General features: G+C 40.7%; 9 protein-coding genes across 12 annotated transcripts; 4 read left to right on the forward strand and 5 right to left on the reverse strand.

Annotated features, from left to right (window-relative positions):
• The first annotated feature begins 4,217 nt into the window (after nucleotides 1–4,217).
• cnga2b (cyclic nucleotide gated channel subunit alpha 2b) lies at nucleotides 4,218–8,735 on the forward strand. The gene is made up of 6 exons (XM_084564529.1): nucleotides 4,218–4,521; nucleotides 4,649–4,756; nucleotides 5,143–5,319; nucleotides 5,682–5,789; nucleotides 5,924–6,030; nucleotides 7,117–8,735. The coding sequence occupies exons 1-6, from the start codon at nucleotides 4,430–4,432 to the stop codon at nucleotides 8,598–8,600; spliced, it is 2,076 nt and encodes a 691-aa protein (XP_084420655.1). The 5' UTR covers nucleotides 4,218–4,429; the 3' UTR covers nucleotides 8,601–8,735.
• Nucleotides 8,736–11,603: 2,868 nt separating this feature from the next.
• On the reverse strand, nucleotides 11,604–16,460 carry rraga (Ras-related GTP binding A). Its single transcript, XM_084565581.1, has 10 exons — nucleotides 15,363–16,460; nucleotides 14,928–15,047; nucleotides 14,654–14,753; nucleotides 14,482–14,548; nucleotides 14,157–14,379; nucleotides 12,718–12,813; nucleotides 12,512–12,634; nucleotides 12,329–12,420; nucleotides 12,114–12,229; nucleotides 11,604–12,025 (listed from the first exon to the last, which is right to left on the reverse strand). Exons 2-10 carry the CDS (start codon nucleotides 14,952–14,954, stop codon nucleotides 11,922–11,924), a joined length of 948 nt encoding a protein of 315 aa, XP_084421707.1. The 5' UTR covers nucleotides 14,955–15,047; nucleotides 15,363–16,460; the 3' UTR covers nucleotides 11,604–11,921.
• Nucleotides 16,461–20,027: 3,567 nt separating this feature from the next.
• Nucleotides 20,028–24,134, reverse strand: chmp1b (charged multivesicular body protein 1B). Its single transcript, XM_084564542.1, has 8 exons — nucleotides 23,955–24,134; nucleotides 21,922–22,019; nucleotides 21,691–21,837; nucleotides 21,519–21,587; nucleotides 21,328–21,435; nucleotides 21,196–21,239; nucleotides 20,952–21,024; nucleotides 20,028–20,737 (listed from the first exon to the last, which is right to left on the reverse strand). Exons 1-8 carry the CDS (start codon nucleotides 23,968–23,970, stop codon nucleotides 20,693–20,695), a joined length of 600 nt encoding a protein of 199 aa, XP_084420668.1. The 5' UTR covers nucleotides 23,971–24,134; the 3' UTR covers nucleotides 20,028–20,692.
• Nucleotides 24,135–26,317: 2,183 nt separating this feature from the next.
• Nucleotides 26,318–29,603, forward strand: LOC311502131 (terminal nucleotidyltransferase 5D-like; the record flags this gene model as incomplete). The annotated part of the gene is made up of 1 exon (XM_084564264.1): nucleotides 26,318–29,603. The coding sequence occupies exon 1, from the start codon at nucleotides 27,312–27,314 to the stop codon at nucleotides 29,601–29,603; it is 2,292 nt and encodes a 763-aa protein (XP_084420390.1). The 5' UTR covers nucleotides 26,318–27,311.
• Nucleotides 29,604–33,574: 3,971 nt separating this feature from the next.
• brwd3 (bromodomain and WD repeat domain containing 3) lies at nucleotides 33,575–49,033 on the reverse strand. Its single transcript, XM_084564877.1, has 40 exons — nucleotides 48,901–49,033; nucleotides 48,677–48,735; nucleotides 48,545–48,574; nucleotides 48,300–48,359; nucleotides 47,213–47,363; nucleotides 46,987–47,085; nucleotides 46,682–46,842; nucleotides 45,771–45,992; nucleotides 45,488–45,588; nucleotides 45,318–45,388; nucleotides 44,947–45,047; nucleotides 44,801–44,841; nucleotides 44,600–44,704; nucleotides 44,368–44,518; nucleotides 44,115–44,249; nucleotides 43,902–44,030; nucleotides 43,502–43,727; nucleotides 43,262–43,402; nucleotides 42,995–43,175; nucleotides 42,774–42,867; nucleotides 42,497–42,667; nucleotides 42,267–42,340; nucleotides 41,995–42,187; nucleotides 41,766–41,876; nucleotides 41,576–41,683; nucleotides 41,224–41,348; nucleotides 41,055–41,137; nucleotides 40,850–40,961; nucleotides 40,641–40,702; nucleotides 39,851–40,006; nucleotides 39,637–39,757; nucleotides 39,429–39,554; nucleotides 39,260–39,335; nucleotides 39,121–39,171; nucleotides 38,895–39,038; nucleotides 38,586–38,738; nucleotides 38,329–38,498; nucleotides 37,951–38,039; nucleotides 36,983–37,117; nucleotides 33,575–36,873 (listed from the first exon to the last, which is right to left on the reverse strand). Exons 1-40 carry the CDS (start codon nucleotides 48,932–48,934, stop codon nucleotides 35,999–36,001), a joined length of 5,427 nt encoding a protein of 1,808 aa, XP_084421003.1. The 5' UTR covers nucleotides 48,935–49,033; the 3' UTR covers nucleotides 33,575–35,998.
• A 4,437-nt stretch (nucleotides 49,034–53,470) lies between these two features.
• npas2 (neuronal PAS domain protein 2) lies at nucleotides 53,471–94,673 on the forward strand. Its single transcript, XM_084565149.1, has 21 exons — nucleotides 53,471–53,752; nucleotides 77,540–77,738; nucleotides 79,729–79,785; nucleotides 80,309–80,463; nucleotides 80,561–80,652; nucleotides 80,982–81,071; nucleotides 81,568–81,688; nucleotides 82,857–82,970; nucleotides 83,101–83,219; nucleotides 84,049–84,131; nucleotides 84,222–84,328; nucleotides 84,448–84,595; nucleotides 84,742–84,826; nucleotides 84,932–85,058; nucleotides 86,426–86,523; nucleotides 87,179–87,376; nucleotides 87,707–87,937; nucleotides 88,052–88,236; nucleotides 88,532–88,624; nucleotides 88,712–88,922; nucleotides 90,073–94,673. Exons 2-21 carry the CDS (start codon nucleotides 77,683–77,685, stop codon nucleotides 90,292–90,294), a joined length of 2,592 nt encoding a protein of 863 aa, XP_084421275.1. The 5' UTR covers nucleotides 53,471–53,752; nucleotides 77,540–77,682; the 3' UTR covers nucleotides 90,295–94,673.
• Nucleotides 94,674–94,818: 145 nt separating this feature from the next.
• Nucleotides 94,819–101,103, reverse strand: radx (RPA1 related single stranded DNA binding protein). Of its 3 annotated transcripts, none has more exons than XM_084565203.1 (15): nucleotides 100,163–101,103; nucleotides 99,716–99,858; nucleotides 99,402–99,594; nucleotides 99,109–99,217; nucleotides 98,837–98,937; nucleotides 98,640–98,759; nucleotides 98,451–98,546; nucleotides 98,187–98,354; nucleotides 97,766–97,923; nucleotides 97,531–97,682; nucleotides 97,369–97,416; nucleotides 97,192–97,286; nucleotides 96,559–96,792; nucleotides 95,776–95,958; nucleotides 94,819–95,313 (listed from the first exon to the last, which is right to left on the reverse strand). In XM_084565203.1, exons 1-15 carry the CDS (start codon nucleotides 100,740–100,742, stop codon nucleotides 95,177–95,179), a joined length of 2,517 nt encoding a protein of 838 aa, XP_084421329.1. In that variant the 5' UTR covers nucleotides 100,743–101,103; the 3' UTR covers nucleotides 94,819–95,176. The 3 variants fall into 3 exon arrangements, with proteins under 3 accessions (XP_084421329.1, XP_084421328.1, XP_084421327.1); XM_084565202.1 differs by having other exon boundaries at nucleotides 96,559–96,789; nucleotides 97,531–97,700; XM_084565201.1 differs by having other exon boundaries at nucleotides 97,531–97,700.
• A 2,513-nt stretch (nucleotides 101,104–103,616) lies between these two features.
• Nucleotides 103,617–116,700, forward strand: tbc1d8b (TBC1 domain family member 8B). 2 transcript variants are annotated; one of them, XM_084564379.1, is made up of 21 exons: nucleotides 103,617–104,001; nucleotides 106,291–106,401; nucleotides 106,640–106,758; nucleotides 106,849–107,074; nucleotides 107,362–107,602; nucleotides 107,926–108,133; nucleotides 108,241–108,408; nucleotides 108,497–108,658; nucleotides 108,849–108,999; nucleotides 109,163–109,377; nucleotides 109,951–110,068; nucleotides 110,155–110,440; nucleotides 110,535–110,664; nucleotides 110,744–110,842; nucleotides 110,928–110,996; nucleotides 111,078–111,318; nucleotides 111,408–111,473; nucleotides 113,127–113,219; nucleotides 113,358–113,405; nucleotides 113,482–113,579; nucleotides 113,676–116,700. In XM_084564379.1, exons 1-21 carry the CDS (start codon nucleotides 103,875–103,877, stop codon nucleotides 114,102–114,104), a joined length of 3,405 nt encoding a protein of 1,134 aa, XP_084420505.1. In that variant the 5' UTR covers nucleotides 103,617–103,874; the 3' UTR covers nucleotides 114,105–116,700. The 2 variants fall into 2 exon arrangements, with proteins under 2 accessions (XP_084420505.1, XP_084420504.1); XM_084564378.1 differs by lacking the exon at nucleotides 113,127–113,219.
• A 4,939-nt stretch (nucleotides 116,701–121,639) lies between these two features.
• On the reverse strand, nucleotides 121,640–122,821 carry gja2 (gap junction protein, alpha 2). The gene has a single exon (XM_084564037.1). The coding sequence runs from the start codon at nucleotides 122,751–122,753 to the stop codon at nucleotides 121,686–121,688; it is 1,068 nt and encodes a 355-aa protein (XP_084420163.1). The 5' UTR covers nucleotides 122,754–122,821; the 3' UTR covers nucleotides 121,640–121,685.
• Nucleotides 122,822–124,982: the final 2,161 nt, after the last annotated feature.

Genomic DNA, 124,982 nt, shown 5'->3' on the forward strand with positions numbered 1-124,982 from the left:
ACAAAAGGCAAATTAAGACTTTATACACACTGTATTAACTATTTTATAACCTTGTCCTTATGCAAACTGCAACAAGTTTCTCCAGGTAAGTCTTCTTTAAAATGCATTTCCTGCCCTGTATACATGTGTTTGTTATGCATGTTGTCTTGTAGAGAAGGGCGGATGCTGGAATACACATCAATATCTGTGCCAACCTAGACAAAGGTCTGAGAATTCAGAAGGATTCATCCTTTGGGTGTGTTGAATGTCTGTGGGTGACTGGCACACTAACGTTACCATCTATACATCCGCAATTCACCTGGCTAAGATGGTAAACGTTAATCATTTGAATGTAATGGGCAAGTAGAAAGGAGTCATCCAAGGTTTCAGGTTGATCCTGCTTACAGGTTTGCCTTTGAGCAGAAGCAAATTTCAGTCTTCAGGCTCTATAACATTATGTTATTTTCACCCTCACAGAACCAGTAAACGGCTTACAATCTGTTGTAAACTAAGACATTGAGACCGTTTTTTACAACCTGGACCTTATTTCTGGCATAAAATACGATCGTTAACTCACCCATATAACTTTGGTCTCATTTGGAGTCGTTCGGAAGATATTTACATCAGCGTATATCCATATAGTGGGAGTGACTGGGGCACCGAAACGCAGCCTCTAAATAACACTTTATCTGCTGCGAAACTCGTTCATTTCACCAATATTTTGTTATGATACACTAGTGCTATTCCCTGTTGAGTCCGGAGTTAGCTGTTATCATCATCTGGGGTCTGTAGATTGACCTACTAACCTCTGACCTGGATGATGTCATCTCTGAGCGCCGCACTCACCCCGCAAGGCTTGTTTACCTGTAATTTGCTACGGCTAGTTTTTTGCAACATGGCTGAATATTTTTCCGATTCTGAGGTTGTGGACGATGACTTCGTTTATGATGGACGTACTTACCGTTTTGAGCCAGAGTATAGAGATGAGGAGCTCGTTAAAAGGAGGATGCGGAGGAGGCAGAGAGAGGAACAGCTGGCCAAAGAACAAACCGCTGCACATTTGCGAATAGATAACAGGTAACTCCGGACTCAACGGGGAATAGCACTAGCGTGTCGTAACAAAATATTGGTGAAATTAATGAGTTTCGTGGCAGATAATGCGTTATTTAGAGGCTGCGATGCGGTGCCCCAGTCACTCCCACTATGTGGATATACGCTGATCTAAATATAGTCCGAACAACTCCAAATGACACCAAAGTTATATGAGTGAGTAAACGATCGTATTTTATGCCGGGAATGAGGTCCAGGTTGTAAAAAACGGTAGCTCCCCTTTAAAACTGAGTAAAGCAGAATCTGCAAATAGTTATCAGTGTCAGTGTACCACCTTTAAATATGTTCTACAGATACTACATATCACAATCTACATTTTTAGAGACAAATAAATGTAGATGAACTCATAAGACCCCACTCTGGATCAAAAAGCTACAGAAATAGTAGTAAGCAGTCCAATATTAGTAAGAAGTTCATCACATCTATCTATGAGAGCTGAGAACAACCTGAAGGAATAAAACTACATTAACTTTTTCAGCATCACCTTTACGATCTGATCGTTACGCTTCATTTTTCCTTTTACTACTTCCCCTTCCTCTTATCACAGATTCTGTTACTGCCCTACTTTTATGTTCTTCCTTCTTTGTCATCATAAAACTATGCACGTGCTTTTAAAAGTACCTCTTAAAATAAATGACTGTTTTTCCACTGCTTCGTTAAATGGATTTGAAGTGACAAAAGGTAATATTATGCTGGATTTTGATTTGTGTTTTAACATTCTGCTTCTCCACAATTACAAGAGGCCTCTGTCAACCCATTTCATCGGTTGTTGTCTGTTTTCTCTTGATAACTGGCAAGATTTTCTTCACAGCTCATCAACGATCTTGTCGTCCAACAGGGGACGGCAGTGGCAGATTGTACTTTACTGTTCACTGGTCTGAATCTCAGTCAGATGTAAAGTCCTCTCCAGCTTTTCAAGCTCCTGATTAAAGCCGCCAGGCTTCTCTGTCATCCGTCTCCTGTGGCCTTTGTCATCTGGGCTTTCAAGCTCCATTTGCATCAGAGAGTATGTCTGAGTGGTGGATGTTTGGATTTAGAAAGATGGCTTCAAATTACTTCCCCTGTTGATGGCTATCTACTAGAGGAGCTTAAACAGAAAACAGTCTCAGATCTAAACTGGAAATCTTGAACAAAATGATCATTAAAACCACAGTGAAAGAATTATAATGTACTGCATAGCCTAATGCTGCACTTAACATGAAGCCAATGGTGGTGGAAATCACATCCAGATCCTACAACTAATACACAGCATGAATCTGCTTTTTCTCTAGTCCAACATTAAAATCCAACATTAAAAAAAAGTACACAAGTATTATCAGAAGAATATACTTAAAATAAAAGAAGAATGTGTGATTACTGAGTCACAACATCACTAGAAGAGGATTATTAATGTGGTAGAAAGAGAAACACTCAGTTTCTCTGTAATCTTTGATATTTACTGAAACATTTGATGCAGGTGAACCCAAGTGCAGACAACAGGGAAGAGGAAGTGGTTAACTGCTTTTATTTACTCAACACGGATCGAGGCAGAGGGTCATAGCTGAGGGTCCGAGGGTCTGAGTCTGAGGGTGGAGCTGGTGGCTGAGTTGAGCACAGCAGGGGGAAAATGCTGAGGAGGGCCAGGCAGACAGAGGTCCAGGAAGCTGAGAGCTGAGCTGCTGAGGGAATTTAATGAGGGTGGAGATGCACAAACGTAGGGGAGAGGCATCCTAGTGACGGCCGAGTGGAGCACTTGATGCTTGTGAGGTACTGGCCAGGTTTTCACCACATCTGTTTCCACTTGTGTTATCAGGCACGCACAAGAAAAAGAAAGGGAGGGTGTCTGTGGGCAAGGAGGCAGTGGAGGTAAAAGCAGACAAAAGGTGACATTAATACATAAACTGACCTATTTCTGTTACTGAAATGGCTCCTAACTCAGACATCCCCCATGCAATCCAGGTAGACATACTAGCCAAAAGGGTTGGAAACCACTAGTCTTATATATTTGTTTTATTATGATATGGGGCCTGACAATGTGTTGAAAATCAGTCATCAATCTACCATCTGATGATGACAAATGTCAAGGAGAGTAAGTAAGTCATTATATCAGGCCAAGAAAAAACATAACATCAAAACATCTAAACATGATTTGCATAGAACAACCTGTTGAACTGCCTCCGCTCTGTTTATCACTACTCTCCGGAGTAAGAGGTTTTCCCCAGGAGACTCCTTCTCAGTCCAAAGCCGGCATCTGGGCTCTTAAGCATTCGAAGATTTGCCCCACTTACCACCTCCCATCCTGCGTACCTGCCTCCTGCAGGCGCTCAGTCCATCTGAAGATGAGGTAGACCGCACGTACGAGGAGAACACTTTTCAGAGGGAGGCTGCAACATCGGGACTCGTGGCTGCGAGTGTTTTTGTAGGAGGCTTTGGAGGCACTTTGGCTCTCATAACATCCAGTGAGCGGGCGCTGAGGATGGATTGGCCGGGAGAGTCCTGCCCTAGGTGCGCCTGTGTGAAGTCACCTTAAAGATTTTGTTGGAGAGACTTGAGGAAACTAAAGGTAGGAATAAAGACTGAATTACTTTTCCATTCTTTTTTTTTATTAATAAATTGACATGTATATATGTTGCTATTAAACAAAACTAAAAGTTATGGTACAGGATGTTTTAAATAAGTTAAATGTATATTATTTGCAACTGCAGGGAAGAAGTTTAATATCTGGAGAGTTGTATCTTTTCACATGAAACGGTTTATGGGTGAATTCTAGGTTTGTTGGAGCCAGCAGCCACCGTGTAGTTACGACACATCCATGCCACACTTTGCTCTCACTCAGCACGCCGGTTTCCTAAGTGATGTGACTCCTGAGGGAGGGCAGCTGATTTGCTCACCGAGCCGCAGAGCTTGGGGCCGTGGGTGTGTGTGTGTGTTTTCGTTAATGATCCACCAATTAGTCACACAGTGGTAACAGTCGCCTAAACACCTCGTCAACCGTCTGCGCTGCAGGGTGGAAGAGTGCCGCCGGCCCTCGTGCTTCTGCTGGGGAGTGGGATTCATGTGAACTGCAAATGAGTGTTTTAAACGCTTAAACATCGTGCGAACTTCCCCGAGTTGGTTCAGTCACCGCAGCAACCGACTGCTGTGTGATGGGCCGGTTGAGGGACTGTGGCAGACAGTCCCAGTCGTCCCCCATGTCCCCTGACTATAATCAGTCATACGCACCATAAACACTTTCCTCTCTAGAAACAGTGTCACTGCAGGAGGTGTACAGGAAAACACGTCTAACATAATCACAACATGGGCTAAAGCACTGCAAATGGGGTCTTAACATTAGTGTTTGCCCACACAGTCAGATCTGAAGATGACGGGCCAGGTGGCACCCTCACCCCACAACCTGTCAGTGAAGACCACCTTGGAGGAGGAGATAGAGAGGGCCGAGAGTATCCTCAGCAGGTGACAAGAAACTTCTTTATTCTTCTCAGTTTTGTGTTTTTTTTTTTTTTGTTTGTTTTTTATTTAAGAGTAGCTTTGTGGATGAAACTGTATGATAATTCAGTGGGTTTTCTCCCTTTCCTCCCAGGGTGCCATCTGTCTGCGATGACACATGCTCAGAGCTGCAAAGAGTCGCGGCGCTCGACCTTCATGGAGGAAATTCAAGAAATTCTTTTCGGAACGGAGCTGTCTCAAGGTAAAAACCGTGACGACGAAGCTGTGGCACATCAGCCTCATTCAGAGAGAAACTGACCGGAGATGCTGAAACATTATTGTGTGGCTCCGTTTACACATTTTTGTAGCAAAGGTAGTTTGGATTTTTGTGTTGGTCACTTGAAAACACTTCACGTAATAGAAGAATGAAAACCAGAAGAAAAAATGGCAATATTCTTATTCTGATCATCTCTGATGGGGTGTAATAATTCATTGATTTGGAGCTTTGTCAAGACTTTCCAGTAATTAAATGTAGAAAATCAAATATTCAGTGATTTTCAGTCTTCACTGAATCTACGCTGAATCACTTCTTATGACATTATGTGACTCTGAGGCTCTAAAACCATTTTACCGGTCCTTGTGTGTCAGACTGGTGAACCTGGTGGTGAGACTGAGAGAATGGGCACACAGGAGTCTGATGGAGGAGGAGGAGCGTCCAGACTCCTTCCTGGAGCGCTTTCGTGGCCCCGAGCTGAGAATGGCCCCCAGTCGCATCAGCAACACGCAACCGGACGCCAATGGCAACAATGCCAAAGGGATTTTCAAGTATGACTGGCTGCCACCCTGAACCATTACCGTGCACTTTGAATCCAGTAATAGGACTAATATTATGGAGCATTACATAAAGGCTTCATTTAATCCTTAGAATGTATCATTAGGTTACAAATACACCCAGAGACTAATCTTTTTTTTTTATTATTCATTCTGATACTGTATACTATGAGGTGTTTTTTGCTTTGTTATATAAAGGAAAAACATCTTAAAGACTAAAAAGTTACCTTAGAGATGACACACACGCTAAGTTTTCATTTATATCTTTTGTTTTTTGTTTTTCTGCCTCTTTGCCACAAAGTCTACCAACTGTTTTGGTTTTGAGGGTTTTCTTTGCACTGTCCTGATGCTTGCAGGAAAGGGTGGAATTTGTTCGTGGTGTCCCCATCCGACAACGCATACTACCGCTGGTTATTTGTCATCGCCACGGCAGTGCTCTACAACTGGTTCCTGGTTGTTGCAAGGTAATAACACCACACTCTAGCCGTTATCTACTGAGACTCTGCAGCCTCCAGGGATGGCCGGTGGATGTAGTGAGCAGGTGTTTTGCTGGCCCCTTAGACAGTAGAACTAAATCATTCTGCTTTTTACATTGCAGGGCATGCTTTGACAAGTTGCAGGTGGAAAATTACATCTGCTGGCTGGTGTTGGACTACCTCTCTGACACTGTGTACATAATGGACACTTGCGTCCGACTTCGCACAGGTAACCTATTTCGAAAGATTTTCATTTTCAGATTAGTTTGATGGCATATGTTATTGTTTGTGGAAACAAATGGTACAGTTAATGACCCTTTCAGGCCTCCATCAACTGATTCAATGCGCCTGCAACACAGTGTGATACCATTCTAAGTTTATACCTTGATGTGATATATTGTTTGTCTGTGAAGTTTCTCAGTCATCCACTTCACAAACTTCCCTTATAAAAACAGGTCCAACTCCTTTTGTGCTTCACTAAATGGTCCTGAAGGTGCAGTGTGTAGGATTTAGTGGTGTCTAGTGGTGATGTGTTTACAGCCCTGTAAAATAAAGATGAACTGTGATGTCACCCATAGTTGCCCTGATTAGTGTGAGTGGTGCCAGGCGTTGTAATCTTAGCTAGTTCAAAAATGGGGAGAGGACAAGCATGAGGTGAGCTGAGGCCTAGGCACAAACCAGTCACTCAAAGTGGCCAGGGCAATCGTTATGCATCATTTTAGGAAGTCTGTCTGTTGTTTGGCACTGGGCATGTAGCACACAGTAAAAATAGGTTCAAGAAAACAATGGCTGAAGGCAACAGGGAGTGGTCTTTACAAAATGCTTGGCGTTCAAGTGGTATCATCAGCCAGAAGTTGTGAGCAAGCTAACCTCTAGATAACACGTAATGTTAAGATTTGGACTTAACCTTTTCCTTGGTCACATTACAAAATTACTAAGACAATTCCATTACAATACATTAATTTACCATCTACCGCCAGCTTTTCAAGTGTCGGCTCATCCAAGCAGCTTCTTTAGTTCTAAAAGACTGGTGAAACTGGTGGTAAGACTGAGGGAATGGGCACGCAGGACTGGTAGGACTGGTGGGGAGTTGTTGCTCTTGTTTCAGCTTTTTTTGGATATACCATGACCTGGATGACAGTCTCTCAATATTCTGTACTATATGCAAAAACCTTCACATTGACTGCTGGTATAAAAACTTTGATTAGTTCAACTTCAGTTGATCTTTATCTCACCACGTGAACTAATCTGAGATCAAACAGAGACCTGAGACCAAAGCTTAGCTGAATTTGAACTCTCTTTAAAATTCTTTCAGGGTTCCTGGAGCAAGGTTTGCTGGTGAAGGACCACGCCAAGCTGAGAGACAGCTACGTCCGAACATTGCAGTTTAAGCTTGACGTGGTGTCCATCCTCCCCACTGACCTGGCCTACATCTCCACCGGCATCCACACACCACAGCTCAGATTCAACCGCCTGCTGCGCTTCCCGCGCATGTTTGAATTCTTTGACCGCACAGAGACACGCACCAACTACCCCAACATCTTCCGCATCTGCAACTTGGTGCTTTACATCCTGGTTATCATTCACTGGAACGCCTGCATCTACTATGCTATATCTAAGTCGTTGGGATTTGGCTCGGACACTTGGGTGTTCCCGAACACTTCCAAACCCGAGTTTTCCACCTTGACGCGGAGTTATGTCTACTGTCTGTACTGGTCGACTCTTACTCTCACCACCATTGGAGAGATGCCTGCGCCTGTGCGTGACGAAGAGTACCTGTTCGTTGTCTTTGACTTTCTTGTTGGAGTGCTGATCTTTGCCACAATTGTGGGAAACGTTGGCTCTATGATTGCCAACATGAACGCCACCCGTGCCGAGTTTCAAGCTAGAATTGATGCCATCAAACACTACATGCATTTTCGCAAAGTCAGCAGAGAACTGGAGACACGTGTCATTAAATGGTTTGACTATCTCTGGACCAACAAGAAAGCAGTGGACGAGCAGGAGGTACTAAAGAATTTGCCAAACAAACTGCGGGCTGAGATTGCGATCAATGTTCACCTGGAGACCCTGAAGAAAGTGCGCATTTTTCAAGACTGTGAGGCAGGACTGCTGGTTGAGCTTGTGCTCAAGCTATGCCCTCAGGTCTACAGTCCAGGTGACTACATCTGCAGAAAAGGGGACATTGGTAAGGAGATGTATATCATTAAAGAGGGGAAGCTGGCTGTGGTGGCTGATGATGGGGTCACACAGTACGCTCTCCTCACCGCCGGCAGCTGCTTTGGAGAAATCAGCATTTTGAATATAAAAGGTAGCAAAATGGGAAACCGTCGGACAGCGAACATTCGCAGCTTGGGTTACTCTGACCTCTTCTGCCTCTCTAAGGATGACTTAATGGAGGCAGTGACCGAGTATCCGGATGCTAAGACTGTGCTAGAGGAGAGGGGCCGGGAGATCCTGATGAAGGAGGGTCTTCTGGATGAGAACGCAGAGAGCGGCGGTCTCCAGAAGGAGGACACCGATGAGAAGGTGGAGAGGCTGGAGTCCTCTCTGGACACCCTTCAGACTCGTTTCGCCCGTCTGCTCAACGAATACAAACACACTCAGCAACGGCTGAAGCAGCGCATCACTCTGCTGGAGCGGCAGCTGAATCAAACGGACTGTGGCGCAGAGGCCAGTGACGACATGGACGCAGGTGCAGAGGTGACCAATGAAAGTGAATCTGGGCCTGCTGGACAGACAGATGGTTTGGGAAATGTGCAAACGGAGGACAAAAAGAGCCCAATATCAAAACATTAACCGTCTCACCAAGGACACTTTAGTTCTGTATCTCATTCAATACATCGACTCATTAAAAGTATAGAAACCTTATGACACCTTTCCACGTGGCGTAAAGGGATGTCTGCATGTCAATAAACACGAAAAAGTGCACAACACTGCTATGACCTTGCAGTCTTTAAGTTCTTCGCTACGCCAAAACCAGTGTGTTGGATGTGAGGCTAAATCAAGGCATGGACAGCAACAATAAAATAATCTAGAGCACATTAAAAACTAGTAATTAACTTAGGGCTGGGCTCAGGGTAAGAGAACTCTTTCAGAATAAAAGGACCTGAGAGCGTCTGAGCAACAGCTTTTGGGTCATCTGCAAACATCTTGTGTCTGCTTGCATCAGCGTAGGGACTCAGTTCTCTCGACATGTCATATATTGTGCCCTCTGGCTCTGTACACCTCGTCTCTCACTCCTCCTCCTGGGAATAAGAACTCCAAGGAGAGATGGTTGAAGGTGATTTGTTCACATACACAAACACACTTATTTTCCAGTGTCCTCATTTTCCAGGTTCCAGAAAGTGGAAGTGAAGCATTTACTTTTCTCCGCTTCAGCTTTTGTGGAACATTTAATAAGAGTCTTTCTGTAAAACTGACTTTTAGATTTGGTGAAGTGACACACTCAGAATTTCCAGCATGTATTTTCCAGTTCTAAACGAGCTGGGTTTTCTACAGTTTTCACATGCTATAAAACTTTTCAGTCTTGCATTAAATTTTTGCCAGCAGCTTCCTGCACCGAGTTACTCCCATTTATTTTATGCAAACTCACTCCCTGAGGAAAAGGGTCTGGGGATTTTCCAGTTATTTAGCCTTTGCATTCCAGGATACAAGTCAGCCACATGAGCAGTGATGATAAGCGCAGCTGGAACAATGCCTCGGCAGCAGAGCTGGCTACAATAAAGAGGAGGTAATGGGTGCATATCCCCTGCAGCCCCTGAAGGAGTGGGTGGTATCAAGTACCATGAACAAATCTCCAGTTACCTGCCCAGGCTGCAGGAATAACTACACTTTCTCTCTGTTGTATCACAGCAGCCTCAGACACCAAACTTGAGTTGTGAGCAGCACATGCATATCACAACATTATTAATGACATATATAGCCTAAATAACTTGAGATCTACTTCTCTTTTGAATTTAATCATGCAAGAATGCTAGAATGGCACCACAATTTAGTCTGCCTGCATGTGCACATTTTATTTTTGAATATACACCCATCAGCCATAAGATTAAAGCCACTGAAACGTCTGGTAGATATAGTGGACTGCAAGTGAAAAGCATCTACAGCGGACAAGTTAGCATCAGACCTGGACCACAAAGCAACAGAAGAAGAAGATGGTCTGGTTTGATAAGCCACGTTGGCAAGTGCATGAGCACTGCTTACCTGAGGAAGACATGGATGCACTATGGGAAGAAGTCAAAGCAGCGGAAGCAGTGTTATGCTTCGGGCAATGTTCTTGTGGGAGACCTCGGGTCCTAACATTAACAAGTGTTGTTGCAGACCATGTATATCCTTTCATGGAAACAGTATTCCCTGATGGCAGTGGCCTCAATCAGCACAATAACGCACCCTGCCAGAAAGCAAAAATTGTTTAGGAATTAAGTTCAACGAGTACAAGCTGTTGACTGGGCCTCCAAATTCTGAGCAACTCTGGAATGTGCTGGACACAAACAAGTTCAATACATGGAGGCCCCACCTCGCAACTCGCAGGACCTTAAAAGATCTGCTGCTCATGTCTTGGTGTCAGATGCTTTTAGGCAGGTGGTCATAAATTAGATGTAAATCAGAAGCAAAAGCGAACAGATGGCCCTTTGTGATTTTGATGTAATAGCACCACTAACTTGTATTAATGAAATGTTATTAATATTAATCAAATTAGTTTGTATGTACTTCACAGCTATAGCTGAACTTAAAGCTAAATAAAATCAGCTCTCCACCATAACATAACAAAAGCACACTGTTTCACAGGTAATCCAGGGTGATATGTATCAGAATTTTTAAATATCGGATTCAACAAATATACATGTACAGTATACAATGTTCCAGATTTCATTTTGATAATTATTGCTGAATATTTTCTGAACCAGCAGTAAAGACCAGTATATTGTCAAATCAACCAAATCAAAGCTCAGCAAGTAGCTTTGAAAGTTTTCAACCAAATCACACAATCTCCCTTAGCGCATGGAGCTAGCTGCCACAGAGATGGCTCTGTTGACATGTGAGCCACAGTTATTTAATCTCCACCATTCTAAAACTGGATCATTTGCATTGGTTTGTAAGTAAATATGGCAGGGTCGTTGTTGGCTCCCACCACACAGAAACATGGACCTACGCATTACACCTTATGAAGGAACAGCTTGTTCTCAACTGTCCTGCAAGCTCCCTTTTCTATTTTAATGCTTAGAGATATCTAAATTATCATGGCATTTTAAATGAAATGTCTGATAAGGTACTAAATGGGCACACTATTTTTACATTCGTCCGTGCACAGATCAAAACTGTCAAAACAAGTGAAAGTGTGTAGTTTGGACAGTGTCAAGTTAAATCTGATCAAGCCACACGCACACACAGTTTTGAGTTACACTCTTAAAACCCCTACAGACGTTTTAAATCATGATTAACTGTAATCCTTTTTGAAGACAGGTTTTCTAATTTGAGAATTCAAATGCTACCATGCAGCTGTTTGTCATGTCAGCTCCACAGAAATGAAGTGACTGAGCTGTGCTGGTAACATGCCTCCCAACTGCCCGTTCACGGCTGTCATCTTTTCCAACAGGTGCACCATGTGTCATGTGAACAGGACAACTGGCGCCGAGTGTCGAGTGAGCCCTTACGCGAGGAGTGAAAACAAGGACTAACAAGAAGCTTTTAAAGGAAATGAATTTGAGCCACTGCGCTTATCTGTTCGTAACATCTGCCTTTTTATGCCACGTCAGGGTGAAAAGGAAGAAAAACACTTCACATGTTTTTTTTTTTTAATATAACTATATTGTTTGTAACAGCTTACAAACCACATTTGAGAATCAAACAGTATCTTCTGCTCGTCATCGAAGTAAACCTTTTTCTTAAATGTGTAAAGTTAGGACAAATATTGAAACAGACTGTATCGCTCATCAAGATACTTATAATCACTGTAGAAATTAGACCAAAAGAAAATATGATTTCTCCTGTAATAACTGTGATTGAAGGTGAAGATACAGAGGAAACGGTGCACGGCGGAGCTGGGGTACCGCAACATGCCGGTCTGCGGTCTATGTACTGATTGGCTGAGAGAATACGCTGGGACACATGCGTGGGCTAGCGCATCCGCATGTGCAGGCTGTGCTTGGGTCCATCCACCCGCTCCAACTTCTCAAAGTGTTTCCTAGCATTACGGATATTGATGAGAGTGGCTGCAGATGCTGGGGAAAAGAGACATGGATTATTAATGCGCTGATTTGTTTTCTGCTGCAGTACGTCTGCTGCAGACATGTTGTCTTTAATACTTACGAATGGAGGGGTCAGACATGATGACCATGACATATGTGTTGGAGGTGAAGACGTCAATGAAGGCCGCAAAGTTGGAGTTCCTCACTTCCATGCTCTGGAAAGAGGCTGCGAGTTTACTGGAATAAAAAAAAAAAGAAGAAACAAATGAACATAATGGGAATTTATCAGATGCCATGAGGAAAGATGAAAGTGGTGTTTGTGCAGAGTGAACTCACCTACAGCTGAGTTTGAACTGTTTGATAATGTTACTGATCTTCTCAAACCTGTGAGCATCACGCTGCTCTTTGCACTGATAGTGTGAGATGACCTAAATTTATAAAACAAAAACAACAAAACATGACTTTCAGTTCTAGATCAGGACTTCCAGCTGCCGTAACAGAGGATGCAGTCGCTCTTACCAGGAAGGTGGCTCTCTCAAACAGAAGCACTTCGTCTGCCTCTATGATCTGTGCAAAATTTCTCAGGTTCGTCTCCAGCTGCTGGACGTTTGGGATGAGCTGGTACACAATGCTGGACCAGGCCTGGGGAGACATTTCAAAATATTTCTTACCAATTCAACTTTAGCAGTTTATCGTTTAAAGCTACGACAAGTCAGGTTCACAACCTTATACAGGGTTTCGTCCCAAATAGATGTCCTGAAGCATGTGCAAGCCAAAGGCCTGGACAGTCTCTTCAGGTCTTCTTCACGCTCCTTAAAGATCTGGAAATGCAGAGAAGACAAGTCCAATGAACAGAGGTCATGAAGCTTTTTGTACTTTAATGTATTTCAGTTTTATTTTATGAAAGTGTTATTCAACTTATGTTTCGCTGACAAACTGTTGTCTTCTTGAAAATGAACTAATTCCTTTGCATGTGTTTTATTTTTTTGGTGCAGGTACTATTTAGCTCTACTTGCCTTTAGAGTTGGGCAATAAGTTTATTATAATCCAATAACTACCACATTAACAGGTTTTGCTTGTGTCTATTCATAAAAATCTTTGCTGCTAAGGGTTTTGTTTTAATTTAATGTATGACTTTGTGTCCTTGACAGCAGGTAAAATAATTATTATTTTTTTTAAATCACCATGTAATCTTCTTTGAGGCAAAATGTTTGTGAAACACATTTTTAGTTCATAGTGGAATGATTGTGTGAGGATGTTTGCATGTAACAAATGTTTAGTTTTGTTTGCCTTCAAGATAAAATATCATAAAGGTGGGGTTTAATTAATAGTACGTACACCGTCCATAGATTTTTTGGTTCTCAAAAAGTTTGCTTTTAAAACCAGAAATGAAAAAAAAATGGAAATGGAAAATAAAGAAACCTTTCTTTCATTCTGTAGTTTAAAATGAAAAAGAGAAGGTTGATAAGAGTCTTTATTTTCTTTCTACTAACGTGATTTAAAAATAAAAAAATGCAACCAGTTAAAAATAAAATGTCAGCTGTGTTTTCCTTCAATGAAACAGGAAGTTGTACAGCGCCCTCACAGTCATGGATCATCACAACAGCCTGGGGAATGCTCAGCACAAAAGTTTCTGATGTTTCTTTTCTTTATATTCAAAAGACAAACATTCATAAGATATGTGAGATAAATATATACTATACTAATATTAGTATACTATATACTAAAGTATTATGTACTTTGTGTCATAAGATCTAAAACTATATCTGAATATTGTTCCGAAGTCATGTCCATGCTGTTTTGACCAACAGACATGCTTTTCACTGGCTGCTATAAACAACTTCTTCTTCGTCTTCACCTACAAAAACTTCTGGTTGTATATGAATCAAATAAAGGCTGTTTTCTCGCTTAGTTCTCTTTTTTTAAATCTTTTCATATACATATAAAATGTAAATTTACTTGTTTAGCATTATTTTGTTTTTGCCTTTTAAACTGAAAATCAACACTTACTTATTTTTTTATTTAAGGGTCTAAAAGCAAACTTAAATTACTGAAAAGTACATGTACGGTACACACTCTAGCTGCACACAAGAGAAAACAATTATGTGTCAGTGAGAGCAGGACAGCAGTACCAATAATGTGTGTAATGTGACTTAAAGCTCACCAAATCTCTCTGGTCTTCCTGCACCAGGTCCATTTTGTGAACGAGACAGAACACTTTGGCATCGGGGGAGTTCTGCAGGATGGCTTCCAGACATGACTGGTAGTAGTGCATGTCTTTCTCCAGCTCACGACTCTCAACATCAAACACATATATAAGAACTTCTACATTTCTGAAGATGTTGTCCCTCTGGCTGGTGAAGTAGTTCTCCATGAACGTGTCCTGTCTGGTGTGTCAAAAAGTACAGAGTAGTATTTAATGATGGGGAATTACAGTGGATTGTCAAAGCTGGTACAAACGTGGGAAATAATTTACAAATGTGCTTTACCCTCCACAGTCCCACAGGTTTAGAACCAGATTGCCAAGAAAACGTACATGGGAGTGTTCCACGTCAACTACATCAAACAAAAGAATGATTATTTTTCAGAAATGAGATTAAGAGAAACTCCCAGCATTGAAAATATATATTCATATAGGACCATTCTTTAATGGGATCTTACTTGTGGCTCCCAGACGACGTGTGTCTCGAGCTATGTAGTTGGCAAAGATGATTGATCTCATACTGGTCTTTCCAGACCCACTTTTCCCCATCAGTAGCACCTGAAAACATATAGTATCACTTGAGCTGAGAAAAAAAAGTGATGCATTTCTATGCTGGGCGTAGTTACTGTTTCCAGTCTGTTAAGTTAAATGAAAAATAACTGAAGTTCCAAATCCATGTACCTTAACACTGTTGTGATGCTACATAGAGTGAGTGATTAGTCCCTGCTTTACCTTTTTCTTCATTGCTGTGCTTGACATCCCCCTCGGCAGACACAATGGTGAGTATTTCTCTGAGCTGCAGGTCAGATGACTTCAGTCTGCGTCTGCAGCAACTCTCCTCTTCCTCTCCTGCTGCGGAGCAAACACAAATAATCTCACCTAGCTGGTAACTGAGATCTACTGAAACAGAAACCTAATATATAAACACATTTTAAAGCTTTAAATATGACAAAATTACAGGCATTTGGCCAATTATTAACTTATTACACACAAAGGACTATATATATATACCGTTAACTAAGTTAACTCTTTTCTCTGTTGCGGATAAACACTAACGCTAATGCTAACACAGCTAGCACGAATGACAGTCAATATAAAAAGGTTAGCTTAGCCAAACGAAACAGCTAGCTAGATACGTTAAAATTCAGTTACGTATCGTCTACTTACCCCGAAGGTGTAGAACGGTTACTTATTTTCAAGTAACTTTAGACTACAGTTTTCATTTGTCTTTAAGAACACAGCTGTATACATTACTTGGTAAAGCAAGCAGTGAAGTCAGAGGATCAGCTGCTTCCTGTTTACGCCAAAAGTCACATGATGAGTGGCTCAACTTTCACCCCGAGTTTTGTCTGACAGGTAGCTTTTGCTTGATGACCTGGTTGTTTTCACGCCTAAGGACACGTTTGATTGTTTATTCATATTAGGCTCGGGTTGATAGAAATAGAGTTAACGTTTAGGGCAGTGGATAAGTACAAGAACTGCAACCTTGTAATGCTATTTTTGTGCAGGAACTGAAATGCCTGACAGTCAAACGCAGAGATAAACACACAGTCTTAATCGTGTTAAAAACATTGGTTGCACGTCAAAAATAGTTTTATGCCACATACTATTAAATTAAATTACGAAATTGCATTAGACATTACAAATACATGTATAGTGATATCGAACTAGGGGTGGACTATGTATTTACAAGGTATTATTTAAGGCTGGTGAATTAATTGTAATCGCAATGAATTGTTTAGTTAAAGTATTGTATTTCAAAATGTAATGGCACTGGAACAATTTATTAACGACTTCATGTAACTCATTATTAAACGTGAAAAAAATCTAATCGAAACATCAAATTTCTAATTTTGTGTCTCTTTATACAAAACTCGTGTACTTCATTCTACCTACTGTTTCATATTTTTGATTTATTTTGAAAGGTTGTACAGGAAGTACTATTTTGGTTGGATCAATCGTGTAATTTCGACCAAAACAATTACCAGAACAATTGTTTTTTGATTATCACCCCAAATACGTACTTAATAATAATTCCCATGTACAAAAGTACCGTTTTTATGGTTGATATCAATGAACACTGATTAATGTGACCTTGCAGTTCCACACTGTGACCACTAGGGAGCAGTAAACGGTGGAGATTTTTGTCAACATATTAATAAATGCATGCCGTCATGACCGATGAAAAACTTTCAAAATAAAACAAATTCAGATTCAGATATAATGTATCAACACAGGTATCAATACAATTGGAATTGTGCATTAATGTTAGTGCCACTTCAAGTATCTGTTTATCAGTGTATTTCACACCGAAGATTACTGAGCTAAAAGAACAAAAAATATTTAATGTAATTTTGTATTCTGCTTCTTATTTTCCAATTGCTCAAACAGTTGATCAGTTTTTTTTCTTGTTTATTTATCTGACAAACTCTAAATCCCAATGTAATATATACAAAAACAGATAAATAACAAATACTAAATAAATACTAAGGTGTCCAATTTCTAATGTGTTATCCTACACAATTTAAATATTGGTGCTGTTGGAGGTAATGTAGGCTACTGCACTAAATGAGTCAGACTTTTTTCTTATTACATTAGGATATGGCCTGATGGCAGTGTAAGATCTGCAAGTTTGTGTCTACAACAAAAGAGAATCTTTTAAAGCAGGGGTGCCAAGACCGGCCAGCCAGAGGATCTATACTGGTCCGCTTGCATGAATTTGCAAAGTGCAAAATGGTCAGGGGCTTTGGTGTTCCAGTGCACTGAAACACAAGCGTCCTGCTGACCAGAAGTCTGCAAAGTGTGTAAAAAAGCCCCATAAAGCAGAAATAAACTACCTGCCCCCTTACCCTGCAGGAGAGAATAATGAAAGTCAAGAGGATTTACATGCTCACTGAAGTAAAGAAAAGGGACAATGACAAAGTTTTAAAAGAAAAAATTCTTCTGTAACCGCTTGTCTTGTGAAGGGTCTCGGGGGTTGCTAGAGTGTATCCCAGCTGTCATCAGATTCTGGACAGGTTTCCAGTCCATCGTAGGCCTCACATTATGTGGCCCAGAGGTCTAATTTGATATGTGGGCCGAATACTACACTCCACAAGTGGCCCACATCTGTCTGCCAGAGTGAAGACATGGCGAAGTGAAGACACATTCCGTATGCCAGTGCCGACTGAACGCCACCTGTGCCGGCTTCAAGTCAGATCTGGGCCAAATGTCTCTGCTATGTGGAATTGCACCTAAGCCATGGATGTGGGGGGGATGTGAACCTGTGACCCCAAGCCGCATCCTTAACCACTATACCACAGCTACCCCCAAATTAAAAATTTTCAACCAATGTATAGGCCTATGTGTGTGTATAACCAATCGAAAAACTTGTACCTTATACCCAGGGCTCTCAAGTTATGAACTTAGCTTGGAGATTTTCTTTTTGTTTGTTTTTTGACGGGTGCGACGGTGAAGTGTGTTTGAAGATAAATTGAAAATAAATTTATTTTTCAATATGACAAATAAACTAATGCTTCTGTTTATTCAGTTTAGTCTCGGTCTTGAACTTGGTCTCGCCCCTCCTCGGTCTTGGTCTTGACTCGGTCTCGCCCCCTCAAAGTCTTGGTCTTGTCTGGATCTTGGTGCTCTGGTCTTGGTCTTGACTCGGTCTCGGGTTAGGTGGTAAATGGTAAATGGCCTTGCTTTTATATAGCGCTTTTCTACCTATTGGTACTCAAAGCGCTTTACAGTCATAGACACATCTACCCATTCGCCCACACAAGCACACACACATTCACACACCAGTGCCACGCACTGGGAGCAACTGGGGGTTCAGTGTCTTGCTCAAGGACACTTCGGCATGTGGCACATTCCGGGGATCGAACCGCTAATCCTCTGGTTCTTGGACAACCCGCTCTACCTACTGAGCCACAGCCGCCCCTTTCTTGACTACAACACTTTATGTTAAAGTGCCGATTGCCGGCGAATCTTGTGATGGTGGGGTTGAAAATAGAGTCCAACTTTCTATTAATAACTGTGAAAAATAATGATTTTATGATATAGTTATAGTTAGGGTGGCAGGTTTCTTATAACAATCACACACAATCATCCCACCTAATTACTTTAGGTATTTCCGCATATGTACGGTTAAGCAGTTACTTTTTATCTGCTCCACTGAAAAATGGAAATCCATATTTATTGTAATTTTACAGACCACATGTTTTCACCATATAAAATCATGTCTGTAAAAAATGATGAGAACAAAGATAGATTATTCTGCATAATGTTAGGCAGGTGTGAATAAGCACAGAACATGGGCACAGGCATATAACACTGACATTGGATTTTTGATGGTTGAAAATTCTTCAATTATCATAAATAATAAAGGTAAAGTTGGGTACGACGAGTATAGTGGGAAATAATGAAATAAAACAAGCCAAATGAAGGTGAAAGCATGGTGTACCTGAAGAGTACAGGACTAACTAGCATGACTGTCACCTCAGAAGGATTACATGCATTAGATTCTTGTCAGTAGGGTAACAGTTGATTCAACTACCCCTCTCTAACTTAGTCAGTAGCATACAACAGGAAACCAGTGAAAGTGTTATGGTGGCTGCTGGTCTTGTATAGTTTTTTCTTTGGGCCCTGCCACTTAACTGCCACTTTATCCATCCTTTTAACCAATAATCAGTCTTGCTTGCTTTATTCATCACCTGTTGTACACAAATGATGTAGTCTTGTTTGTATCATATATATATATATATATATAAGGTAATCAAAGTGTCTTTGAGTACCTTGAAAAGCGCTTTTAAATAAAATGTATTATTATTATTATTATATATATATACTGCATGTATGCTTTAACCAGACATACACTGCTTGCTCCTGCTTCCGTCTCTTGCAGTCAAGAAAGATAGATGAGTCAGAGAAAGATGTGATCGATCAAATGTTGAAACTTATTGTTATAGGAACAAAAATAATGAAAAATGTTGCATGTTTAAATTAATAGGTTTCTACCATTTAATCATTGCTAATATTTATTGTGAGGATTCATTAACAACAATATGATATAACAACACTAACGTGAGCAGACAGCCTCATCACACATATTAGTCGTTATTATTATTAAAGGTGAACTGTGTGACTATGTTATTCTGTACGTTTGTATCAAAGGTAGCCCTTAGTATTACTCTGTACCCTTAAAGTAGCTCTCAGTTTCAAAAAGGTTGATGACCCCTGATGTACATGCTCCATCACCTAGGTTACCTTTATGATAACCTACACACTAAATGTCTTGAGATTTCTCTGGATCAACATTTGGGGCCTCTTCCAAGCACTGCTATCTTAAGTCCATCGTGTTGGATTCCTTCTGCCTGCAGTACATCAGAATATTCAAAGGGTATTTCAAGGAAGATTGTCCTCCAGAAGCATATTATACCAACACAACAGAGCAGCTAATTTAGACCACTTGTCTGGAAAGCAAATGAGAGACTTCACTGGCATGACGCAGGAATCCTCATTTAGAAATCAAACACAAAAGCAAGGAGACTCTTCACCCACACCTGAAATACTAGACGTCATCTTTTAATTACAGTTCATATTTATATCATGGCCCTACACGTTGCTTATTTGCACCAAATTCCTATATTGCTTGGTTATTGGATGCACTTTTAGTCTCAGTTGGTATTCTTGTTTTACAGAAGACCTGCAGTAGTTAGACGGTATGTATTTCCTTTAAATATTGGTACCTTGATAATGTTGATCAACCCTTCAACTCTGACATAGGTCAATACTTCAGCACAAAAAATGTTGGAACATTAAGTTAATGCATTTAACAAAGAGGCAGAGAGATACAAGTATTATAAAATTTTATTGTTTACTTACATTTTAAACTTCAGCCCCCTCCCATATAATCAGATCAAAATTCTGAAGATGGCCAGACAAAACACACAGGCTAATCGTCCTGGATCTTCAAACATATCAATCAAATTAAATACAATAAATGAACACAAGAACTCACCAATAAAGGGGCAAGGGTTTTCCCACTCTGATAGCAAGAAGAGAAAAATGCATATATGTTGTCTGCAATCATGCAGGTATGAACAAAAACCTGAATTCTATCCACAAGCATATGAAATCAGCCTATTAACACAAGATAATAGTGGGCACGCTCCATTCAGTTTCTTCAAGGAGTTCTTAAGTAGATATACAAGATCTTTATTTATTGGTAAATATATATATATTCAAGAAATACATATATTTTCCACTACCAGCAAAGTTTAGAAAAAGTTGTCAAAGAAATCATTCTAATCGCTGTAATGTTATTACGTACACAGAACCAACAGGGGCAGTGACCTGTGGGAAACAAACAGTAATACTGTAGCTCCTCCACAGACACATGAGATGTAAAAAGGAGAAAAGACAGGATGTAAATAAAAGGTGTATGGAGTAATATTCCGGTAGTGTACGGGCGTTTAGAGCTCAGCTTTCCAGTGTCAGTCCACTGCTGTCGTTCTTTACATTTGATCTCTGAGTTTGGCGAGCCTCTGAGACAGTTCATCCTTTGGACAAGAAAGAGAGCAATGAGGAGGAGTGAGGAAGATGAAGATGAGAAATGTTACAGTCTTAGTTTGATGCACACATCTTAAATTCAATTGTTATTGTTGCATTTCTAAAATCTTTTCTACTCATTCTAAGCGAGAAAGACTTAATCTATGTTATAACGAGTGATCAGGTGTGTAGTGGCAACAAAGATGGCGTTAAAAGTGAGTGTACCTGTTCTGCAGAAGCCACGCTGGTACCCACTGATCCTGTCTGTCCCTGAGGGAGCTCCATGTTCAGGTCCAACCTAAGCATGACGCACACCACATTTAATACATACACATTCAAATTAAATAATTGAAAAGAATGAAAGCTCTTTGCTTTAATAACATTATTTTAAAAAAAACACTATTTACAGTATCTACACATTATTTAATTTAATTAAGGAGAAAGCTGGAAAACAAAATGTCAAAGTTACCCTGCTTCATCAGCCATTTCATGCAGCAACGACTCCACTTGATTCTGAAACACACATTACACATTATTAGGTTAACACTGAAAGTCTTCCAGACAACATGAAAGAATACACGAGTGAAAAAGACAGGGGTACCTGTGGTGTTGTGAGAGTTGTTGTGCTGCTCATGGTGTCCTCCATCTGGGCGGTCTGAACGTCCAGAGTTTCAAACTGGTGTTCAAATTTATCCATGAGAGACGAAATCTGGAAAAAAAGGACATATTGTTTTATTACATTGTTCTTACTAAAAAACAGATTATTATCAGTTCACATGTAAGGCCCTCTACCTTTTCCAGGTTCATACTCTTCAGGGTAGCATCCATGCCTTTCACCACTCCAGCCATAGATTTTGTGACCTGTGAAATAAAAACACCACATCACTAAAACGCCAACAAACAAGCTTTGTCTTGTCTTCAGCCTCCGACTTATATTTTGGACAGGCGGCAGAATGATTCATACCTGGTTCATTGTGACTGCAGTCTGGACCCTTGCTGCCACTGCATCTACCCGAGCGCTCATCCTAAGGAAATTCACAGACTGGTTCTTCTGTCTGATTGCGTTCTCTGCGTGGATCCTTGCTACCTCCATGTTTCCCTTCTGGACGGCCTGAAGATGACATAAAAACAGAGAGGTTCAGTAAAATCTTCAACAGCCAACAGCAGTCTGGAAACTCCTAGAAGAGATACTCACCTTCTTGACTTTAGCCTTCTCTACTTTTTCCTCTTTGTCACATTTCTTGGAGTTTCTTTGCAGTTCTTTGGCAGCGAACTTCAGGTTGAAGAGATTTTCTGGGATTTGAAGTTAAAGACAAAACGATACCAACCAGCAAACGTGACTGCTTTTGTTACTCAGGTGCTTTAAGTGAGAGTTGCAAGAGTAACGGCAGTGGGAAGTCACAACATTTAAGTTATAAACAAATATGTATGTAAATCACTGCTTCTAATTTGTCACTTCAAATCCTGTTAAAGTGTATTTCATCAAGGCTACACCACTCAATCAAAAACTATGTGTACTATTTAGTTATAAGTTTGCAAATCTTAATGAATTAATTTACATTATGTTGTCTTGACAACCTACAAGTTAAGCGCATGTCAGTGGTGCAATATAAGCAGACATATCTGAGGTGCACTGATCCAGACTGGTTTTGCAATCGCTGTTAACTACGTCCATGTCTGCTATCAGTTACATGACAGCAATCCTTGACCTCACATTAAAATCATTTCATATATTTATAAGATTTTTATTTAGGAATAAATAGGGAAATTATATCAGACATGTACCTTGAGTTTACGTATAGGATTTTCAGCAAATTTGCAATTAAATAAATTATACTTGGCCATTTAAGGGCTCCCCGAGAGTCCAGGGCTCCAGAATAGCTTCTTTGCTAAGTTAGAAATCCAGCATTGGGTGTATGTTCCTACTTCCTTACTTAAACAGGTTTAAAGTAGGCCCAGTACAATAGATCCACCCGACCAATGACTTATATTTGCTTGTTACAAATGTATCTGCATGGTATACATGCATACATTCATTAGGTACACTAGTGAAACTAATATAACAGTCCTGCACTAAATCCCCATTCAGTTCGGTTATAATGTCCCGTTTTATGTTGAAACAGCGTCTGAAAGGTGTGGTATGGTCCTGTTAAACTGGACTGAATTACACGCTGAAGAGTTTCTGCTATTGAGCCTAGCCCACTGACTAAAACGGGGTTGCCAAAATAATAGAACCGTGTCAAAATTCAATAGTACTACAGACCACAGCCTTCAAAATGAAAACACAGTTAAACCGGCTTTCTCAGTTACAAACAATGAACGCCATAACCTTCATTAATATCAGATTTAGTGCAGGCAAGTGGCAAGTGAGTGCATGGCAGCTGTAAAAAACAAAACAAGAAATGTCAAGAGAGAAATGTTGTACTTTAGAAACAATGTCACCAATACATAGTTTGTCCACAAGAGAGCACTAACAAGTTGATTTCCCACCTAACATCAAGTAGCCTGTTTACCATTCATCTTAGTAACAGTTCTTCAAAAACTCAAATCAGATGGATCAATATCAACATTATGAAAAACTCTGCGAGGCAATACATAATTACTGGATTATTTTACCTGACAAATACTAATTTAAGTAAGGACCTAACTGTACAATCTGGATTTACTTCAGTTTACATTTTAAATGACAGACGTTTGTTTTGCTATTTAAAACAGATTTAGTTGGTTTTAAATAGTATCACCGTCAAGTCTTTAATTAACAGCTATTCCACATATATGTTATGTAACAGGTACCTTTACAGTTTATATTATTTTGCCTATGTCAGTGTAGTTCCTGTAAACTAAACGAAGTACATGTTATTACCATAGCCGGACATCCTGAACACTTCACTTTGATTAGCTTAATACTTGGAGTATGAGCTAACCCACTTACTTATGGTTCAACAGGGAGTCTGTTGTTGTAATACCAGACGTTAGCTTCCAAGGCCTTTAGCCCTGTTCTGTCAAGTTTTGCGACGCCTACATCAATTAGGACATGTTGAGGTTATTTACTAAGGTTGTACATATGTCTTTTGTCGATATCAGGCCCATTAACAACGCTTTAGAGGTCTGACACACATAAATCTTGTCAGTCTCGTCATAAAGTATCGTGTTATAGTCGCTCCTTTAGCCCCAGTGTTGACGTTACACCACACTCCCTTTCTCCTCTCCCCTCTTATAAAAGGATACTTTCCATGCTCGGCATCTTGACGCGGCTCTTCTGGAATCCAACAAATACACGAAACGAATCCTTTCAAAACGGCCCACCAAAAACGAGGCAAATAAAACCAAACTCGTCGGTAAAACTTCCGCCGTTTGGGTTTCGGTCTCCGTCTCTTCCGCACTTCCTGGTGTCTTACCAAAATATCAACGACGTCACCGTCACGTGGTGACGGTATTCCATTCACACGTCACGAGGGAGCTGCCCCCTCCTCCTCCCAAAATGTGAATGAAAAGAAGAAAAAAATAACCGTTAACATTAAAATACGACACTTTTAATGCTGCTGTGGGGACGCACTGGTTTAATAACACGGTTAACGAGGGAACGCAAGCTGAATAAAGTGAATGAGGCGTTCCACTGGCGGTGTAGTGGGCGGCGAAAGCGGTTGATTGATGATTAGATTTACGGTGTGGATCACGGCGGGGAGAGAGGATGACTCACTCCGTCTGATGTGATGTTCACCCCGCAACAGCTCGGCAGTGCGGTGGCACGCCGGTAGTTGAGCCTGACATCTCGGGTTGGCTCCACCAATAGAAGCCAAAGTTTACCAAACTGTTAGCAAGCGTTTGGATGCCCGTGAGATGCGCTGTTAGTTTCAAACTTGAGTGGCTGTCACTTGGTAGTTGGAGAGACACGGAGCGTCGTGATTTACCGTAAATTTCGTGACGCCTGATTGCCATGGAAACAGTGCTCCTGCGCTGAGCGGAAACTGTCCGCGATAACTTCAGCATCAACCTTTCCGACGGGGTCGGACATAACCCTCATTGTTTGTTTTTCTGTTGCCTGCTCTGGCTTTACTTTCTGCTGCAAAATCACCACAAACAGGTGAGTTTTTAAATTGTATTATTATAGCTCATGCTGGCAAAGCGATATTCTGCGTTTTCCTTCTATATATTGTTCCCTCTCATCTAAAATGTGGAATAAACTTAGACTGGCTGTCAACTTGTGGACTGCAACTGTCATAAATGTACTAGGAAACAGATGCCAGTCACGTTTTTAACCTGAGTACAGAGAACAGCATGTAATTGTTGTAGTGTAACATCAAGGAGCAAAAGTGGCCTCTGTAAAATGTTGGAGATTAAAGTGCTTAAAAAATGTATGTTTCCACATCACGATTATCTGTATGCTCAGTTATATAGTCTGAAATATGTTACAATCCACTTACCATTAAATATTTTATGAGTCAGGGCCTAAAGCCACCTCCAAGTGGTGCATTTTGTGCCGTTTTTTTGCGCACAGGGAAATAATCCAGGAGGGCCAAGGAGTGATGCTTTCGTTCAGTGGCTGTATGACTCATATAGTCTTATCTATAAAGAAGCCAAGTGGCAGAGGAGCAGTCCTGCTGCAGGACCGTGCTGATGTAACCCATGAGATTCACTAGAGGCTGCTGTGGGTCGTGCTTCCCCTGTGCCCCCCAAGTTGCTGCCACTGACTGGCTGCATTTGCGCCGATGACCGCCAAATACTAACACACACTTGGTGATGCAGAGGGCTGTTGACATGCTGTGAACTCAACAGATGATGCTGGTTGCAGAGCATTACCTATAACCAGGGCAGGTCAAAATAATAATAAAAATAAATAAAATAAAATAAGAGAGTTTGCTGTTTTTATTGACATAAAACATATATTTAAAAGTATCCAGCAAGCTTAATTCACAATGACAGCCCTGTGTTTTCTTCTTTCTTTATGCAAGCTGTATAACCAATGTTAAATGAAAGGGGAAAAAATATCTAAAAAGGCTTCTTTAGAATAATATATAATGTACATTACATTTACATTTAATTTAAAGTCTGATGTCCAGAGCATTTTCACATTATCAGGCCTCAGGAAACTGCAGTGATTCACTATACCTTTAGCTCAAACCTTAAATTTCATGCACCACTGACTTGATTTTGATTCTGTTTGGAGAAAATATTTGCTGGTTGTGTCATGGAGCTGCAGGATAAGCCCAGCGCATGCACAGAAGCAGCACAAGCAGCACCGTCAGTGGTAAAACTGTAATAATAGGCATCATTTTCCTATTTATACACTGTTTGTGTGCACTTAAACGTTTTCAGTACAAGGTCTTCTCTGTAGCATTTTTTGGAAACAGGCTTAACATGTGACATTTGCCTCTGTGCTGAGTGAGTCAGCCTACGTTAATGATGACGTACCTTATTTACCCCTTAGTTGTTCCTCTTTTTTTTCTTCTTATTTGTATTGTTGAATAAATATATTGATTATCAACATCCACGTTATGTAGTCTAATGTGACGAGCTTAGATCCAGCTCGTATCTTATAGATCTACCGGCCGTGTTATATCTGTAGCTGTCAGCTGGTCAATGACACACAGGTGAGTCACCTGTAACTATCAGATGGACACGTGATGGTGGAGGAAAGTCAACCTGGCGTCTGCTCAATGTTTATCTAGCGTGACCAGCAAGAAAAAGGGCGTGAGAGGCAGCTCATGACGTTCATAATTCCAGTGGAATGTAGTACACCCCTGTCAGAAAAAAAAGTCCCTTTCAGAACTCATTGGAGGCGTCTTAATATTCCTCTTAATTTAAAGCTCAGCCAGTTCCATGTTACAAATGTGTCTTCTGCATTAGATTAGTGGAGCAAACATATGTTTTTTTATGACAGTCATGTAGCCAGTGATCTGTTTAAGAAATAAATGTGAGAGCACATTTTTATTTGCAGATAAACTTCTTCAGGTAGATAGAAAGTAGTTACTCATCCGACAGGGGACATTTCTAAAGTGTGCAGAGTAATTTAACATGGAAAAATTAAATTAGTTACAGTGCGTCACCAGTGTCTTACGTTTAAGCTCTTGCTATGCCATTCAATTGACTTTGTCATCTGTTATAATTCTGTGGCCATCTAGTGGCTGCACAGCAGACAAGCCAATCACAGGGAGACGTCCTCAGTCCTCAAAGCTGCCTGTTACACTTCCTGTTGAATAGTTTAATTTCAGATTTAGCTCATAAAAAAATAAGTGCTTACTAGAGCTAGAGGGGAATGAGAATGAATCATCTCCGGGTTAGAGTTAGCTCTGTTATTTCTAATTATCTAATCATATTTTTCAGATTTGAGATCTGAGATTTTCTGGAGGAGAGGATAAACAAAAGAGCAAATCCCAAGTCTATAAAAGCCTTCATTTTCAAGTAGAGCGTTCTACATCCGTCTGATACAGACATGGAAAGAAAAAAATTGTATTTGTGTGCACACAGACACTGAAGAAAAACCAGAGTTTTTACATGTTTACTTGCTGTATTACTGCTAGTCATTATGAAATATTAGCCACAATGTGATGCAAATGTCAGACCTCTGTTTCTCAGGGAAGGACGATGGAGCTTCAAACAGAAAAGAGGTTCCACAACCTGACCCTCGAGCAAGTTCAGGCTCTCGACAAAGTCTTGACTGAGATAATCCCTATCCATGGACGAGGGAATTTCCCTACACTGCAGGTGAGAGCCAAAGATATCATTCGTGTGGTGAAGGATCGGCTGGTGGAAAGAGACATCCAGGTTAAAGATATACGCCTTAATGGAGCGACTGCCAGCCATGTCCTCGTGAGGGATAACGGCCTGGGCTACAGGGACTTAGACATCATTTTTGGAGTGGAGCTTCCCCGGCAAGAGGACTTCCAGGTGATAAAGGAGGTGGTGCTCGGCAGCCTACGCGACCTCCTCCCTTGCGGGGTTAACAGACGGAAGATCACCTGCCTGACGATGAAGGAGGCCTACGTGCAAAAGATGGTGAAAGTTTTCAACGAGCACGACAGGTGGAGCCTCATTTCGCTTTCAAACAACAGAGCTAAAACCGTGGAGCTCAGATTCGTCAGCGCCCTTCGAAGGCAGTTTGAGTTCAGTGTGGACTCCTTCCAGATAATATTAGATCGTATGCTGGAGTCCTACTGGGAGACTGAAAGGAAGCAAGGAGGAAAGTTGGCTCTGAATGCTGGGAATTTGTCTAAAAGAGACAACAAGGATGAAAACAAAGAGCATGAGCAATCAAGCAATCCTCAGGGTGTTGCAGAAGATATTGTAAAAGATTCCGCAATGCCAACCGGTGGAGAAGGTCTGTGCCAGGAGGAAGCAGTCTCTCTTTTTCTTGAGAAAGAGCTTCCATGTGCAGAGGCTAAGCATGCAGATGGAAAAGTGGAGCAGGTGTTAGAACCTGACAGAATTGACTTACAGCATGAAGAAGAGGAAGTGGACGGCATTGAGGATGTGCATTCAGAGGAGGACATTGTGTTTGAGCTTTGTGAAGAAAATGCACAAGAGAAAGAAGAGTTTCATAGTGATTATCCTTTAGTTGCATCCCCTAAAACTTTATTTACAGACACCACAAATCCTGTGACAACAGCATGTTTAAAACTACAGAGTAATGAAGAATTACGTGAGTCACAAGCTTCCGAGTCTGTGCCTACAACACACACTGAAAAGCCAGCTCCAAGAGAAACGGCCCACTGTGAAGAAATTATACAATTTAAAGCAGACCCAGTAATCTGCAGGACTGAAAATACCCCAAGTCTTCAAGATTCACACCTTGAGTTCTCCTTTCCTCCTCCAGCTAAAAAAACTTGCAACACATCACAGGACATGGTCCCTGAACCCTGTCCCTCACCAAAATTACAGAGGAAAATGTCTCGGAAGTTGATCAGCAAGCCGGAGAAGTGGTCTTTACTGACTGATTTGTCAGACCTTACAACGCAGCTGTTCCCACCCATAGAAATACCGAAACCACTTCAACCTAAACCTCCTTTGCACGAGGGCGCGCAAGTCCCTGGCTCAAATGTACCTGAATCCAAGTCAGAGAACTCTGAAGGTGCAGGTACCCTTATAGTTCCCACACACAGTCCAGCCAGTACACCTCAGGAAGGGACTAGCTCCAGTCAAACTGTAGAACAATCAGTTAAGCCGAAACACTCAAAGAAGCCTCCTGATTCAAAGACTCAAAGTCACGCATGTGAAGCTGACAAAGCCTCACAAGTAGATGTGCGAAAACCGGAGCAGGCACACACAGCCCCTTGCTCATGGAGCGGGATGTCCGGGGAGCCCACCATCACTGTGGAAGCAGAGTGTATGTACGGAGACTTTGAGCAGGCAATGGATCACCTCCGCCAACGCCTCATTGCCACCCACAATCCAGAGGAGATCCGGGGAGGGGGCCTGCTGAAATACAGCGACCTGTTGGTGAGGAACTTCAGGCCAGCCAGCGAGACAGAGATCAAGTCTTTGGAGAGATACATGTGCTCCCGCTTCTTCATCGACTTCCCGGACGTAAGCGAGCAGCAGAGGAAGATCGAGGCCTACTTGCAGTGCCATTTCGTTGGCAACGAAGAGACGAGCAAGTACGACTATTTGATGACCCTGAGGCGCGTGATAGATGAAAGCACGGTTTGTCTGATGGGACACGAGAGGAGACAGACGCTCAACATGATCACGGTCCTGGCTCTGAGGGTGCTGGGCGAACAGAACGCCATCCCCAACACGGCCAACGTTACCTGCTTCTATCAGCCGGCTCCTTACATGACAGAGCCGATTTACAACAGCTACTTCATCACTCAAGCCCAGCCCCCGCTCATCTACCACCCTTACCCTCTACATGTCCACATGCAGACTGGCCTGGTGTAGCACAGGTACAGTGACATGCCCACAGGGAGGCATGCGGGCTGCTATTAGCATGGTGCTCTGCAAGCAGAGGCACAAATGGAAGTTTTAGCAACAACAGCCTACCACGGGCGCAGTGCTGTTTAATGTTTGAAATCCCTCCTGCTTTATGACATGAAAGATAATAAAAGGTCACACCTGAAAAGGGACTGGAGGCAAAGCACATCACGCTTTCAAGATGAACACTTTTGAAAAGGAAAGAATCGTTAGGAGCTCACATTTCAGAGAGCTTGGAGAGAGGATTTTATCGAAGACGAGGGACTTTGTTTATGGCCGTTTCGGCTGGGTTTTGGCAGGACTCTGTGCTGATCACCCTCCCCCGTTGAGGAGAATGTTGTGATGTGATAATTCTTTATTGCTAGACGATAAACTTCTCCAACATTTAAAACATAATCAATGACACAAATCTTAGTTTGGATGAAGTTTGAGTCACTTTGAATCCTTGACATTTCTGAGGGGTTAAAACCCTTTTAGCTGTGTTGTGAATCACCGGTCTCTGTAGGGTAACGTTTAACATCTGGCTGTATCTGTCTGTTCACTGTATAGAAATAGGACCCCATTCCCTGAGGGAACACATTAGATACAATCTTGTGTGGTGTTTCAGTGAAATTGTTAGTTATGTATTTGTGAATGTCAACACTCGAGTATAGGAGAGTAAATAGGTTCAGTTCATTAGGCGCTGTTCTCAAATCCCTTGGCCGGCGATGGAAACTAGAATCTGTACTAATCCTTTTGAAATATTCTTAACAAAACAGGCTCAACATGGGTTGAGACGGCACAATACTGGCACAAAAACAGACGGACGGATGTTGACCTTGGTCCTCCGGGCTGAAAATGAGGAAAAACAATATAATGTAGTTGACAACAACTGACAGCACATCTGCTTCACAATTTTCTGACAAAAAGACTAATGTGTGTTTTATGTTCTCTTCCTTCACCCCCTTCACTTCCACAATGTCCACAATGGGACGCTGACCACACACAAAATAGCAAAATAAAAAAAAAAGATGCAAAAGGATATATAACCATACGGTCATCTTAATAGAAGCCATGAACTGAGACAGTTGTTCTTTCCACATAGGACAGCCATACTCATTCATACCATTGTTTTTTCACATTTTCGATTCCAGCTCCAGTACCTGACGCCTCCTTTTCAAACACATCACTCAGATTGTTAAAGATGCCAACGTGTCGTCTGTCGTGTATCGGCCAGTATTGTGTAGTCTGAACCAGGCCTAATAAACGTAGAATCCGCTTCGCTGTGGGAGTAGTTTGGTCAGATTTGATCAACAGTAGACTAGCAACATAAGCAAACAACCCACTCACAGCAGATATTGGTTCAAATATTTCCACATTCGGACTGGTTCACAGAAGTACATGATGCCAACTTTTGTTAAATAAGCACTGCACATTTCACAAGAATGAAAAATACTGAAATCTCTCCTGTGAAATCACCAAAACTGTTAAAACTGTGTGTTTAGGTACTGTTGGGTATTCACTTTAAAAAAAAAATACAAATCATTTTCCTGCAGCCCCGTAGAATATTACTCCAAATGTCTCCTGTGACAAGAGTTGCTGAGTTGTGTTTTTGTATTCTCACCCTTTTGACAAAGCGCATAGTTATGAACTTGGAACTGCCTTTTATGAAGTCAGTCTTCTTATTCCCCATTAGAGGAACATGCAAGGATTTGTCTCCTTGTGGAAGTATGAATAAAGCTTTTGAATGTCTTGTATTTTTATTTATTTATTTTTATTTTAGAGATAATGCAGATGTTGAATCGTGTTTTTTTTGTCAACAGGCTGAATAGACTTCCTGCGTGTATTACATGGTGACAGTTGTTTGCTGTAGTGGACAAGGTGAATGAGTACAGTACCTTCTTTCGCGGTTATGCCTGCCATTGTGTGCAAAACAAAAAAAATGTCTTACTGCTTATTTCAGTTATTTAAGCTGCCTACCATGCAGTTATTACACTCTGTCCCTGTGTGTTTGTTCATGTATTCAGTATTAAAAAAAAAAAAACGACAGCGCAGGTTAGGATGTGAAGTCTGAGACTGAAGCACAATGTAAATGCAGTTAGATGTTGTCGAGTAATGACGGTGATTTAAATGCTCGTGATTCTCCAACTAAATATTGAAGTCCTCTAAAATACTGTGTGAAGTAGTGGCCCGTGTAGCTTTAGTGGTTGTATTGTACTGTATGTATTGTTAAGGACCTGTTATGCCAGTAGAGAAACTCAAATACCCCTGTTATGACATGTAATTACTCAGATTGTTGTGTTATTGTGATAATAAATATAACACAACTGCTCTCTGGAATCTTTCTTTGGTGGTCTGAGCTACACAGTCACTGCTTTGCTCTCATTAAGCCCCAAGGCACAACGTTTGTATGATTATCTTTGTGGTTTGAATGAAATTATGGAGTGTAATCTCGTTTCACTGTCACTTTGGGGACTTTCTAGTTTTACTAGATCGTATTGTCAGATCAGTTGTAAGTTTAGTGGTGCCATGGCAACACCATTGGTGTGCAAACTTGACAAAAGCCTGTGGTTGTTTAAAGTATTAGTTCACATTTCCAGCTCTATCCATTCGACACCCTGCGAGCTTGGTCAACCCATCCTGCTGGTCCTCCACAGTATACATCGGTCAGACACAATGTTAAAACCACCTGCCTAATATTGTGCTTTGAGACTCATTGAGGAATGGACGCAAGCCTTCTGAGGGGGTCCTGTGGCACCAGGACGTAGGTAGTGGGGGAGTAGGATTCTATGGGTTGAGACATTGGCGACCCTGGGTTCTGGGGTCTCAGGCAAAGATATACGTACGTTATCCCCCCAGAATAAACTATAGTGAAATCAGTCATAGGGTAGCTACAGTATGAGGCCACAAGTAGGGGTTGTGTAGTATGGTTATGCACTGTAGCACCTTCATAACTTTAAAGGGCAACTACTGTTTTTTACAACCTGGACCTAATTTCTAGCATAAAATACGATCTTTTACTCACCCATATAAGTTTTGTGTCACTTTTGCACCCGTTCAGGAGATAATTCAGGAGATACGCTATATCAGCGTATATCCTGCTAGTTTTTTGCAACATGGCTGAAATTACAGGTAAACAAGCCGACCGTCGCAGGTATGCTCACAGATGACATCATCCAGGTCAGAGGACATCATCCGGGGTCTGTAGGTCAATCTACAGACCCCGGATGATGATAACAGCTAACTCCGGACTCTAGCATTAACGTATGATAACAAAATATTGGTGAAATGAACGAGTTTCACGGCAGCTAATGCGTTATTTAGAGGCTGCGTCTCGGTGTCCTGTCACTCCCGCTATATGGATATACGCTGATCTAATTATCTCCTGAAAGAGTGCAAATGACACCAAAGTTATATGGGTGAGTAAACGACTGTATTTTATGCCAGAAATAAGGTCCAGGTTGTAAAAAAACAGTAGTTCCCCTTTAAGGTGGTTGTCGGTGCAAAATATTCCAGATGGGCCCTTTTCTGATGTTTTCACAGGGCCCCAAACAGTTGCTTGGTGTACCCGCTTGACAGTCTCAACACTGGGTCAACACATTGGGCTATTTTTTATACCTTTCAAGCTGTTCCCACGTAGGTGGGCGTGTCTGATACAAAGGTTTCCCAGAAGTCCACTGCACTGTGACGAGATGAGTGGTTTTAATGTTGTGACTGATCGGTGTATGTCCTGACTTCCTGTTCTTAGCTACACCAACACTTTGCTCTGCTTTGGGACAGAGGCCTGTCTTGCTCTTGTAAATACACACTTTTCCAATAGTTTTCCATTATTATCTATATCCAGTGACGCACATGTTATATATCTTTCATTCCTAATCCTGACCTGGCACACATCATCGTCATATTTCCATATTTCCTGCACTAACCCAACACCTCTCCCGATTGTGAAAAATCTGCCTTTTGAGAAGCACATTTTATCAGCATTTACAGATCCGACGAAGTTGCATTCACATAATACATATTTACAATCAGGGTACTTTATGATATCATAAAAAAAACTTGTTCCACTTTCTCTATGCCTTTTTATATACACAGCACATCTTGCTGTGCCCTCTTCTCATCCTAAAAGTGACCATTGCCTCTTTATTCGCTGATCAATGATTTAATTCTTGCAATCCTCCAGCATCTCTGCAGTTTCTAGGTGTGGCGGTGCACGGTGCGTCACAGCTCAACCTTGTTTGTTCCTCGTCTGACTCACCCCAGCTTTCAGTGCGTTAATGCAGTTAGGCGGGCGCAAATGGTACAGTCCGGTTTATGACTGCCTATCGCAGTCAATAGATGGTCCCGGTTTTCTGAAATTCTCAAATCACTGCCTTCGGTGGATGTTTACGACCCATAAAGACAACAGATGACTCAGTGCTGCTGAATAGCCCTTCAGGCTTGTGTTGGCCTAACACAGATAGACACTGAAAATCAAGAGAAATTCTTTTTTTATTTTATTAAAAAAGAAAACGCATACAATCAAATCATCATGTATAAAAGACAGTCGTGTAATCTTATTCCACCTACAGTAGAATTGTCGTATACTAGTCTGTTGCTTCGAGTCAAGACTAAGAGCCATCTACTATATGAAAATAAGATTCCAAAATAAGAATCGCAGTTCTGTCACTCAACTAGAATCATTTCAACACACCAGTTAATGCTGCCGCTCAGCATGTAAGAGATGCCGACGTGTGTTTTTTTCTCTGAAAACGTGACACCAACTAAACTGTAAAATAACCTCAGAGACCCCTCTCTCCCTCTGTCACGTCAGCGACCACACAGAGGGATGAGGAGGTGTGTTTGGATTTGAGCACCCAGTGTTGATATGAGAACGTGAGTCATCTTTTCTGCTGACTGGACGTTGCCTGAAATGATTTAGCACAACGTCTGCACGACTGCACAAAGTAAACATTATTGGTGTGACAGAAAAAGAATGCACCCGTTCTGCAGGAGAGACACCTTGTATTTAGATTTCAGATCGGTCAGGAATCACACACGGGGGGGGGGGGGGGGGGGGAGCGGAAAATGTGTAAAAAGCCATCATGTGTGCAGTTTAAAGAGTCCACGGATGGTCAGAAAAAAAAACAAAAGATGAAGAGAACACACCAACAAAGCGCTGATCTCTGATTGCCATCTTTGATTTAGACCAGGAGGAAGCCAACCCGATGGGACCTTCAGCTTAATCACGCACACACATTTCTAGTTATATCCTATTCAACTTAAAAATGGAGAGTGTGCTGGCACAGTTCAAACATTCTTACACAAAATTCACGAGAGGTTCCATCCTTTTCCTCTAATATCTCTATGTTACTCAGCTGCCACATGGAGTAGGTAAATGTGCAAATATTTCCTTTTCCTCATCACTACTAACAAAACGAAATAGAAACCCAAGTACAATACAATGGAAAAATAAATATTATCTGTGGAAGAGAGTCGGCCAAGAACCCCTTTTCTTTTGCACGCGCTTGGGTGGAGAAGGTGTCGCACAAGAAGCCGTGAGTGGATGCAGGTCTGATCCAACAGTACGAATGCAAACAGGATGCAGTGGCTTTCTTACCCAAAGAAAGAAAAGATAAATCACTTTCAATTATTATTATTATTTTTTTTTATAAAGCACCCAGTTCTACCTAAATACAATAATTGAAAAGGCAGAAAAAAAAAAGTCACCAGAAAAAGTAAACGGTGGAAAACATTCACAGGCCAAAGGACAGGAAGAGGGATATTACAATGGTGCCGCCAGTATTGCTAGTCCCCAGTCTACACAGAACAAATCAAAATGATGTGAGCTCTCAACTCAAGACTCGACACCAGATACCCTAAGTGATCCCGCATGTCTCACAGTGGTTGTGACGGAAACAGCGACCACTAGCATGAGTTTCGCTGAATTACTCATCGAGAAAAATGAACAGAGAGAAATATGAGCACCATTTTTTTGGCGTCTCCGCATCCTTCTTTGGTGACTGGGAGTAAGAAAAGTCATGGGACGGACGAAGAGGGGTGGATATAGTGTTTTAGCACTGGACGTGAAACACGCAGGATGAAGAGGAGAAGCGCGGGCGCAGTGTCATAAAGGCTCTCCCAGCGAGCAGTAAGGCCGAGGTGAGTTAGTCCAGTCGGAGAGGGTCCGTGTTGAACAGTAGCTCTGTCAACCAGGGAGGAAAAATCCGTGGCAACGTTTCATGAGCACCAGCTTTCAGTTTGAGAGTCATAAGCAGTCTCAGATAAAAAGAAAATAATATATATATTATATACACACGCTTGTACAAAAAAGAAAGAAAAAAAAATCCCTGATGTGTTACTCATGTTCAGTTTTTAATTGAGGTTTGGAAAGGGGCGGCGTGTCAGTGACTCCAGCCCATGAGGTGGCTGACACGGGCTTTCTCAGTCATGCGGCGCACCCGTCCTGAGCGGGACATGCCGAGGTTGAGGGGGTCGTCCTTCGACCCATGGCCATCATCCTCTGAGTCGTCCCTGTACAGAACTGTCCTTCGGCCCTGGTTGCGTGTATTGACCCGTCGAGACTTGCACTGACTGCCTCTCTGACTGTTAGCTGCTGCTGCTGCTGCTGCTACTGCCTCTCTCTGCGCCTCATCGTCATCATCCTCCTCCTGCTCCTCAGGTTCCTCCTCTTCCTCGGGCTCCTCCTCCTCCTCCTCTTCTTCCTCTTCATCTTCTTCCTCCTCTCCAGCTTCCTTTTCATGTTTCACATCAACCTGTTGTTGCTGCTGCTGCTGCTGCTCCTCCGCCTCTTCTTCATCCTCCTCTTCTGCCTCTTCCCCTTCATCCTCCTCCTCCGCATCTTCTTCTTCATCCTCCTCCTCTGCCTCCTCCTCATCATCTTCCTCTTCTTCTTCTTCTTCCACCACCACCGCTACCGGCAGCTGCACTCGTGCCCTTTTAGCCGCCTGTGCCATGTCCTCTCCTCCTTTATGTCTCCTTTTCCCTGAGGCCGCCACCTGACCCTGGGCAGAGAGGCGCACTGACAGGCAGGGGGCTTTGCTGTAGTCGTGATCTCCTCCTTCCACATACTTCTCCATCTCAGAATCGGAACTGTTCTCACTGTCTGAAGATGAGGAGGAAGAGGAGGATGACGAAGAGGAGGATGACTCTGATGAGGAGCTGTTGGATCCGGATGCCTCGTCATCATCCGACTGCGGCGCTTCCTTCCCGTGGCGCTGTCTGGGGCCATTACTTACATGCAAGCTACGCTGGCGTCCTGGAGCAAGACAAGAGGACGACGGTTAATTTCGCCCACATAACTTCAATGTCACACTAAAAGGAAAAATGCCGACACATTAAATGATACGACGCAACGCTGGTGATACCTGACTTCTTCACCGGAGTTGCTTGGCTGCGGGTAACCCGATGTGGCCCTTGATTTCTGCTCTCGCTGCTCGTCCCTGAACTTGGGGAAGAAGGCTGGATGTCTTCTTCCTCTGCTACACTGCTGCTTTGCTGAGCTAAAGAAACAACACAGTGCAATTACAAATGAGAACTGTCATCACATTAGAAAATACCACAAGGTTTGTTTAGATTTTCTATCTAAGATCCTTGGTAAGTATAAGGCCATCACCAAACAACTTCTACAGCCATGCTAGTGACTCAGTGGTGATGATTTCCATTCTAGTTTTACAAGTATTTGGTCATGAACCTAATGGACAGAAAGTTTTGACCTGATTTTGGTGCTAGAGGAAAAGTTAAACAATATGTAAAGTAGAAGACATTCTTCTTGTTAAGGTATGGACATAGAACATACTGGTAACAAAGGCCAACTGGGACGTCATCTCACATCGTACAGAGCTGGCCTCTCCTGAATCATGCTGATCAGTTGGTCTACATTTTCTTTATCCAAGATGATCATTGTGAAGATATTTGAGTTCAGATTAGATAAAGATGTAAAATGCTTTCTGTGTGCCTTTTGAACTACTTCCCTTTCTATTCTTGAGCATTGGTTCTCTGAGCTAAACAACTAATCAAAGTGATCTTTCATCGAATTATTCTACTGCTAATTCAACATACTTCATCAGCTGAAAAGCTGCCCACAAGGGTTTGACTAGTGCCAACAGCGTGAGACACACCAGAACAATTAAGACCAAGGAAGCTCATGACAGCTCGGAAAATGGCCAACTGTCAGCTTGGTTTGTCAGAGACAATTGTGGGGAAAAAATGGTTTAAAAATAGGCAAAAAAATCCTGTCCCTTCACCAACTGTAATAGAATCAGTTTACAGCATTATGGTGCGCAACAGAGAGACCTACAAAGCAAAAAACATAGATGCAATAGTGAAGTCATACCTTGACATTGTCTCTGAGAACGATTCTTAGATGAGGTCTGGGACTTTTTTGGCTTTGACACCTTCCCTGACTTGTGCTTCCCTTTAGGACTGGACATATGAAACAGAAATAAAGCAAGATTTCAGAATAATTAACAGCCATACAAAATAAAACAGTGTTGGCAACCTTCAGCAGGTTTAAAGTTCACTGATCAGACCCAATGTTAAAACCACCTGCATAATATTGAGCCCCTGTGCCCTAGGTTTTGAAATAAGGAAATACAAGAAACAACACCTCAAGTATTTTTGAAGTTGTTGAATGCACATTTGAAATATTTTCTAAAGCAATGAAAAAGATAATCTGATAGAAGTGAGTGGTGACATGAATGAGGCTCAGTACCTGGGAGATGGACTATTAGGAGGGGAGCTGCCTCCATTGTGCAATCTACTTCTGTAGCTGAGTCTCTGACGAGACCGCCGTTCGTTCTGAATGGCAGACTTGTGGTCGGAGATGATAGAGATGATGTGTTTTTCAAAGAAGGCCGACAAGCTGAGGGTCATGGTGTAAATCTAGACGCGAAGGAAAGCAATAATTAAAATACCACAGTATTTTCCTTGTGTGATTTTGTTGTTGATGCTTTGCTGTTGATACTACACCTGTGATTTCTTGTTAGGTGTGTATGCTTTAGAGTTGCTGAAAATGAGGCGGACGTCTTTGGCAAACTCCATCGGATTTTCGTAGTTCCCTACTGCCAATGTCTCCGACACTGTACCAAGATCCATTGGAGTGTCAATGATGTCTCGATAGTCCTGAAATGAAGCAAGGAAAAAAGTAGAAATGTTCAAGTACTGTGTTCAAGAATTTACACTTGCAACATGCATTTCTAATGTCACAAGTAGTATAAAGTCTTTTGTGTCATGAGTGGCGTTGTAATTTCAAGTGGCGGTTGTTGCAGAGTGTTTTACCGGATACTCAAAGAGATCCACGGGCTGTCTGAATGGTTCTGAATCAGGCGATACTATCATTCGCCGCAGGAGCTCTCGACATTGACCTCGCCATGCTTTTACATCCAGAACAACACCACGCTTCTTAGAGTTCGAGTTGACTCCCTGGGAGACCGAAAGAGAAATTTACTAAGCAACTCGCAGTAAATTTAAATATCTTGTTGCTGGAACATCTGCTCACTCTTACCCGATGTCCTGTAGATGTTCCTGGACTGTCAGAGTCCACATCCAAGTCAACCTGTTGAGGAACACATAAACATAAATGTATATATCTACAGCAAAAAGAAGTCATTGTAATTTGAAAAGGATATTTTACAAAGCCTCACCTCTGCTTCTTCTCCACTGCTGACTTCAGACTTCAGTTTGTGAAACAGATCCAAGATGTCAGTGCAGCTCTGATCTCTGAAGGAGACGGCAAGAAAAGGAATCAGACATGTGTGAGTATTCAGACACCTATAATCTAAGATCTCTAGCAGGAACTCAGAGGAGACTTACCCAATGTAATGGAGGAGAACGTCAGTAACCACCTTGGCGGATGCTACAATAGGGCTTTGGGGTTCGTTGAAAGTGCGTGCATTGTGTTCAATGTAACGCACCTCCCACATTAATGCAGAGATCCGCCTGTGGCAGAGAAGAATATCCGTCAGTGGAACTCGGTGAAGACAAAATGTGGCTGTGCTTGAGGTTAAGTCTGCTGCCTCACCTGTAGAAGCGATTCTCCAGTCGTTTGCGGATAGTGCTGAGGTCAGTGGGGTAAGCTACAGCAGTACAGTACAGAGGGTAGTCCTGCAAATTCACTGGTGTTGCAAATGCTTTGGCTACATCTGTGGACGAACACAAATCAGATTAAACATGGGAAAGATGAACACGGTGAGACTTATCGTGTAACAAACTATTGCCAAGTCTTTGTTGCCTACCCAGAGTCAGAAGCAGGTCGATGCCATTGATGACTCTCTCACATTCTTCATCTCGAGTGTGAGCCCCCCATTCTCCTTCCTGAGGCCTGTAGAGCAGAGCTTTCATCTCCTCTTCTGCCACCTCCACCCCATCGCCAACCTGTTCGGGCAACGCAGCTGAGGGTGCCACAAAATGTATCATAAAATGAAACTACATCCGCTCACCAGTTACATAACATGTATAAAGAAGAGAGAAAATAGCTTATTCTAGGTGGAGGTTATAAATCTCATCAGAATGGAAATGTTCAAGATTATGTGACAAAATTTCTTCTTTCCATTCTCATTTCCTGGAACAAAAGTGGGGAATAAATCTAAACTGACCCAGTAAAAATGTCATTTATAATGAAGTACTTGGTTGTACGATTATGTCAGAAAAATGGCACTTGAAAAGGAGCAGCTAGAGGTTTCAAATCTTGGGGGATGAGTACTGAACAACAATCTATTAATGCTAAAACAATAAGGCTCTTTGCCTTGAGGGCACATACACATTATGGCTAGAGAAAGTGAAAAAAATGTTTTGGTTGATTTATTGGAATTCTTTAGTCGTAATATATCTTTCCTAACTCTATAGTGACATTGATTACTGGTATATTTTACACGAATTTGGTGCAACATTTTACTGATTAGAAAATTTGACTCATGTCTGTAAATTGTGTTCTGATCATCTCTCATTGGTTGTGTTTTTTGTGCAATTGTAGAAAGATGATGCTTTTTGTTTAAGACCAAGCAAACCTTTCATATTAATACTGACCTTCCTCAGGAATAGGCTCCATGTCCCAGGGACTCATTTTCTCCTGCTCGCCATTATCCCACCTGACAAAACAAAAATAGATGAATTTGTTTTTTCTCTGATTCAACTTTAATGAAATGTGAACATGTTATGAACTAAGAGCCCTGTTGATAATATTGTGTTGGAGTGTTCTTGCAGCAGCAGCAAACACTGTCGAGATATACACGTACTTCACTGCGTAGCACTGAAACAGGCTATCTGGATACTCCAGCTGCAGGGGCTCCTGATCCTCCACAGATCCGAACCACCAGGCGTCATCGATGATGCTGCGGAATCTCATACCTGAGGAGAAGATTAAATGAAAGTGATGGGTGGTCCACAACAAAGATGAGTAGTAAACATGTCACTTTAAAACACTTCTGGGGAATAACTAACCTGGCTGCCAGTTGTGCTCTCTTGCCTCATTGTAAAACTGCTGCAGTACCAGAAAGTCTATGACATCCGGCATGTCATGATACCTTGACAAACAGGGAATAAAAAAGGGATGAAATACATATGATTTCCATTATTTATTGTACTGTATGTACTGAATATAAATACTCACTTTAAAGAGAAAGATTCGTTGGTCATCTTCCCTGAGACTGGGTCCAAGAAAGCCAGCTTTAGGCAACAGAGCGTAGGGGGTCCCACTTCGTACTTGATTCCAACCACTTTCACAGATTCCTGGTCCTAAATGGGCAGAAGAAAAAAAAATTTGTAGCTCCTTTGTGACAAAGTCCAGTAGCTGTAGATTAGTGGAAGATTTCTGCACAGTGGGCATGACTGCCTGCCAGGTTAACGTTGTCAGAAAGTTACATAAATTGGCTGCTATTTTCAGACTCTCTAGGAAGCTTAGCTCTAAAGGAGCATGTACGGTCTGCTTACTGCTCTGGCTTTTATATAAAACAGTGCCTCACCCTGAGGTTGAGTCTGTTCCACGGCTGTTTCTGAGGGTTGATGCTGTAGGCTTTGGCCCTGCGTACAGCTCGGACGTAGGCCTGATGGCCCTGTTTGAAGTAGATGAGCTGGAGGAGGACACAAGAGGTATGCTTAAAAGGATTAAATATGATATGCATTTCTGTTTGATGCTAGAGTGACAGGTTTTACCTCATCTCCCATTTGTGGAACAAAAGGAGAGCGGCGTGGGATCGTTTCCATTATCCATGATGGCGGCAAAAACTCCTCAGCATCAAGTCCACCCAGAGAAGATGTGGGTTTCTGAATGTATACAATTTGTTTAGATGTTAAGGTACATAATTCTTCCTATAATGTGTAAACCAGCTACAAAGCTATGCTTTTATTGTGAGTAATGGATCTGTAGGTCATGGTAGCTCACCTGTTTGGTCTCCTTGGGCTTCTTCTTCTTCTCAGCTTCCTTCTTTTTTGCCTCCTTGGCCTCCTCACCACCTTCTTCCTCCTCAGAGCTGCTGTAACCTGCAGGCTGTACGGGCCTCCTGGTAGGTCGCTTTGGTGGCTGAAGGTTGATCCCTGCATCAGCTGTCCAATCAGAATATTCACTGGAGGAGTCACTGAGAATCATAAAGGGATGCTGTTAGGTGGTTAAATACAACTACATCTTGTAAAGCGTGCCCAGTTAAGATTATTAACCTGGAGCTGCTTTCATCCTGCCACTGAGTTTCACCATCGGAGGAGGCATCGGTTTGCTCCACCTGTTCTGCTGCCTGTCAACACAAACAGCACCTTTCTCATCATAAACTGGAGTTATCAGTGCTCTTTTCTGGCTTAATTTCAATGACTTCTAGCATGTGTAACATTACAACTCATGCTCAAGACAGCTCTGCTAGTAGTGTTTTGGTGAGTAGAAAGATGGAACGTACGTCTCTATCACTGTCAGAGTCTATCTGGCTGTCAGAGTTCCGTCGGTTGCTGGTATGTCGACTTCTGCTTCCAGGACGGCGGACTTGAGCTGAGCGGGTTTGATAGGTGTGACGTTGCTGCTTCTTCTTGGTTGGCCGCAGGGAGCGCAGACGTGAAGTCAGCGGATCGCTCTACACCGTGCAAAAGATCGAGGGATGAAATTAAAGAGCAGAAAATTATTTGGATATATATACGACTAGCTACTTATGAAAACAACCCACATGAAAACTATCATACCTTGGGTGTGCAAGTTACTGGTTTCTTCCTCCTCTCCACATTGTATAGAGAACATTCCATGTTGCCTTTGGCTTGTCTGCTCTCCTCCATTACTCTTTAAAAATGATGACATGTACACAATTACTAAAAGGTCTTCATTAAAGGATGATAAATTTGTATAAAAATCTAAAGTGATCTATGTAATATCCTTAAAACTACTTTAATTCATCCTTCCGTCTTACCTGAATATTCCTTGTGGTACTTCATTGACCACCACTCTACGGCTCCAGGCCAGCAGATCCCTCTCTGTGGCTACTTGACTACGAAGGGCATTATGCTGCATCTGCCACACCCCATCAACCTGTCCACTTCTGCGAGGTCCAACAGTTGGAGAGGAGGCCATCACCTCTGCTCCATCACCAGCTTTAAAGAACAAATGTATGTTGATGAGCACAGCACAATGAAAAATCTCTGTAAAATTTCCCTACATAACGTTAAGTAATACATACCCTCTTCCCCTTCAGCTTGCGGTTCTTGATTCTGACGCTCGTCCTGCTCATTCTGCAACTGTCTGATGAGATTGTCCAACATATTTTCTTCATTTTCTGCCGTTTGTTGGCCAAGTACCTGCTCAACCAGCTCTCCATCACCTAAGAAACAAAGAGGCAGATCACGGATCAAACTAAGTTTCTTAAGTTAAAACTGCAAAAAACATAGTGAATGGAATAAGTAACGAGTGGGTTATTTACTGTTAGCCATGTATCCTAGCTGAGGTATTAGCTGATCCTCTTTGCAGTTTTCTCTTCCTGGCACCAGGCGCTGGTAGTGAGGGGGATGAGGATTCCCGTCAACGTCCACCAGGAAAGGTGGAGGCATAAGGTGAGGGGCTTGTTGCGTCTGCTCGTCCAGAACGTAGTTATTAGAGTCACGAATAAGAGGTCGGTAGTCCGTGTGGAAGAACATCTGGTCAGGGATCTAAAAGGGATCAAGAGTCGATATGTTGATTCAAAAAGAGGTGACACGATTACCTACCGTGATTAAAGAACAGATGTATAAACAAGATAATTTTTTTTTATATATCATCTTATTTACCAAAAAGATGATATGACAGAGCAATTATGTTTCCAAGAATACTGAATATGCCGTTACCTTCTCATATGGTCTGCTGCAGCCGAAGCCAAAGATCAACAAGTGGCCATGTGAGTCAGTGCAGGCAAAATGCTGCCCGTCACTTGAGAACTTGCAGTCAAAAATTGCACCATGGCCTTGGCCCTCAATCTGGAAACAAATATTATAATATGAGCTAAATGCTAGTGTGAAAAAAACACTCCTGGTAGGGTCCTCACATTGCTGATAAATTACCATGTTGAAGAAATTGCGGATCTTGGTTCCTTTGCTGAGGTCCCAGATGAAAATGTTGCCATCGTGGCCAGCAGACAGTATGATACGAGAGTCGAATGGGTGAGCCTCCATCACGAATACCTCGTCATCGTGACCCTTAAACAGAAAGCGAGCGCCAACTTTCAGGGTTTTCAGTTGGTGAAAAACAGCTGTTTCACTCTTTTTTTTTTTCTGAGGGAGCATTGCAACAAAAATGTCCGATTCAACCACTCACAGACAAAACATGCAGCAGCTGTCCAGATGTTGCACTCCACACTTTCAGCAGGTAGTTTGACACCGCTGTGATGACGGTGGTATCTGCGCGGTCCCAGGCCACCATGGTCACCACCAGCTTGACTTTATCATCCCCATTGGCAGCAGCGCTCCTAAATGAAAATATTCCATCAGACATGAAAAGGACCGAAACGACATCGGAAAACTCTGTGTCATGTAAAACGCTTTCTTACCCAGGCAGCCTTGCAGCCATGTCCAATGTGATACTCTTCCACTCTTGTTGCTGGTAATGCCAGATCCTGGCTGTGCCATCACGACTGCCACTCACAAACCTTAGGCTGCACACACACACACACACACATTCAACTTTAGAAGTTTGTAAACAACACAAAAACCAGTTTGACATCTGTGTAGATCTCAGCAAACACACTCACCTGTCACTGTTATTACTAAACTGCACGACAACGACTTTATCCTGACAAAAGACAAAAAGAAGGTTAATAACTTAAGTCAGACATTAAATGAAGCTTAAAGGCTTTAACAGAGTTGACCAAGAAGAATAAGTGTTTTTCTTTCTTACCGTGTGAGCATCCATTTCAGAGACCTTCATAGGAGTTTCAGCACCAAGGTAGTACACCCTGATCATGTGATCCGTTCCACCGGTAGCCATGAACATGCCACCTATTAACAGTAAGCAGAATGAAATGGAAGTGATAAGAACACCATCAGTCCATATTCATACATCGATATAACATATGTAAATTATATTTTCCCAGTGAATTTTATCAAACTCAAAACATTTTTTCATTTTGAAAACATACACCACTGTACACTAATGTATGCCATTGATTTTATTTTACTTTAAGCAAAAGGAGTGGAAAAAAGAAGAGACACGTATCCAGAATGTTATCTAGATGGTGTGATATCGGTTTGGTCTGGGCACACCCTTACCACTACTGAAAGAGGAAGTGGACACTTGTACTCCTGGCCGTGAACGCTCAACAAACTTGACTGGTTGATCACTAAGGGAAAGAACAAAATAAGAAAGCGGTGGTTGTTTTTATGAAAAAAGAAAATCAGCAGCTAAAAAAAGCTACACTAAATGTCTCATTATTACTTACTTGAATTTCATGCTGAGAGAGTGCCACTTCCAGAAACACACCATGCCGTCTGCACCTGTTGAGGCAAGGTATCGCGTTGTCCCTTTGACAGCAGGACAAAACTGAGGGGAGAGAAGGTCAGTGTTGATTAGGTCTGGCCAGTATTTAACATGACGGCAGCAAACACCTAATTTAAGTTGACACAGTACAGGGGTAGAGTAGAGAATCAAGGTCATACTTCTGATATTATGAGAAAGCCTGACATAAGCCTTCGTAACACTGGAGATTAATGCTAAACTATCACCTGTATGGATGTGATGGAGGCAGCATGGGCCTGCAGAATAGTGATAGGCGCACAAGTCCGTAGGCACCAGACTCTAATGATTTTGTCACAGCTGGCCGAGGCAATGAGACTGTTCTCGTGGTTGACAGCCATGTCACAGATCTCTGCTGAGTGGCCGCGGAGTGTTGCCAGGAGCCGGCCGTCATCTGTGGCCCAGATTTTCACCAGGCAGTCATCAGAACCCTAAAAAACATCAGACATTGACAAATGAGACGTTTTTATTGGGACTCTGACTGAAGAGTGTTCATCATCTAACACCATACACTGTGAACAAAAACAAAAAGGCATCTTCATGACAAGCAAATGTGCATTATGCAAAATACACACTCACTTGCCAGTTAATGAGGCACACTAGTAAAAATGACTTCACTCTAATCCAACAGTCATGCACTAAATCTTATCTTCATGAAGGTTATGGTATTTTGCATTAGTTTTAAATAACTGGGTGAGCTGTTGATTCAACTGTGTTTTCATTGTGTAATTCAATCTAGTTTAAGAGCACCACAAACTACATCCACCAAAATGATCATACAGTTCCAGCTTTCTTACACTGTTTCAATATAAACTGAACATTAGAACAGTCACGAAGAGACTTTGTGAAGAACTGCTATATTAGAATGTACCTGTTTTCACTTGTATACCTAAAGAATTAGAAAGTGAGTGTATTTACAGTGACAAAAGCAAAATGGGTCTGTAACTAATAAAGCAAGCACTGTCTTACAGCAGTGGTAACAACTACAACTCAGAGAGATCCTCAATTTGCACTATATGTTTTCGGACTTTAAACAGTCGGCTTACATAATAAATGACAGCTCGAAGCACAATTAATAAAATACACAAAATGAAGTTGCTCTGCAATATTTACGACTCACCGTAAATATCCGACGACCGGTGCGGTCGAAGGCTACACAGTAGACTGCAGAAAGGTGGCCAAGGATCCGTTTGTGTATCTTCATGTGTTGGTAGGAGGAAGACGGCAGGACCTGGCCAAAACGAGTTGTGCCTGTGGCCTGGCGAGCACCCATGATGGGCACTTGAGACAGACATTTGAATGATTAGTTGTGGCAAAAGGCTGAAGAGTACAGAAAACTGCTTTTTGACCTTTCTGACATAATTTGTAGAAATTATATAAATAGATAAAAAGGATTTTTAAAAAAATAAAAAATAAATCACACACCAATATTTGGAGGACTTCCATTGTTGACTGGAGGTTCTGGTGGACGACCTCGGTGGAGCGCAGCAACAGCTGAGCCACTGCATACCTTGTGGCCACAGCCTTAGTTACACAGACAATTGGTCAAAAATTATTGCGTAAAATAAATGATTTTATTTGAATTTGAAAACAGATGGTATGACGACCGACAACAAATACAGAGAGTAAAGGACAACGGTGGATGGCTCACTTTTGGTGGTGCGCAGTAAAGACTGTCTCCCCAGCCCCAGCAGCGTTTGGACTCCAGGAACACTAGGTGGGATCTCCTTCTCTATAAGTGGGCCAATCCGCTGACACACACGGAGCAGATAGTCTGCAGGAATGTGCTGGTTCAAAATCACCTATAAAATCACAGATAATTATTACATGTCAGATTAACCAGCATATTAGCACTAAGAACATGTCCCATCTGTTGACCAAGCTGACATTGAAATTGAGCCGATAAACTCTATTTAAATGTCATATTAATTTCTTCTAACAACTGTATCTATTAGAGAAGGACACAATTTAAGTGAAAAAATGTTCATATGCAACTATCCACTGATTGTTGCAGGTGTTTATTAAACTTTTTTATTCATTCTACAAATCAAGTTAATTACCCTCTCAAACAAGCGATTCAACTAGACAATGCAATGGGATAAAACTCCACCATTTTGATTTTCTGGTCTACTTAAATTGTTTTATATCCACAATAGAATTATATGATACCATTCAAACAGCTAAGCAGTCACACAAACGTACAAATCAATAATTCCTTGTAAAGGACGTGATTTTTTTATTTTTATTTTTTTTTACCTCGTTATGTTTATACTTGCTCGTAATTATATTTTACAGAATGGTTTTGTCATGCAGATAGTTGAAAAACAAACCACAGAGAGAACAGGCGAAAAAACGAAAGAGGAGGGTCAGAAACGCTCACAGCCAATCCAAACTCGTTTTCCGGTTCCTTTGCAAAAGTAACTGTGATTTCATTGGCCGATAAGGGAGATCGACAGCTCTCTGGATCTGGTTCAGCCTATCACTGCCTGCCCATGTCTTTATTCTCCGCCCATTAGCCCACACAATAGCAAAGCCCGTATATAGTTATTTATCAACAGACCTATACTAATATAGATGTTAAATATACTCGAATAAATATAAACTCAAGTCCAACGCATTTATTTTTAATGGGTAATTTTATTAAAAACACAGACACACGCCACGGCGCGATTGTCGATTAAAAGCGAAGTAAAATGACTAATTTGATTAAAAAGTTCATTATGACAAAACACACTCACCCAGTCCTGGAAGGTCCGTTTGTATTTCTTCCCGTCCCAACTCCATCGTTGCGGGACCAACTAAAGTTAATAGACAAGCTATTAGAGATAACACAAAACTGCCTGGTTCGTCTCGACAGGGAAACGCGCTCCTTTATCTTAACAACGGTAAAAAATACTCAAAGTTTGACCGAAAAGCGTCAAGAAAGGCAGGCACATGGACACTACACATGAGAATAAACACAGAAAGGTCCAGCTGAACCTACCTCATACTCCTCCAGCTCCTCGATCAGAATCTAACAACAGACAGACACAGTTAGCTCTAGATGCTAGCACGGCTACTTCTCTAGACGAATTATAACAGACGAGTTACTATTTTGCTTGTTGTATGATGTTACCTGTGCTGATTTTTTACAAGGTCCAGACTGTAGAAATCTGGCAATGAGGTAATACAGTTCTGAAAAGAAAGAAAAGCCGTATTAGCTAGGCACTAACTAATGAGAGCCGAGCTAACGTTAGCTAGCTTTGCGCTCGGTTACTTAGCTCGCTGGCTGACACACAACTGCAAAGTCTGTAAATGCAAAATATTTAGTCGCGAACCGAACGCATGCTATGCACTCACCAGCTTCTGTCTGTGAACAATGTTCTCTTGCCATCACTTGATAAGACAGGCGACATCAAGACAAACTGGTGTTTTAGCTTGCTCGTTAGCCGCCGGCTAGCTAACAGTAGCTAGGTGTGTGTAGCTAAAACAGGCTAGTGAATGGCCTCCTCCTTCTCAAGTTGTTCACGGACCACCTGGTGCTTTGTATTAGCGCCCTCCAGTGAAACAGTGTAAGGCTGGACGGTTTGTTTTGTTTATTTAATATGAATAAATATAACAGATATTTAAATATTAAAATGTACATCTAACTATTTCAGACAGTAATTAAGAAATAGACGATATAATGAATATATCAGTGTTTGTTTGTTTTTTTCGGAAAATGTAACAAGTTATATACATTTACACATTTATGCTATAAGAAATATCTAGAATGTATTTTTAGGTTGTTTAGTTTTTCCGTGAATAAAAATAAATTTAAAAAGTAAAGGAAATTAAACTAGAATAAAAAAATATGTTAAAAAATATAAAAATAAAAAATATTGCCATAACAATCTCATTCACACATAATAATAAGTCACTGTTATTGCACATCACGTGAAATTATTGCACTTGTTTGTGTTGCAGATTGTTGTGACAAATTATTGCACAGATGTATTGCACATTGTTATGAGAATTACTGTGTGAATTACTGCACATTCACATTATTCTTTATTGTTTGAGTTGTTCGTTGCGATTATGGTTCCTGCATAGAAGCTGGATGGATCTTGAACATTTGATTCTCATAAAAACATGTTTCTGTGTCCCCAGATGGAATATTTTTACTATTTTTAGTGTGAGACAAGGTGGATATTTTTTCAAACATATTTAGAGGGTGTAAATACAGTTCCAGACACAGTGCCTTGCTTGTTTTGCACACAGAAATGCAAATCTGACGTTTAGAAAGACATGCCCATGTATTTAAATGGCTCACTCTTTTATATTAATACTTTAATGGTTATACTGTGTGTATAAATGGAAAAAACAAAACAAAACACCAATTCCTGTAAAAGTTAACACAACATAATAAGCTGCATTGTTTTTGTAAGAAACACTCATGGAAAGCTTGAGACTCTCACTCTCACTCCACCAAGGGGATGCTACTAGTTATTTGGAAATAAATGATTTTACCTTTTTTTTTTTACTTATCTGATACTGACAAACACACCTAAAAATGAAATTATAAACATCTTTTAAAATATTTTAATCCCCTTGTATCCAGTGAGGGAGTGGATGTCTACCGTAATCTTCTTCTTGGCCTTATAATACAACGGCAGGGCAGATTGATTGTTATTGACTTTTTGAGTTGTGGCTATGCACACTCTCATCAAGGTTCACTCACTCTCTTCAATGAACATAAAAAGGAAATTCTCTCGAATAGTGCACGCTGTCATTGGTTATTAATCATGCTCAAGAGCAGAGGCAGTCTGGGTTCACTTTGACACTGAATTGTGTGTGTGTACGTGGGTAAGTGTGTGACTCCCTGATAAAGAGCAGCATGAAACTGAACACAGACTAAAATAAACTAAGAGATAATGAGATAATTCGATTCCTAGCTTATACGTATATATTTTTAAATATCTAAGCTATCATTATGACCTTGGTTCTGAAGTGTTAAAATAGCAACAGTGTCTCTGCACTTGTTTGCAGTGCAATGAACAGATGTAGAGGACACACTCACCCATACCATTAAAGACTGCAGATACGCCAGTGAAGTCAACAGAAATATCTAAATTTTTAGCTCTGTCCTCCTTTAACCATTCTTACTAGTGTGACTGGAGTCACACTAACCAACACAACACAGACGGCAATACCTTTTGGTGTGAGTCTCTTTTAAAAGACGCAGAAATTTGAATTGGCATGTGAACACTGAGGCAAACTCCCACTTTATTCATCAACAGACTGACAACAAGGCATTTAAATTGATGTCCATCTGTCTGTATGTCATGCAGTGAAATATTATGTGAGAAGTCCAGGCAACTCCCAGAGGTGTGAGCAGCAGGTAACAGACTAGTTTCCGCCCACACATGATTTGTCATTTATCTTTTGCAAATGAAGCGCAACAACTCTCAGACTCAAGCTTTCTCCCAGCTTTGGGGAAAAGAGCTGATTGGCCCTCTAAGCTTAAGCGTAAAAGGAATTGTGCTAAAGAGAAAATGTACACACACCTTTCAAAGTGGATTCACCTGTATAAAGGCCACTTTTTTTCCATTCTGAAATGCTGGTGCTATAACGTAGCACACCCCAAGTGTGCACACCCTCAGTACTTCAAAAACACTACTCGACCTTTGAGATGACTGCTACACGGCTTTCCACACAGCCATATCTATAACTGTATATTATATATATCAAATATATATATATATATAGAGAGAGAAAACCTTAAATATTTGTTTTTCACTCACTTTTCCTCAGACTTTCTGACCCAGATTCCAGATTTCTCCACTGTGGGATAAACTGAAGGATTATTTTATCTTATCTTATCTTATCTTATCTTATCTTATCTTATGTATAAGAAACGTACTCATGATACAAGAACAAACAGAAGTCCAAGAGCTTCTTTGAAGCCTCGACTCACGATGAAACATTTTAGAGCACATTTGGTCTACCACTAAAATCACTACCTGTTTACTAAATTATATTGTGCATTATGTGCAAGTTGCTGTTTGGTTGCCACATACTTATTTTTTCAATAAATATTTGTGGTATGTCAACAGCCGGGACCACAATATCAATGTCTCTGTTGTAAAAGACAAAATGCCCATTTAACAATATCAATGGGGAAATCTGAGAAGCAAAGTGAGTCACTCTTGCAGCAATTTCTTTAATCTGTTGGTTGGTTGCTTGAACTTTTCCATGACTTCTTCGTTACAGGTTCCTCTGACGCAGTATACTGATCAGTGTCTGACTCACAAGATCCCAAATTCAACATGAAATGTTAACAGTGCTATAACTTTATTTACATTTATTCCAGTTAAACCTTACATAAATACATACATTTCAAAGATACTATTACTCAGATTAGAAATATCCTTTACCTCACTTCACTTATTTTACAGCTTTAGTTACCGCTCAATATTAATAATGCTGTATACAGAAAACAGGCCACCACAATAACAAGTTACAACATAAAAATGCTTCTTACACGAGAATGCATTTGTAATAGTGTAAAATAGCAATCAATAGTGTAAAATGCATAAATACTTTCACACTGTATGCAATGCATGACTTTTTATTTGTGACTGGATATTTTTTATTGTACCTTCAAGCAAATTTTTAACTGTTTCCACCGTTGAATTGCACGGATTGACCTAAGGGTGGTGCTACAGTGTCTATTGACCTGGATTAAGTGAAACAACTGAATCGCACCTCGTATGCCCTTCTCGCAGAAGACATTTTGGCCTATCACTGTAGGGGAGACTCAGTAGATGTCTTAACCATGGCTGGATTCCACATAGCAGAGGTTTTGCTTTTGTGCGCTCTAGCAAAATGTAATTGCTTATTGGTACAATTAATGGAACTGGGTCATCATTAATAGACCTGTTCTTTCTCTAGTGTGATAAAGTACCTGCTAGCATATGATAATCAACCGCACAGTCTAATGGCTTTTGAAAGCATGAATCAGAGAATAAAATGAATGAGTCACACAAATTAGTCATGTATGGAACCACAGTCAGTGCAACAATTTATCGTAATTTTTACCATAAGACAGTAATGTAAAATCCATGCATTTGATGTTTAATTGCAAAAATGGAAAAAAATATTACTTTACAAATCCAGGAAATCTTGTTTGCCCCTAACTTTGTGACACAGCACAGGTCATGACCTGAGGCCACCAAAAATTGAGAATATTTCAGTATTTTTGTTTTATTTTCAAATTTTCCTTAAAAAATCCTTTATTTATTATTATTATTATTTTTTAAATGCTAAAATGTATTTGTTTTCATACGCCAACTGCATGAGAATATGGAAGTGAGCTATGTGCATTTAACGGACTGTAAACTGAGTTACATTGCACTGTTCTACTCAAAAGGCCATTTATGTTTACAGATATTTATTGCAGTTAAATGTGAAAATATTATCGCATTAATTGTATTTGTGTTATCTCATTTTTTTCTGGTTTGAGACAGTAAACAAATATTCCTCCAAGAGGATAATATATTGTGGCAAAAACACAGTGCATATAGCACAGTAATTCAAATATTAACAACAAACAAACTACAATTATAATGATATGCGTTTCATTGTATAAGTCGGGTTTATTCTTAGTTTAAATTGGAGATTTCATGGTGTTTTCCACCATGTTACATTCTTCTCTCCTTCTTCTTAATATTATTATTAATTAATTAATTAAGAATAATAATAAACACACACACTCGCACACACATACATATTGCTTTTTTTTTTTATTATTATTTTATCTAATATTCATAGAAGTACTGTTCTATTTTAGGGCTATTTTAGTACTTAAGTAACTTTTGTTAGTATGTAGTCCAGGGGGCGGGACTGTGACCGGGGACGTCCACTGGTTGCTGCCTGCTGGAGGACTCCTCATTCAGCCTTCATCCGTCTGCGAGCAGGACCCGCTCAGATCAGCCCTCAGTCTGATGAAGATGTAAAGTGTGAGGTGTGTGGACTGGATCTCCTCCCTCAGCAAGCCGTATCCCAAATACACCGGGAATAATCATTTTCAGACCGAGTCGTCGGCGCATTTCTATCTCTGGGTAACTTTTTTTCTGGAATGTAGGACGTCTGACTTTGTGCCTGTCAGAAGATATTTTGCTCCCAAGTCTCCCGTCTGGATCCGGCGGACTCCTATTACTCCGCGCACACGGTAAGTTTCCAGTCTTAGCGGCTGTGGACACTTCTTACAAATCCACCTAGCTAACGTGAAAGAATGGAAAACTGCTCTCCAGCGCGGATAAAACGAGTTTTAGTTGTTTATTTTATTTCTTGTAATTATTCAAAGCAGCTGTATATATATAGAAACTGTTCTCATTCGTGAATGACATTCAGTTTTTTTTTCTCTCACTAGCTAATTTAAATTCAAGCTAATTTAAAAATAGGTGCTTCTTAATGACTGAAGCATTTTATTTCTTCTTCTCTCTCTATTTTACTGTTATAGTTATAAATGGGACTTAGGAAAGCGTGTGCTACTGTATATATTTTATTTCCTTTGGTTTTAGCTGTTATTAAACCCCATAACTTAAGTGTAGCTACTTCATAATGAAGCCTAGCATGTGTTGACAATGCTAACCTGGAAACCTGCTGTTGATTTGGGGCATACACAGGTTAATTATTACACCTGAATATTTAAAAGTTCCTGAAAATAATATGCGTGGCCATATTGTGATAGTATTCTTGCCTATGAAATGACAAATTCCACCTCCATAAATAAGTGAGGGATGTGTTTGGTGAACTTCTGAAGCCAAGTTGATTGTGACTGTTTTAATGTATTCAGTTGCCTGATCCAGAGTGATAGGACATAACTGAAACGAGTTTAAGGAATCAAACACGTCCTGCGTCCAAATCAGTGACTTATTTCTCCGTCTACTCACGTTGAGGCTTGAGCCATTTTGCCGGCTTGCTGCGTCAGTGCCGAGGTTGGCCCAGAAGACATGAATAGTGATGAGGATGTGTGCTGACAGCTGAGTGGGACAGGATGGGCTGTTCCACGACTGACTGACTGACTGACTGACTGAACTGGGGTGTTCGCTGCACCATATGCTCCGTTTTACATCATGCTGTTTAAACATTTGGGCCAGCCGCATGACTCAAGCTCTCTTCTTCTGCCTCCAGCTATTTTTTCAGTCCCGTCACTGAATGGGAAAAATTTACATGGTGGGCTAGATAGAATGGTATATTCCACTTTGGTATAATGCCTGACCTTATGTAAAGAGAGGGTAGGGGTCATTTGCGGTCCTTTTGGTGTACTTTCATGTGATGAAGCCAATTACTGCACCGTTTCTGAAGGCGGTAAATCTGGGCTGTGTAATAAGCAGTTTCAGTGAGCATGCTCCAGCTGTGTCATTGGTACACTGTCTGTCCTGTATTTTAGCCAGTGCTGTCCCCGTGTGTGTTTGACTTTGCATGTTAACCCAGAAACACAGAACAATGGTTTGAGGGTATCGGGTTGCAGGGTTACCTGTTTACAGAGCTGTTCACCTGATAAATGGACTGTAATGGGATGGGATGTGCACAGAATAGAGGGAAACCCAACACATCGTCAGATCTTCACTCTGCAATGCTGCCACTTAGCTTTATGTAGATATAAACCATTAATGTCCTAGTTAAGCACTGTAGCTCCAAAAAGAAGCATTCTCTTTCATTAAAATAGCTTTTCTAACTTTCAGTAGTTATCTCACAATTATGAATAATTGCCTCATTGCCATGTCACACTTATTAGAATCCTTCTCATTAATGCTTCCTACTCACTGGCGTGACAACCCCTGACGATTTACTGTGTATTAATTTACACCTTGTTTTTCGTGACATTCACTTCCCTCATGGCCTAATTTCTCATTTTAGCCTTCCCCACTGCTTATTTTGAAGACAAACATATGAAGAATTTCAGCATTGTATTTAACCTTTAAGAGTTGAGTGAGGCAGAGCCCATATGTAGATTTGGTTTCCTGAGAATATTGTTATTCGTGCTTTGCTTGAGCTGTGCTGTATGTGGATTCCTGCATCTCTTTGCTGAAACTATACTGTGGTGAAGGTTAGTTAACTGATGACACAGAGCCTCCTCTCTGATGTTACAGAGCATGTTGTGGGGAAAGTAGGTTACTGGGCCATGTCCTGCAAGCTTAAACTGAACGCTAGTCTGAATATTGCTAGAGCTGCTTAGTGTGACTGGGCATGCACAAATGGTGTAGCACTGTGCAATAGCGAAGGGATCACTTCTACCCTCTGTCTCTTTAAGAAAACAGAGCGGCGCTCCACGTAGACTGAATGTTGAATGTTCAATCCATGTTGATTCTTCCCAAACACACATGAAATGGATTGAAACCTGACAACAGGTTGACTAACGTCACAGGATGCAAATTACTAAGCCCTACTTACCTTAAAAATCTGTGGTCTCATCCTTTTATGTGTGAGCAGGCCACTTTTAGTGTTTTATTAATATTCACATTTTACTTGCTCACACTGATTCCAGTGTTTTTCATTAGAGAAAAACAAGAATTGAAAATAAAAACTAAATCCAGTAACGTGTGGCTAAGTGCTCTACTGTCTCTAAGGAATCTTGGAGCATGAGAGGTCATTTACTCTCATACTGAAACTCATATTTTACATCTAAACAGATGCCTTTGTGCTTTATGCCCTCTTACCTACAACCAGTATGGTTCACACAGCTGTAAAAATACGAAACTATAACGATAACGAAACTAGATGTTGTGCCATGTCTTACCACAGTGTTTTGCCTTTTTGTTCAATTAATCAAATGTCCTTTGTATAGCTATAGAAAATTGCAGGTTTAAATCCAGTGTGAAACTTTTGTTTCATTAGTTTCATCAATCATCCAGTATACCAGAAATACCAGAACATCAGAGGTGTGCTCAGTTATATAGCGTGTCAGTGAAAACAGTTCAGTTGTTGCTAGTAAAAAAGAAGAAGTTGAGAAAGACTGGAAACAGGCAGCCTGGCCGTATTAAAGTGGTATTTAAAGTATTTGTAATTTCCATTGCAAGTAGACTTTCCATGCTCCATACCAAACTTTAACAGCAGTTCCCAGTGTTGTTGTGTATGCTGTCTATCCTACCATGGGCAGTTTGTACTTTGGTCTGAGGGAGGATAAGGCGTATTGTGACAGTGCAATGCACAGCATCAAGGAAATGAGACAAAAATAATAGTCGGCAGATAGTAAAACTTTGCCCAGGCACTCTGAGGCAGAGTAAGACAAGGATTTCAAGCCTTTATTCAGTGGGACATGTTAGGCTTTGGTCGGACTGCAGGCCATTCACATTTGTTTCTCAAATTAGAACTTTAGGACAGACTGTCAGCACTGTTATTTGCAAGTAACAACATCAGATTTGTGTGTCCAGACATCACCAACTTACTCGGATGGCTTGCTGTGGTGACGCCACGGTTGTCAGTAACCATGTCGCTACATTAGTACTGTACAGAAGCCTCCCCCCAAAGGGCCATCAGACAGTTTATTCTGGCATCTGTTTACAGTCTGAGTTTACCTTTTAGTTGTGTGTCATCTTGGGAGGGACACAACAGAACACTTTGAAATCCTATATGAGCACCCAGATTGTTGAGTTGAAACAAATCTGACTCAAAATCTGACTGGATTTGCATTTCAACTCACATTTCAATGTGTTTTGGGCTCGTTTGCAACTACAGATTTCATTAATCATTAATGAAAACAGAAATAGAAATAAATAAATAATATCTGACCAAGCATAAATGCTGGTCATCCTTGTGTCATAATAAAATTGCGTCATGATGAATTTCTTTGATCACCTACATGTGTCGGGTGAACATAAAACAGTTGTTTAGGATGGAGTTTCACAGGCATTGATAACTTCTTTCTAACTGCCACCATTGCTCATTACTCAAGTTTACGGTTGTATTTAAACTTTCACAGTGGACCTTTAGTTTCTAGTGAAGACAAAGTGATCATTGCCATGAAAATTAGGGTTAGAAGTCATGAGCTTCAGCTTTTCCAGCAGTGTAGAAGGGGTTCCCACATATGCTAAGCACCTCTTGGCTAACTTTCACTCTGCAGTCCAGCACATCTCACACCACCACAGTTGAGTTTACGTGGTTGGCAGGTCTGATGCAGCACTCCATCATAATTCTTCTTAGTTGTGTTTTGTTTTTTTTGGTCACTGTACCTTCAGAAAACAAATAACAGTCCCACCAAGTGTGAACCAGATGGGATGTTGTGTCATAGCAGAATGTTGTGGTAGCCGTGCTTGTGAAGGTTTGCCTTGAATTCTGAATAAATTGCCGAAATTGTCACCCCCCACACACACACACGCACACACACCATCGCACCTCCTCCTCCATTCTTCATGGTGGAAACACCACTTGTAGACACCCTCCGTTCACCTCCTCTGCTTCTCTGCAAAGACAGAATTTGATGCGACTGGAAACAAAAGTCTAAAATTTGGAGTCACCGCGCCAAAAATTTTCATTCCTTGTGTTTCCTTGTGATTTCTCTGCAGCAGTTCAGTCACGAAGGCTTGATTCACGCAGCGTCTTCCAAACAGTTGATGTGGAGACGTGCACACTGAAAAGCTTTAATGTGGGCTTTAATCAGAGGTGCTGCAAGTTGTGGATTTCCGAACCTGGTAGATTTAATTAACTTGACTTTCTTAAGTGGTCCTCAGGTAATGATTCAGTAATACACAGGATAAGATGTTATAATCCCTTGTGCCAAGATCCCAGGCAAAACACATTTAGAGGCCCTGTTCAACTAAGAGACCGTACCAAACCTATGGTCAAGTGATATGACAATTAACCTATAATCTACATAAACTAAGTAAAAGCTGCTGGCTTGTCATGATGATTTCTCTTTAAAACGTAGATCCTATGTTATAATGCAGAGTATGATTAGCTGAAATGCCTAGGGTTATTTAGTAGGACATTACTAAAACTATTACTGCAACTATTCATAAGTCAATAACATGATTCATTATGTTTCATTATTTAAGTCATGATCATCATATGAATCAATAACATGATTCATATGACGATCATGACTTAAACAATGACCGGCAGAAATGTAACTTAAAGTCAACCATTTGTTCTCAACCTGCGCACCATACACTGTACATATGTCTTGTTATTGTCCTTAGTTCCTTAATCTGCAGGACCAATAATTTGGATTCTTACACAACAATATTTCAGAAACAATCTCCCACGGTCCTTTGAGTGCTAATTTGGATTAATGCCAAACGCCTGGTGTGAGCATTTGCCTTGCGTATTGCAGCAGGGCTTATTCTCCTCTGCTGGATGCAACAGTTTCCACTTAACTTGCTGAGAGGAAGGATTGGCTATTCTTAAAATCAAAGAAAATGTAATACTCAGCAAGACGGACAACACTATAGTAGTTCAAGAGGATGAAGCTACGTTATGTAAGCAAATATGCTACTCTTAATGAGAACTTCATGCTGTTTTCATGTGAGCATTTCTATGCCTTATGTCATGAATTGGTCTTTAAATGGTGTGGAAATCAAATCAATAAAAAATGGTATAAAATATAGTTACAGTTAAAGTATATTATTATTTTTACTTGCATTATAGTCTATTAACCTAACTGGAGAGTGAATGCTGACCTTGTTTCGAATGTTTAATATAGTGTGTAAGAAGACTAGGTACTTCTGTATGAGTGTTTGTAGTCACAAGAGAAGCAAGAGACAGATGTTGATTGTTAACCTCACAAAAGGACATTCCTTTCTGCTCCATACTGGACTAAACCAGTGCCTGCCTTGCTAAATTTTGCTTCATTTGGCCGGTGGAGCTATGTTGCACATGACTCTTGAGACTATGACTGGTATTCATGTCACACTTTTTAACCTTGTAACTACGACAGACAAAATGTTTGACTCCGGTTATATAACCACCTCTACAGACGTCATCGGCCTTGCTGCTGTCGCTGATCTCTTGCTCCAGAGCACACAGTGATTGTCCTCAGTTGCTTCAGGCTCAGATCCAGCAGGGCATGATTAAGCCATTTAGCTTTAAATTAATTTATTTATTTACTTAAAAAAAGAAGAGGGCTTCCTTCTGGCTCTGACTAGTCACGCTGTGTGTATTTGCTTCCTGTCTTTTCATTTGTGGTATGAAATTAATGACATAATGAATATGAACATTTTGTGTGAGATCTTCTCAATGACACAGCAGTACTTCATGTGAATCTCTGTTAAGCAAAATGTTCCCAGCTGACCTGATATCTTCTCAGTGTGTTTTACAGTCATTTTCATCATTCAGCTGTAAATACAGCTCTTTTAGTAGCCGGTTACATTAGTTCAGCGCCCAGTATTTAAGTTCTACACTGTTCTGCAGTGATTTCTTTCTATTTAATGTGAACAAATGTGTCCGTTTAATGTAACTGATTCACAGGATGGGAGGTTGCGCTTTTAATCTCTTCCTTCGCGACTGAAGGCTGCTTTTAAAGAATCGGGTGGGGCTGCTTTTTGTGTTGGAGATGAAGAGTATAAGTGGGCCCTGCCCATATGAGTGACCTAGATGTGATTCACATTTTCAACTCAGGGTGTTGGCTGCATACGCATTACAAAGTTGTGTGTTTTCTGTGGGGTCAGACACACAACAAGATCGTGTCAGGTAGGATGCTGAAATGAAAGGAACACTCCTAGACGGGTTTCTCTTTTCTTCAGTACAGTAGGTCATCTGCGATCTGCAGTGTCAAGAGACAAAACTTGATCGTGGCTAGTGACTGGAAAATTCACACACAGCTGTGATACTTGACTTTTATTCAAGAAAACATCAAACCTTTTTCACATTTTTCTCTCACAGCTACTCACTGTAACCTGGATGGTCAGGGATACACATTTTCCTTCCACTCCATGGGCATTTCTTTGATTTATATTTAGTGTCTTTTTGAATATTTTGATGATTTGAAATTCATCTAATAAGAACACATTTTGTGTTCAAAGGACAGCGTCTTTTTTCACAGAGCTGGAAGTGATTTATAGTTTGCTCAGGGACACTTTGGCTGAGTGAATCATGAATTATTATCACAGTGAAGAGCTCTGCAATCATTACATATGCCCAAGTGCTTCTCTTTAAGTTTGAGCTGAGTAATGATCTCACATAGAAATCCTGGCGTTTTTAAGAATCTACATTAGCTCTATTATACTGTAATTTATCGGGCGTCAAGCGTAAAAATGTGAAAACTACTCAGTGTGATTATTCTTTTTCTGGACTATTCATGATCCTGTCATGTACTTTGTAAAATGTGGATGTTATTAAACTACTTTATTAGTCAGGGATCTATTGTGAGCATATGAAAGCTCTCCAGGTTAACTAAATCTAACCTAATCTATAGCTAAGTTAAATTTCCATTAATATGTAGCCTTCAATCATTCCAGGAAAGTTCTCTTTCATTCTAGGAATAAAATGTCTACAGTTAACATGTGGTTTCTGTGTGTAAAAATCAGACAGAATGAAGGTTTGGCTTTAGTTCAGTTCAGTATTCCAGTGCAATATTTGTTTACCTGTATCCTCAAAGACACCAGGTCTTTTAATTACATGCCGCTTTCTTTTGTTGAGGGAAAGTCTAACGTCTGCTTACAGGGGGGAAGCTTCGGGAAATAAGGAAGACAGAGTTTCATAATGCGGAAAATGAAACGGCAATAGATAGGAATGGAGACATAAGGTCATTTTTTCCATGGTCTCCTCGCAAACGGCTACTTGAGTTCAGAACAGAGTGGCTGGTGGTGGTGGTTTTACAAACGCTCATTGATTAATTCATAACGACTATGTTATTCTGGTTATCATCTCCAAAGAATCAGTTGTAAAAGAATCAGTACTCTCCCACAGCCCGGAATTTACTCAAAGATGCAACCTGTGATCTGAGCTTGAGAGAGTCATGAAAAGAAAGAGCCCCCTTGCCCTTTCCACCCATGCCCTAGAATTGTGACCCACATATTTGCTCACACACTGCCTTAGGTAATTGCATCTTTCCCTGAGCAGCAGTCGCAGCAGAAGACAATAACAGGCCAGTGACAATTTGGTGATTCATTTGGAATTGTTGAAAGAATATAATTATGAGGAAATTTGAGAGTAGATCTACGTGGTGAAAGGATGTTTGCTTTATAGGTCTGCTTTCTCATTCAGTGGATGTGACCACCCACAGGGAGTCTGTGCTGTGCAGTGAATGGTTAATTACAAGGCACTTTTGGGTAAAGCATCCCCATAAAATAAACAGAATAAGTGAAATAAATCTATGCAAAATGAACAGTTATACAGAAAGGTATTAACGCACAGTATTTCTGAATCAGTTATTAGTTATTATTATTAATATATTAAAACATATAAAGATATAGATATACCTTTTATATATCCAATACATAATAATAATAATAAATATCTACAAAATGTTATTATGCAGTTTATTAACATAAAATGGGAAAATATAGCTTGAAATTTGTATTTCTGCTTGATATATATATATTTTTTAATAATTAGCTGATTGTTCAACAGATGTATTAACAGGTGCAGATAACACAAGGAAACATGGGTTTTGTGTTTGTTACTCTCACGCACAGCAGGCGAGGTTGTGTTAAACTGAGCTGTGACAGGATTGTCCAGTGAGTACAGCTCAGAGAGTGTAAGGGTTCAGCTGTTGCTCAGGGGAGGATTAGTGCGAAGCTGCTGTTCCGTTGAGACGGACAATGCTTGTGGGAAAGCATGGCATAATGATTTGTTTCTTCACTGCCTTTTTCCATTGGGCGCTGAATGGAAGAAAATACTGTTTAGGGCGAGAATGTCCCAAATAGTCCCCTCTGTGATTTTCTTTCCCAATTTCATTCCTCTTCTGTTGGATAAGGTCTGGAGGTTTAGGCAGTAGTGCTCTATCTATACTGAATTTCATGGTGCAGAATGTCCTTGACCTGAACATTGTGTGACTTCAGTGTTCTGAAGAATGGTTATGTAGAAATGAGAAACCATTTCCTCTTCTAAAGTTCTTTTGGATGTTTCAGGAAGAATATCCATTGTCACACTTGTCTCTCTGGTAGAAAGACAAACCTCAGGAGTCTGAAGCGTTAAGTAATGTCAGTTATATATAATATAGTAATCTAAAATGAGGCTTTGAGAGCTGTGAACTATGGAACTTGACATTTTCCTTATGTGCTTATTTAGTGATGTTGAGAAAATCCCAAGAACAAACTAAATACGAAATCATTTTGTTTCCCTTATTTGAACACATTTATTGAGAAAGTGTTAAAACAGTTTTGATAAAGCACACAGGGAGAAAGGTTTTTCTGCCGCTTTATTAATATTCACCAGACTGACAAATGAGGTTCTGAGTTATGTATGAAAAATCTCTGGACCTGAAGAAAATGGAAACCAACAGCTTGATGGACATAGCTGCCTTGGTTGGGGGAAAGTAGACACCACACATTGTTACCATGGGAACACAGAGTGAACAGCAGTGCCACAGTCTAATTAATGACAGTCAGTGCTTCAGCAGAGGGCCACGGTGACGTCATCAATACCAGCACCACAGATGTAGCAAGAGGCAATGTGGGTTTAATGTCTGAGTGATTATACAAATACCCAGTTTTTCACCCATGCAAATGCGAGCAGCCTGGATGAAGGTGCAGGATGTAAAGAACACAACAATGGGCATTTATTATGTAGTGATGGCCGCCTATGAGCACTAAATGTCACCTCATTATCCAATAGCATGACCTACATAAAAGAGCGGAACTAATCTCTATGTAGGCAGATGGTGAATAATGCAGTAAAATGTGGGAGATCTTTATGAATCTTAGATGTCTCTCACTTGTTGGCTGCTGGCAGAGCAACAATTTAGTTCAGAATGATTTCATATCATCACTCTGGCGTTGTTTACTTCATTATCTTTGCTTATATACCATAGTATGTATGGAAGCTGCTATCGACATCCTGCCATGTAACATCATCAGCGATATCTTGTATTTGTATCATCATCAGATTCAGATTCTACATGTATGCTTTAGTCAGATGTATGTACAAATTTATCTTGTTTCTCCTGCTGTTCTCTTCTCTCTTTTCTGTCTCTACCCGGCCAGCCTTAGGCAGATGGGTCCCTCCATATGAGCTGGGTTCTGCTCAAGGTTTCTTCTTGTTAAAAGGGAGTTTTTTCATTTTTTTCTTGCCACCGTCACCTTCAGGCTTGCTCTGGGGGTTTCAGGCTGGGTTTGTAAAGCGCCTTGAGACAATTTATATTGTTATTGACACTATATAAATAAAATTGAATCGAATTGAATTGACACATTTCAAAATGAGCACATTTTACTGTGAACTGATAAGTAAGTGTAACCATTTAGTCTGACATAGACCTGAATTTGTTTAATTTATTGAGCATTCCCTCAAAGCCCATGGCACCGAGGAAAAGTCAGAGCCTCGTCAAAGTAATGGGATCTGAGAAACCATGCCCAAGTGTGGACCAAAGACAGGCTAACCAACCAACTAACCAACACTGCCATCTTTAGAGCCACGGTGCTAAGCATGGTAGTCTTATTCAGTCTCATCAAACCATAATTGTAGCTGCAGTCAACCACAGTGCTAAATAACAGTCATTAAATTTACTCCACTGGCCCAGACAAATGTATTTTTCTGTTCTTGAAGTGTCCTTGAAGTACCATATTTGGGAGTCTTTGTACTGTAATATTTTCAGGTGTGAGTGTCAGAACTCCTAAAATGTAGCACTTTGTTAAGAAAAAAAATGGATTTGCTAGCTTCAGATCTTTTGTCTTTGTCATCTGTTCAGTATCCTTTAGTGTAAAGCAATCTCTGACTAGACAGATTGGTAAATATGAGTGTGCTTTGTGCAGTTTATTGACATCATGTTGCATGATGTCTGGGAACCGAAGGTCAGAGTTTTTAGACATTCAGCCTCCACCATGGAGATGCCATGCCTCTGTTTGGTATAACTGTAAGGCCGTCTTATTTCACTTAAGGACTGCACTCCTCCATGACCGATTTATCATCTTTTTTTTGTTTCTATGAAGCAGGACTTACCACACCCATCTCTATCAAAGGCCTTGTAAGTGTGGGTGTAATGCTGCTTTAAAGACTAAAGACTGAAGTCATTTTATGTTGGTGTTTGGGTTTTCAAAGTCTGATATCTTCAGAACTCTTCATAGTCGATGATCAAAGCTGTGATTGTTTATTATAATTTTATACACCGATCAGCCACATTATTAAACCACTGACAGGAGAAGTAAAAAACATTGACCATCTTGTGACAATACAGTGTTCTGCTGGGGAACTTTTGGACCTGGCATTCATGTGGATGTTACTTAGACATGTGCCACCCACCTAGACCAGACCAGACACCCCCACTCCATAGCAATGACACTCCTTGATGGCAGCAGCCATCCCCCCTATATATGTTTATGCATTTATATGAGAGTTTATTGGTTTGGTTTCTGCAGTGGCATTTAAAGTTATATATTTGGGGCTTTTATGCCTTTATTTTGATAGGTGGTAGTGGAGAGAGACAGGAAGTGATGGGGTTAGGGAGGGAATGAATCTGCCCCACTACAGAGAGGGCTAAAGCTGTGGGTCATGGAGTGGCCACTCAACCAGGGCAGCTATAATGGCGCCTCTCTGTGGTGGAATTTATTTTCTGGGGCTTATGGTCATCAAATTGTATGTGAATGCACTATAATTGTGAAATAATGACATGACCAAAGTCTCAAGAAATTGTTAGAAATCAAAAGCATGTATTTTAATTTAAGCAACAGTAACTGCACATGATCTGCAATGAAATATCAGTTTCACTCAGTTCAGGTTTTTTTTTTTTTTTCAGGGTATCACTGTTCATTTATACTGACAGATAGCATAATTGATGCCGTTTGATGTTTTTTCAGCACAGTTTCTTCTTACTGGGAAAAAAATACACACAATTAACACATACTTGGCTGCCTGCGCTGTAGGTGCTTTGACCCAGTCAACTGCCTTTCAACATTATCAGTAAGTTGCTATAGTTACCAACTAAGAGTGTTTAGTTTTACCTCAATCTCATTTAGTTGCAAGTTTATCAGACATGATAGGAACAAGAACATTTCAGTTTTATTTTATTTAAACAGTGTCAATAACAACAACAACAACCAGTGGGAGCACACTGTGGGAGCTCCTCACAGACAGGTCCAGTGTGGAATGAAGGTGAACTGAATGTGGCCAGTGCAGTGGGGGGACTCAGTGGTAGCTTGTGTCCTCGCTGTGTTTGGCCTGGCTGAACTGTAACAAGCTTGAGGCTTTCAACCAATGCAGAGCTGTGGAAGATTTTATTCTCTGATGTCATTTACTGTTGTTTTGTTCATACACTCTGGCCTGATTAAGAATCTACTGTTACTTAGTGTATAGCAGAGAAAATAATTGATCAGCCATGACGCTCATATACATTAAGTGAAGGACTAAATCAGTCAGGTATCACAGACTGGCTGTGTGCAGTAGATTCTTCAAGACACTCAAGTCCTATAACCTTGGTACAAATGGTGCCATGCCGAAGAGTCAGTCGAGCACAAAGATGCATTCATTAACCTGTGTGTGGCTGTGAGTCTGCGACTTCTGTGTGATGTCTTACAAGCTGGTGAAAATGGCAACACTCTGGCAAACCTCATAAGCCATGTCAGTCATCAAAATGGGGACTACTACAACAGCTGCAGTCTGAATCAGCTATGGGGAAAATGTGACTCATCACATTGAGATGGTCATTGAGACAAGTTGTCTGCAAATCCATTATGGCCGCAGTGGTTGTGTCTCAAGTTCATGGAAATCTGGAGAGAAATGTAAATCATAGAACATTGAATAATGAGTACTGGCAGAAGCAGGGTCAGACATTTGGTCGGTGCTGACCTTGAGTTAAAACATTTTTTCTTTTGTTAGTTTAGCTATCTAAATGATAAAATGTTGTGAAATGAGTGTTGGGAAAAGCTATTAAGCACATTTAGGGAGCCAAAACTGCACTATAAAACACAAGACAAAGATGTCTGTGTCGTCTGTCCATCTTAGATTTTAATAGACACACCTATTTAATATTTTGTTATATCATCTTTAGCCTGAGATTTGTTATTATTGCACTCACTTGAAAGGATACAGAATAAATGCGTTTTAAATAAGATTCGCTGAAAATACTCAGAATACTGGTACCCACAGGCCAACACTCTCACTCTCTGTTGTTAGAGGCTCCATTTGTCTAATTGGGAACACGTGCTAAAGTCTTTCTCATATCTTAGACTAATCTGTCAAAGCAGTTGATTCTCATGTGCTCTGTCCTCTTCACTCACAAGACAAGTGATCTTTATCACGAGACCATCTACCATTACAGAAATGCAAGAATGCAACACATACTTCCTGAATTAGAAGGAAAGGATGTTGTGAGTTGATAAGAAATAAAAATTGTCAAATATAGAAGTTAAAAACATTAATATGTATTAGCATATAGCCTAATATCTACCATAAACTGTGGTAGGGTAAAATTATCAATATTATACCTGCTTAATAACAAGATGTTGCTATTGTCATTGTGCGCATGCTACCCTGCAGTTATCAGCGTTTAGAGTGTTGATGTGTCCACTTCTGCCTTGTGGTTACGACATGGGATGTCATTAACTCAGAATGCTTTGTGTTCAGTGGTAACTTCAAGCCCCGAGAACACAGCTTCTGGGAAACTGTTTCCGTCCAGAAACCACTGAGTTTTGCAAGCTAACAACCAGCTAACTTGATACAGGGAATGAATGAATGAACACCAATTTGTCACACAGAAATATGATAGAATTACAAAGAAAATACTATACAACTGAATTGGAATAAATTCACTGACCATCCACCTTAGAGTCATCCACTCATAGCTTACTGGAAAATGTCCACTTACGAGGTTATGAATACCACAAAAGGGGGCTGTTAATGTGGACTTTTCCCATGAACATGAGAAACACAATTTCGTTTGAAGGCAGCACAAGTGCAGCCTCATAGCAATGATTGGCAGAGATGGTCTTGGTATTGTTTCACTGTAAAATGGTTGAATTCAAAAACTAAAACATATGAAATAGCTAACCAGTCCAAATCACAGAGTTGTTTTCTAAAAATACTATAATAGAATAAGTATCGTATTGTTATTGACGCTATATACATAAATTTGAACTGAAAGCACTTTACAGTCACAGTGACACATCTACCTATTCACTCACAGACCAGTGCCATGCACTGGGAGGAACTGGGATTTCAGTGTCTTGCTCAAGGACACTTCGGTACGTGGCATGTTCTGGTAATCGCATTGCTTACCCTCCGGCTTGTAGACAACCCGATCTACCTACCCCATGGTGTAAGAATACACCTTTACTTTGAAAAAGGCCTACAATAGACTTTGAACATAGTTAAACTGTGACAGTGACATGGCACATTTAGAAAGTAACCTGCCATATACTTACGCAATTGGAATGTTGTTTCTGTATGATTTTGTGCGTTGGTTTTAAAAGCAGCATCCCATTCAAGTTGATCATCAGAATAAAAATGATTATTTACCATTTAATTACTGAAAACCATTTATCTCTGCTAAATGAGGGCTCTAATCACTGACAGTGGGATCATGGCCTCAGCCACTGAAAACATAAGCTGTGTTGATCAAATTCAGGATTTGCTTACAGTTGTTGACGCACTAATAGACTCTGTGTGGGCCGCACAATTAGATTAACCGGCGACTGACTGATGCACTGATATATGACAATCAAATACTGATAGGTTTGTTTTAAAGTCTAAAGTTTCTCCTCTGTCTTATCTCAGAAAAGTAAACAGATTCCTTTAAATTCTCCCTTTCAGTTAACGCTCTCAACACGCCCGCACTTCTGTAGCCATTCGAGTGATCATTTAACAGAAGCAAAAATATTTGGAGCCTGCCCATTATGAGCCTTTGAAATTAGTCATGCAGACTGCTGACCCACATTTGGGACTTGATGTGAGTTATAAGGCAAACCAGGAAGTTGTAAAAAAAAAAAAAAAAAGATAGGAAGTGCATTGGGAAGTACTTAAGGGGAAAAACAAAAGCCTTCTGCTTGTTGCTTTACTTATGGATAGACATGTCATCTCTTTGTACAGCCTAGTGTTGTTGTTTTTTTTTTTTTTTAACACAGATTTAAATAAATGGTTTATAAACTTACAAAACAGGGTCAGACAGGCTAATCTGCTCCGTCTTGCTGGCAGGGAGGAGGCTCTGTTTAACCCTCCTCCTCTACATGCCATTTGCTGTAATACACGAGCAGCACCTGTAAGAACGAGCTTTGGTCGTTTTTCATCATGTCAGACCGTTTCATTCACGGCAACATGACCGTGATGTCTGTAGATAAACGTGAACCTTATAGCCTCATAGATTAAAGGCTAGCCAGGTTGCCGTGGCCAAGAGGTACTACACCTCAGACTGTACCATTCACAATTTCACGTCCAGAGTGAACTGTTGCAAACCCAGCTTAGACAAATAGATAATTCTCTCTTTACCATGATTGTGTGACATTTCACTTGGTGTTATTATGCTTTAAGCACGTGTTAAAGATTACAATCTGCCCCCTCCTCCCGGTCACTGCAGGGTTTCTTTCGGTTGCTCTGCACAGCCGACTGCTTATGCTGCTGCCGTCGTTAGCCGAGTATTGAGCTACCAGCTGACCTACTTTCTCTGCTCTCAGCCACTCGGTCCTGTTTACAAGCCACTGCCAGCGGAGGATGTGGAGAACAGAGCCTGGAAAATAGCTAGAAGAAAAAAAAAAAGAGAGAGAGAAAACACGAGCGAGAAATGTGGTTGTTTTGTCGCTGATAAATTAGGACTGTCAAAGCAGCAGACGGCTCACCGGCGAATTAATAACACCACGTTATTAACTTAAGGCGTTGTTATGCAATTTAACGCTTTCGGTACTCTCGCCTGCTCAGTCAGACGCTGCTACTTGACTGCTATGCCGTTTAAAAATGACTGCTAAAGTTAACTGTGGACCTTTGCTTCTGCCGGAGACCCGTTTAAAAGGTACGTGAGATTTAACTTAAGCTTTCAGTTTCGCGTCACTCTTGACGGCCGAGCGCAAAATGTGAACCGTGCCGCTGTTAACACTGTTTATATCATCAAAGTTCACCGCAAATTAAAAGCAGAGATGGCCGACCGCATGAATACACCTAAAAATGTTTTTTTTTCTCTCTCCCTATCTCGAGACCAGACTGTGTATGCTGAGTTTTTATTTATATCTATATCAGCCAACGTTACATGTACTCGGCGCTCTTGAATGCTGCTTACATGTTTTCAGCTCAGAGTCATCAAGTGCCCTGGTTACAAGGTTGAAATAACCTATTTTTACCCCGTTGTACCACTGCTCATGACATTCATGGCAAAACACTGAATGGATTTTTGTCACTGACGCCACATAGAAAAATGTTAAATATCACAGGAAAAGAAGTGCTTAAATAATTTCTCAGCGAGCTTAGGTCAGGCTGATGTTACCCAACCTGGCAGCTTTAAGTCCACTGGAGTTCACATATCTCTCACTAACCCACAGTTTTCTTGTTGACATGGGATACAGGGGCTTCTCATTTAGAGTGGGCATGAAGTGTGACACTACTACTTGTTTACGCTGTACATACTGCAAAGTTATGGGGTCGTTGAGTGTACTCACTGCCCTCTCCACTGTTTTTCATTTGTAGGTGTGTAACCAATAGAAGTGTTTCCGGTTTCCTTATCAAACACACGGAGCTTTATCCAAACCAGAAATCACAAACAAAATGTAATGAGTAATGAAAAGTTACTACAGCTCATAAAGATTCTGAATTCCAATTTTTGTGTTTGATCCCATCACACTTGTACATATATATGTGCAATAATGCAGCGATTGTCTGTGTATACTCAAATAAATAAATCGGTAACGATGGACTTGAGTTAGGCTAAAGCAACCAGACGCGTTAAAGCAAACATTACCAGATTGACTGAAACTAAGCTTGTCCAGGCCCAGTTTGTGTTTACCTAACAGCTTGAGCTGTCGGCTCAAAACCAGATGCAGGTGGAGGTGTTCAGGCAATGTCAACTTTCAGACAAGCAGACAGCACACCAGACTCTGCATTAGGATTAGCAGGTATCTTAAAGCCGTCATTCACTACAAGAGCAGCAGAGCTAGTCTTTTAGCGTTGTTGGTTTTCAGAATGCAGATCACCTTTTCTTTTCCTGGCAGTCTCTTAGATCCTTCAGTTTCTTGTGTGTTAACTGGTATTGCAACAGTATTATGGTGATGATTAACACTTGTTTTACTGTCTGAGGACCAGTGTTGTGCTCATATTTAGTGCAGCACCTGATTTAGTTAGTACTTTTGTGTCATTACTTCTCAGCATTGTATTGCTAAATAACTTATTAACTATTAGTAAGGCCATTATTTACAACCTTCCCTCTTTAGAGTGTCGTTTTGAACACTGAGCATCATTTTCTTATAAAGGTTTCTAGCGGTATGAGTCACCTTTACTGCTTTCAACATCAGAAAAACAGCAGGTGGTGAATTATATATTATGACATGTTTTCTACACAAAAAGAAAGAGAAAGCATCTATAGGAGAGACAGCAAATGAAAAGCCAGGCAAATCAATATGCCTCCTCATAGTCCTTTCCTTGATTTGTAACCCTGCCTGTCTTCTAATAATATGCCCACACATATTAAGGGGATAGCAGGCTCAGTAAAATGTTGTGGTTGTTGAGGTATCCATTTCCCAACTCTTGTATGAGCAATAAGTAACTTTAACATTTTAAAATATTTATAAAATGGGTCTGTTGAGTCTCGAGTCTAATTTGTGAGTGCTGGAATAAATTAGAGGCAAGGAAATTACACAGTTCTGGACCAGTTTGATATAAATCAAGGAAGAAGGTTTTATGGTGTTTGGGTTCACAGATTAAAGATGAACTGCACTGCTCCAAATTACTTTGTAAACACTGTCTTTGTTAAAACAGTTCCAAGAAATATAATGTGAAAAGTCTTGGTGTTACTCTTGCGCATATACGATTTCTGAAGACCTTGAGCTTGGTACTACTCTGTGCATCAGATGTACACCTACACTATCTGGGTGCCATATACTATATGGTGTGTATCTTAAATCTTAAATCACATGACAGAAAATCTATGAATCTTCAGTCCTTTTGGTCTGGCTCCAGAAAGGCTTGCTACGCCTCAATCACTGATGTCACACAGGTATTTTATCTTTGACGGCTACTATCGGCATTTCACATCTGTGCTTATGCACCTCTACCAGCCGTTACTACAGTTACAGAAATAACCTGTTCGCATGAGTCGCGTGATCCATCAGTGACAGGTGTGAGTGACAGGTCACATGACAGCATTGTAGTAGCTTATATTTTCTTTTACATTTGCAATTATAAGATGGCCAGCTACCAGACAGAGTGTAGCGGCAGCCTATACAGTAAGTGTAATGTTTTCATCAACCAGACCAGCGCTAATATCCAGCTGAACGTTAACAAAGCCACAGTAAAAAGGAAACAAGGGCTTTTCAGTTGTCATTTATTGCACTATATTTAGTAGTGCCCAAGCTGTATGACACAAGCACACTTTTGTTATTTTTGTTGACTATGCACTGATGTTCTGATTGCATGTTTAGCAACTATTCAAATTTGCTGAGTGTTCAGGAATGAAACACAAGGTGCAAACACATATTATATTTCATCCCTTGCTATAAGGCAGGGTGTGAAATTGAGCAGCAAGTCATGTGTTGAGTTTCTGTTTAGGAATTTTACTAGCAATAAGAAAATAATTTTGTGTTATTCTTACAGCCCCAGTCCCTTTTACGGCATGTTTACGTACGGTGTTGGTCATGAACTTGAACTTCTTTGTACCTAACGTGTGTCCCGAGTTCAGGTTTCTAGTTAAAGGCTTTAAATACCCTAAGGCACAAGTGTAACGAGACTCTGATGTTTTTTAGCTGTTAACCTTGCAAGGTGTGGTTTAACCTCAATACATTAAGAGAATGAGGTTTCATATTACGCAGCTTTGCAGAGTGGAGAAACAGTTAAAGCTGCACAAAGTGATTCTTGACTCGCCCAAAATTGCAGACGCCATTACCACAGTAGATTAAATTGAAAGTATTAACACATTTATGTTGCTCATAGACATGGCTTGCCTTGTTTTGTCAACATTGCCTGCTGTGGAAAGTTTCAGATTTTGTCACTGAGTCACCATTTCAGGGACATATTTTCTTGGCGTCAGTTTCTCACTCTAAAAGCGTTATTGGTCTAAACAGTAGTTTGTCAGTGGGTGCAGACAGTACTGCAGTAAATGCAGAAATTATGTTTCTGATTAAGTGTTAGCGTTTCCCTCAGCGGCAACAAATGTTTTTCCCGGCGAACGTTTCTCATGCATTTGGGAAACATTAAAATTGTAATGGCCCCATTAAATAATAGCTTGAATTTTCTGTAGGAGTTCAGAATTTCTGTCTTGGGTTGCTCAGCATTTGCGATGGTCTTGCTCTGGTTCCTTGCTGCTTTCTTTTCTCATGGGTCTGTTTATGTTTATGTGGCCAGGGGGTGGAAAAGGAGGAGATACTGCTTTGTTTATATTAATTAAGACTTTAATGGAAATCTGTTTGCATTGAATGGGTCGGTCATTGGTCATGGGATTAAGTTAAAGCTGAAGGTGAACAATGAATCACAGATGTGACTGGACAGCAAAGACTTAACTTTGAGAAGTAAGAAATTTATGTTTATATACAAATTAAAGTGCGAAATGTTTTAGTAATTCAGCTTAAAATGGACCCAGTGAGTTTAAGTCAGGTATATGTATAGGTGTACACAACCACACATTAAAATGGTTGTAGTAATATTTTAGCAGCAAATTAGCTTTATATCCATTCAACCCATCATTCCTCAATTTCCCAAAAAGCAGTTTTGAAGCTCAGAGTGGTGGCACCGGTCGTCCCCATCTTGGTTGTGCCTGATCACTCCTAACTCTCAGCTTATTAAAAAATATTTAAAAGAGGTGGAGTGTGAGTGGAGCTGAGGTAGGCGTGTGACCTCTGCACAAGACAGCTAGTGACGTGTGACAACACCCACCTGTCACTCAAAGTTACAACAGCCTTAATTATGAATACCTTTAAGCCTTGATATACTGTAAATTAAATGGGTGAGGCATGTGAACATTCACCTCTTGTACAGTTGTCATAAATAGGGAAATTAGCTATAGAAACGGAAAACAATTTTTGTTTGAAGTTGTGCATTTTAACAAAGGTGTCTGAGGGGATAACCCTGTCGTAGTCACCTGCTGCTAAACAGTAAAACCCTTTCAGGAACACCTCCATATTTTGATTGTTTCATTCGATTTGGTTAGGAAAATTATTAAAACAGTGAAAAAGTTAAAAAGATAGGGAATACGTAAGTTCATAATCTAACAGTGGGTAGTATAATAGCTAAAAGCCAGGCTTCTACTACTGAGCTAAGAAGTGGAGTAAAGTGTTCTCTCTTCTTGGTGTTTGCCAGTGGTCTAGTAGGCAGCAGCATTTTCCTGGACTCTTTTGGGCTAGAAGCTGGAGCAGTTACATGAATAAAACACAATAAAACACAAACATGGACCCTGAATCAGAAAGCAGTTCTGCCACCGCCGAATAGAAAGAATGAGAACATTTGAACATAACAAAATAGTAAAAAGCAGGCCCTGATTTTGAAGCAAAATGTAGCATTTAGATTTTTCCATAAATTAGCATGAGCTGAGCACATAAGTGAAATGCTTCTGGCTTGGCCGTGGTCACTTTTTTCATATTGACTGATGTAATTAGTGAGATTCTTCAAAATGTCCGTGTAAGGGTTCTAAATCACATCATACTATTAGAAATGAGAGTGTGATTGTCTGAAAAACAAGACCGATGAAAGAAGTCTGTGCTAAACTGTAATAAATATGTTTATTCTGTTATCAAGTGAGGAAACGCATCCTTTATTCTTTGTACTTCTAATTATTTAGGATAAAATATGTATAGACTGAGAATGATCCATTGACATTATCAGACAGGTTTCATCTTCATTTCACATGTTGCAGCACAGAGAAATGCACATAATTAAATTTCACACAGTGTGGGTGCTCAAGTGGTTTGAGGCTTAAGTAATTTAGACGTGGTGCAACATTCAGTTGTTTATTTGTATATGCTGTGGGTGTAAAGACAGAGTTTCAAAACCCAGTATATAAAATTATTCCGATAATGAACTACCTTTATTCCCTATAATCAGAGCCGCCCCGCCCTATACGCAGAACACGCGCAGCGCGTGGGGCCCCGCGATCCATGGGGGGCCCCATGTCGCACAAGATGACGCATTTTCTAAAAATGCGCAAAGGACGCGCAGCGCTCCGGCGGCGGAGAGACCAGCGCGAGCGCTCCGCTGGTCCTCCCAATCCAATAAAAACAGCCCAAACCACGAAGTTGCCACCTATGGAAACCTGTCACACTCCCCCGCCGGACATAAACCAAGTAGCCCAATTTTGTGGAAAAACCGCCCAATCTGGCAACCGTGAGTACCATAAAGAGTCTGTGATAAGCATAAACTCTGAACTGGCACAGCAGCTGTCATACGATGACCTCATTGATGACTTTGCTTCAAAAAAATGCAGACGGGTTAACTTGTAAATGCTTGTAAATACATGTACATAGTTGAAAATTCTTTGTTTTGTTACCCCAAATGAAGGTTGTAAACCTAAATGGCATTTTGTGCTCGTCATTTCTTTACACGTGTGTGTGTGTGCGCGTGTGTGTGCGCGTGTCTGGTGGGGGGGCCCCAAAAGACATTTCTGCTTAGGGCCCCAGTTTGGCCAGGGGCGGCCCTGCCTATAATGTATTATTCCAGTTCATTGGATTTTTGATCGAAAGAGAGTTTAAGACTAATCAGCTCGCACTGATTTTATGGCAATTTTAAGATGCAGACTTCCAAATGAATTTTTTGTCAGAGTCTAATGAACTTTTGAGTAGTTAATTATTCAGGCTGCATCACTCTTGTATTTCCATGGAAGGATTCTTCCTCCGACATTGGGGCTCATTTATTTAAAAAAATTATGGAAAAAGCACAGGTGGTTTTGCCAGAGGCTACTCTGTATACGATGAATAAGGAAAACACTAATGACTGCCTGAATTAAGATGACCTACTAACTAGAATTATGACTTAAATATAATTGTGTGTCTGTGTAAATTATTTCCAGACCACAAAACCATAGACTATTTTTATTTCAAGTCAGAAGAAATCATGTGTGTTGTTTCCTACTTGAAAGTGATGGTAGCTTGGAATAAAATAATTTTTGTTTGTTAATGTCAGTGTTCCAGTTGAATTTGGCCATGTAGTTTGTTAGCCATAGGGGAAAAATAAATAAAACCCGGTGGTTTTGTTATGTTTTGCAGAGATGGGTATAGACAGTCACGTTATTGGTGTCTGTCATTGAATTACAGAGTGTATGGTGATTAATTGCAGTTGACAATGGCTCGGCTTTGTGAATTCTTAGTTTGGTCTTTAATAGAGGTGTCTGCTCCATGTTGTTTATGCTTGCTGTATACAAAGGATGTGAAGAAGGTGGCTGTTCTGCTTTTTTTTTTTTTTTGTGCTTACTTATCAAAAGAGGTGTCTGCTTCAAGCAGTTTTCTAGGTCAGGAGAGCTCCTCCCGTGCAAAAATACTTCTTTAGTCATGAAGAACTGTATGCAGGTGAAGATGGTGAATTCACTTTACATTGCATTATTGATGCTTCTATGTCCCCATTGCGACAGTTGCAACCTGTGTCCTGTAGACAGTACATTGAATGTTGCCCACAATATACTAGCACCTCAAATTCTATTATTTTATTCCATTAAGTCGGCAAAATGGAGTTGTTGTTCTAGCTGTGTGCAGTTTGTGAGGCTAATGTTGTTGTGCACTGCTCTATGACACTGTGTGTCCTGAGGCCTGGGGCTAAGTTATGTTCAAATTGTAGATCAATTGTACACATGGTTTTAGCAGGCAAACCCTGGCAAGCTATTCTTTCGGGTTATTTCATTTTTCCTTGTGCACAGACTGTTATTGATTACATGCTAAAGAAAAAGCTGCACATTCAGATAGATTTATGCAGTCAGATCCCTTTCTTTGGCGATATTGCTGTTGTCTAAATGTGTGCTCCACTCCATGTCAACAGCAGGTTGAAGGTCCACAATGTTAAAACAGGAAGTGGATGATTTCAAAACTTTATAGTCGGGGGTAGTCTGATTGTACGGATAGAAAACAAAGGAGAGACTTGCACTGTTCTCAAAAAGTCTTTTAACCCTCCCAAGTAGCCTGTATATAATCTTTATGTGTGGGAACATAATAACTGTTTGTTCATATTGTTTTTGCTGTAGAAATATTAACTACTACTTTAACATACATGGTTTGCTCTTGAAGGTACAGTATATAAGGCCTCTCTTTGAAAGAGAGAGTTCAGTGTTGCACTGCATTGGCTGCATGTATATTTTACAGATAATTGGAGGATTTTGGGCATTCGTCTTGGGTGTTGTGTTATGGTAACATTTACCGACAGTGGTAATATCGAAGATCTTTCTTTGTTTCTCTTTGGCAGCACCTGTGGGGATAAGCTGTAATTGCAGGTGTGTTTTTGAACCTCTCTTACCAATCTTGCCTGTGCAACATTGTCAGATAGATGTTAGCCCCGTCCACCTTCTTCCGCGATGGGACACACGTCACTAACTGTGTATGGCTCGAGAGTTTTAACAGGATTGTGACCATAAACGTCCTGTTGGTGATACTGATTTCCTCAGTGGGTCACAGGCTTCATCACCATCTCCTTACCTCAGTCATAGATAATGACTTGAAGTAAAATGTTTAAGACTGACACTTTATTTTGAGTTAATACTGTTTTTATCCTCAACAAATAGCCTCACTTTAAGGATTCTCTAATCAGTTTTGTTTTGTTTTCACAGGATTTGGAGTATCTTTGGTGAAATTGAGGAGGTGGTGGGCGTCTGGACTGCGATAGGTTTTTCTAAAAGAGTGTTCAGACAAGGTCAGCGCGAATGGGACTTACACGACTTCAGAAAGGGCCTGGTTGGGAGAGGGAGTGAGTATGGACAACCTTTCGGACTTCGGTGGCCCCTGTCCATCCACACACAGGGAATGGGAGTGAGTATCCAATCAAGTTGACGTCATTCTGGGGTCTTCATTTGATTTATTTATTCATAATGAAGATATTGCATCAATTGCAGGGTTTCCCATACAATGTTAACGCTATGGCAGCCTGCCAGGGTCTAATTTACTTCTGCCATGGTTAAATGACAGTGGAGCTAACGCAACCCCGTCATCATAATTATGAACACCAGGTTCAATTAGAACACAATTAGAACACCAGTAATTTGAATTAGATTGCAATAAAGTTACACACAACCCACAACATAAAAAACAAAGAGTATAGGCTCAGGAACAGATAAAAACATAGGATCCATCTGAGGATTTTCAAGTGCAGCACAGGTGGCTCAGCTAGGTGCGCATATATAGTATGTAAAGGGAAACTGTATTTAAACCGATTGGCTATAGGAATACACATATTAAAAAGAACACATTTCTCTCCTCTTTAATTGGCCTTATATCATTTTGAATAGTGCCACCTGTTTCTCTTTGCTGATACCATATACTCTATGCAGTAATCCTAAAAATACCGTAGTGTATTCTCTTCCTGTCTTCCTCTACCGCTGTGAAATATTTCAGTGGTTTTTAATCCGTAAATTGAGCATCATCTCTCTATACTCTCTATATAAAGAATATTCACACAAACCGTTCATCTGAACAAAGGTTCATTGTGCTACACAGACATAGAGTTTTATTATTTCTGTGAAAATACAAGATGGTAAAAAAAAAAAATGTTAGACAGCACATCTAAACAGATGTTTGTGGGTGTTTAAACTATAGTAAAGTTAATGTTAAAGAGAAATTTGGATAAGAATGGACATTTAGCATGGACCATCGAATAACCTGACAGGAGGCAAATGTGTGGGTAAATGCGATTCAGCTGACTCAGTTTTTGACTTTTGCATTCAGAAAGTTTTCTATAGTCTTCAATTGTCGCTATACTGTATACTGTTTAAACTGTTACACTTATACTCGTTTAATTTTGTTTTCTATGACGCACTGTACTGAATAAGTGTTGCATTCCCTGCTTGTTGTGTGCTCCCTGATAGCTCACTTGGAGTGCTTGACTTGATAACAAATTATCATGTCTATATGATCATAGTAATGAACTGGTCATATCTAGCCGATGCAATAATGTAGATGTGTTCACAGTACCAACTGTTAACGTAGAAGTTTTCCATGGTCACAACTATGTTTCAGTCTTATTTTATGAACCATCCGCCATGAATTATTAACCATCAGCTCACAAGAGTATTTCTGTAGTCTCTCTCCTTGCATGAATGCAGATGACTGTCACAGTCACAGAGACACACATTTCATTTGAATCTGACTAAACCTGAACCCTGCACTCGCCACTGGACAGGTTAAAGTCTTAATTGGGTGGGGCTGTTTACATACAACACAATGCTTTATGACCGTTTATCTCTATTGCCTTAGGTGAACCTGTTTTAGTGCTGTATTAAAAAAAACATTGCTCACACTCTTGTGATCTCAGATAGTACATATCTAGCAGCAGTAATGTGTGTAAAACGTCACAAATTTGAGGTCAACTGATGCTTTTGATGAGTAAAATGTTAAAATTGCCACCATTAACAACATCAAACCATGTGATCCTGTGAGCGCGCGCCGCCAGTATAAACCCAAAATAGAAATATGGAGTAGGTCGTTTACATGCCACAGTGACCTGTTAGGTATTGGTATTAGGTACTGGGTTACCAGGTTACGATAACAGAAGCAGGGCATTAGTAGTGGATAGTGTGTTTCTCATGAGCTCGGTCTGATTGGTGCTAGCCACTGAATGACCTTTTTTCTCACATATCCTGAAACCCAAGATGCTCACCGGCCTTTTTTAATGTTTTGACATGTCACCAGAGAAAAAGACTAAATGACTTTATCCCATTTAACACTTGCTCTGACATTTCTCCTGTGAAAGTGGCCTACTTTCACCCCAAAATTTAAACATGCCCTACTTGTATCCTCTTTCAAGCACCAGCAGCTGCGTGGACGATTTAATGGATGAAGATGAAAAAGACAGGGCAAAAAGGTAAGCAGTCCTTTCAGTTCACCTAAATCGGTTCATTGTAACCACGATGGAATTCATACATTTGTGGTGGAAATGAATCATTTTAAAAGCAACTTCAACTTAAGTGTCATATTGTGGTTTGGGCTCTTTTAGCAAAGCATCATTTTACATAAAGTGCATGCAAGGTTGCGTTCACAGTGGATGATGTGTTTTGGATATCAACAGTGAAAGAAGGAAAATACAAATTAGTAGGAAAAGATGGAAAAAAGAAACATGTAGGCTGTAGAAATACAATATGTATTCATCCACCCATATTTCTCAACATGGATTTTGTACAATCTCATAATCAGAGTCAAATTGTGTTTAATTCTTTGTCACACTCCTAGTTTTGTGCTGCCGCGATCCCTCTCTCTTCTCTCTCTCCCTCTTTCTGTGAGATTGTTTATGTCGAACTGTGTGGACATAATTAAACCAAACTATGCTTAATTGGCCTGGGTTTTCACTTGAAATTCTGCTGATTGCTTTCATCTGTTGACCCCTTTAGGGCATCCCGTAACAAATCGGAAAAGAAAAGAAGAGACCAGTTCAATGTGCTCATCAAGGAGCTCTGCACCATGCTGCAGGGTCAAGGCCATCCACGCAAGATGGATAAGTCCACCATATTGGAGAGGACTATTGACTTCTTGCAGAAACAGAAAGGTACGTCTATGCACCCTGTACACCCTGTGTATTCTCATTAGTTTCAGTCTTTTGTAGACTTAATTATCATCTTTTACTCAACTTCCATCTTTTTCAGACATCACTGCACAGAATGAAACGTGTGATGTGAGGCAAGACTGGAAGCCTTCGTTCCTCAGTAATGAGGAGTTCACTCAGCTAATGCTGGAGGTAACGCTCAAGAGGATGTGTTTGTAGAAGAGCCCATTTAACTCTGAAACTGGTTAATACTGAAAATAAAAACAAAGAAACACTATTGTTAAAATGACAATGGCAGCAATGACACCTGGGCAAGATGACATATTGTACATGATGATGATGAATTTTATGTTTACACTATTAATTGTCCAGTTTGCGATAAAACATTAGATGATTTATGAACCCATAAATAACCCAGTAAATGCAGTGGCAGCAGCATGTCAGTGTGCCAACGTTTCATTTACACTGCACACTGTTCAACATACTGTAACACCTTGCCAACCTTCTCCCTCTTCTTACAGGCCCTAGATGGTTTCTTGGTTGCATTAACTACAGATGGCAACATCATATACGTATCTGACAGTGTGTCCTCACTAATGGGCCATTTACCGGTAAGTGGGAGATCTTTACTTTTACTCTCTTGCTAACACTGCAGTGTTTGAATGTTGCACTGTATTTATTTTTTGCTTGATTCGGCTTCAGGCTCATTCTCTTTCAAACATTTTTGTCAGTTGACATCATATTGCCACCCAAGTAGAAATGACTCTTGATTGGGAACAGACCCGTTACATGTTTACCAATAGTTATGATCTGATCTGTTCCACAATATTCATTTAATTTTTGTTTCCATAACCTATGGGTTTTAGTTGCTGCATATGTTGCACTTATAACTTCTAAGTGAATCAACTTTAACCCAGATGGGTCTCTGCTGTTGTCAACAAGGAGACACAAGCCATGCCAGTAAAGTGAAAAACTGTTCTAGACCATGCATTAAAACCCCTACACTTCGGAAATTGAGATCCCCAGTGTGCAATGATTATGTCACACTGTTGCATATGACACACTCCTCAAAAGACTGACCATCATTTATCGATCCTTTTGCACCAGTCAGATATGGTGGACCAAAATATCTTGAATTTCCTCCCGGAGCGGGAACATGGGGAGGTGTATAAGCTGCTATCATCCCACATGCTGATGACTGACCCCATTGCTGCTGACTTCCTTGACAGTGAGTATCCTGCTGAGCAGGCTGTCTGCACACACACTGCGTCTAGGTCATGAAGTTGAAGTGGAAAGGTTAAATCCTATAGATTGTTTCCCATGAAAGGAGATCAAAGGTTCAGTATGTATTCAGAAACAATGACTACGTTACAGTTCTTTTTGCAATCTTTTACCGTTGACTTAAAATTCAGTTTTCAAACAACTGACTTGGCATGTCGATTTTTCGCTCATTTACATCTCCAAACTGTCCGACTCTTCTGTCTAAACCTGTTATATATAGAGTAGGTTGCTGAATTGGGGTTTGTAGTTTATTGGATTGCTGATTAGTTAGTGTCTATGATTAGACTTTTAGCTAATAATAGAAGCTAGCTTAGTATCATGGTTAAGACTTTAAATCACTGTTATGTTAGCACAGTAATCCAAAGCAGTGTAGTATGGGAGGCTCAAGACACTGACCTTAATCTTTGATACTACTGGGCTTTTCTGGGGAAGATAGAGGGTGATTTGCTGGTGTCTCAGGCTGTCCTCAGAAGCCTGAACTGTCACGATATCATTTCTGGAGCGATCGCTGTTTTTCGTGGCTCAACACCAGTGGCATCCATCTTTTATTTGCCTATTAACAGCATCACAGCCTTGCTATGCAAATTAAGATAAATCTAGTTAGAGGGGATTTTCATATTATTGTTATTCTTTTTTTTTTCTATTGACTGAATACAAAGAAAAGACATCTTCAAGAGGCGCTAAAGTACCCTGACTTGTCCAACCAGCTCTTTTGATTTTTCATGTTCTTTTGTGGAATAGGTCATTTGCCTCTAAACACAGGAGAGTCTTTTAAAGTGGGCTATTAAGCCATAAATGAAATCTGTTGACTCTCCCAGTGGAGTAAGACATGTAATTAATTACTGTATTAAAAAAGATTACATAAACATAATACTCTAACCCTTTGTTAATATGAACATTTTCTTCCTTATCACATTATTTTAATGTTTAATAGCAAAAGCGATCTATTCCCACAGCTGCTGAAGTGTGATTTAAATCTTCATTTTCACACTGCACGTTTGCAATTGTTGTGTTGCTGCAGTGTCATTAGAAAACAAGGTTATCAGGAAGAAATTGTTGGGAATGTGTTATTATTTATAGGAAGTAACCATGACAACATCTTCGTCTGTTTTTAGGTGAGGCACATATTGAATTTTGCTGTCATCTAGCCAGAGGTAACATTGACCCAAAGGAGCCACCTGTATATGAGTATGTCAAGTTTGTGGGAGATTTCAAGTTTCACAACAATGGTAAGATTTTTTTAAAGGTCTTAATCAAATATGCATCTTCAGTGCTTTGAGTAAACTTTGATTCAGATCTTCTTGATTTAGTATTAACTTATGAAAATGCATAAAGCTAAATATGTTCCTCTTCACACAGTGCCTACGTCTTCTTGTAACGGGCTTGAACTGACGTTACCAAGAAGTCTGCAGTCATCGCTGGAGGAGCAGGTCTGCCTCATTGCTACTGTACGACTAGTCACTCCACAGTTTCTAAAGGTAAGACCAGGTCAGAGCTTAAAACCTGTGCCTTTGTTTCTCTGTTTGTGTTGCATGAATCTGGTTTTATTACTCCCAGAGGCATAAAGCTTGTGGCATTGAAAGCAGCCATAATCTGCATGGCAACGACGAGCTAGGGTCCATGACACCGTAGGGATGTTGTCTGAGGAAAGGCACATTTTGGTCTGTACTGACTCTATTATGACAAGGACTCTCTGGAAATTTGTTGCAGCACAAAGGTCCAGTGTGGCACATGGTGTACTTCCAGCGGTACATCATTAGGATGTGTCTGATCCCAAAGGTGCTCTGCGAGTTCAGATTTGGGTTCTTGTTAAGTAATAGAAGTAAATAAAGGTCATGGCCACACAGGATTTTTAAGATCATCCCAGATCAAAACAACAGTGTTATACTTAACCTCTTATATTATATTACTTATATTATTATATAATTTAAATATCTTTCATATCTAAGGCTCAAAAAGAATCATATGGAAGTACTAGTTTTTTTATCTGCTGTTTTTGAACCCGGCAAAAGACAATGCTTTTGTACACAGTATACATAACAATGTGCATGTTCAAGGTTACAGCTTTCAGTAAATATGCAAAACAACTGTCTGAATGGGATTAAGTGTAAGCAAAGTGTAAATCGTCAGAGGCTGTTACCAGTGCTTGAAGCTACAGCAGCTATAGCAGCCGTTGTACATTCTGTGCTAATTTACTTGTGACAGCAGTGACATCATTTTGGCTGCTACTCATGCTGCTACTAATTTCCTGTCTTTGGTGTGACAACGTAATGGATTCTTTCTCACTCTCACTGTGTTTTCGTTTAGGATTTGTGCAATGTGGAAGATCCTTGTGATGAATTCACTTCCAGACACAGCCTTGAATGGAAGTTCCTGTTTTTAGATCACAGGTAAAAGAGCTTTATAATTCCGTCAAACATCAGACTTCTTATTTTAAAAAGATATTTCTTGCATTTATATCATCTTCTTTTATGTTTCAGAGCTTCACCAATCATAGGTTATTTACCCTTTGAAGTTCTTGGAACTTCTGGCTATGATTACTATCATGTGGATGATTTGGAGCTCATAGCCCAGTGTCACAAGCAATGTAAGTAAATGCTGTGTGTCAGCACCACCAGATCCAGAAGTCTCCTGTACTAGTGCATTATAAGAGTCTGTGATTCCTGAACACAGCATTAATTTGCCCCAACGTTTTTCTCTTTGTAGTAATGCAGTTTGGCAAGGGTAAATCCTGCTATTATCGCTTCCTGACCAAAGGTCAGCAGTGGATTTGGTTGCAGACTCACTACTACATTACCTACCACCAGTGGAACTCCAAACCCGAGTTCATCGTCTGTACTCACACTGTTGTCAGGTAAGCTGGTTGTTGCTCTTGGATTTTCTCTAATAACATTTCTCAAGAGAGGGATGTGTGTGTTTTTTCCACTGCCCTGGGATTAGGAATGTGTCTGTATTAAGTTTGTACTTGTCACGTAACTCTTTGTGCCTGTTGTCATTTAGTTATGCTGAAGTGCGAGCTGAAAGGAGGCGAGCGTTTGGCCTTGAGGAGTTGTCTCCACCTGAGATAGCTCCCTCCTCTGTGAAGGTGAGAGTGAAGAGCCCTCTTACATGCAGTATGTGACGTTCAGGGTCAGTTATGAGGTCAGCTTCAAATCTGACCCTTTGTATTGAACATAACTCTGTGTTCCAGGCTCAGGAGCTGTACTTGGACATCTGCTCCACATTGGACGCACCGCCGGACAGAAACAGCCGTGCACGTTCGGTATCCTCCCACAGCTCCCGGAAGTCCTCCCACACAGCGTTGTCAGACTCAGCATGTGAGTCATCCTCTGCTCCCTAAAGTGCTAACTCACTCTACAGAGGGTCGTTATGCACAGAAATTATGCTCCTGTAGGGCTGAAAGATACGGTATTTTAATTCAGCTTTAAAAAGGGATTCTCTTTGCCACACACAATATAACGCCAATAATAACCATCTTTCACTGCCTTTAACTTGTGAATTTCACATGTACGATGAAAGGCGTCTTACTTTAGCATGCCCTGTTTGTTTGAACCCCTTCCTCTTGACGTGACTTGCTGATCTTCCACCCACCACTTAATTGACTAAACCACTTCACTCGCATCTGCATTCTTATGAAGAACACACAGTAGCAGTCCCACATTCATTACAGTTGCTGTATATATAAGGTGAACATTAACCCACACATATTTTATATACTGTTTTATTATTTGTGAAGACAAATTGAGGAAAATGCATCTGTTAGAAAATGGTGTGTGGATACTTTTTCTTCATTTGTGCTGCAGTGAATTCATCACAAGTTTGTGGGTTTTAGTCAGTGTCAGGATGAGGTGGCAATCGAGGGCTTGTGAATCAGCAGTATTGTTATACAACCAAGAACGTGCATTTCATAAGTTGTATCAGTTTATAGTAATACTGTTCAGGGGGGAAAATGTAGTGGGAAATGTGATGGAGCAGTGTCACTTGAGGCAGAAACATCTCTATCTGAAGAATGCAATGGAGCTAGACAGTATCAGTACCGCTCTGCCTAATATATAAATGTAGAAGAACCCTCCGCGACGAGTCATTTTGAAGCTCAGTGTGGTGACTCTACCTGTCGCCATATTGGACGTGCCCGCCTAATGAGCAGCCGTAATCCAAAAATGGACAAAGAGGTGCAGAGTAGGGTCTGAGAAAGGCGAGTGACGACTAGGAAGACATCTAGCAACCTGTGAGGGCATCAGCCTGTCACTTATGCTATAGGTTGAGGTTTGCTTAGGGTTGTGGGACAGGACATGATTCATGAGATTCTGAAAAGGTAGCTGTTGCAAAAATCTGTGCATTTTTGTTGTCCAAAATTTCATTAAGAAATGGCAGTTAAAAGAAACAGTGGGAGTCAACACAAGAGCCGCAAGATCAAGAAACATGTATGTAGATATAGAAATATAAACCCTAGACAAAGGAGCTGCAGGAAAGTTTCAGTAATTCACACAGATGAAGAGATGAGAGTAAGATCCCACAGCATCCTGCTAGTAAAATACACAGAGAATCAAGGTTCATTTGCTCACCATTACTGTAGTTATCCTTTACCAGGTGACATAGGAAAAACAGTAATTACAATCTAACTGAACATATGATGAGTTTACTTTGCCCAAGTGTATTTAGAACCAACCTGCCTCTTTTGCAGCAGCTAACTCCTACACAGAGGCCTGCACGCCAAAATGGCAGTCTGCTTCCATGGGGCCGGAGAAGACATCTGCCAGACTGCAACCTAGCGGCTCAAAGGTCAGTTTAGTCTATACAGAGATAAAATGGTCAGCAGGAAACAACTGCCCAATGACAACATATTATCCAGTCACACACTGTGTTAATTGTAAAACTTTCCCACCCCTTTTCCTTGTAGAATTTGGCACAAAGACAAAATTCCTTTGACCTTGTTTCCCAAATGAGCCTCCCCATTTCTCCCACCTGCAGCAATCACTCCGCAATGGTTAGTGTTTAGACTTCCTCTCCTGCATGTTGCTTTCCTCGCTCCAGTTTGTTTACAATATCTTACTGTTACGACTGTTGCCGCTGTATGTGTTTATTTCTTCTGCTGCTTAGTACAGTTCTTCTCGGCCCTGTCCTAAGATTATGTTAAAAAGCACAGTGAGTAAAACTGTTAAAAAAGAAATAAGTATCAAGTTCATATCTGATATGCTTCTTTATGTATGGCTTGTGCAGTGTAGTTCTCAGAATTTAGCCACCTCGATCATTTTTGAATTGTAAATTCTATTTCGCAGAAAAAGCTGGAAGATTGATGTGCTTTCACCTTCACAAGAACAAACCATTCCGTGACTCATGCTAACTGAGCCACATTTTCTGCAAAAAAAGCACAACAAACAAAAGATAACTGTGGTACAAAAGAGTTTTGTTTTCCTCATGTCGGCTTTCTTTCCAGCAACAGCAATCACAGCAGCAGCAGCAGCAGCAGCAGCAGCAGACCTCTATGTATCAGCTGCAGCAGCCTCAGCTCGGCGTAATGAACCAGCTGAAGGAGCAGCTGGAGGAGAGGACGCGCATTCTGCAAGCGGACATTAAGACGCAGCAGCAGGAGCTGCACGACATAAAGGAGAAGCTTCACCTTGCTAATCTACAGGTAGCGTCGTCACAAAAAAGAAAGACAGCTCAGTTCATTTCCTCAGTCAGAAGTAATTAAGTAGTATCACATGTGTGGGTTTTCTGCACTGAGGAAGCCACAGATGTTAATGTAGACATTTATAAAGTAATCAGCATGTACATATTAGCTGTTAAATATCAAACTGTATTCCTCATAGTAACGGTGAAATTGCCCCATCTAGAGGCAAGCACTGACTACTACATGACCTACATAACATTCACAGAAACTCTTCCTATCAGAAAGACTTTTGTTTGTTAGTTTCATGTCGCCAATACTAAATTAATAATGTCTGTTTATGTGTGTGTGTAGATGTTGTTACAGCAGCCCATTCACAATGACTTTGGTCAGGCCCAGCAGCAGCAGCAGCAGCAGCAGCAACAGCAGCCCCAGCAGCAGGGCCCGGGGAGGCCGGCGCAGCAGAGCCAGTCAGGAGTCATCAGGCAGCACTCTGGTCACCCTAAACCCCCAGCACCAGCATGCGGGGCTCACAGTTCATCCCCTCACTCACTCCTGAGAGAGAACAGCTCGCCATCAACGCAGGTACAGAGCTGAAAAAAACTGTATTTAAAAAAACGAATTAAAACACGCTTGTGTGGAAAACAGTATGTGCACCATTATTCTGACCTGTTGAGCCCCTCCTTCGCTTCATTGCAGGGCCAGCAGAGGATTGCTCGGAGCGGGCAGACGCAGGCGGTGAGTTTGCCGGTGCAGACTAACACAAGCCTGACGATGCCCTTCTACAGCAACCCCATGATGTTCTCTCAGACCAACACAAGGCCTCAGCAGGATGCAAACCAAAGACACACAGACAGCCAGTTCAACCAAGATGGACAACTACGGTGAGGAACTGAGACGCAGTAGTCTAAACCACTGGGGAAAATCACAGAGTGGTGACACTACATACAATTAGTGTTTATGAATGACATGCACATCAGTATATGTTAGAGGTTAGTAGGAAAAACACTATAAATGTAGCATTCTAGGCATGCACTTTAGTCTTATAGCAAATAATTCCCCCCCAAAAAGGATCTATTTGACAATCAGCTCATATAAAAAGGAAAATGTTTTAATGATAGAGGATTATTTTCACAGCACAGATTGAGTTCTTCCACTGACAGATTTATTTTCCTGCAGAATGCTCCTCAACCAGCCAATGCAGACGCTGGTTCCCACTAGCAGCGTCACCACGCAGCCTTCGCAGTGCAACATGGGCCTCTCTCAAACCCTGTGAGTAATCAGATGGCACAGACACGTCGGTTTTACTTCCTTCATGCCACATTGCGACTGAACCCTTCATTGCGCCCCTCCACACAGATACACCTTGGAGCAGCAGATCATCGCCCCCTCGTTCTCCATGCAGCAGGTCAACTGCAACGCCGTCCTCGTCCCCTCTCCGGTCTTCACGTCCCCTATAATGATCCCACACAACAGCTTCATCTCTCACCAGTCGCAGTCGGCCTACCACGCTCAGCCTCAGGCCTCTCAGCACTCCCTGCAGCTCCAGCAGCCCCAGCAGTTCTTTCAGGTACGACGCCCATGTAGTGATGCAGCAGTGTTACTCAGCGCCTTATTAATAGCTGTTTCTAGAAAGTACGCTTTTCAATTTAAATGTCAGCAGTTTGCGATGGATTGTTGTATAATTCTGCTCCGTGGAATCACCCAGGGTTTTATGTTAATTCATTTCTGAACATTTTAGGTATCACACTGCATCTGAATACCTTGTTACCACAGCAACAAGCTGCCACAGAATTCTAAAACCTCATTGTTGTTTTCAAACTGATCAGATGTAAGAGTTTAAATGTTGAATTATATTCTTTGGAATATGTCGTGTTTTTCTTTTCGCTGGTGGTGTAAGTGGTGAGTGGTGTCAGTGTTTTGTTGGATAAAGGAAGAAAGTGTTATTTGCCACGTGTGGAGGACAACAATATCAAATCTGTAACGGATTTATTTTCTAGTAGCTAACAGGATAAATGTAGACCAAAATGGCATTAAGACTGTGTAGTTGTCTCACCATGGAGCAGTCGTCATTACTTTATTTTACAATATGATAGAGCTAGGGTAGTTAAATATGATATACACTCACTTGCCAAAACCTTAGGTACATAAGTGAAAATAAATACATTGTAATATAACAGTCCTGCATTAAATCCTCCTCCATGACTGTTCTAATGTTCAGTTTATGTTGAAACAGCATCCGAAAGGTGGTAATTCAACTGGATGATTATTTTGGAGGATGTAGTTTGTGGTGCTGTTAAACTGGATTGAATGAAACACTAAAGTGTTTCTGTTATTTAGCCTGGCCCCCTGACTAAAATGGGGTTGTCAGAATAGTACAAACATGAAAACAATTCAATCAGCAGTTTTCTGTTATTTGAAACTAATACTGGATACTGTAATCTTTGTGACACTGAGATGTAGTGCAGAACTGTAACATTACAATGTATTTGTTTTACTTGTGAACCTAACGACCTGGTAGATGAGTGTAGAGTTAACCTGTCATATAATACACCTGTCGCTCTGCAGAATCTGCCAATTTTTCACCATAATGCAGGACCTGCATTCATGTTTTAAATTACAAATATAGCTTCTCGCTCTTAAATTTCGCAAATAAAACTTAATGAATGGGGTTCTCTTGGCTTGCCGGCGTATGCTTAAGTTCTCTTTTATGTCCACAGATGACTCAAGGGCTTGTACATGGTGGATCTACTCCGGCATTTTTACACGCCACTAATGTCCCACAACAAGGCAGTGGGGTTGGTTATATTCAGCAGCAGCCACAAACACAGCAACTGCCACTTGCACGGCAGCAGCAGCCACAGCAGCCACAAAGACAATACCAACATTCCCAAAACCAGACTGGCAGCGTTTCAGACTTCCGAAATATGCTGACGCGGTAGCGCTGTGGACTTTGTTGGAGCGCCGAGATCCGCCTCTGGGACATGGCCGTGCCAGCGGCAGCAAGTTGTGGCATTTGGGAAGTCAAATAAGTCCTGCTTTGGAAAAGTGAAAAAAAGAAGAAAATGCTTGTGGTGACCGAACTTTTGACGTGAAGCTGCCGGCTGAGAAGAAGCCGGCCGTACGTCTCTAAAGTGAAACCAGATCTGGAGAGAGTCTGAGGCGCTGGGCCTTCATCACCAGGCCGCATAGCACTCAGGCGTCCACCAGTGAAACTGCTGGAACAAGTGGATTATCAAAGCTCTTAAGAAGACACTTTACATGTTTACATGTGGAAGTTTTTGTCTAACAGAGTTTCCTTCTAAGTGTCTGTTTGCACTTTGGTATCACCCCCCCCAGAGTAGAATATTTATTTCCCCTCCATATTTTAATATTCCATTTTGTTCACAAATAACAACTTAAAAATGAGATTACTATTCAAATCTACAACACCCCTCAATGAGATGGTTCATTTGATAAAGGGACGTGTGTACATGAGGATTCTCAATGCTGGCTGCCATTACACCCCCCAAAACAATGATTTACTCACAGGTATGTTCATGGCGAGTTGGTTAGATGATCACATCAGAACATCAGGTTTGGTAGGAAGGCGATGAACAGGATTTTCTCCAGCTATTAGGAAGGTCTATCTAGATTTTTAAAGCCTCAATCTGAAGAAAGGGTCCCGCCGCCATCAGAGCTCTGAAGTTGTAATTGTAAGTGCTTCTGATGAGCTGCGCAGCATCAGTCCTCGTGTGAGAAACGGCTACCAGAGAGGGAGAAAAATAAATTGTGCCTTCAGCCATGGTACGTCCATGGTACGGTTTGATGGTTTTGTCCGATTATGGCTTTAAAAATCCAGCTCAGGTCCATTTGAAATACAATGTTATATTTTCATAGAGGTCATAATGAATTATTTTCCATAGCAGATTGAATTAAAATACATCTAGATTTCTATTGGGATATATTACAAATATATATATATATATATATGTGTCAGATGATTTTTACATGCCCAGTACATCCCAACTTTCGCAACACTTTCTTGAACTGTAGTATACTTGATAAGATTCATTTATTACTTAATCCCTATTTATTACATGTATATTTCAAACAATATATGATTAAGAAAACTACTTTTATACACAAACATTAAAACTGTTTTTTTTTTTTTTTTTGTTCATTCAGACATTGAAAGGTCAACTGTGGTCTTTAACTGTGTCTTGCCCTGTCACTGTTTCATCCAAACTGTTAGCATGTGGCTAATTGTACCGTTCAAGTCAGAGATTTGCATACACCACCGCCAAATACTTTAAACTTTTCTTACGTCAGTCAGGATCACTACTTGGTTTTAAAAATATGAATATCTGAGTAACAGCAGAGAGAAAGATTTATTTCATACATCACATTCCCAGTGGGTCAGGACTGGTGTAAATGAGGCCGACTTGTAGGGCTCGCACACACTTTGTGATGGCTCCTCCAGTACCTCTACTTTGTTGTCCATTTTGCCACAACTGTAGGAGGATGCTTGGGTTCATTGTCTCTTAAGAAGATCAATTTGCAAAAAGTTGCTTCCATGTATCCACAAAATCTTTATTCCTCGTGCTGCTGTCTATTTTCTGGAGCACACCAGTCCCTCCTGCAGCAAAGCACAACAACGTGATGCTGCCACCCCCATGCTTCATGGTCAGGCTGGCGTTCCTTGGCTTGCAGACCTTCCTCTTTTAACTCTAAATGTAACAGTGGTCATTATGGCCAAACGGTTTAGTCAGACCAGAGGATATTTATCCAAAGAGTAAGACGCTGCAAACCATAGACATCACTTTCTGGAATGTTCCAAACAGTTTTAAAGGCACGGGTAAACTTCTGACCTGCTGGAATTGTGATATAGTGATTATAATATTATAAGTTAAATCATCTTTCATAAAGTAGATGTCCTAACCGACTTGCCAAAAATATAGTTTGTTAACATGAAATTTGTGGAGTGGTTAAAAAAAAACAGTTTTCAACGACTTCAACCTGGGTGTATGTAAACTTCTGACTTCAACTGTAGTTTTCCAACACACTACAACAACCTGCAGCAGAAGAGTGGAACTAGGGATTTGAGGATCTTTGAAATGTTAGAATGGATGCTGCCTGAACAGCATTACTATCTTTATCTAGTCGGATCAGTATTGTTTTGTTTGTTTGATTATTTAAAGAAAAATGTCCGCTTATTTACAAGCCCCCCTACGACAAATGCATTTAAAACAGAAATATTATGAGCACAGGCTTCATTTACCTTCTAAATCTAGTAGCCTCCATTATATATTGTATTAGCATACAACTACAACAGTGAAGAAAAAACACAAAATTTGAGATTACTGTAGTCAAGTATTGAACGCTCCACACGTCTGATCATCAGTCACTTTTTGGACATGTTACAATCCTTTTATTCTGATAGTAGAAAGGAAATGTTGCTGCAACGTATTTTGCAGCTGTTAATCGGCTCTAATAACTGCACTCCTATCTCAACAATATAAAGATAAGCGGATACAAGTGTGTTCATTGGCTTAAGTTGTAAAGCTGTATTGTGCGTTTTGTCAGTGTGTTGTCAGTTTGGGGTACTGTAATAATGGTGAGATTATGTGAGATTCCAGTTGTTACACAAAGAGGATTGGAGTATATTGACCGGATTAGCATCTGAACAATACACAGGAAGAAAACCTGCTAAGGAAAAAGCAAACTGCTGTTTTTTTTAATGACAATCAGACAGATGGCATAATTGTTTTTCCCCAGATAGCTCAGCAGACAAACAGCACTCAGAATGCTGTTTCATGTGCTCCACTCTATGAAAAGCCACCCTTAATATTCAAGAGTCTGATATCTGCATATATTGCAGTCCGATACACCGTAGTACCATTCGAGACTGGAGCTGTTCATACTGGATGACAGCTGTCGGGACACTTTCAGCATGATGTATGTTCAGTGCAGTTTTCCACTTTTCTATGTGCAATGTCAATTTGAAGAGAAGAATGTTAATTTATACTGTTTTAAATGTTTCAGGACAGATGTACGATATATATAGAGGTGTAAAATAAGCCGTTGTACCGTTGTAAATTATATTCTAAGTATTTTTTTAATGAAAATGCCCTAACATTCCTTCAGCTGTTGATATTGACAGTATCTTTTTTTTTCCAAAAAAAGAAAAAAAGAAAAAAAAAAAAAGGTACAAGATGTGTCAACTGAAAGTCTATGATTACAATGATCACACAGGACTTTAACTGCAAGGGAATTGTGTGTTAGTTTCTCCCAAACAAGGGCCATATGTTCACCAGGATGATTGGTAACGCTGCTTTAATGGTAATTCAGTCCAAACTGGATCAAGTCAGAAGAAAAAGTGCAATTTTACACGACCGTCAGAACAGGTTTTTAAACGGCTGAAGCCAAGTCTCCCTTCATTCCTCTCTATGCTTGCGCAAGTAATCAGTTAGAGAGAGTCCGCCCATTAAGGTTCAATTCAGCCAGCAACTCAGATGTGCCATAGTTGATGAGATTTGTTTTCCTTCATCTGTTATGAAAAAACAACAGGATTTTGCAGTATACCACCCTTTCAGACAGCAGTAGATTTTCTTCCCACTTTATTCACCTGAACACATCATGCAAAGATTTCAGTCCATGTCTGTACGCAAATGAACTATTATCATGTTGTTCATGTTGTTTGCCTTGCGAAGGTGGTTGAGGGAAATTCTGCTCATTAAACTCCACTGTGCTCCACCTAAATGTTGATGTTTTGGTGAGATGATTTTTTTTTTTTGTTGGCATGTATTGCTTCATGGAAGTTGTAAATAATCCATCCGCTGTTTTTCTTTGTAGTTGGGTTCAGATGCTCCCGACAGTAGTTGCTGCACCTTCATTGTTGCGTTTTCTTCTTTATGGGTTCTTTTTCATTGTCGCCGTTTTGTTTTTAAAGGTATGTGAATTTAATCACATCCGACCTTTTTTCTGATTTATAAATGAATGACTGACACCTTACGTGTGAGCAGTCAGATCAATGCTTTCTGTGTAAGATTCACCAGGAATGAACAAAACCAACCTGGTATATACAGCCATTTCTGCAGTTTCAGTGCAGAAAAAAAACTATGAATATATTGTATAATAGAATGTAAAAAAAAAAATACACTTTAGGCTACATAGTTGTTTATTTTATATGTCTAATAGATTACATATGTATGTTACATGATTTTCAAATTAAAGTAATTTTGTAACAGATAATGAAGTGTCTTACTAGAGGAGGTGAGGCTTTCTTTTTGCGTTCAAGTTGGTGTTGCACAGTCACTTGTATGGCTTGTTTTCTTTCTGTATTTACCATCAAAATAAGCTTTAAAAAATTGTTAACATTGTTTTAAAAGAAATTAACAGTTTACATTCTAAAATAAATATCTTGATATTAATTATGATATATTGAATTATTTATAAATCATCCTGGATATTGTGAAATATTTGAAAATAAATATTTTTAAACATATGTACTGTTATTCTGAGCCAGCTTTTTACTTGGACAGGACAGGAATGTTTCGCACTTGTGTGTTCTCAGTGCAAAAAGACATCAGACAACTGGATTTGTATTTCTTTGTAAAAGAAGGCCACAGGACTGTGTTTTAATAATAAAAAAATACTTTTCTCAAAAGATTATACAGTATGTTACACTGTTAGATATATAACAAAACAAATCAGAGAATCTACAGGTATCAAAAGTTATGTTTGGTCTGTAACAAGTGCATTCATCTTCCGTTGCACCCAAACTTACTATAATAACATTATTAATGCTGCTAATTACAAGTTTTTATCGTATTCTTCTGTAGACTAGTCAAGAGAAACTTCTGTCACTCTGTACACCTTACTGATCAGGATTTCCACCTCATCTCCACCCAGATGACACAGGTCTAAGATGCACACCACATGTGTGTCCTCCAGCTCGCTGGCAGTTGCCAAGACCTCCTCTGCAAGACAAATGTTAAATATGATGTGTTGGTGATAAGAGACTTTACAGGTCTGCTTGAAAAGCATGCAAGGTTGTTTAGATGGACTATGTTTCTATAATCCCACTGAAATCCCTCAAATCAGATTTTCAAACCAAACTGTTTACATGATGTTAAATAGGATGATTCCCGTCCCTCCTGGAAACTCCTCAAATCTCCCGATGTTTACCCCATGTGGACCAATCATGCATAGAAAGAATGGATTCATTCTCTATTAGGTGCCAACTGTTTTCTACTGAACTGAATATCAAAGATTTACACCACTCCTCTCAATCTGACTGAAAAATCCCTCCAATACGGTCAGTCTGTTCCAACTGAAGTCTGTTCCCATCATGATTAGGCTATTTATTGGGGTTTACTGATGGACTAACTGTCCATGTAAAGTAGTCAGTGAGTGCTTCCCCCCTCAGCTACAATGGCTACCTGGCTCAGGAAGAGTAGCTCCACTGTGGTTGGCTGTGGCGCTGAGCGGGCAGAAGAAACCTGATGAGAGGCAGGACAGCATGCTGTTGCCATGGGGAACCTGAGGAAGGCCGACAGCCCGGGGCTCATCGGAGCTCACAACGGGAAAATAAGCAGCGTCGACGGCTATCTGCTTGTTAATGCCTGTCAGAAAGAGTACACAATAAAGACCATTTAATCGTTACCAGTGTTCTTTGTGAACTATGCAATCATAAAGCTATGTTTAATATTCAGCCCTTACTGAACACAGGCCTACCTTTCAACATGTACCAGCTCTTACTGTATGTTTACACTGCATACCTTCAGAAGGCTACACACAGAAAAGCTTCTAGGCAAGGCTATGTGTAATTACACAACATGCTGAAAATTAAACAAACAAAGCAGATCCGCCTTAGTAATACAGAGTTATATAAATTCTGGAATGACTCAAACGTCTGATGTGTGACTTGGTTTCCGCTGACGGTGGGCCTCCACCTCAGAGTGACTCACGGATGACGTAAAAGCCCCAGAAACAAAGGTCAGTTAGCTATTCAGGACTAAATGAACAAGACAGACATCTTTGTTTGGTTGGCATGGCGACTCATAAGAAACAGAGTTGGGCCTGTATTCTCAAAATAATTTGGACAGAATACTATGCAGGACATATTGTGACAAACAGTTCATGGACAAGAGAGATTGAGCGAGGTGTATGCTTTTACTCAGAGACTCTCTTGCACATCACAGATCAGACTAGCAGTACTTTACCTAATATTGTTACTTGGTAGTACCCTATACAAAGCGATGGCGGGACGGGGTCAGTGGTTTGTTCTGATGTCCACCGTGTTGGCTGAAGGTTGCTCCACTGCAGGAGGACATTCTTCTCGTCAAATGTGAACCGTTGAGAGATGCTGTCCTGGTAGAGTCCACCTTGACACAAATGTTCACATACGACTTGTCGTTGGTTTGACCAGCTGCTGCTTTCCCAAGATAAAGAGGCTGCTGCAGGACAAACATAAGAGTCAATATACTTATATAGACATAGTTTATTAACTGCTTTGTATTTTGCACAAAGAAGAAGGCTCCACTGTTTTATATAACATTAGGAGAAAATATAAAGGACTTAATGTCTTACAGAGCTATTCAGCTGTCAAGCTTAAAGGCCTACATTAGATTGATTTGGAAGCTTATTAGACATAATACAGTTGCACTGTGCACAAATGAGATAAGAGAATACATATAAGATTAAAAAAAGCCATTTAGTTTATTTACAAAACAACAGCAAAATAAGCAAAATAATACAATAAAATAATTATTTAAAAAATACCAGATTGGGAATCAGTTTGGGGGCAAACAAACTAGACTGAGTGTTGAAAGACTGGGATCAGATCGGAACATCACCTGGACTTGGAGTTTGCGGTTCCACCTGTTGAACTTCCTCAGATGCAGAGCCACTCTCTTCTTCCTCCTCGTGTGTATTTTGATCTACAGCCCTCCTGCAGGAACAAAGACAATGAGACAAAATTAGAATGGTTCAAATATTTTACTCATGAACACAACCGTATGAATCTTAACTACCTTTTAGCTGATGCACTACCATGATTTGGGGAAGCCTCCAGGGCTTTACTGTGAAAGATATTACATTTAACAGATGAACTGAGGCTTATACTCTGCCACAAAACTATGATAAATGAGTCAATATCAAACACAAAAATCTGTAAGTCAAGAGTCAAACCATACCTGATTTGAATTTTTCTTTTCTTTCTGCATGCTGAGCTATTGTCAGAAGATGGGGACGTTAACCTGTCCAACAGACTCTGTTCAGATGTTGAGGGATTACCGTGTGCTTCTGCTACAGTTTGTTCACACACATCAGTAGAAACATCAGGCACCTGCACAAAATGTGTGGACTTATTTCACATATTTAATGGACGTTACAACTCTCTGAGAGGTGTTCTGAAATAATGCTTCTTACATCTCTCTCTTCCATTCCTTGTGGCTCTGGGGTCTTTGGGCTTTTCATGTATCGCACTGCTGCGATCTGTCCTTGGATTGCAAGTTTTTTATGTTCTCTGTACTGCAGGGTCTCTAACTCCTTCTTCAAATCAGCTGCAGCAACCAGAGGAACTTGAGCTGAAGACAAAGGGTGACTGTCAAAAAATAAAAGTCTCCAGAGACAATTCAGCCATATCACTTTTAGAATTAAGATGCACAGTACAGATGATAACATGGTCCGTACAGTATGCTGTATCTTGTAGCAGAACTACAGAAGAATGCTGACACTGATAAATGTATAAATAAATGTATTAATGTACTTAAATGATAAAAAAAACAAGGTTTGTCAAAATGCTCTAAATAAACAAAACCTATCAACCATTCTGTTTTCAGATCCTCACCTGAGGAACCTGCCGTTGACTGTGTAAATATCTGCGGGGGTGGAGGGTAGCAATAATGGCCACCAACTGCTGTCTTCTCAAGGACGGCGTCGTCCTTGAGAGTCTTGGTCCACTGGATGAAGCTCTTCACTCTGGGGTCCCTCACATATGGCTGACCTTTGTGGTAGCCTGTTGTGGACACAGATCGAGAATATTCAGTTCAGCTCCACCTGCAGCAACCACCACTTGATATTATCAGGCACTTATTGCTACAGCTGGTCTGACCTGTGATGAAAATCTCAGTCTCGCAGCTGCTTGTGAGGTACAGCAATGATCCTTCCACTTGACAAACTCTCATCTGAGTGCACACCAGGTAGCTCACTATGGAAGAGTTTATGGCATATTAAAAAACTAAGCGGCATGTTAAGAGGCTGCAGCAGACCTAATAGATAGAACCTGATACAGGGGACTTACTTGGACAAATACGACTGAAGATTTCTGCCTGAGAAGAGGAAAACAGCTCCAGGATGAAAGGATGGCTCGACGTTCCATCTACTGCATGGACCCAGCGATACGTCCAGTATTTATCTGGACCTGAAAGGTGAACGTTGTCAGTCAGTTAATTAGAATCAGAAAGGAAGTCCAGCAGATTAAATAGAAAACCTTCTTACCCTTGTTCCCTTTACTCTTGACTCTTTCAACACGCCCAACAAATGTTACCAAACCAATAACATCACATGCAGAGTTGTTGGCCAGGTTCTCCAATTCTGACCTGTAAAAGTCATACATGGAATAACATTATTTAGACCAGTAAGCAAAAGCTGCATAACAGGATAATATAAACAGAATTTTATATTAGTATGAAATAAAACGGCAGAAAGTCTGGGATAAAAGACAGACAAATGTAAGGCTGTGGGGTAATTAAATAAATCCAATTCATTACCTGATGGTGAACTGATAGGAAACCTCAGGCAGTCCCCACTGAGGTAGAACACTCTTTGGTGAGACCACAGTGATGACTGAAGCTGGGTTGCGAGGGTTCAGGCAGATTTCTTGGAAGATAGCGTGACAGAGTATAAGATTATCAGAATCAGAATCAGCTTTAATGGCCAAGTATGTACACATACAAGGAATTTGACTGCGGCAACTTATATAGAAATGCTATGCAGTTTTCACACAAAACAGTGCTCCCACATCTTTGAAATGCAACAATATGATTAATAGTTATGTACCTACCTACAGAATTAAAGTTGTTCATTCTGTGATGGTCCATTTGTGGCCGTGACCGGTTGGAATAACTCTGCTTCAGAATGTAATTTTGGAGGTACAACACTGCGCCAACATTCAGTCTCTGGTAAAGCTCGGGACAAAGTTCGTTCCAAAGCACGGCAGACATTGTGCCACTCTGATCAGCAACTTCAAAGTATGCCTGAAATATGAACAAATTATGACAAAGAACACTGAAAAAACAACACTGTCACAATTTAAAGAGAAACACAAGATAAGATAAAAGATAATAATAAAAAAAATCATGTTAAGATCAAACTCACCTGGTAGGGGTAATCAATCTTGAGCCCAAACTTCCCATAGTACCGTAATCTGGATTTGTGTATTATTTTCACCAGGAGAGGGAGAGGTTTCCATGTGCTTCTAAAGAATGACTCCAGACTAGAAAGGAGTGTAACTTTGGACACTGTTGAAAAAAGACATGAAGAAAGACTTTCACTGCAACGTAGCAGACAAAGCAAATTAAAATCCACCATGAAAGTAAGGAATAATAAATAATATATATAAAGGAGGAGCATTTTCTGGACTTAACAAAGAACATTAATAGTACAAGTTATGTTGCACCTGCTAAATTAAACCACCTTTTACAACAATTACTATCGTCAGTATTGTCACATAACTGCAGGCTTAACAGCATTAGCAAAGTCCACATCAGTGATGTAAATGTCATGTAAGGATGAATGAGTAACAGAGAAATGTCAGTATCTCACCATCCAGCAGTGTGTCAGATGAAGGACACCCTGAGATCCAGATGTCTCCCTCTGGATCATCGTTGTTCCACAGAGACAGGTAATGTTTGCGGCTCACCTGAAGGGGAACATCACTTTGCAGCACCAGGCTCCTCTCCATGCCGTGCTTTACCAGCATGGGCAGTGCACTGACATCCCTGATGCGGGGCAGGACAGCAGACCTCTCTGCACCACACCTGAGTTTGTCAATGCAAATGTAACCATGTCCCAGTCTCCTCTCGTTGTAAACAAACGAGCACTGCATGATGCGGATATCAGTCCCAGTCCTCAAGGTGTTTTTGTGTACCAGGTGATTCAGACTGGGGTGGACAAAGCATTTGGCTCGCCAGACTCCATCAGTAACCGTCACGTCGTAGCTGTAGCTGTCGAGTTGTCCATCAGTTTGCTCAGACAAGTACCTCTGAAGTCCAATGACAGCTACTGGAGACGCCTCCTCAGTTTGTAGTTTAAGGGACTGTGTATTTGATAACCGCTCCAACGTCCTCTGGAGGAAAGACGGTGGAGAAAGACCAGCCGAAGAACAAGACGAGCTGTCCTCCATAACACCATTTAAACCAGTTACCCGTTAGATAGCCGTAGTGTTACAAAATTATCTCGTATTAGCTCGTTGGCTAACTGAGTCACTCTAGTATTAGGAAAGTTATACACGTTTAAAATGAGTAATATAAACTAGTCGTAACTAACTTAATAAGAGTAGACCTGTCGCCGTGACACAATTAGTTCCGCACACACGACTTAATAGTGAAGTTTATGAGTAGAGGCTACTTCACTGGCTAACGGTTACTAGTTGACAGTTACCGCCCCGCTGGCTAACGCTAACGATACAAACAACTCGGTGCTGGTTGATGGCGTCACCATTCACCTCGAACACCAAAACATGCAGAAAGAGAAAGAAATTCACTTAATACACGTGGGGATTTTTATAGGTATAAGGTTGCCAAACCAAATACTTCAAACTGATGTCAAGACTAGCCGGCTAACGTACTTGGGGAATTTCTGTTTTTAAAATCCGCGCTAAGCTGAGAGTGAGCAGGGACCGGTTGAACTGACGTCATTAAGGCGACGACGAGTGCATTGTGGGCAGCGACCTGTTTGGTTCACAGTTTGTTTTTAGCATATGTCTATGGTTTGGAGTTGGAGTTCATTGTTTTTATGGCTATATAATTTATTATCTATATTTCTATTTAGTAAAATACATCGCTATTTAAATATTTATTTTTTTAACATAATAACATGAACGGTTGTTGGCAGCACACTAAAATGGTACGCACAAATGTGAGTAGTTAGTAAGAGTCAGGAAGAAATTTAAATGAATATTTTTTTAACTGATGGTTTAAAATGCATTAAAGTGTAGACTCAATATATTTTAAACCTGATAAAACTTATTCTTGTCGAAAACGAGAAGCGTTGTGACATGACCTAATGTATTTTTATTTAAATGACAATTAATTACAGGGATCTTTATTTTCAGGAAATAAGATAATGTGTCTGTATGAAAGACTAAATCTATTATAGTCTACAGCATCTCAAATCGGCCTCTAATGGCAGCCTTTCATGTAGACAGTCGAGGGTTCGCACCAGTTGTACCAAAGCTGTTGTCCAAAATTTATTATCTAAGTATTTGGCTCAAATGACTCCCCTAAAAATCTCATGCTCATGAGCTCATGAAAAATCATGAAAAAGCAAACCCATCTCTCTTCATGAACTTCTTTTTACTTAGATTGATAGCTGTATATGTATATATATTATTATTATCATTTTATGTTATGGAAGTGTTTTAGCCAGTTTGAGATGCCAGCAGGGGGAGACGTCTCCTTACCAGAGCAGAATCATTAGGAGTCTCAGAGCTCAAACACGCCCTCTATTGTTCATTTCAAGCCAACTTCTCGAAAGGAAGGGAATCTTTCATCTGTCCTATCATATTATATATATATTTTATTTATGTTCTTCAGTTGTGTTTTCCTGTTTCAACCTGCCCTGATTTTCCTTCATTTTACTCTTAACTGCACTTTGAACATTGCCTTTTCAGTTTCAGTGACACAGTATCCTCTTGCACAAGTATGCTCATGCAGAAATGAAACAGAACCTTTTTTGCCCTCACGGAGCTTTGATTTCAACTTAAACCTTTGGGATGGACAGAAACTATGAATTCCAGGCTTTATGGCCAGCTTTACTCCAATTTTCTGGTCAAATAGGAGGTAATCAGTGTACCCTTGTGTCTGTTTCACCATGTCACAGTGCCAGGAGTTAGCAGTGACATTAATAGTACATGGTGGAGGGGTCTTACAGTTAGTCATACTGCTGGCGTGTTCCAAACATAATTTTTGCAACTTCCTGGCAAGCATGTGCAATCATGTTACTCCTAGTTTCCTGAGCGAAGCAACAGTCATGTATCTCAGTATCACATTTTATAAACTCCCTCAGACTGCTTATTTTACAGACTGCATAAAGTTCAGCCATATGCATTCTTTGTTCATATGTGTTAGCTAATCATTTGCCACCAAGAAATACATTATGATAAAGTCATAGGTATCATGTGTTACAATTTTACAGTTTACATTTCTTGGTCAGGTTTCGTGTTTTTTTAAAGCTGAGGTTTCCCTGGCAGTTCAGGAGAAGAGACCAAGATAATAAAATAAAAGCATCCATAACGTCTTTCAGTGGTGATGCTGACCTCTTATTTATCTCTTATTATGTATCTTATTCATTTATATGGGAGCAGAAATAAATTGTAATGGTCTGGGCTTATGATGTTTACAATGGTTCATTGCATAGGACCCATATTTCATTTGCACAATGATGTTAAATTGTAAATAGCATGTACACTGTACTAAACAAACTGATGACTGCTGTTATTTAGATAAGAACAGTGGTGCAACTAAAATATGCCGATAAGCTAACACGCTCTTCTCATTGCAACGCATATGCCAAATGCTGTATGCTGGGACAAATGTTTGTGATAAAAATTAAAATATTTGGCCTGTGTGGGGCCAAGTGGTAGGTTTAAAAAAATAAAAAAATAAAATTAAAATTATAAATTAAAATAAATGGCACACATATGTCCTTACCTGGGGCCCCTCTGAACCTAAGACTGCCACTGACTGTTGTGTGTTCAAGGGAATAGAAATAAAAGACATAGCTTTTTTTTCAGCTATTTATTGTGTAATTCACATCTTTATCTTTATAAATTATAAATGTAAGCTAAATGATGTGGTAGAATCAATAAAAATTACGACAAATCATTTGCTGCCAAGACGCACACAATAACTATTACTGCAACTACTGCCACACTACTTCACTACTCTTATCTACTCCATTACTCCACTACAACATATTACGACAACTGGATTATTTCAACAGACATCTGTTGAAATATTTGAAAATGATTCTAGCTTGGGGAAAACACACTGTATTACTGATTAAATATGACGAAATATGATGGACAATTGACTGTTTTATTAATTCATTAGGGTTTTTTTTAAGAATGAAACGCCTTCGCATCGTAAACTACAACCCCCACAATGCCTTGCGGCTCTGGCAGCATTTCTTGTCGACGTGGGAAGGGAGGGATTCGGACACAAACAAATGTCCACGGGTTCGCTGCTGGGGCTTCGTTACAGACAACCGTAACATGCCAGCTGGATTTAACAGATAACTCGGTGACATTTGAAACATGTGGCTCAAACCCGAAGAGATTCTGCTGAAAAACGCGTTTAAACTGTGGGTCACCGAGAAGGATAATGAGTACTTCGTACTGCAAAGGAGGCGAGGGTACGGAGAAGGTGGTGGCGGATTGACAGGTAACGTTAGCGGTTTTGCTGTCTCCTCCTTATACATGTAGGACAGCTGCTGGATCTTCGGAAAGCACATTAAAAACCTAAGTTACGAAACATTTAAATAATCACACATTTGTTTAGCTAACGGTGTGCCTGCCATGTATAGGGCGGGTTCTGATATGTTGCCTAATGGTCCACAGAAAAATAGCCTCACTGCAACAGGTATTAGCTAAAATTACGGGAGGAAGTGAACAGCTGGCTTTCACTTAAACTGTCTGTAAGCTGTCTCTGAGTGTCTGTGTCGATATGTAGTCTTATTTGGTTTGGTTAATGGTTGTAACAGCTCAGAGCAGACAAGGATGAGGCTAATTGGGGGGAAAAGTGTCCACTACACAGTTAATTTAATTTCCAGCTGTTATCACTGCTCTGTTCCCGGAGTATAAAACCTGAAGCTGCTGTTGTGTCATAGTTACACTCAAGTGATCACTTACTAGCTGAAAAAGCAGACTGCAAACAATGTAATAGGACCATTCAAATGTTACCAGTGGAATGTAAAAATCCCTAAGCTTTTTGTCAGATCAGTCAGTTTGTTATTATTGTCTCCCACAGCAGGCCAGATATGACCCCTTAATTTGTAATGTCACTGCAATGTCAGGGTCCTCCTCCCTGGATATTGCATCAGCCTTTGACTTTGTGGAGACTTTGCTCATGCTTATTTGAGTTGTCATAATGTAAATCACGTTATATTATAGTTTTGCTAAACTGAGATGTCATGTTTTTTGCAGGGAAGGAAAACGAATGCTTCTGCAGACTAGGGCTGCAGCTGTTGGTTGTTTAGATGAGTCTGTCTGTTCTTTCTTTTTATTTACAGAAAAAAAGACTAAATGCATATGCACAAGGTGATAACTTTATAAGGCTTGTTGTCTCAAGCAGTCCCAATTCTGTTGTTATTGAATTCAAATAAAAAAAAAGGTCAACTTCTTGTATTTTTTTCATTTTAAGTCAAGAACAATAGGAAAAAAAGACAAGAAGCTGAATACTTAGTACTTTTTAGTTATTTGTCATATAATGGAAGTGATAAATATTCTGTTCATCAGCTGATCGATTTATCAGTTTATTGTTAACTTGTGCAGATGCGGTTTAGAGCTGATGTAACAGCGTTCCATATTTCTTGAATATGCAAATATAGAATTCTGAGAATATGTTTTGTATTGTAAATGTTTGGGAAGTTTTTATTTTTACCTTAAATTTTGTATGTTTTCATTGTGTCATCATTGCAAGCCACAATAAGAATGCAATTCTTGCACATTGAATGTAACCATGTGAACTGTCAGAAATGGTTGTATTGTGTGAAAGCAGCAATCTCCTTTTAAATTATACAACACCAGGCGCACCCTCAGGTCCTCAGTTCCAACTGAGCCGTTAGTGAGTTTCTGATTTAGAAACAACCTGCATCACTGACTTGAATCTCTGAAACCTGTAGTCACCTGACAGAACAGAAGTAGTGCTTTTAAAGCAGCCTGTGATAGTAGATTACAGTTTCTAACCACATACCAGTGTGTGTCATTAGCAAGGTAATTAATAGATAATTAATGATAATGAGTGGTGTTCTAGATGAAAGAAGCAGAGCCCTGTCTGGCTGGTTTAATGATAGTGGAGGTTAAATACTACGTGGTGGTACACAGCATGCTGCACTTGGAGACATTTCCAGCCCAAGAGCCTTTTTTTATATGTCTGAACTATCTTTTATTATGTGTTTAAGTCGATCATGTTGTTCTACACTGATGAGAACATAAATTATGTGATCTGTGTTTGATCTGCTGAAAGCTCTACTACTTGGCAGCTCGATATTAGAGCCTGTGGAGAGCTGTGTTCAGCAGGCATGTCAGTATAATGCTGATGCGGTGCATGAGAGAGTGGTCTCACTGCGACCTTGTTAATTATTCATGGAGGGCACGTCAGAGAGAAGTTGTAAAGGTAACAGATTTGGCTAATTTTAGTTCTGGTAGGACCTGGGGGATCTTTCATTTCCACTGTCAGTATGAGTTTACGCACACAGTCAGTGATCCAACTATATAAAGAGAATGACTAAAATGTGTTACGCAGACAAGCTGATTTAGTTTAAATTATTAATCTCTTCAAGTTCTCAACACAAGTTATGTTTTATTTTAATCAGTGAACCCAAGTTTTTCAGTCTCACAAGTGAAAATTATAATATAGGTTCTTACAAGCTGTGTCAAATATAATTCTTAGAGATACTTGGCTGAAGAGATGTATTTGTGAAAAAAAATATCAATGTGCTGTATGTTACAGGTCTCCTTGTGGGAACACTGGATACCGTGCTGGACTCCACGTCCAAAGTTGCTCCCTTCCGCATTCTGCACCACACACCAGACTCGCAAGTGTACTGGTCGATAGCATGCGGTATGTCGGTGCATTTTTATCTCATTCTGGCAAACATTTCATCATTTACTGCAAGGTTTATTGATTAAGCGCATATTAAATCATATTTTGAAACTGCAGTGTAGGAAGCTGTTAAGCAATTTCAGTCAAAACTACAGTAAAGACAGAATATTTTAGTTATAAAGAAAAGAAAACGACCCAAACGTGATAATTGAGCTGAGTTCTTGCAATATTTTCTTTACTTTTGATGTTGGTTCAGGTGTCTCCAAAGAGGAGATTGTTCAGCACTGGGATTGGCTGCAGCAGAACATCATGAGGACGCTCTCTGTTTTTGACTCCAGCGAAGACATCACCAGTTTTGTACAGGGCAAGATTAGAGTAAGAGTTAATAAAAAGCATTGAAGAACATGTTGATTTGTTCTGTTACATTCCTCAATCTGCAGCAAATTTGTATGTGGCGCGTTTTAGGGTCTTATTGCCGAGGAAGGGAAGACGTCCCTGGTGCTGGAGGAGGATCCTGAGAAGTTCAGAGAAGCACTCTTGAGGTTTGAGAAGTGGTTTGAGCTGCCACCAGAGGAAAAGCTGGTCACATATTACTCATGCAGCTACTGGAAAGGAAAAGTGCCCTGCCAGGGCTGGCTCTACCTCAGCACCAACTTCCTGTGCTTTTATTCATACCTTCTGGGATCTGAGGGTAAGCCACTTCATCTTGATGATGTTTGGTGGTAATTGGTGGTAACAAAGAGTATGTCAGCTCCTAACAGCCATCATGGTGGGCTTTTATTGTCTGAAAAGAACATTCTTTGGGTTTTTTTCTTCAGTAGAAAATAGCTCTTAGCAATGACGGAAGCTTGAAAAGGCACTCTGATAATGGATAATTAATTTCTACATTTTGAAAATTTTCACAATTATACTTTCATCGCTCTTTTGGTATCAGCAGTTCATTCTAATCACTGTTTTCATCTTTTTGTGTTGACTCAGTGAAACTCATCATCTCCTGGGATGAGATCTGGAGACTGGAGAAAACCTCCAACGTTATTCTGACTGAGAGCATCCACGTTTTGGCTCATGGAGAGGATCATTACTTCTCCATGCTGCTGCACCTTAATGAAACATTCGTGATCATGGAACAGCTGGCAGACTACTCCATCAAGCGTCTTTTCGATAAAGAGGCCTTTCAGAGGGAGCCAGCACTCTCCGACCCCCTGCAAATTACTAAGAGGTACTGCGTGTCTGCTACACTGCACAGCTTTACATTATCCTGTTAGTACTGGCTGCCACCTTGTAGAACCAGAGTAAACATAAAGTCTGATTTGAGGAAAAAAGCATTGGTGTATGTTTTAATCTGCCTGGAGTGCCAGTTAGGTCCTACATCACAGTGATGTCAGGTGTTTTAAAAGCGGCTTACCGGATTTGTCTACTTTAAACGTTACGAATGTGTATTTTGATTTGACATCAGTCTGCTATAGTCATGTTTGCAATGGAGAAGATGCAAGCTAATAAAACACTTATTTGTGATGTTCTACTGCTTTACTTTCTCCACAGAGCCCTAGAAGCTCATGCAAAGAGTGAGCAGTTCCGGACGTTTTTCAGGCTTCCCAAAGAGGAAAACCTGCTAGAGGTTCATGAGAGCTTCCTGTGGGTGCCCTTCAGCCATTTTAACACTCTTGGAAAGATCTGTCTGTCTGAAAACTACCTGTGCTTCGCCAGCCAGGACGGAAGCCAATGCCATGTGATCATTCCAATGCGAGAGGTAAAGTCAAGCAAAAGTGGTATTATTGGATCACTGAAAACACATTTTCAAATAGAGAGACTCTTCAACAGTGACTGTGTGGTCTGTCAACATTTCCCCTCTTCCAGGTTGTTAATGTTGAGAAGCCAGATTCCGGCAGCAGAGCTTTAACAGTGTGTGTGCGTGGCAGGAGGGCATTGCGTTTCTCCGAGCTTCGGGACTACCAGCGCCTTGCGAACACAATCCGTAGCAGGTGTGGGATTAGTGCCAGCCCACAGCACTCTGCTTCATCAGAGGTAGCATGCTCTGACTGTTTTATTTGTGCTATTTTAATTTATTGCTCTTTGCTGTGGTTTCTGAAAATGATACGTCTTTGTCGAATAGACCATACGGGGCGAATGTCAGTCACTCATAAACCACTTCGAGGACAATCCAGAGGACGTGACTCTGATGGTGGGACAGAAAGACAGCAGCAAGGCTGTGAGCACTGAGGCTCTCATGACTGTTTTCCACCCCCAGGATGTGGAAAACCTTGATCCCAAAATGGTAATGGTACCAGAGTTCAAATCAGAGATACACCAACATTTTGTACGAAACAACCACGTTTATGCCTGAAATCGAAATGATGACATTAATGTCACTGTGTGTACGTGATCAAATCATGGGGCTGGCATAAATACAAATGAAGCATGCATCTGTGGAGAAAGGTTTGTTAGTTTAACTGTGATGTTTATAGCTTAAAGAGAAGATGAAGGAGCAGTCTTGGAACATCCATTTCTCTGAATATGGACGCGGTACCAGTATGTTCTTCACCAGAAAGACCCGCGACTTGATTGTCCGTGGTGTTCCTGAAGCCCTGAGGGGAGAGCTATGGATGCTTTTTTCAGGTATTTATACATCAGAGATTACTTTCTCCTCCAGTGATGTGTTAATGAAGCCTTGATTAAAAGTGCTATGTAATCAAGTGTTCACTCAACATAGAAATAGAAATACATAAGAGGTGGTTGGTGTGGGATCAGTGCATCGTCTATTTTTGGATTGACTCTGTAGGAGCTGTAAACGACATGGCCACTCACCCCGGCTATTACACTGAGCTGGTTGAGCAGTCTCTGGGCACAAGCACTCTGGCTACAGATGAGATCGAAAGAGACTTGCACCGCTCTCTGCCTGAGCACCCTGCCTTTCAGAGTGACACAGGAATCTCAGCTCTACGAAGGGTTCTTACTGCCTACGCCTACAGGAACCCGAAAATTGGATACTGCCAGGTACTTTTGATTTCTTTAGTCCTGTTGTTAACTGGCAGCAAAGTACAGATTGACACTGATAACAAACATAAGTTCTTTGAATCTGAATTCTCAGCCACTTGACCCGTTGTTGGTCTTCTGATTGGTCTGCTGATCACTAGAGTCTAGAGGTAACATGGAGGTGATACAGCTAATGTTAACAACTGTGCTCACCTTAGCAGACACTGAATGAAGTTTTTATGTAAGGCTATTTCCTCGGGCTCCATACCTACGCAGGTCGACTGTACATTTTTCATGTTTTTGAAGTATCACAATTATGAGATTCCATGCTTAATAAGTCTGCAGGTTTTCAACATTTTTGTTTGTGAATGGACCCCCGCATGGCTATTGTCTGTCTAACCTAGCAACAGTAACATAGGAACCTGGGACTTGACAAGTCCGTCAGCTGACCAGTCAGAAGGCCAACGACGTGTTATCACAGAAAAATATATGGCAAATTGAAAGCATAAATGTTAACAGGATACTAATTTTTTCTCATAATCATACTTCATTATGAGCACAAATTATGTAATAGAGTCATTTTCTCTTCTTCAGGCCATGAACATTCTCACCTCCGTTCTTCTGCTGTACGCAAAAGAAGAGGAAGCTTTCTGGCTATTAGTAGCTGTCTGTGAACGGATGCTGCCAGACTACTTTAACCGCCGAATTATTGGTGAGATGGGAGCCATTCTAATATTTTTTTCTGCTGGTAATTAGTGGGCAGTAAATCACTCTGAACTGAACTTTTTTTTTTCCCAGGTGCTTTGGTGGACCAGGCCGTGTTTGAGGATCTGATTCGAGAAAACCTCCCCCAGCTGGTGGAGCACATGACAGACCTGAGTTTCTTCTCGTCCGTGTCCTTGTCCTGGTTTCTCACACTGTTCATCAGCGTCCTGCCCATAGAGAGCGCTGTGAACGTGGTCGACTGTTTCTTCTACGACGGCATCAAAGCCATCCTTCAGCTCGGCCTGGCTGTGCTGGACTACAACATGGAGGCTCTGATCAGCTGCCATGATGATGCAGAGGCTGTCACCATCCTCAACAAGTCTGTGTGAATATAAACAAAGCAAGATTGGCATATTTTAAATGTGATCACTCACATGGATGTCTTTCTTTTCTTTTCTTTTTTTAAATCTCAGGTTCTTTGATAGTGTGACAAACAAAGACAGCCCTTTGCCTCCAACAGTGCAGCAGGCTTCAGTGGGCAATAATGATAAAGCATCCCACATCAGTGTAGATATCACTGAACTGATCCGAGAGGCCTACGAGGTATTACAAGATTTTTCAGTTGTCGGTTTCAGTCTCTGATGTTACGGTTGATTGAACTAATTGAAGTGCTTCTTCACAGAAATATGGAACTATCCGTGCAGAGGAAGTTGAGAGTTCACGCAAAAGAAACAAACTGTATGTGATCCAGACTCTGGAGGATACAACCAAGCAAAATGTTGTAAGTGAGATTAGTTTAGTTTAGCTAGTTGGTATCATTTTATTGTTACCACAGCATTAAGGACTGATTTAAAATTTGTTTTCAGATCCGAGTGGTGTCCCAGGAAGTCAGATTCAATGCCTCGCAGCTTGATGAGCTTTATAATTTGTTTAAAGTGAGTCCAAGATATTTTCATCAAACATAAATGCCAGTTAAAATAATAAGAAAACTAACCCTATTTTTTTTCTCATTTCAGAGGCAGCATTTCCTCAGCTGCTACTGGACAATGCAAAGTCCAGCTCTGCTCCATCATGATCCCAGTTTGGCCTATTTGGAGCAGTACCAGCTGGGCTTCCAACAGTTCAGCGTGCTCCTGTCGCTGCTGGAGCCCTGGGCTTTTTGCACCGCCAAGAGCACCCTCTCCCTCTGGGCCTTCCGCCTGATAGACGAGAACCAGGATGGCCTCGTCAACTTTAAAGAGTTCTGCTGTGCCCTTGGTAAGGTCCTTCCTTCTCAAATCTCCACTAATGCAGCTCTCAACCTCAGTATCCCCACTGTTGTAACTGCAATATTGCTTCTCCCACAGATACTTTATACAGTGGATCTTTCACAAATAAGCTGAAATTTCTCTTCAAGCTGCACCTGCCACCAGGTTAGTCATGGACCATGCAACAACTAATCTAAATTCTGACAATAACACTTCATGTTATGTAACCCTTAACCCATTGTTGTCTTGGTTGCATCTGTCTCTTGTAAAATCCACAATAGCTTTCAGCCTCTGACCCACTTCTTTCACAACATCTCCACAGTGATGACAAACTCCAGCAGGTTCAGAGTTTAAGTGTAACAAATGTTGCCGGATGGATTTATTTTTTTACGGTTTCAAAATTCTCCCCTATTGCAGTCACCCTACAGCAGTAGCACATCAGCATCAGACATACAGAGCAGTGCAAAGTAAAACACAAGGTCAGATCGCGTTACATCACTTTGTGGTCTACAAGGCTTGAAAATACATGAGTTGTCATTTCAATAATCCAGTCCATAACTCAGCATTTGTTGGGTGAGCACATTGCCTGGGGGAAGAAGCTGTCCTTGAATGTGTGTCTCTTATCTGCATGATGTGACACAGCCTGCTTGAAGGCAGTGGTAAGAATAGTCAGCGCCGGGTGAAAGAACTTGCCATGGCAACGATTGGGTGTAAGGAGCTGTGAGGGCATTTTGGAGTGGGCTAGTTTCTCCAAAAAGGCTGCTGAAATTACAACTGACAGCTTAGCAGCTGAGGAGCACTGAGTCACCGTATGTGATGTGCCTGGCCATTGAAAATCAAGCAGCAAATTTGAAGTCTCACGGAGAGCACACGTTGCTTCAGCACCAAGGACAAGTCACATCCTAGTGGCACAGTCCAAACAAGGTGGGAGAGGCTCGCTGCTCTGTTCTTTGCTCCCTCTTTTTAACTAAAGGCAGTGGAATCAGGCCAAACACTGAGAAATGAAATCATGCACTATGCACACAGCACAGCAGCTTCTCGGTCAGCTGCGCCGTGATCGGTAGGGACATCCTGTCTTGTTGTACCTTTAAATAACAGCTGCAGCCCTTCTAAAAGTGTTCTACGAACTCCACACTGTTCGGAGGATTTTACCTGGAGCATGAGCAGGATTAGCACACGGCAAACAAGACTGTTACATTAAACTGCATCACGTGTGTGCAAGTTGAAATTCAGTGTAAATATGTTTTGCATACGTGTACAAAGGTGAGCAGTTGAGTAGTTGCTGCTGCAGGAGAAGGCCCTTGTGTTAAGTGAATGTTCCCTGAAAGTCCTCAGGCTGTGCAGCCAACGCAGCAAGAAGCTATCAGGCAAATAAATTGACACCGCTGCCTTGTGAGGATAATTGTTTAATCCAGGCATGTAAGTGCACACTCACGAATGCACCCACATGTGGTCATTGGTGAAGGCTTGGAGCGTGACAGATTAAGATGATACAGACAGAAAGCATTTTAAAAGTGTTATTTCATTTTCAGAATAAGGCTCAGCTCTTGCTCTGGAAATATACACAAATGTTTCTTTGTATGCATGTAATACTGTACGTTTGAGTCAGTTTAAATATACATATACATTGAAATATAAACTCCTCATCACCCCTACTTTGATCTTTGCTACAGTGTCAACAGAATTTGTCATTTGTCATTGAACTGAATCTAATAAATTGATGTGTACTCTTTCTTTAATCTAATTCTTCCACAGTTTCATCTCCACTGTGGTCTCTATTTCTTTCCGTTCAGTACTCTCACAGTCGGTATCTTTTAGCTTTCACAGGTAGTCCTTTGCACTTAAAGGAGCAAAGAATCCAGCACTTTATTCCAGTGCCTGAAGACTCTTCTCACTTGAGTAGACTCACTGGTTAGCCTCTTTACTCCTTCTCTTCCTTCACAATTTTCCACCTTTTTTCCTACCTAAATTCTGTAATAATCACATCTTGACACTTGCCTGAAAGTATTTCTCTCTACATGGTGTTCATGTGCCGCTTATATATTTCAGCATTTGATCTTCCACAAGATGGAGTGATAAAGAAAAGCCCAGAGCGAGGTAATATTACACCTAGATCTGAAAGTGTACACTCTGTGGCTGCAATACAACTACATTTTATCTATAAAATTGACAGGGAGAGGAAAGGTTGACCTGCAGGCCTACCTGAAGCAATGGCAAAATGAAATACTCAAGAAAGAGGAGACCATCAAGGACCTGCCTAGAATTAATCAGGTAATCCAAACTTCACATTTTCACTATAAAAGAACCGCCCATGCTATATGTCTGATTATCTGACAAATACTGAACATATTTGTTCTTCTGTCTCAGACTCAATTCATCCAGTTCTCCAAGACTCTCTACAACATTTTTCACGGTGATCCAGAGGAGGAGACACTCTACCGAGCAGTGGCCCACGTGACCAGCCTCCTCCTGAGGATGGAAGAGGTGGGACGGAGGCTTCAGGAGCCAAGCAGTCCACCTGAGTCCAAAAAGCCTGCCAACAACGCTGCTGCAGAGGAGTCTGCGACTGAAGAGGCCTCCACCACCCCCGAGAGCTCAGACACCTCCAGCTCCCACAACAGTCAGGAGGCAGGGCCCGACCTCTCAGAGACGGAGTGGTCATTTTCATTCGAGCAGGTCCTAGCGTCTCTGCTCAACGAGCCCGTCATAGTCAAGTTCTTTGAACGGCCTGTCGATTTTCAGGCGAAACTCGGACAAGCTAGGGTTTCCCAGCTGAAGCTGAAGGCAAATAAGTGAAAGAATGCGCAAGTGGATCGTTGCTTCAGATTCACACCTAGAGGTCGCCATACATTTCCTTTCTCCACACGGACAGGACAGTGGATTTTGGCGAGGCAGACGGTGAGACATCACGAACGAAGAGGAGACATCAGAGTGTCAGGCGGATAACGATCAGCAATGATGGCTGATGAAATGCAGCATCTCTAAGACACTGTTAACACTGTTCTGTATCAGCCCACTGACCAAAAGCTCCAGAGCATTTTCATGTCTAATCTTGTTGCACACACATTGTAGGTCCCTCAAAATCTGATTATGCATTTTCAGTTTTGGTGATGAAATTCATTCTCTCATGTAGCTGCAGTTTGTTCAGATTTAAAGTTACAGTTAAAACAAAGTAGTTCAGTGTTGTATCATTCACATTCACGTCTCTGCTCTGTATTCAGAAATAGAAGAATTTGTCTTCCCTCTGTCTCTGATGTCAGGTTGAGATCCAGTTCCATAGTAAAAGACAAGGTGACTGAGAGTCTACAAGGTGACTCTCCATCTGGATATCTTAATATATATATATATATATTCTCTTTCGGATTAATAGTCACTGCTGTAAAGTGAAACTTACTGTAAATGATAGTATATCCTGTGACTTCAGTGACTTATGGTGTGTGTTATCCTCTAAACTTATCGGGAGAAACACCAGCTTTCCAGTTAATACAGGCACAGAGTCAACAGGAGTTCAGTCAGTGAAGGACAAGGTGGAAGTGTTGTCCCCGGAAGCCATAAATGTCAGAGATGATCTGAGCGAAGATGTCAGACAAATTTTATTGGGAGCACTAATACATATTTGCAATAACATACGACAGGCGCTGTACTGCCGCGGCACTCTCATCTGTCTCTTCTTACGCGGCAACCATCATATTGCATGACTTCACGTGTGTCATACTTGAAATATGTAATATGTAAAGGTAGAAATTCACACTACTGCTGCTGCAGGTGAATCTCCTGCATCCTCTGAAACTGTCTAAAAAAAATTGTGTGTGATCTTCACAGTGCGACTGGTTTCTGTATTAGCTTACGTCTATATGTTGGAAGTTACGCTCTAGTGTAAGTGCAGCGTTTTGTACATAAAGGTCAGTTCAATAGTCATGTGATTATTGTATTTATGAGGCTTATATTGAAAATGTTATATATGAGCTAGCGGACTGTTGTGGACAGGTGAAACCTTTTAGTTTTGTCAAATCTCAGGGTGACATTTGTGTAAAATGAAAAGGAGAAAAGGGATATTTTTCAACCTGGGATCTATAAAGTAAATGACTGAGTTATACAAAACCTACATCTTATCTGTAACATTAAAATTATAAAGCATGTGTAGCATAGTTACAGGATTTGTCACTTTACGCCAGCCTTCGATAAACAGCTATTACTGCTTGCTACAGGAAGCCAGATTCAACTCTTCAGTTTTCCTTTTACTATCGCTATTATTTGTTTAATTCCTTCTGCTTCTTTTCTTTCTTCTTGCCTCCGCCTCATGCTGAGTCATTTGCACAGTTGTAGATATGCCTTCATCTCGGCCAGATCTCAGAGGCGTTGGATTCAAAAACAGGTCGGGACTGCTTCAGCTGCAGCTTGTCGTCTCCAGGGGCCAAAAATCGTACATTTATAAAGCTTTATCTCTGCTTGTGTTGGGGGGGGGGAAGTGCTTTAGATGCTTCTTAAGTGCAACTGAAATTCTCTGTTTCATTTTATTATTTTGCCATTTGCTAGGAAAGCAAAAAGCTGTTTATTATCTATTATTTTTTTAATTAAGAACGTATTTTTTTCTTAGGGCCAGTCAAACTGTATTTCATTGTGTAATTACTGGGTCAATTTGTTGTATATTGTTGAAGTACGTTGTTCAAAATCACTGAAAATAGCATTAGAGCTGAAACAATATCTGTCTCTGTTTACATGACTAATGTAAAAAAAAAAAAAAATAGTTTCACATTTTAAATCCAAAGCCTAATCAGTGACTTCACCTCAGTGTTGAATACCATGATACTGAAGTACTAAGGCAACTATCACATCTGATCATTTCACTACGACTGTTGTTTCTTGCTGCATTTGTAAAATCTCCAAACATCAAAATGCAAATAACAAATTGTTAAGATTTAACGCATGCTTATTTAATTTCTGATTATTTGATAGTTAATGAAGATCAGCAATCATATAAAAACCCTTTCTTGGTTTATCTTTCTGCAAGAAATATGGAACCGTAGTTAAGATGAACAACATGTTTTATGCTTTGTTGTCTTCAGGCACAGCGTCTGGGAGGAAGCACTTGATGAAAATGATAGTTTGTGGTGTCCTCTTGCTGGGGTAATGAAAAGAGATGACTTTGTAGAAACTAAGGAAGGAAAATCAGAGAGTTGGAAATCTTCCTCTCGCTCCGGCATGTCTACAGTTCTGCCAGTTAAGCATCAGAGGTTGTTTGTGGTCGACCAGAGCATTTAAAGTCTGTATCTTTTGATTGAATGCTTATTTTGCAAAATATGTGGAGCTCAGATATTTCTGTTTACTTGCTTGATTCTCTATATTTTTTATTTCCATAAAAATGTACAAGAATAAAGAGTTATGACTATGAGTGATGAGCTTATTGTTGTCTCTTCACATATGTACGTAAAGCTGCAGCTCAGTGAGCATGTACGCCTTAGAGTAACTTACTTAGTTCTTTGACCTAAGACTGACTAATAGCCTACATTAAAGCGTTAAAAGTTATAATAAACTGTTGAAGTGGAGCTGGGATTTTACCTACTTTCAAGGGGCATCACGGAGGGAAAGGGTGTGACTTTGTTCCATGCATTTCAATTTGTGGCCTTCATCAAGGTCATCTGATGGGTGATGATGAGCCTGATGAAAGTCAAATGCCAAAACCTGTCCACCAAACAAGGGGTATGGAAAGTCCCTCCATATACTTGCTTGGCCTTTTGACCTCTTCAAGTTAAAATATTCATTCATCTTCTGTAACCGCTTGTTCCTGTGAAGGGTCGCGGGGTCTGCTGGAGCCTATCCCAGCTGTCATTGGGCGAGAAGCGGGGTACACCCCGGACAGGTAAACAGTCTATCGCAGGACTCAAGTTAAAATAAAATGTGATAAAATTGTATTGATGATGGATTTGGAGGAAAGGCAGACTTATTGGAATACAGTTGAACATCTCACCTGACTAAATGGTGTAAAAAAACTATAGATGATTACAAATTTCACACTAAAAACTGTTTTTAATCCACGGTCTATCAATACATTTAACGACCATGTGAGCTATTTGCTTCCCCTTACTTCTAATCAACATGTGCAATATTAACTACACTGATCAGCCACAACATTATGACCAGGAAAAGTAAACAACATTGTCCATCTTGTGGTGCCAGGAAACTTTTGGACCTGGCATTCATGTGGATGTTACTTAGACATGTACCACCCACCTAGACCAGACCAGGCACCCCCACCCCATAGCAATGACACTCCTTGATGGCAGCAGCCATCCCCAGCAGGATGCAGCCTGACACAGGAACATACACAAAAACGCTTCAGGAACAACTAAAAAAAAACATGAAGAACAGCACAAGGTGTTGACCTGGCCTCAAAATTCACTAGATCCCAAACTGTAGTATCTGTGGGATGATCCACAGAGGCCCCTCCCCTCAACCTATAGGACCAAAAGGCCCCCACTAACAACATTCTGTTGCCAGACACCACAGGACACCCTCAGAAGGACCATGTCCATTCTCTGATGGGTCACAACTGTTTTGGAGGCAAAAGGGAGACCTACACAATATTAGGAAGGTGGTCATAATGTTATGCCTACTCGGTGAATGTTACTTATCACCTCTTCCTGACTACTTGACACTATATGTTCTGTTTGACATGTGTTCATGTGTTGCACCATTTGTGACTATTTCAATTTTGTTGTATGTATGACTGTACCATGACAATAAATCAAAAATCTGCAAACTAGAAGACCATTCATGTCTTAATCATTAAATGAACAAACTTTCCTCACAGTCCATCCTGTAACTGCTGAGATATTTCAGTCTGACTCAAAGTTGTGGTCATTCATGTCATTCAGAAACCGTACAATTTACAGTGTGCATGTTTTGTTACTGCCACAGTTGTTGTTATTGTTGGCTGGGCTTCAGCTTTCAGCCACGGGTATGTACACTCATTGCTCCCTAAAGACAGCTGACTTCCCAACAACAATAAATATCTACACTGCCTGGCATGTTCGCTTCCAGATTAAGTCTCCATAAAAGCCTTTGCCAGCTCATGGGGTGGGAATATACAGTAACTATGACAGTTCTGGTCGAAAACACCCACATTATGATGGTTATGTCGGGGGCGGCTGTGGCTCAGTAGCTAGAGCGGGTTGTCCACAAACCAGAGGGTTAGCGGTTCGATCCCCGGAATGTGCCACATGCCGAAGTGTCCTTGAGCAAGACACTGAACTCCCAGTTGCTCCCAATGCGTGGCACTGGTGTGTGAATGTGTGAGTGCTTGTGTGAGCGAATGGGTAGATGCGTCTGTGACTGTAAAGCGCTTTGAGTACCAATAGGTAGAAAAGCGCTATATAAAAGCAAGGCCATTTACCAAGGCCATTTATGTTGTAATCTGTTTTGAAGACTGCATGGCCACTAAATGAGGCCTCAGAAAGCTTCTGAAAACATCGTAGTGGCTGCAGATAAAATGTCATCATACAATACGTTTTTGGTCTCTTACAAATATGGAAAATTTGAATATGTGTACATGAATATGATGAGTTGAGCCTGTCAACATAACTGAATGAATCATGCTGCAACTACATTGTTAAGTTATAATGACTTGCAGAAAGAGGATCTCAAACAAGTCTTCTCCATTAGTGGGTCACAGTTTGACCTCTATAACAGGCTTCATAATGGACACTTACAGGTTTACTGCTCACTGGCAACACAGCAGCAACAAAAATAGCCTCTTTTATGAACTGACGCGAACACGGGATCATCAGGTCTACAATGATTCATCACGAACAGTAAAATGTCCCCTCCTTGTCGCGTCCCAAAGCGTGCACTCCGTCTGCGTGATTTACGAGGGGCAGTGGGACGCGGTGACGAATAGTCTCTGAGAATCCCTCATACTATTCTGGCTCGGAGATTTGGTTGCATATGGTTGTAACCCTGAGTTTACAACCTTTACAACCCCCGTCACCTGTTCTGTTTTCAGCCCTGTCCTGTCAAGAGAGATCGAGCTGCTTTGAGTTTTTACCGTATTTCTGTTCATAGCATCAATCAAAGTCAGTGGAGACTGAGTGCCTGCCTGAAGCATGCTCTACCTGACCAGACTAGCACCATTATGTATGAGGATTCAACTTTAATCTAACTCCACTGGCCTTGTTTAATCCAACATGATGCTGCTGGTGCTTGTGATACATTTAAATATCAAAAATTGAAAAGCTAAAGTTGGTTTGAATAAGATAGACCACTTATCTTTATCATGCACAAGTAGTTATTTACTGTGACTGAATTAATGAAATTGTTGCTGCAGGGCAAAGGACAGATAATACACTGCACTATCATCTAGTCAGTGTTTGGCTATTTTAAGACTACATCACTAGTTCTGTTTCACTATTTAATAGATAAGAAGCCTTTATTTAGGCCTTGCCTTTACGTAGACTGAAATTCTGCCAACAGCTTGTCATTGTTACCGATGCAGGAGACGAAACTTTTGGTCCCCTGCCCCCACCCATTTCACTCACAATGCTCCTCCAAGTGTGCATGAGAGCTATTTATAGTTAGCAGAGAGGAAGCTGTGCAGCATAGCTCTCACCAGTGTATGATGGTATGTGTTTTGGAAATGGGTCCATCCACACCGTACTTCATCTGTGTGAGCGTCTGCTGCAGCTGGTGGAAACCAAGCAGCTAACATGGCAGCTTCTGGGAAAAAATAGCAGGGCGGCACTGATACACCGGGCAGATCGTATGGTAGCGGGGGCCGCACGACATCGCAACACAGCTCAACACAGAATAAACATACTGTGGACTTGGCTTGCATCATGTGTTAACTCTCTGTTTATAACGTAATAGAAATACTTTTTTTTTTATGTTTAAGCTTCATAGATGGAATGAATGAATGAATGAATGAATAAAAGATTTCCATGGGTTTTTAAAAATATGAATAATTATAAAAAAAAACATAATCAATTAAGCCTTGACTTGATTGGCTCCCTCTCGTAACTGCCAGCTGCTCCTATCCAATCAGGTCAGAGGTTAACATTTGAACAGCTATCAAAGCAGCTATCTAAATGAAGCTGTTGTTGGTCAGTCACTGTCCACACTGGAGACCGAGGACTAACTTAAATTAGTTATCTAAATCTGTTACAAAACTGTTATTTGTAAAACAGGTATTTGACATCGACACATTCAAATCAGATGTTGTGAAATAATGCTGCTAGAAACCCCGAAACAACGGCCATCTTTTAAGAGGCTTATGTGAATGTCAGCTTGCCATAGCTCGGCTCCAGGACCGTGATGTCTGCTGATCTGTGGGATGAATAAATACATTTATGCGGAAGCAGTTTTTATTGGCATCACACAATCGACAGTTTGCCTCCAGTGGTGGGTAATCTGTGAGAGAGCTACATGTGAACAGAAGAAATGGGTCAACATGCATATGGGAGGTGAGACAGAAATGAAAACTATTTTGGTCTTCTCAATTTGTATGATATATATATAAATATAAAATCAGGGAATTTGACAAAGCACTCCGTTGGCGGACATTGGATATATTTTAAGTATTATTTTATTTGAATGTGTGTGGTATGGAGCAACTGCAAAGTGAATTTCCTTCTGGATCAATAAAGTCTATCTATCTATCTATCTATCTATCTATCTATCTATCTATCTATCTATCTATCTATCTATCTATCTATCTATCTATCTATCTATCAGTTTAACCAAACAGTTTCAAACAAGCAGAGCAAATGGATGCTTGTGTATGTCAGCGTTCACCACATACCTTTAATTAAGATTCAAAAGACCATGTTGACATTTATTGTCAGTATTTGATAGATAAAGGTAACAAATAGTAACATGGCAGTAACACAAGTTCATTTCTCTAACACATTCACATCAAACAACACGTATTTTTGTGCATTTCACAGTCTTTGTTTAAGTAAAAGACTTGTAAACAAAAAGAAATCTCTCAAGTTTCAGTCTGCATCAAAAATCACAAATGCGGAAGATCATTAACGACAAAACTGTTGTGCAAGAGTCTTAAATAAACTCACTTATACACAGAAATGGCCTGTGTTTCCAGTTATACTCTGCTGAGGCTTGCTGTTAATGACCTCTCACATTTAAAAGTCCTGTGAGGGGATTTCATAAAGAACTAATGCTTGTTCTAGTCTCACAAATGGTGTCCCTGTGTGCTCTCAAATATTGACATGAACACACATGAGATCAGTAATCTGTTCTGCTTTTTTTTTTTTTTTTTTTGCTCAACAGTTTTCTCCTTAATGTCTTCCGCACTTTTTTTCACAGCTTAATGCATAGTGGCATCTCCTGTACTTCCTGAGTCTTGGATTAAAATGTAGAAGGTCCTTAGATCTTCAAGTCATCCAGCCTGCTCTTGTTGTTGCTGTGCTTGCTTGACTGACTGTTTCTGCGGTGATTTTCGATGGGCATCTCACAGACGGTGCTGGAGGTTTTTCTCTCCTTCGAATCATCTTCGGCTTTACCTTTCCTCTCCACAGCCATATTGTCTCTGTTCTGCTTGTAAACCGCTTTGCTGTTGTAGGGGCTGTAAGCAGAGTTGGGCTCGGCCATGCTGTACTTGGAGTCGGTAGGGAAAGGCTCAGGCACAGTAGGATGACCGCCAAAGTAGTTGTAGTTTGGGATTAAGTGCATGACTGCTTCGGGTTGGGGCTTGGTGGCCTCAATTAGAGCTTGTGACCGCCTATAACGAAGACCCTGGTGGCATTTTGTGAACCCTAGATGGTACATCTCTACCAGGTTGAGCAGCAGGGAGATGCAGGCCACGGCCAGCATAAATAGGATGAAGACTGTCTTCTCAGTGGGGCGAGAGATGTAGCAGTTTACCATGTTTGGGCAAGGCCAGCGGTCGCAGGTGTACATGGGCTTGAGCTCAAAACCATACAGGAAGTACTGAGCTACAATAAATGCAACTTCAAACAGGGTCTTAAAAATAATGTTGAAGACGTAGGTACGTAGCAGCGCGCCTTTCAAACGAACGTGACCCTGGTTATCCTTAACTGGGCCTTTCTTGGCCTTACTGCTAAGCATCTGCTGCTGGTTTTCATTCTGCATGGAAAGCTCCTTTTGTTTGTGCTTGTCCTTCTCCTCCATGCGGACCAGATGGAGGATGTGGCCCAGATAGATGAGAGTGGGCGTGGAGACAAAGATGATCTGCATCACCCAGAAGCGGATGTGAGAAATGGGGAAGGTCTTGTCGTAGCAGACGTTCTCACAACCGGGCTGCTTGGTGTCGCAAGTGAACCCGGACTGCTCGTCGCCCCACACCTTCTCGGCGGCGGTCCCCAGCACCAGGATGCGGAAGATAAACAACACTGTTAGCCATACTTTGCCCACAACGGTGGAGTGTTCCTGGGCACTCTCCAGCAGCTTCCCCAACAAGTTCCAGTCCCCCATGCTGGCTCAGAAATGTACTCTGTGCTTTATCTGCAAAACCAGGAGAGATGTCTGGAAGGAGAGTGGATAAAAAAACACAGAAATGTGACTTTGTAATTGTCCTTTAAACAGAGACTCTTATTTTATAGCCTTTCCAACTTGCTGATCATTCAAAAAAAAAAAATAACACTACATTAAAAACTACACTGACACCTTTTCAATTTAATATGCTTCAGCTAGCTCTGCTTAAATGTCAAGTTATATAAATTAAACCAAGGGCCGTAATAATTTATCCGATTTAACAATAATTTAAACTGACATATTTACCGCATAATGACATCCAGTCAATAAACAGGTAGCATGAAAAAAAGTTGAGCTTGAACATTCTTTGCATGCCTATGGTATTTTCATTTCATTTGATTTTTGCTATAGTTTTCAGACTCATCCGAAGACTACGGTACATCAGGAAACTTATCGAGACCCGGCAAAAGAAGCATCGATCCACCGTGAATTCACTGCTTGTATTCCTAACGACTGTATCCTATCAAGTGAATGCTGATAAAACAGGACAAGGACACGGTTGACTGTGTATGAGAGAAAGCCCTGCAGCAGGCTCTGTAAGACGCTCGGCCTCAGCATGGATCTTGTGACACAGTATACCCAACAGTGCTCTCCGACTCCAGAATTAGGTTACTAGTTTAGATTTCAGGGCCTATTGGTTACAACATTGCAAAAGTTTAACTTTAAAAATAGTTGTACTTGTCCTTTAGATCAAAGGAGCTAAGAAATAGACAAACTGTGAGTAGGTGCATTTAGACTGTGAGCCAAGATTGAGGGAGACACTTTTCACTTAACTGTAGTTATTGGAAATAAACTGGACTGGAACTTCATTCACATCTTTACTCAGTAATGTATTCAAGAGGTACAGATGCAACAATTATTTTTGTTGTATCCATTTATGATTATCAGACACATGTACAATGTTTCTCCTGAGTATGTTCATTAAGAAAGACTTACCTGATAATGTTCATTTCCTTCGGAGTCACTCAGTGACTGAACCTCTTCACTTCCCAGAGAGGCCACGTTCTCCTGAACCACCAAGGAAGCTCCAGCGCCAAGATAAACTTCTCAAATAGTTTTCACTGGAGACTCTGTGATTCTGCCCTGAGCAGTCCCTCCCACTCTGACCTTATCAATGCTCAACAAGCCACCACAGCTAAACTCTTGTCTCAGAGCGAGCGCGCATGAAAGTCTGTGGAGAAGTCTAAAAACCCTCTCTTGAGAGGTGTTTCTCTTCAGCTGAGTGGCAGCTGAGGGGTCCAGTGAGAAAGCGGGTTACATGTCAATGCCCTCTAAATATAATTCACGGCTAAGGGAGTGGCCTTGTTGTCACTCTTATGGTGATCTGACCCTTGACTGTGTAGAGCAGCTTCAGACACCCTAGAGACGTCCCGTATGCAGCAGCGAGGGCTTGGCCAGCAGCTTCAAAGATGGCGGTAACACATACAGAGCACGGTTTATCAATTTATTTAGACTGTGTGTCATCTTTGTCCACACAAAGGTCCTCCGTTACAGCACTGAGGCGCTCTTGTGCAACCACACGAATGGGACACAAACTAACAGATTCACTCCTCTGTACAATTTAACTTTTTTCCACTTTCCATTGCTTTGTATTTGAACATGATACATTTATTTGACACGTTTCCCAAATAAAAACTAACCTTTAAAATAGATTTTATTATTCCTGACAAGATGTAAATTCAGAAGATAAAACTCTGCCTTAATCCCCATCTCAACCACGCTGCCCACACGAGACTGTATCAATTATTAATGCCACAATGATCTGTCCACTATATCATAACATAACCCTCTGAAAGGAGCCATTCTGATAGTGCTACTCTACTGGAATTTAATGCAGCACTTGCAACATAATTGATGATTTAGCATTTCTAATATTTCCATAGTGTGACTTTTACTTAAGCAAATTATGCAAATATTTTTTGTCATTAAGGCCTGATCTCTGCCACAGTAACAGATACAACTACAAAAGTAACATTGCCCTCGATAGACTGGCGAGCTGTCCAGGGGTGTACCCCGCCTCTCGCCCGATGATAGCTGGGATAAGCTCCAGCACCCCCCGTGACCCTTGACAGGACAAGCGGTTACAGAAGATGAAGAAGACGAAGATCACCTGATCCTTGGTCACTAATCTTACACCGGAGTAACAGACTACAGGTATTTGTTTTTGGC

The sequence above is a fragment of the Chelon labrosus genome, assembly GCF_963514085.1.
Source record: "Chelon labrosus genome assembly, chromosome: 17".
NCBI classification, from domain to species: Eukaryota; Metazoa; Chordata; class Actinopteri; order Mugiliformes; family Mugilidae; genus Chelon; species Chelon labrosus.

Coding starts and splice junctions, on each gene's coding strand:
- radx (XM_084565201.1), bottom strand. CDS start 100,742: ATGGAGGACAGCTCGTCTTGTTCTTCGGCTGGTCTTTCTCCACCGTCT. Junction 99,218..99,401: donor GAACAACTTTAATTCTGTAG/GTAGGTACATAA, acceptor CTATCTTCCAAG/AAATCTGCCTGAACCCTCGC. Junction 98,938..99,108: donor TCCTATCAGTTCACCATCAG/GTAATGAATTGG, acceptor TGACTTTTACAG/GTCAGAATTGGAGAACCTGG.
- tbc1d8b (XM_084564379.1), top strand. CDS start 103,875: ATGTGGCTCAAACCCGAAGAGATTCTGCTGAAAAACGCGTTTAAACTG. Junction 109,000..109,162: donor GCTATGGATGCTTTTTTCAG/GTATTTATACAT, acceptor TTGACTCTGTAG/GAGCTGTAAACGACATGGCC. Junction 110,069..110,154: donor CTTTAACCGCCGAATTATTG/GTGAGATGGGAG, acceptor TTTTTTTCCCAG/GTGCTTTGGTGGACCAGGCC.
- gja2 (XM_084564037.1), bottom strand. CDS start 122,753: ATGGGGGACTGGAACTTGTTGGGGAAGCTGCTGGAGAGTGCCCAGGAA.
- brwd3 (XM_084564877.1), bottom strand. CDS start 48,934: ATGGCAAGAGAACATTGTTCACAGACAGAAGCTG. Junction 41,684..41,765: donor TTCCACAAATGGGAGATGAG/GTAAAACCTGTC, acceptor GTCCTCCTCCAG/CTCATCTACTTCAAACAGGG. Junction 38,040..38,328: donor CCTAATAGTCCATCTCCCAG/GTACTGAGCCTC, acceptor TCATATGTCCAG/TCCTAAAGGGAAGCACAAGT.
- rraga (XM_084565581.1), bottom strand. CDS start 14,954: ATGTCAAGCACAGCAATGAAGAAAAAG. Junction 12,421..12,511: donor TTGAGAGAGCCACCTTCCTG/GTAAGAGCGACT, acceptor TTATAAATTTAG/GTCATCTCACACTATCAGTG. Junction 12,026..12,113: donor CATGTCTGACCCCTCCATTC/GTAAGTATTAAA, acceptor TCTTTTCCCCAG/CATCTGCAGCCACTCTCATC.
- chmp1b (XM_084564542.1), bottom strand. Junction 21,838..21,921: donor AGAAGGCTAAAGTCAAGAAG/GTGAGTATCTCT, acceptor TGTCATCTTCAG/GCCGTCCAGAAGGGAAACAT. Junction 21,588..21,690: donor CTGCAGTCACAATGAACCAG/GTATGAATCATT, acceptor TTTATTTCACAG/GTCACAAAATCTATGGCTGG.
- cnga2b (XM_084564529.1), top strand. CDS start 4,430: ATGACGGGCCAGGTGGCACCCTCACCCCACAACCTGTCAGTGAAGACC. Junction 4,522..4,648: donor GCCGAGAGTATCCTCAGCAG/GTGACAAGAAAC, acceptor CTTTCCTCCCAG/GGTGCCATCTGTCTGCGATG. Junction 5,790..5,923: donor TGGTTCCTGGTTGTTGCAAG/GTAATAACACCA, acceptor TTTACATTGCAG/GGCATGCTTTGACAAGTTGC.
- npas2 (XM_084565149.1), top strand. CDS start 77,683: ATGGACAACCTTTCGGACTTCGGTGGCCCCTGTCCATCCACACACAGG. Junction 84,329..84,447: donor AGCCCAGTGTCACAAGCAAT/GTAAGTAAATGC, acceptor TTCTCTTTGTAG/TAATGCAGTTTGGCAAGGGT. Junction 85,059..86,425: donor AGCGTTGTCAGACTCAGCAT/GTGAGTCATCCT, acceptor CCTCTTTTGCAG/CAGCTAACTCCTACACAGAG.